The 144,179-nt window shown below is 36.1% G+C and overlaps 4 protein-coding genes and 1 long non-coding RNA gene across 13 annotated transcripts in view; 2 read left to right on the top strand and 3 right to left on the bottom strand.

The window, feature by feature from the left end:
* LOC105257736 (torso-like protein) overlaps nt 1-23,017 on the bottom strand; it is a 23,299-nt gene extending 282 nt beyond the window's left edge. The window contains exons 1-5 of one of the 4 annotated variants that reach the window (XM_011268578.3): nt 19,953-20,463; nt 19,634-19,811; nt 2,063-2,393; nt 1,560-1,899; nt 1-789 (exon numbers count right to left, since the gene is read on the bottom strand). The exon at nt 1-789 is cut by the window's left edge and continues 282 nt beyond it. In XM_011268578.3, the coding sequence (XP_011266880.1) occupies nt 394-789; nt 1,560-1,899; nt 2,063-2,364 (1,038 nt within the window). In that variant the 5' untranslated portion in view covers nt 2,365-2,393; nt 19,634-19,811; nt 19,953-20,463 and the 3' untranslated portion in view covers nt 1-393. Of the gene's footprint in view, nt 790-1,559; nt 1,900-2,062; nt 2,394-2,768; nt 3,094-19,633; nt 19,812-19,952; nt 20,464-22,980 lie in introns of those variants that run through there. The other 3 variants (XM_011268586.3, XM_025411969.1, XM_011268596.3) reach the window with 3 other exon arrangements.
* A 17,074-nt stretch (nt 23,018-40,091) lies between these two features.
* LOC105257732 lies at nt 40,092-45,897 on the bottom strand. The gene is made up of 2 exons (XR_889687.3): nt 45,709-45,897; nt 40,092-41,295 (listed from the first exon to the last, which is right to left on the bottom strand). It is a non-coding gene; the product is annotated as an uncharacterized LOC105257732 (long non-coding RNA).
* A 373-nt stretch (nt 45,898-46,270) lies between these two features.
* LOC105257703 (paired box protein Pax-6) lies at nt 46,271-77,623 on the top strand. Of its 5 annotated transcripts, none has more exons than XM_011268519.3 (11): nt 46,271-47,081; nt 52,489-52,774; nt 53,259-53,378; nt 60,399-60,651; nt 61,200-61,380; nt 64,559-64,835; nt 66,652-66,816; nt 67,221-67,303; nt 71,631-71,857; nt 72,132-72,394; nt 75,805-77,623. In XM_011268519.3, the coding sequence occupies exons 2-11, from the start codon at nt 52,762-52,764 to the stop codon at nt 75,891-75,893; spliced, it is 1,671 nt and encodes a 556-aa protein (XP_011266821.1). In that variant the 5' UTR covers nt 46,271-47,081; nt 52,489-52,761; the 3' UTR covers nt 75,894-77,623. The 5 variants fall into 5 exon arrangements, with proteins under 5 accessions (XP_011266821.1, XP_011266811.1, XP_011266801.1 ...); XM_011268509.3 differs by having other exon boundaries at nt 53,259-53,396; nt 67,221-67,291; XM_011268499.3 differs by having other exon boundaries at nt 53,259-53,396.
* A 3,887-nt stretch (nt 77,624-81,510) lies between these two features.
* Nucleotides 81,511-86,799, bottom strand: LOC105257693 (transmembrane 7 superfamily member 3). The gene is made up of 8 exons (XM_011268487.3): nt 86,526-86,799; nt 85,333-85,674; nt 84,625-84,890; nt 83,877-84,048; nt 83,348-83,515; nt 83,094-83,234; nt 81,878-82,141; nt 81,511-81,808 (listed from the first exon to the last, which is right to left on the bottom strand). The coding sequence occupies exons 1-8, from the start codon at nt 86,620-86,622 to the stop codon at nt 81,576-81,578; spliced, it is 1,683 nt and encodes a 560-aa protein (XP_011266789.1). The 5' UTR covers nt 86,623-86,799; the 3' UTR covers nt 81,511-81,575.
* Nucleotides 86,800-86,881: 82 nt separating this feature from the next.
* On the top strand, nt 86,882-129,150 carry LOC105257677 (ankyrin repeat and SAM domain-containing protein 1A). Of its 2 annotated transcripts, XM_011268470.3 has the most exons (18): nt 86,882-87,170; nt 95,005-95,085; nt 95,224-95,380; nt 95,655-95,800; nt 95,952-96,074; nt 98,826-99,052; nt 100,073-100,280; nt 102,067-102,276; nt 102,646-102,922; nt 103,121-103,804; nt 106,722-106,896; nt 120,874-121,194; nt 121,474-121,601; nt 121,679-122,059; nt 124,571-124,885; nt 125,571-125,726; nt 125,811-125,948; nt 126,054-129,150. In XM_011268470.3, exons 1-18 carry the CDS (start codon nt 87,067-87,069, stop codon nt 126,657-126,659), a joined length of 4,437 nt encoding a protein of 1,478 aa, XP_011266772.1. In that variant the 5' UTR covers nt 86,882-87,066; the 3' UTR covers nt 126,660-129,150. The 2 variants fall into 2 exon arrangements, with proteins under 2 accessions (XP_011266772.1, XP_011266780.1); XM_011268478.3 differs by lacking the exon at nt 102,067-102,276.
* Nucleotides 129,151-144,179: the final 15,029 nt, after the last annotated feature.

Here is a 144,179-nt window from a genome sequence, read left to right as displayed (position 1 = left end):
ATATCAATAGATTAATTTTGACTAAAGAACTTACAATATTTTTCAGTCAGATTGTACGAATAATAATTGTGGTATATTAAAAATATTTAAAGGTGCTTTCTAATATGATTACAATAATAAATACTTATTTATAACAATAACAGTATTTATGCAGGTTTATATCATTGCATATACGTAGCAGAAGGATATATTTTCTTCAACAAAAACCTATAAAGTTTTCGTTGATGAGTCGTGGTGGTCGCTGAATCGTTTTAGCTGATCCCGCAACAGACTTCATAGATGCTGAAATTAACAGTGTTACTCATATTTTCACGCCGATTTTGTCGTCTGACATGCGTGTGACACATATTCTAAATATTTCAAGTTTATCCACAATTGATACATATTACACTATCACATGTTCACTTCCCAGAGTTTGAAATAATTATCGAGCACTTCCATAAACCATTCGCGTTTTTTTGAATCCTTGAAAGCGGGTGCCAATGTCCTCAATTGCAATTGCAGCAGCGCCTCATCGCCCAACAAACTGTTCAATTGCTTAAGCAATGTCGTATCACCGTGCAATTTCAATAAGCTGGCATAAGTGAAGATGTAATATTGAATCCGAAGACGTTGCACGGCCCATGCTTCTACGCTACGATTACCACTCGCTGATTGTATGGAACCCATGTGCTCAGCGTACCAAGGCGAAAAATAGTTACTCAGCTCGAGAGCCGACAGTTCTGCAACTCCTCGTGTTTTTAGCCGTTCCTTTATTCGCGAATACACCTGAGGAGTGTAAACGAAAACCTGAAAAAAGAAAATATTTCAAGTATTTCGTCATACGTCTTTCTCAGGCAACATCATTTACATATTTAGGACAACGAGATGTTTTATATTTTAGCCGTTTCCAATAACGAAGATCAAAAATTGAATCTCCAGATTGCGGCATCGCGTATTTCAAGCAGAAAGTTTCGTAATTTTACTTTTACTGACATTGACGCGATGACGTAAACTACTAGTGAGAACTAGGTTCGGAATAATGAGGCGTTTTTGTGCAGTTTTTACGCTTAAATGGAAATAAAAATGCCGCGCGTCTCTTTCTCTTTCCGTTGCGCGAGAGAGCGTATGATAAATGAGGCTTGTTTCACTTTTATCTAACCGAGACTGCATCGAGACTGCATTCTTCTTATGGTGAGTCGATTGCGACAGCGATCACCGGACCGCATAATTAAGGAAGATGCATCGATGCAAAGAGACAATATCATGCCCGTTTTTGTTATTATTATAATATTGAACCGATTAATGGCAATTTTATTTAAATATGCCTACATAACGAGTAGAGTGAAATTTTTACTTCCAAGGGATACATTTTTCTAATATTTGTGAGAATATTTATTAATCATACTTTTCTTTGCTAGAAGAGCAAATCCAGATTGTGATATGTTTTGAAAAGTGATTAGTGTACTGTTCGAAAAAGATCCTAGAGAATAGAAATTAAAATAGAAAGTTTCAATTTTTATTGTTGTTATTTAACTATTATCTTTAAGTGTCTCTCGTAACTTTCCTGATCGCTGTACCTGATAGAGCGAGTTCCCCGTGATGTAAGAAGCGATATAGTGCGAACCGAAGTTCCTGATGAATCGCACAACACTCGCAGTGTCACCGACCGTAACGTTCTCGGTCTGCCGCAACACAAAATCATCGAGGACGAGGGTCTCGGCGGTGTCAGCGAGTCGTTGATTATCACGGAATCTGGCGACGCGCACTAGAACGTAACAGTGATCGCCCGTGATGAAGGACGAATTTATACCGAGATGCCTAGCTATCGCCGCCTTCGACCAGCTTCCAGTGAAGGCGCGCCACGGCCTCTCCAATCTTTCGAAAGTGAAGTCACGGAAGTATGCTTGTAGAAGCTGTCTGTAAATACACAAATACATTCGTACAAATAATCAAAATAGACATACATTATTTATTTCAATAGGTGCCATAAAAGTCATAAAAATTAGATTTAATTAGATTTTAATAATTGGAGCTTCCCTTATATCTTTTTAAAAAGACATCGAATACTGTAATTACGTGCCTGATATTGTCACAGAACTCCATGTGGAAGTCACCGTCGAAAACGGCGGTATTTATTTTTGCCTGACGCTGCTTGGACGATAACGGCGTGGCATTCTTGAAAATATCGAGGGTGGGCTCGCGGAATATCCAAGTTTCAGAATCGTTACGTGGTACCACTCGCATGCTGATACTCAGATAGCCATAACGACTGAAAACATTTACGGCACCGCCGAGCCGCGGTCGCTGCGACCTGGTGACGTGGTGGCCGATCAGGAGCGCGAGCGTTGACGCCAAGAGGAAAAGCCGCGTGTGTGACCACATCTCTTGGCAGCTGCCTAGGTCAGTGATACCTGAAACACAGATCGCGAATAGATATGAGATGCAATCAAGTCCTGAACTTTTTAGCGAGCGAAACGTGTAGCATTTAACCTTTTATAAGATATTTAAAAATCTAACATTCTTGACGCAATATTTCATATCTAAAGAGTGATTTTATCCTGCTGGCTATCTTTATACCATTCGTCCATGAATGAACGTTTTCTCGTGCCATTTTCAATTCAATAGTAGATAGCAGAAAGATATTCTTTTATATCATTAAATCTTACTACACCAACATTCGCATCTTGCAACTCTGGGATACTGAGAAGCCTATCTTAGTTGCGAGAAGAAGCTACGACTACCGGTCTCCGACCGCACATGCACGTCTCGGCGCAAGAAATTGTTACCGTGTTGCAGCGTGCTATCTTGCTATGTAGGTCTAGGTGCGCGTCGTCGAGGTGTTTGCACGAGCGAAGTCCGTGGCCTTCATCCCCACTTGCCTCATACCGGACGAGCACCTTGGTCTACCTGACACCGTGTTCCGTGTATCTGAATCGTCTCATTCTCCCTCTTATCCTCTGCTCATACCTAGATTCGCTAATTCGATTCTTCTCGATCAGAAATAACGGTGAACGCGCATGAATTTCTTCTATGCAATTGGTAGAGGATGGGTCATCATCCCGCATCCCTCATCGCGCTTCAAAACGGAAACCTTGCATTGACATTATAATGATGCAAACTCAATTATCATGAATATCTAAACCTTGACATACCGATCTTGAATTATGCTTTTAGAATGAATAGCAAAAATAAAGAGATAAAGACACTTGTATGACAGTATATAATATGAAATGATGGTTATTATAATATAATGATGCATTGATATTTGTTCATAGTTAGAATTTGCATGAATAATGCTGCTTACTCCGCAATTTGAATTTGTATAGAAAGTGTGTGTAGTTGCACGAGTTTCATGAAACATAATGCCTCGAGGATTGTAAAAGCGAGCTGACGGTTATAATTAACAACAATACCGCGAAGTACTTCAAATTTTGTGAGATTGCACTTTTATGTAGCAAACCTCAGCATGTCTCGGATAATTTAATAGAATTTCGAATAAATTCATAAAAAACACAGAACGGAGTATGTTACATTTTTTGGAAAATATATATAATTTTATCAAAATATTATATTTATACTGAAATATAATTTCTGGCTATCATTTACATCGATTACATTTGATATAATATGGATTTTTTAGAAAATATAAAGTGCATTATTTTTTTTGTCTCAAAAAATAACTGTTTGATGAATAAGAATTGCAAGCTATATGAATAATGAAATATTGATATTTTGAGATACAATAATTTGATAATTTAAAGCTGTGTTATCGGGAAGATTCGATATGTTATTATTAATAAAAATACAATATATTATAATTAGAGAAATTTAGATTACATACCAAATCAAACGAATGAGAAAAAACAACAAATTATCAAATGAGAAATAACAATGAATACTAGTTTCCTCCTGCACTTCATGACAATTTTAATTCGTGTCTTTTAATATTTCAATTTAATTTAACATATTCGCTCGTGCATAATGTAATACATGAGATGCGCCGATACGCAATCTATGTTTGAAGTCGCCAGAATCAACGCAGGTCCAAAGTGCATGCGAGTGAAAGTGAAATTAAACGCCTACCATTCGAATGGACACTTCTTCCTCGCGAATACAACCCTAAAAAAAGAAACTCATAAAGTCATGAGAGATACATGACATGCTTCTTCTTGCAGGAATAATTTAAGATAGCATTAAAAGCAAAACACACAAGAAAATAGATAAACATCAGTATGCTATCGATGTTCAACGAAATGGAAGAGGAGAATGATGTGGTTCAACAGGAGCGTAACTTGCTTTGGAAATCTCATCAAGGATGGTCAGAGCTCGAGACGGTTAGAACTCTTCCTTTGCCCGCAGGGATACGCCAACACGCGCGGTAGTAATTAAGTTTTCTGTCGTTTAATCGAAGAGATGAAATTACTTGTCCCAGCAAAGGGAACGAATCTGATGGATTAGATTTGGCAGGAACAACAAAGTCAACTCTCAATCATTCCTTCTATTAATCAAACAATCAATCTTTGAGGAACATTGAGACATTCTTCAATTTTTCAAGCAGAAAAACCCGCGAAATTTCTCTATAATATATTTAATAGATTATTTATTCGTGTGATGAAAATTATTCAACCTTTCTAACAATGGGCTGCATTTATGCCTATCTGCGAATAATGTTATATTTGTAACGGACCGTGAAATGCGGTATAGTAGACATAATAGATGATTGTGATAGAAATTAATTTAATGTTTAATAAAGCTTCGTGGGAGCGCATAATAATTAATCAACCATCGGTAATAATTAATAGAGACCGTGAAGTTAAATGACGTTTATCATGCGATTGCACGAACACGTGCAATTGAACGCGCATTATACATCGACGTTTAACTGACATAACGAGTGCGCGATAGTCCGACTGAACTGCGCGGTTTTTATCTCTCAAACGACACATGTACACGCCCTAATTCGTCTTCCTCGTTGTTACCAGGAATTGAAGCGATTGCAGTTTTGCACAATGCAACTCGGCAGTCCGATTTAAATTAATCCCCATGGTCAGCGAATCGCATCGCATTTCTATTGCGTTCGCTCTATAGTTTGTCAAACTGCTTAATCGCATACTCTGGTAAACTTTGACATTCCTATTGACGATCCTGTCTTCTTTGTCCTAGTGGCCTTTGAAGCTCATGAGAATACCATCGAACCGTTTAGCGTAAAGTTATAATTATGTAATAGGGCTCAGGTGATTTTTATTTTCGCGGAAAAAAAAATAACTTTGCGTGGGTACTCCGATTAGGTTGATTGTTTTATTAATTTATATGATATTAACATATAAGGCGCGCTATTTATGTGTTTAATTATTTTATAATTATTACTTATATAATTATAACTTATTATATATATACGTTAAAATAATTTAATATATAATTCTATCTAAGTAACATTTTTTAATAATTTCATTTAATTAAATGTAGAAAATATTTCTAAGAGCGTTTCTCAACGATTTTATTTTTGATTGCTAATTATCATAATATTTCATATAGCATTTTAAAAACTTTTTTAAAAACGCTGTTTTAATTAAATATGTCTTTTAATGTAGATGTATTATTAATAAATATTAGCCAATTTTTTATTGCTGCTTAGCAAATAGGCTTTATCATAAATGCTTTCAAAAAATAGCTTTAAAAATAACAAAAAACAAGTTTTTGATGAAAGACATACATTTTTATAGATATGAATTCTGATTATTTCTGAGTATTTCATTACTGCCTGCTTAAGTTACACAATTTTTTTATAACCATTCTCCATATCACTACACATTTTTAGTCAACGCAGTGAAATTAAGTCACGCTGCGAGTTATTTAGCGCACATATTTGCAGTAATATGATGTCAATGTAATGAATATGAAACATTATCGCTATTATAAGTGTTACTTCCGCAACAATAAGCTAAATTTCGTTTCGAGTTTAAATGATTTCATACCATCGGTACCGAAATGTACAAATCTGTAATAACTTATTTGTAATAGGAAGTCATTTATCGGTTTATCGCAAAAAAAAGATCGCCCTATATACCTAGATTCGAAGTTGTTAGCCACAAATGAAAGTAATCATACATATTCATGAGATTACGATAAAAGCAACGAAACGAAAAATGTTCCTCGATTGTTTCTATCGCTGCGCTTATATTAATTGTATGAAAGACATTAATTTTGCAAAAGTAGTGAATCTCAAAACAATTTTTCTGGCAAATATTTCTTTTAGCTTACATTATATAATAAAATATTTTATAAGAATACCTTTTATTTGCAAATGTGATCTATTTTTTAACAACCATTTTAATGTAACATGTATAGATGCAATTTTTATTTTATTACAATCTATCAAAATAATACTCCTGCTTAATAAATATTTATTGAATGTATTTTATTAAGAATTTTTATAAGAGACTTTAGAAAGAGAGAGAGAGAGAGAGAGAGAGAGAGAGAGAGACCAGCAAATAATATATCAATCAACGATTTTAAGCCTTAAAGAAGCCTACAACAACAAAGAAAAACTAAGTTACTAAATTAGTAAAACGGAAGGAACTAGTTCCGCTTTCGCCGTTGCTTTCAAGTATGTGAGAGTGGTTGAGTTTATCAACTCAAAATGATTAGAACTTGAAAACAAATTTCTTTAATAATAAGTTACTTTCAATTTAAATTACAACTACTTTCAGTATAAAATAATTTTACCTAATTGATTAAAATAGATAAAAATTAAACGACCAACTATAAAAAAAAGAATTATAACATTATTTTTTACATATCATGACGATTGTTAATTGCATATTTAGACATAAAATTTTAGAGCGAAAGACGCTTTTGCAATGACAAATACTTATTTTTAATGTATCAAATAGAAAGTTATGTGAAAATTTAATATTACTTCACTATCATAAACCGGCGTTTCTGTACCACCATTTGCTGTATCGAACGACAGATAGTATATTGTGTAATATGTATACATAAGTACCTGCAAGGTATTATACGGACAATATCTCTTATACGTATTTCTTAATCAAGAAATGTTTCCAAAATATGACTCCTGAGAATTTGTATTTATATAAATAAAATATAATAAAAATATACTAGAATAAAATAAAGATTATATAAATACAATATAAATACAATAAGTATAATACAATTTAGAATAAATAATACAAATGAAATATTTTTTGAAACATATATTCACACAATGCAACAATATTAGAAAATTATATAATAAAGAGACTTAGTGTACATTATAAAGTCCGCAATAAAATATACAAAAGATTTGCATTTACTTTGATAGATGAGAAGTTGACGTTATCAATTATTCAATGTATTGAATAATTTTCAAATGATCAAGAATTTTATACAGTAAAAAATATTTTCTTTGACATTAAATGCTTAGGTTTGTATATGCATATGTACGTCTCTTGTCACTGTGATATATTCACGTCATTGATAACCAAAACAGCTTTACAATAACAAGACAAACGTCTCATCTGTTATTGCAAATGCGAAAAATAAATCTGATTGTAATATAATGAAGAGGTTATATAACTCTCAGAAGAAATAAAAAACTGCATGTGCAGAAATTTCTATTGCGGTACCTTTTCGAGAAATCGATAAAACTTAAAATGCAGACGGAAGACACGAACTCGATAAGAAATTGAATGGTCCGCTTGTCTCAGTTTCTTATTAGCATATTATTACCATTACGTCCATGGTGAATTGCTGCGACAAGAAAAATCTCGGTCATAGGATAATAATTGAGCGTATAGCCGGTTGCTATTCACTTGTCGGTGATATACAGCAGTGCAGAAGTCAATGGGGAAGAATTATTTAAGTAGCCTCGCGGTGCGTAACTTGAAAGGGGTACGTTACGTCGTCCTATTAAACGCAGGAAACGCGATCACAGAGCGTCGAATGGTACATAAGGAACCGCTTTGAGTCTAATTTAAGTAGACCGACACAAACAGACTAACTAGCGGCGATTAACAACAAAAAAACAACAGATTAACAACAGAAAATTCCGATGGAATCGAACGCAATGGTAGAAAGCATCGTCAACATAAAAAATTTATTGTGAAATGTAGCATCTGAATTTAATTTTGTGCTGCTATTATGGTAAACCTACGAGCATTGGAAAACTTCAGGTGTACTGAAGTAAATATGTCCACTCGCTTGTTAGTGGAACAAGTTCTATACTACAAGTTCTATAATTCTATACCATTTTGAAAGGTAGAAACAATGTTTTTATATTTAAAATACTGATGAAAGAGATCAAAATATACAATTACGAAATATGTGCACATATACAAGCAGAACGACGCATTATTTATTAAATAAATCAGGAAACTTCTCATTTTAATTGCAATTTTAATTTATAGTTTTTCAATGCACATTTCTTGCGAGATGATATAATTCAACCATTAGTCAAACACATATACATATTTTTTAACAACTTTTAACTGAAAAAATTATTTTCCTACTATAAAATATAAAATATTTATTCTTCATGCAAAAACTAAACTATAACTAACTGGGTATAGCCAGTTGATCTTATTTAGAACGAAATCTATATAGTTCAATCTATAATTTATACATGGATCGGAAAATATTGCACAACTATTTTGCACGTGTACAAGATATCAGATAATTAGCTTTTTTATTCATACGATATTTTGGCAAGCAGTCACGTCGTCGTTGCTCATTTCGTTAAGCACTATCATTTACATAAGAACGTGACTCAAAAACATAGTATGATTATTAATCCATTATACGAGATCATCGAGGTCGTGATAAATTCGAATTATGACGCAAAACTTCCACGCTGCCATCTTTCATCATTTCAATTACTTAACTTTAATTATTAATTTTAACTATAATTGTGCATCTTTTACAATGATACGCTGATGAAAGATTAAAAATTTATATGAATATATGTATATGTATAAATTATATATTAAAATAATTATATATAAAGAACAAAAGCAGAAAAAACTAAAAAGATATTTATGGAAAACATCTGGAATAAGAAAACGCAGACAACATACCCTATTAGATCATACAAGTTTATTCTATTTCCGCTGATCGACTTTCCCCTATGTATCGCAAAGGTTCCCTTACTATGATCGCTAATTGTTACGGGTCATTGACTATATTAAAATAACACAAAGCGCATGGTTCGCGTGCGCCATTTCTTCTTTTTCATTGTTTTTAATGATAATTTTATTTTGCTTCACACAAACTTTCAAAATTAATAATTTAACAATCGCAATTAATAGTTAATAGACAAATATCATATAGACTTATAGATAAATGTATATAGACAAATATATATATGAAAAATTATAATTTATATATATATATATATATATATATATATATAAACTATAATTTTTCATTCCCTGAACAACTGTCAACTTAACCTTTGCGAACCATAACAGCGATAACAGTCGCTCGATGCTCTGAATATAATGCACAATGCAAATTGAGACAATCAATTATCATTGCGGAAAAGTAGCAATAATATTTGCGAAAATCGATTTAATATGCCTTTTTAAGAGCAGATACTTATTAAAAGACACTAGAAGATAACTCCACTTTTTAATGTTGCCATTCAATTAATTGTACACTTGTCACGGTTATTTATTGCACTATATTTCTTCCTAATTAATTTTTATTTTTATAATTATTTAATATAAATTTTAAAATTGACACTAAATCGAAAAATTTGTTACGATTTTTGGGCTACTGATTATGCTGTCGCTAACACGTGACGTAATTGATTAATATAACGGCATTTGTGTATGATAATGCACGACTATATCGTTATCCACAGCTTACAGACTCTTTTATCAAACAACGTAATTTTTTTAGATAGTAAAATTTTGCCACATTTGCAAAGCAACTTCAATTTAATCAAACGTATGATTCTTCACTGTTATGTGATATCGATAAGTCCTCGCACGAGCAACAGTCAATAAACATAATTTAGCCGACGCAGCTCATTTTGCAATTTATAATTTATCTGGATATAGATATATGTACATGTACATTTCTGCGAATAAGATTTAATTAAATTGCGTTTCCGATTATTGAATTTCTAGTAAAAAAATATTACCAGGATGTAAGTAAATTCTACAAATGCTATAAATTCTCATTGATGTTATTTCACAGATAATCACATTAATTTACATATATAGATATTATCTTGCGTCATTATACACAACGTAATAAAAACAATAACTATGTGTGTCATGCTTAATTATACCGAATAATGTATTAATACAAGTCAGAAATCTCGAAAATTATGTTTTGAATATATGATAGTGACTAGCCATTCGTGTAATGTGAATGTAAACTGGTTTAACATGTATTCTGTGTGTCCGCAGATTTAACATGATGCCATCATGATTTAAACCCATCGAAAATAATTATTATCTAATTTTAGTGCCTTTTCATAATTAAAAAGCAGTGCAACAATAGTCGAAAATTTGCTTTGCACAAACAATGCTGGAGATATTGTGCCGTTTCTTACTATCGTATCACCAATATGTGTTACGCAATAAAATCGCCTCACTCGCGGATGCGGTCAATTACACGGTCAACGACAGTCTGACTTTTAACGCAAGTGCATCAGCCTTCTTTTTGCGTAAAACCAATTCTGTGTGCGTCGCGATAGAGGTCATTCACTCGACTGACGCATGCATGTAAATTAATCTCGTTGTCGCATATAGGTCTGTAAAACAAATGTTTATCTGTAAAAATTCATTAACAGATACAATATGAAACATACTTACCTGTGTACCTTACGTAGAAATATTACCATCCTCTTTTTAAAATTTGATTTAATCAAAATGTATTTCTTTTAACATTATTAAATATTATTATTAAGATTTTTGTGCAATTATTATCTCATTGTGAATAACACAGTGAATATAATAAATATAGTGAAAAAAAGAATATAACATATAATTACACTTATATATAATTACACTTTAAATTCTGTAAACGTATCACCTACTAAAAATTCTATTCCATCGAAATTATTCATGAGAGACAGAAATGAATAGATTTTTAAGTTCTCAGAAAAATTCACATGCATAAAATGTACGTCGCATGGTTAAATCAAGGCTTAGTCATATCAAGGCTTCTTTCTATCCACCCTGTTTTTATTGTTTTAGGAAGAAACCAGAACGAGTAAAACCAGATTTTTAAGAAATTGCGCGATCGAAGGTTGTTATTTTTCGCCGCAAGATGTTATTATCATCAGGTACATGAAAAAGTCTTTCTTTTATATCCGCAAGATTCCTCCTGACATTTGCATAGGTATGTTAAATACTCTACAGGATTGCACGTAGATGAGAGACTAAGAGTATTGCGTTCCCGAGGACTCTCGTACTTGATCATATTATATATATATATATATATATATATATATATATATATATGTATATATATGAAATATAATCATGCAGAAAATATCTGTGAATCTGAGATGGTAATAATTCTATTTAACTGCATACATTTACTGTATACTGTATTCATTTTTCCGTAACCATTTTTAAGCGTAAGATTAGAGTACAGAACAAGTGGATAATGACTGAGCTTTTGTAATGTATAAATTAAATCTGTCGGCAACTTGAACAAAGACGTTTCTTACATATCAAGGAAATGCAAATTGAAATCTATAAATAATTACCTTCAAATCACGCAATGTTTCAATCAAAAGTGATTTGTATATTTAGATTATACTTCTTATGTTAGTCGACCACATTGCTTATACTGTTATTAGTTATTATCTTTCTATCTGTTGTATATTGCAGAACAACTCGTTTTTAACCTCCTCATTTCTACCAAACTAAAATATTATACTAAATCGAAAGGAAAATATTATATTTTCTTATGTCTGCATGCAATGTATTTATATTCCATTTTTTTGCAAGGAATTCTTTTACTTTCTTTCATTACATTAACAAAAATATATTTTCAAACAATTATTTCAGGATTTATATTTATTATTTTTAAATCTCTGTCCGAGTTTCCTTCCATTTTTTTCCAAATTTTCCTTATATTCCTTTTCTTTAACTATACCATATTTTATGTATCGGTGATTTTTTATTTTTTATATAATATATTTTAAATAATGTATCATCTGCAAAATATTACAGCTGTTTATAAATGCTTCTCTAGGGATTCTTTCCATCTATTATTATTCCGAGAGGAAAATATCACGAGTTTACGCCGCGCCAACGAATCATATACCTTACATAGAGATCCCCGTGACATTTATGCCAGAAACGGCGACTGCATCTTCGCGTTGCAATGTTCTACCAACCGGCGGAATGCGTCTTCTCAAGCGGTGACTCTGGTTGCGACATAAAATCAGAAGGTAACGATCTCGTGCAATATAGGAAACTTGCGAGGATATCATCGATATCATTTTCTATCGAGTGTGTGCATATTAATATTATAAAAAATATTTATTTCTTCTTTTTAAAGAAAAAAGAAAACGAAAATTAATTTATATAAATTAATTTATATAAATTAAAGACATCATTTCTTATAATTATACATAAATGTAACAAAATGCAATCATAAGTAATTATAAATTTGATTATCTGTTGATTAATAGTTGGTAAATTACTGAAAGAAAATTCTTGAACCAAAATTTCTTCTCATTTCCAAATTTATTATATTGCCAGAGCACAAGAACTATATAAATTTCTTCTTTAATATTACGAAACTCAAAGACAAAAATATCTTTGAGACATTAACTTCAAGTCACGAGAAACAATTCTACTGCTTTGATTCGTCCAGAATGTGAACGCTGACAATGCAGAATACAAAACGTTTGAGCATGAATCGACAAGTATTCTCGATGAAGCAAGTCCTAGAATTTTGCTTAAATCGAAATATTCTCTGTTGTTAATGCTCAAAAAATGCTTTGACGTTCTACAATATACAATAATGATATAAAATCACAACAAATTTTGATAGAAATAAAGATTCATATTTCTTGAAATATATTTTATACATCGATTTAATTCTTATAAAAATTGTAAATTGTTTTCATTGTATCATATTAAAAAAATTAATTATGATATTACTGACCGGTTATTAAAATATAATAAGTATATAATAAGTATATAATTAGTACTAATTGTGCACGAGAGCTGTAAGTCGTGACAAATATCATACTCATTAGCTCGATTTCTCTTGGTAGGATTCTATGGCGTTCAATAGCCGCGCGACACATCGCGCGATAGGAAAACATGATGACATGGGTAAATCTTTTAAAAGTGAACGAACTGAACTTCAATGCCAGAAACTCTTCCGTAGAATATTTTTAAATCTATCTGTTTGCTAGTAGCATGTAAGCTTAATCACTTTCACCGCAAATATAATCATTCTAAACATGATTATCGTATTCATTAATATCCACTATCTTGACTTTGGTCAGTCAGAGGTAGAAAAAGTACAATGTGTGATTGTAGCATGTTACTTCAACATCATGACAATTCACGCATTATTCCTTATTACTTTTATGATTGATGAAAAAAGTCTGCAATCTGCATAATTAATCGCGATTTCCTGGCAGATACGATAGTAACGCATTTGCTTCAATAAGCGTTAATCATTTCGCATTTCCTATACAGTGACATATGTTTGCGAGTGTCCTTAACGTAAGCAACAAAATAATTTATAACTGACGTGATATAAAAGCGGATGATAATATTTATGCCCAGCAGGCAGTTGAACACTAATTATTTCTTATTTTTCTCAGACTTTTTAATACTTGAGATAATGTCACACATATAAATATTATACACACATTATACTTTTAATATAAATTTACCTCTGACGTCTTATCACAGAATAGATATATTTCTTTGAAAAGGCTTTTTAATATTTTAACATAAGCGATTATACATATCGATGCGAAGCGATCGCGTGCCCAATGCTGAGTAATTAAAATAATGAAATCCGGACACAGACAAGGGCGTGGGCTGTGTGTTAAAATCAGTAAAAGTAATCTAAGAATAATCTGCTTTAATAGCTTGAAAGTTTACGTGCGGCAAGTATTCTGATTGTGAAGCCTTGTAACACTCAGTAGCACTATTATAAGCCTTGTTCCTGGTGGAAAATATGGGTAACTGGCATAAGGACGGTCACTCGCGCATTCGCGCACGTGTTATGATACAACCGCAAGTCTGACAATCGCTTTTTATTCCGGACGTACTAGCATGATATCGCGTGCTCGACTTCGGTGGAGTGTGAAAGTGCGTGCATGATACGAGTGATAAACGTGGTGAAAACAGCTCTAAATGGCGTAGTCGATCGCGCATTTTGTATCCATAAAGAATTCATTCCTCGCACCTGCGAGATGATCGATTAAACCTATGAGTAATAAGATTGCTCATAACGCATAGCAACTCTTGGCAAGTTGACTCAGTCTTGTCATTCGATACTTTGTTACAGCCAAAGACTGATTTGATCCAGATGCTAATGAGAGTTTGAATGTTAAATTTGTTATTAAAGGCAGCACTTGAAAGATTTATTTTAAGAATAATTTTAGATTTATAAAGAATCATAAAAATCATGATCAATAGCAATCGATTTCTAGCGTTCTAATTTCCACTAGCTTAAATCTGATAAATAACTGAAATGTACCTTACTTTTAACGTTGGGCGAGGTCTATTATTGACGGTGATTATAACGTATATGATTGCGCGATTGTACATGTGTAACGCTATTGATGAAATTCTCGCTCAAGTAGTAAGATACATTCTAATATTAAGTACGTAATTTCAGTAATGACGTATATAATCGTAACAAACAACGCGAATAAAAAAGACGGTTAATGCGAAATAAAGAAAGGCAAGTATAATATCTCACTGTCAGCTATCGTATTATTAATGTGATCTATTTTTACGTTATATCGTTAGTGAACTAAATCAAATAAAAAATTGTAAGTGCAAAATATACATATAATCGCAAATATGTCAGTTATTTAAAAATATATGAGAACTACTAAGATAAAAAAGTTTCATCTATATTTTTTTCATCTTGTAGTAAATTTATTAAATTCATTATCTATTTCATCATTTCCCTGCAATATTCTTTTATATAAAATATAAAATAAAAAAGACAAAATATTGGGTTTTTTTGCATAATGAAAAGTATGTTCGAAAGAGAGAGATTGCTGAGATGTTCTTTATCAAGAGATTTAATAATCTAATCAACCTATAGAAAGACACGGAGTGTCTTAAATAGTTTAAACAACATTTACGACAAAATAATAAAGGTCACGTAGTTTCGTTTTTCCTCTGGTTGTGTTTAGTTTCTTGACGAAGTCTCACACAGACACATCAGTTTCGAATCAAATTCGAATCTAGTTAAATAACGTTTTTTGTTAATGTGACTTGTGCAGTTTTACAAAATTATCGTCTATGCCTGTCTCCTGATTATTATTACATCGGTAAAAAATTGTTCACACTTTAATTCGTTGTGTGTACTATGTATTCAAACCGTTAATTAATTTATTTATTTATTTATAAATTTTTTTCAGTATATATTTGATAAGGACCACAACCATATGGTCAAAACGTCGTATTAATAAACAAATTTTCTGGCTAGTTTGGTCGACTTTTTTTCAATGATCCTTTGATTATTTGACTAGCGACATTAAGTTATTTTATAATTTTTAAATTTACTATCTTTTTTTTATAATTTAGTAATAATTCATATGTTTTTTAGCGACATCCTTATATCTGAAGGTTTTCATCAAGGACTCGGCGAAGATGTTGTTAATTAACCGTAATCAGGTGAGCAGCATCAATACCATGACCTAAATATTTCTTTAACACTTATATAATGCCAAAAAAAATAGATTTCTACTGTTACTAGTTATCGAATATATTTGAATAATTGGCATTCATTAAATCTAAAAATTTTTATTAAATCTGCTTTTATGTAAAATATGTATGTCACACATTATGTTTTTGTCACACTTATTTCTATAAATATTTTAATGAATTTTAATATCTCGCAAATTCAATGGAAATGATTAGTAAAATAATAATATGCAAAAAAGAATTGTATAAAAAATATTCATATTTTCTAGTGATAAAATATATCAAGTACGCATAATACTCTAGTACAGTATCTGTTTAATTGTCAATTACGCGCGCGCAAACTATGATTTATATACATTATCTATGTATTTATTTCCTTGTCTGCGTTCGCAAATACATATGATGGAAAGTTCATTGAAATAAAATCATTTCGCGATTGTGTATGTACGAAACATTAGTCTGACGAGATCGTCGCGGATCTCAATGGTACAACTAAACTTGTAGTTCAACGATATCACCGATCAGCTCGTTTATCACGAAGAATCGTTTGAAGATATTCTTATTGAATTTATATAATAAAACAGAGTACCACGTGGCAAATCAACTATTAATACGCAATTCACTCCTTGACTCCTTTACTATACGCAAGCAAATGAACCATTCGCTTTGGCATCATCGAAAGTAGTTCAGTAACTTCTGAAGCAAATCAGGTGCAACAAATCGATCTTTTTCACATACTTTTTTCACATCACTATGTAGATTACTGATTGCAACAAGAGTCAAAAACATAAAGAATTGAAAGTGACTATTGTGTAATTCAAGAACATGTTGTGTGACATAAACACAATGTTTATGTATTAGATTATAAAATTAGAATATAAAATTTATTTATCTATGTAAATCACATTCCCATGTAAATCACATTAACGCAAGGACTGCGTTAAATATGTGGTGAGTATACGAATGAAAATGCACAATTTTATGTAATGTTATTTTTTGAAGAAAGTGCTGTTAAATTATAAGCGATTGATTACAGGCATCGGTACAACAAATTCTGCTTCAGGTATTCACTCGAATATGCTCACGTATCGTATCACAAATCAGAGTATTCACATGTGTTGAGCATATGCAACTGCTGAACGATAAGGGGGATATCCCTTCGATGTAATTGATTGCAATAAAAATTTACGAAGCGAAGCTTTTTGCGCGAGTTTATAAATAAATCGCTTAGTAATCCTGTCTGGATCGTTTTATTAGTCTGACGCATAAATGTGCGTATGAAAGTACGTCGTAGCAGACAACTGTACTGCTTTCACGTGCTGAAGGTTGTATTCGTAATTAGATAGAGATGCGCTAATCTGTCTAGCATTTTTATTTCCTTCTTGTTTCTGTGTTTGATATATCGCTTTTTTGAAATTTTTTAAAACGAATTTGATAAGTCTACCAATCGTGATTGATACAATGCACATTCTTGTTACTTAACGTTATTTGGCAAAAAATAACTCGATAAAAAGTACTTGACAACTGACCGAAGGTTAATGTTTTAATAGTGCGAGGATATAACGCGTTAAAATTCTTTTGAGATCGAAGCAAATCATGCGGATGACTAGAACAAATTTCTTCAACTCCCTAAGTACAATGAGTTCAAGGCTGCTATGCCGCAATCCAACTTTCTGCCGAGACTACCTGTCCTCTTCGGTCAGATACTGATTGCTAAATATTTTGTGCTTCATTTCTTCTCCAATGTAGCACGATGAAAATGTAATATGATTTCTTAAGCATCCTTTTATTAACGAAATAATAATTATAAAAATGAAGATAAGATTGCATGTATTGATATTATTTTATCTAAATCTATTATAATAAAAGTAAATAACAAATTATAATAACAATTACGAAATAAACATTGAGTAATATCTATTTGTTTATCAAAAAAATATTTATCGTCTATAATTTTCATAATTTACATTGATTAGAGATTGATGTTTCGATGCGATACAATTAATTGTTTCCTTGTTTAAAAAGAATTATACTTAAATCATGCGAGAAAGTCTAATCCCTGACGACCTGAATTTATGTGACACTTATTGCGCAATAATGCAAATAAATAGTCATCACTTAAAATTATAATTTACCGCATCATGAGTCGTTCCCCATATATTGCATCCTATTTAACTTATCTTCATTAAACTCCTGCGTTAATGGTAAATCAAAAAGTCATAGCATAGCTAATCATAAGTAAAGTCTGCAATTTTAATATTTTATAAACCTTTTTTTCATAATTGCTTAATTATATCATTTGTACTTTTATTTTTTAATATTATGTTATATAAATTTTATATTTTGTGTATCATAAATAAATAAATATATATATATATATATATATATATATATATATATATACCTCACAAATTGTATTAGATTTTAATGATTTGCGATTGCATAATCACAAATATACGAGCAAGCTGCTCGTTGGACGATGAAACAAACGGAGCGGATTAAATTGCGATTATAGTACAAATAATCCGGATAGAATTTCGATTAATTTTGAAGTGCCATATGAGTGTTTGAATGAACATGATGTTGAATAACACGTTGGATAAGTTGATACGCAATGTCGGAGCAGCGAGTTCGCACGCATACCTATGCATATTTATTATCAACAATAAGTTCTCTTCCTGCAAAAAGACTTACTTTATTATAGCAGATGCCGATCTTTTAGTCTATTGGCAATCGATGGCGGTTTATGTTATATTCAAGATATTTCATCGAGGAAAAATGTAAAAAAATTACTATATCTTTTACATGAATTTTTTAACTAATATTACACACAAATTAATTTTCTTTTATCACTTACATAATTGTGTCTAAAAGATCCAAAATATATTTTACGAAAATTGATAGATTTTTTATTTTTATGTATATAAAAGTTTAAAAGATTTAAAATAAAAAATTAAATTAATAGACTTTTAACGCAAGCATTTATTTTGACTTAAAATCTGAAATTTCATATAAGTACAAACAGAATAAAAACGTTTCAAGATCAAGACATGAGCGAAAAATTAAAGTGGATTCGTCCATAGGACAAAATACATTTTTATTTACATAAAGATTGCTCATTTTTGTGATGTTCGTTTTTCTGTAGATGGCCACAATATTATTGACAATTGTGACAGAGCAATAATATTTTATTAATATAAAAATAACAATTAATTGTATTATAATTACAATTTGATATATTTAATTATTTGTTTTTTTATTCTCAAAGAGCAAAAAAAATTATATACTCGTTATCGTAGTTAATTTAATTATTGATAATAAAGCTAATAAAATTTTATATCATAAATTGAAATTTGTATTGTAAGCATGTATTCTCATTTAATAATCTTAATATTTTTATTATATCCGATTTATATTATATTGTTCTTGTATTTTTCTGTTTGCGTCCGTGAGATCTCTGTTCTTATTAACTTTATTGCGACTTTGACTTATGTTTTATTTTTATAATTTTCCGTTATTTTGAATTTTTGCTGTTAGACATTGATAATGATCCAAACGGGATCGAAACGCGCATCTGTCGATGTAATTAATTGTCATCTGATAATTTTATAAGTTACATGCGTTGACTTATTATATATTAAAAAAATTTTCTTTTAATTTTAGCAATCATTATCCTAGCGCTGTGGTTTTTTGCCTGTTTTTCCTCAATTCATTTTGATTGTAATCTTAATATGATCAATTATATAAATCGTGATTAATCAAAATCTTACCTAAGCACTTTAAGATTTCCCCATCTCCGTTACTTCAATTTGTTTATCCAATTTGTTTATCCGAAATTTTGCACAGCCAAGTGTCATGCGGTGTAATTTAAAGCATCAATGGTCATCATTATTGTCTCTTCAAGCGGCCGGATATATCTGCAAGTCAAATGGCTTCTCCCTACGATCACTGTTGTTCCGACACTCATAAATATCAAAATCGACAAAAACACCATTGAATTTTGAAATTAACTAAACCGCTTAATACAACCCCGATCGTTCTATATATAATCGATTTTAGATCATCCGATTAACATATTACGTTACTCACAAAATCAACCATCACGTATGATAGTACCCGATCGATCTATGCCGGGATGAAATCTTGTCGGCGATCTTTCGCGGCTGCATCCATCTCTCGACCTGTCGGTTTTTAGTCGATCGATAACACGAACCGAACATCGAGCGTTTCCGTTCCCCTTTATTCGCCCTGATTTTCGATACTTCTCTCTTTCTCTCTCGCGGGAGACAGATGCCAAAGATTTGCACGCGGCGACGCGCTAGATCAATCGATCAATCGATCGAATCAAAGGATCACCACCGTGTCCTTAGCTTCGTACGAGCATGTAGGCGTCGTGCTCGAAGGGGGCTTTCCCGGTTGACGAGATATAGGAGGACACTTTGATCCGATCGATCGATCTCGAGCGCGATCGACGCGGCGTTACTCGGGGGTCTTTCTCGCGCTGGGCCCCGATCTGATCGTGGGCACCGAACGTCTGCGACTGCGGCTGAAATCTCGAATCTATTCGCAGCAAGCAAGCAAGGGAACGAGTGCCCGCGAGAGAGCGCACAGCGTGTGCAAGCGTGGCTTAATGCACTATATAGATACGCACGCATCAAGTGCGTGTGCGTGCGTCAAATGTGTGCACGCGTGAGTAATCGGTGATGGTGGGGAGCATTTTGCTTCACTGTGGGTGGTAAATCAGATACGAAGGATTTCCCTTCCTGCGGGCCTCACAAATTTCCGGATAGACTAATCATCTTCCCAGATTTTATTAGCATTGCTTGATAATTTTTGGTATTTTATATACATAGCTAATAATTGCAAAGTTATATAATTTAAGATATATTAATTATGGAAAAGAAATTATATATACGTTATTTTTTAAATATTTGTTTTATAACTCATCTGATCATTTTTGCTATATATTTTATTAAAAGAAATTTTTAATATTTTATTATAACATTGAAAATTAATATCTTACTAAAATATAATAACGTTTTTATAACGTTTTATTATAATCTTTATTATAATCTTTTTATGCGTAAACCATTTCGAATAGCCTTCACTTAGCAAGTGGGAGAGCGATGCCAATTATTCTGCCAATTATACCCTACACATGCATGAGGTGAAGGCGCCTTTTCTGATCCGATTTATATGTCATTTTCCATTTTCGTCTATCAATAAGTATAATTTGACTCTATATCAGGTTTTTTTATTTGAAAAAAATTGCGTTTAAATATATATAAATATCAGCTTGTAATATCAATATACTCAGGATTATTTTAGTTCAGGATTAGTCAGGATTAAATTCCAATTGTCTATAAAAAATACAAAGGACGATGAAAGAGAGAAAAGAAAAATAGGAAAAAATTAAAATATATCGTTAAACAAGGAAAAGTTAAAGAAAACTGATGAAATATAATAAAATTATCACTTCTCTCACACAGGTAGACAAATATTCAATTTAACATTCCTGAATAGCCAATTAACTTTTTAACGCGATATAAATTAACAGATATTTAATAATCGTCCAGATTAGACTTAATTGATGTTTTGTAAAATTTGATGGCAATCTGTTTCGTAATGTTTGAACTGATTCGCGCCGTTTCATTACCTACTAACTTCCTTCTTACGATAATGCCTCTTCCTGTCGTTCCTTAACAATAAAGCTTAATTTGCGCTATCTCTAGCGTTCGTTTCCGTTCTCACGTTCATTTGCTAGCAAATAGATTCAATTGTGTTTTCTTTCTAACACTTATGCTAGCGCTTAGTCTTATGTTAGTGCAATCGAACGACAAGGAAGTTTAGAGTATTCTCACCGACAAGCAAGATAATTTTTTTTAGGATCATCTTTATCGAATCTGTTTATTTCAGATCCGGTTATTACATGTTACGCAGAGTATTACATGATCATGAGTGTTGTATGTGAATGGCATTTACATCGAGAATTTCACAGGCTTGCAATTGTGTCAATGTTTCATGTTGTTTCGCGAGATGACCCAATCTTAAAGATTCTCTGTTCAACTCGAATGCATTCTTTAAATTTAGATCTGATTCATTTAGATTCATTTGCTCGAATATCAAATAAAGATTTATTTGTATTTAAGTCTAAATATTGTATAAGTAATTATTATAAAATATAGTTATCTTTTTAATATTAGTTTATGTTATATCAAATGATTCTAATATAAAAATTTGATGAAATTTATCGAGATACAAACAAATCAATTTTGATAAATGCGACAAAAATATTCCATCCCAGATAGATCTATATTTTCTAATCGTAAACAGAAAATATATATAACCGCAACAAAGAATTTATATTTCCAGGGTTAATAACGCCTCGCACGAGTCTGCCCATAATACACTGAATGATCTTCAGATTGCGGTTACCGCTATTTTCTGCTTGGTACATCAAGCTGAACCGCAAAAACTGCGTTCACTGCGAAATATTCCCTTCCAGCAATCCTCCATATTATACTTACATATATATGTAAAACATCGAACAGATTGACTGAATTACTAGCTTATAATGTTTCTTATTCATTGGGAGAGAAATGAACAGTCACAGAAATCAAGCAAGGATGAAGGTCATGGATATCAACGTATATACGTTCCTGAACACGTACTTACACGTATCTTACTCAAGAAAACTTGTACTATTATAAAATCCAGTACAAGTTCATCGTCATTTCTTTATATCCATAAACTTTTCATATTTTTAAAAATTAACTTCTATCGAAAAAGATATTATCATTAATAGTTAGCAAATTATAAACAAAGATATTAGAATATCATAAACGATTAAAAAATTGAAAACTTTACACAATTTTAGCTTCAGGGATGTATGATAAGAACTTATCACAAATTGTTTTCGTGTCGATTTTAATTTGTCTAAATTGTAGTTTATATATTGATTAGAAACACATTATGTGTTAGATATTAAAAATATACTGTAATAAAATAAATGATATGAACAACTAAAGTTTTACTAAATTAAATTATAATTGCTTTAATTTTTCGAACATTGTTTGTTCGTGACAACCAAGTGTAAAAAATGCAATAAACCACTTACCTTTCTTGCAAGATAAATGCATTTCAAGATTTCGCAGCTGCGTCCGCCGCAAAACGATGCTGTAATTATAAGTCACAATAGCGAGGAAATGAGTGTGAAGAGGTCGTGTAACGGACTGAAGATGCAAAGACTGCATACTGCGTATGTGAAACTCTTTTCCGCATAGCATCTTTATATCCTAAGCAACTTAGGAAGAGCGCACTTAAAACCGATAAAATTATATAATTATATTCTCTAGGCTATAATTTTTGAAAATTTTACTTTTAGAAAAATATTTCTAAAAGTAAAATTTTCAAAATTACAACATAATTGCCGAATTGATTATTATTTAATTATCTGCTTCTCATATTAAAAAAGTATAAAAAAAGTCATATTAAATTCTTTGATAAAAAAACTTAAACGTTTCAAATAATTTTCAAATATCAAATTGATTATTATTTAATTATCTGTTTTTCAAACATCATATTAAAAAGTAATAAAAAATAACCATATTAAAATCTTTTTTAGAAAAGTTTAAATGTTTCAAATAATTATTTTTTTATAAATGCTTATAAAAATATAAATAAGTTAATAAAATATAATACACATATATAAACTACACAACATATAATTAAAAGTTATGTATATTTATATATGCAGATTTATATATGCAAATTAAATTTATATGTGCATTCAAAAGTTATTAATTTCAAAAGATTGCTCATTTCACAAGAATACCATAAATGCACGTGTGCAAGCAAGTGTACCTATTTACCAGATTATAGAGGAACTTAATGGAACCGGTTGTGACCTACGGGCAAAACTGTATGAGTATATTCATCCTTGAAAACGAATGTTATCATGAATATAGTATCTCATTAATATTTTATGTTCATGACTTGTTCGATATTGATGATATCGTACAAACAAAAGTTATTTCATAATAAATCGTAAATTCGTGATCGATTATACACGTTTGCAGGATATAATGGCACCATATCACATTTAAGAGATATTCGTAAACAAATTATAATAAATAACGAAATAATTAATAAATTAAGATAAAATGATTAGTATATTAAGCAAAAAATTTTATGTGAGAGGTTTTATTATAATTTATTACTTATTTTCTTAAATTCCATGCTTTTTACTCGATCTAACAAATTTGTATTTTTTAATATTTAGCAATAGAAATAGTTATTATTTATGAAAGATAAAATAACAATATTTCTTTTTCCAATTTTTTTTAACAATTATCAAATTTATTTTATTTTATTTATTTTACCAAGCCATTATTTTCATTTCCTTATTGCATTACACAACTCTTCCTCTACATATTCAGATCTAGAGATCCTTTCTATCATCGACTGGTTAGTAGAGGGCGCCAAGAACTTGTTCACCTCAAAGAGTTATCTCTTGAGGTTTATATATTTTTCTTTAATTTATATATGCACCTCATGCAGTAAATATCAATATTTATGTTGTCGATATGTGATATATACAGAAGTTATTTATATTGTTATTTTTGTCTTGTAACATCAATATATTTTGAAATAAATATGAGATTGATTCATATATATCATATACATTTGCTGCAATAAAAATAAATGCTTAATGGCATGCAAATATGTCATCAATCTCTTCGAAGTCTACATCCTCAAAATGGCATAACTGTGACCAACACTCATGAATAAAAATTCAGCCTTCGCATAATAAAGAGATTCTCGCAACTCGGCCACTTGAGTTCGAGGAGGGTTCGCTACGTACCCAACGTGCGAAACATGAAAGTCATTCACATAAAATATGTATACGATAATCGGCTCTACACGCTTATCATAAAGCAACGCATGAGCATAGGCGTCTCTACAAAAATGACTTTTGTAATATCATAAAATATCTTAACGCGTTTAAAATTGGCCCACCTAACATTTTTCATGTATTGATAAGTATATTAAGCGCATAAACATAAGAACATATTAATATTAAATATGAACATACACACACACACACATACTAAAATTAATATTACGAAAATAAATATTATAAAATATTATAAAATAATTATTTTTGAACATTATTCATTTTATTTTCATGTTGTTATTTTCAGAAAAAAATTTAATTTGTAAGACCTTTTGGAAGTTGTATATCTCTGCCACATATGGATATTCACATATTTCAGAAATATAGCATAAAGACGCAAATTTAATGTCGCTTTTAATATTTTGTCCCCCATCGCGAGCCCGTATATGGTCGAAGATATCATCCCCCGGAAATGCAGAGAATGAAAACGGAAGGCGAAACAGCGCGGTCGCTCCAGCTGGCCATGTCGAATCTTTTCAGTAGCGAGGATCACGAAGGGCCTGTTTCAACCCCCTCGCTTCTATCGCGACGCAGTCCATCATCATCGTCGACGACTTGTCAAGCTCATTATACTCACCGCGTCCCTGGTGATCATTATTAGCCAGCGCAAAGTGTGGGCCCGCGGTGCAAACTGGAGGCGACGTAACGTAATTCACCCCGTGTACGCATGACGGGATTGATATGGGGGGTGTTTGCACAGGAGGAGAAGGGCTATCGCCGCAGCGACGATGACGGCGGCAACGGTGAGTCGAAGCGTGACGCAGCGTGACTCGTTTATTCGCCATGGCTACACAATGCACTCGTCAGTGGCGTAATCGGCTTGCATTGCGTTACTTTGTACTGTGAGAGCGCAGGCATCTTACGTCGCCTTAGGCCGCCAGGAGAGCAACTTCAACGGTGGCGACTTCTGAAAACTACAATGTCTCAGATGGAGAATGTATTGCCTCCATATAACATAATGCTTTGCCCATTGTATGTTTCAATTTTCTTCATATTAAAAGTAAAATCTTCGTAGTTGTTTTATTTATTTTTAATTACTCGCTGTTTGAATTTTCAATTGATATAATAAAAAAATGTTTTAAATCACTCCGTACTAAGATTGAGATATCAAAAGATTGAAATATTTATGATATAATAAAAGATTTTCTTTTTGTGAATCGCGCGCGATGATAGACACTTATAGTTTTCTGCAGGGCTATGCGAGAGCATCAACGCAGGCTTTGGTGCTCCCACGATACTGATTGATTACGCGACGACCGCCCAGCAGCCTCTCTCGCATCGTCGGCGTGGCGGCCGCTCGTTTTGTATATCAGTGAAAGGGAAGCCGATGCCTTTTGATACGGACGATGTTGGCCACTTGTACGAACTCATCGCTGCCTTTGACTCCGTCCTTCATAGTAATGCTATGCATCGAAGAGTTTCGTAGGACGGCGAAATTTTAGTATCACCATACTTAATATTTTAGCATACTTATAGCATACACCTATCTTTTTTACTTTGTGCAACTTTGTGCAAATACACTAAAAAATATATATAATTTTGTTATTCTCAATTTTATATATTAACATTCTTAAAGATGTTGCTCGTTTCTGGAAAAATAGATACCTGCGTATTTTTCACAAAAACTTGTATCATTTATGTACATTTATACAACATGTATCAATAATTTTATAATATACACCTACAAGTCCATTTTTTTATTTTTGCGAGAGCATTTTACAAAATATAAATAAATATCTGATGCATACTATATTATATATATATATATATATATATATATATATATATATATGTGTGTGTGTGTGTGTGTGTGTGTGTGTGTGTGTGTGTGTGTGTGTGTATAATATATTAATACATAATATTATAGAAAAAAATGCATATCTCTGCTTCCAATTTTAACTTTATTGTTATTTTTATTGAAATATGTATACGTTTTGATGAAATATGTATACGTTTTATACATTTCATATTTCAGGGGTGCAATCCAGATGATGAGAGATACCGCACCGAATTTCCCTACAAGAGAGATTACAATTGGTAGAATCAATTCTTTGTGACGCCTCTCGTCATCCTGCACGGGTCTGTTACGCGATTACAATTAGTTGCGGCCCCCCCTATGTATTCCCTGATTACATCAGTACAAAGCTTGGGGACAATCGGTACGTTGTTGGCATCGACGTTCATAAGCTGTTTTGACCATAGGGATAAATTGTATCATTTCCTGCAATATGTCGGAAAATATTATTGTAGTAATAACTAAAAGAAAAAAAATATCGTGCAATTGTCGACGCAGCATAAATAATACTTCATAATAGTCATATCAAATCGATATCATTGTTAAAATCAAATAAAAAGAAAAAATTTCTATTCTACTGTCGTTGTATAATTTTTATTTTTCTTCGTAATTAAATTTTATAAAAAATGAACAAAATATCACGCAATACTCAATAAATTGTATCCTGCTCTATACTGGATCATTCTGAAAATATCCACGTGTTTATTCAACGAATAATTCATTCGCACGTCACAACTTACACGAGAAAAGAATCGACAAAGAATCGGGAAGAATTGTCGTCTCGAAAGCATATCGCTCACGAAGACATCTAACAATATCGTCCTCACGACGAGTAATACCGTTCGTTCATTCATGGTGGTCTCGAAAGTGCGAGGACGATTCATCCTGACTGCGCGATTCTTCCGTTTTCTCCCGGCGAAAAAAGGAATTTGACGAAAAAAGGAATCAATAGAATCGCTACTGTCCGGCCGAAGAGTTCGGCTTTATCACTCACAATAATTTTGAGAGCGATGCAGGTGAATCAGTTCATAAAGGCATCGTATTTCTTTATTGAAGCAATTTTTCGCTAGTGACGAATTGTAAGTGAGATTCTTGAAGAAGCGCGCCTAGCATTCAATCCGAACCCCTAGGAAAGGACGTAGTCCCATGAGAGACCTTTTGGACCACTGCATTTTGCGCCCAACAGACTACGGTAATTGTAAACTTACACTATATTGTCACTCGATAAAGAGGACATTTGTCAAACGTATCGATGAGCACTTCATCTTGAAAAAAGGTGTAGTTTTTATATAAAATTTAGCTAATACACACTTGAATATTCTGATATATTTGATATATTTCAATTTTTATAAGTCAAATTGCTATAATTATGTAAAAAATTTTGTGAAATATTTTAAATATTTTATAAATTATCTATTGTGAATCATTTTAAATATTAATGTATTAAAATAAACAAGTTTTATTGGAAATTATTTTTTAGATTTTATTTATTTTAGATATTATCGTAAATAACTTTTAACGGCTCATGTGTTATCATATAATAAAAACAAACATGATTAATTACAAAAGAATAATAATTAGTATGATAAAAAGTATGATAAAAAATTAAAAGCTCACCGAACGGTTTGCATTATCGTGCGATGACAGCTTAACAAAGTGTTTATGATAATTATCATAAATGTTAAGTTTATAATTATTTTTCTTTCTTTTTCAAGGAACTGAAAGAATTAAGGGAACTCAAGGAATTAATGGTCAGGGAGCTCCCGTGTTTCAAAAAGATTTGAAGCGACCCGCTGAGTTTCCCTCTCAGGAGAGCTGCCATATGATTGCCAGCAATGAACCACTACTAGATCATTTGTGTTGGTCTCTCGGATAGTAGCCGACTCCTCTCGTGGACGCCAGTCCGATGCCAGGTTTTCGGTCCTAATACATCGTCATCCATAGAGACGAGACCTGCACGCTCACCGGCAGGTCATTCGTTATGGTTACCGTCGGCCTTAGTGAAATCTTTGTCCACCGCGCGATCCGATCGCCGATGCGATAAACATTAATGAGTATTGATGTTGGAGCGCCGATCGAGGTCGTGATCATCGTGATATCGCGAACGGTGGATCTTTTATGACATAGTGATTTCTTCGCCCGATTCAATCGCTCGCCAAGGCAATTAACTGTCCTATCGCTTTGCTATTTGATTCTAATGATTGCTTTATGTTGCAGGATATGTCACTCTTATATTGCAAATGGTATGATTGTAAATATTTCATGAAAACATCTATATATATTTACAGAATTTAGAATAACGTAAGATGATGCTTTTTAATGAAACTTGTATTTAGCGTTTTTTTTTCTTATTTATTTTGCAAATATGCACGATTTTATCGTATCAAATTGAAGAAAAAATTGATATCCAACTTTTATTAAGTTTAAGAAATTTCTAGAGCACAAAATCTATCTCATCTGATAGATTTTCATCAACTGAGTCTCAACCAAAAATGTTTATTTCGCTTCATCACCTTCTTCATTGCTAATCGACTTCGTCACCTCCGGCCGACAACGATTCGTATCGCGGGAGAGAATAATCGAGTGGCATTTTTACGCTGTTTGCAAACTGTATCGTCGGCGGGAGGTCGAAGGGCGCAATCTAGAGGGGGTGTTTCATAAGGGGAGCCCACGCTATCGTGATGAGTATCGAGACGAGCAGTCGAGAGTACGATAGAGCTAGGGGTGCCGTGGTACGCAATTCCACCCTCCACGTACGATCCTCGGGCGATGGTGCGTATGTGAGTATACATATGTTATGATATACGTGTAGGAGTACGTTCTCACACACGTTCGCAGGTCGAGAGGGTGCATTGCCATTCGTTCTCGCTGCCGCAGTGAGGTAACGCGTAAGATGACGGGCGGCGAACATCAAAGCTGCCGACATCTTTCAGAGACCGCCATTGCCTCTCTCCCTTCTTCCTTCTCTCTCTTTCTCGTTCTCGTTACTCTCGACTTGCGAAGCTGGTTCTCTCTTTCTTCGCGTCTCCCCCGTGTTCGTCCTCGTTTATCTCGCTTCTCGTCTGAATCGACGACTCGGCGGAACCCACCATCGCGCAGCGTATGTATCGGGCATTCATTTCAGTAACGAGCACGAGAGAACGGGGAACGTTAAAGTGCGTGGTAGGCAGCCGCAATGCATACCGGCACACTCTCTCGGCTCTTTCGTTTATTTCTTGATTTCCCGCGCTCCCATTTATCCGGCCCTTACTCTTTTATCCACATTCATTGGAGACGTCTTCTCGTGATTCTTATCACATCAAAGGCTGGCATTATGCTACTACGACTACAACGTTCACGTCAATCAGATATCTTGTGTAATTTTATATTTGCGATATACGCGTGAAATATAACAATTTTAGTCACCGACGCAAAATCATAAAATTCAATTAAGGGTTATTTTTATTTGATCTTTACATGTTTTATGCACCATTTCTTTCTTATTAGAAACTGATAGACTCTTTTAGTTAAATAACTAAAAGCTCTTTTGGTTAAATCCGGTTAAATCCTTGGCTTAAATCCTGTGAAGCAGAAAAACAAACTCGAACTCGGAGATTTATAGAATGTAACATTGACAATATTGCGGTTCACAGATATCTTTGTTTGCCCGATCTTTTTGTGACGACGTTGTGTCAAGTTGCTGATCAAACGTACCGCAATCGTGTTTCACCGGGAGCTTTAGCCTTAGGTAGTACCCGCAAATTTTTCGAAAGTTTTGAAAACCATGGGCTGAGAAACGCCTTTTGTCATGTGAAGATCATCTTCCGTAGCAAGGCCCTTTAGAATCAGATAACAGGTCTTATGAAGTAACGCAAAACATAGTTCGATAGTTTTGTCACTTTTTAGTCAGAAGGATTAGATCCGACAGAAAGAAACTAGAAAAAGGAATTATAGATATCCAAATATCTAAATCTCGGCTAATAACGAGAATGTATTCATTGTAATATCAACTCCGGTCTATTTCGCATTTTGAGGGATTTAAAGTGTTTCTGGCATTGGCGGCGATTTTTCAAACGGTTTCATAAAGCGAAAACGAAATTATTTCCATCGTATCTATTATCTTGGAAAGATTTTATTATTTCAAAAGGATTATAATGTCAATAAGGGTTTTAAGTATTAAGTATAATATAATCTGATTAGTTTTTGGCAAAATAAATATTATCCATTTTAGTTGTTTTTTTTAATATCCGAAAGGTTCAAATCTTTTATAATTTCTATGCGTATACATAAATGTTAAAAAAATATATTTTATGTTAAAAAAATATATTTTATATTAACATTTATTTTCTACATAAATTGAAGGAAATAATAAAATATGTGTTTTCGGTATATATAACTTTATGAGATAAATATGCATCTTTTTCGGTTTTTCTATTACATTTATTGGTCGCCACTAAAGTTTTTAAACACAATTATACGTGCTAAATCATAATCACTTTGTTTCGTTTTTCAAGGATTTTTTACAAATCAATTTTGAACTAAGTTTTGAATACATCTCATTCTTTAAATAATTGCAGTAGAATTTCCAAAGCGCGTGCGTAATTACGATTACAAAAATTAATATCATAATAAAAAAAGAAAAAAAAATCATGGTATATACTCTATTTATATTTATATACTATTTATTTAATTTATAAATTCCTTTATTTAATATGTTCAAATTTTTCTCTGTTTTATAAACGTTATCGTTTGGATGTGAACAAATAGAAACAAATAATAGAACAAATAATAGAATTCTAGATATGAGAATGTACCCCTCTCTCCAGATACTTTATACACTATAATGATCCGTTGACACAATGATGGATCGTCTACTTTGACTGGGCAGGTAAATGTGCTTTCACACTAATGCGCTGAAAGTATATAATCGCTGCGGCACACGGGTACAATAACAAAGGTCAACAACTCCATCAAATCTCAAAAGTAGTGTAATGTAAATTTTGACTATAATCATAAATGATAAACAATGAGAAGTATAAAAGAAAGCACTGTATAACGTATAATGTATTCTTTCCAAGAAGTAAAAATCAAATATATATATAAAGCTGATAAGAAGTAAAAGAAGATTAGGAATCAAAGACGCAGATAATGGTGCGTTGATAGTAATAATACAATATATTATAATAAAAACTTTGTGTAAAATTGTCCATTCACATACAATAAGAAACGTAAAAATATATGTTTAAAGTGTGCTGTCGACAACGTTTCGACCCTGCTCTGAGTCCTTTTCAAAGTCAAATAAAATTTTAAATAATATTATTTAACTTTGAAAAGGATCCAGAGCAGGATCGAAACGTCGTCGACAGCACACTTTAGACATATATTTTTGCGCTTCTTATTGTATGTAAGTGGAACAACATACTTTACAAAGTTTTATAATATATCATTATACTATCACGCACCATTACTTGCATCTTTAGTTCCTTGCCTTCTTTTGCTTCTTATCAAATTTATATCATTTGCACCATTTTACATATTAAAATTTTTTTTACTTATTAAATATATATAATTAAAATAAAATTAAAAAAAAAATATCGCGAAGAATAAACTTGAAATATTTTAGCTCGAAAATATATATCTTTTTAAAAACATCTATAAAGAAACATAATATTATTATGCTCATTTAATTCTTTCAAATTTTAAACTTGAATGCCAAGCGTATCAGTATTATAACAATCAAGCAGTACAATTTGGGTGGTCGGATTGTCATAATACTTATCAAATTGATAGTCGGGGGCGTATTACGAAATTCCCGCGTGCCAGATCGATTCGGTTGAAGAAGGGTGAACCGTCACAATAAAAGGTCTTTGCACGAACAGCTAGGAGTTAAGTCGTGGATAATAATTACCGATCCCTCGTTAGCGCCATCAATAGACGGTCTCGCCCACCTGCCCACGTTATAATAATATAAGCCGCCTCTTTTGCGGTCGGTAGCTCTCGCACGTGCCGCCAGAACCTCCTTTATTCATTTTCTGCCCTACGTTTCTCACCCTCTCACGCCCTCGGCTGTCAGCACTCTATCGAGTCCCGATCCGTTTCTCAATATTCCAATACAGGCGTTACGTCAGAGATTTATTTGAGAGAAAATCCTCCAGATAATCTGATAGCTTAATTAAACATATACATATAATAGTTTTAAATATAGTCCCGTACGCGCGTAAATAAAAATGTATATGTAACTTGATTTTATTCTTTAATCATTATACACACCCTCTTTTTTACTCCCTTTCTTTTAAAAGTTTTATTTTTCGATTATTCTTTTATTAGTAAGATAATCTCGATGATATGTGATATTTATATACAGATATTATATATTCTACAAATATATGAAAGTGATGAAACTATGTATGATTATATATAAGAGATAGACGATTGATATACGATGCAACAGTTGATTATTGCAGGCTATTGCAGAAGCCTCTTGTCTCGAGTTGCCGACTTAAAGCACCCTTTTCGCAATCCGTCTGATATTCCCTTTGCAATCGCGCAGGTATCTCGGTCGGTTAATTGCGTTATTCAGAAATGATCAATCAGCAATTAGCGATCCACTGTCCAGCGAAGAACGCCGGATTGCTGCTACCCTGCGTTATGAAAGCCACTCCAAACATACAACATAGAATTATGGAACCCGTGCAACCTGAATAAGGTGCGTTAACCGTATCATTACAATTCTTAATCATCGCAATCTTAATTTGTAAAATCAGATTACAAAATAATATGCAGAAAAGCGAGTGATCATTTTCAGTGACAGTTGTTATTTATAATATTTTTTTTAATAATATTTTTATACTTTTACATTTAAAGTATTTTCTTTATAATTTATATTTATATTTTTTCTCTAATCTTTTTTAAAAAATATTATATATAATTTATAGTTTTTATATCTTATAAACTATTAAATATATACATAAGATCTTTTATCCATACATTCTTTAACATATTTTTATTTTTTAATACTTTTATAAAATTTATTTATTATGTCCAATAAAAACCTTTTTGTTATTGGAAAAAGAACTAATCGCAGTTTTTTTATATATAATCTTTTCTTAGCGTCAGAAACATATGATAAATACATGCTTCATTCTATAAGTTGCGTGTCTGAGAATGGTGGTCGATGCAACCAGTTCCACGCGTTCTCCAACGCCAATTTGCGACGTCGCAAGAGAGGAGACACGGCAGAAAAAGAATTATTAGAGGAAAGAAACTTGGCAGAGAGAGAGACGGATAACACGTGATAGCGCATGACGAAGGCATGATGGATGAGGGGGCGGCTAGTTTACGTGATCGGGACATGATCGCTCGCAGACGGGGTGGTCCGTTTGTCCACCGCTGCTCCGCGTCCGTCTTTTCTCTTTCTGCCTTTCGAACGTATGTCTCCTCTCCCTCCGCTCGTTTCCTCGTCCTGCCACCATCTTTCTCATCGCGCGTACACCAGAACGCGATCGGTCGCACCCCTGTCACCGGACTGAGTGATCTCGTTGTCATGCTGCTTAGAGTCGACAAACGCGATTGCAAGAAAAATTCGCATATAATCTCGCACGCTCGATATTTCGTGCACCAACGAAAAACTTTTAAAGTAACATTTCCAAATAAGATTTTCATATCGTATTTTGTCATCTTATATCACTCCATATTGCGCATTATTGCAATTAAGACTTACAAATATTTTAATAGATTAATTCGTACGAAAAAACGGTTTAGCATCCTTTTAATTATCGTTTTAACATATTTTCTTCTAGAATTTATATTTTGATCGATAAGAAAAATAATTTCTTTTAATTTTTAATAAGACCACTGATGAGCTCGACTCACCGGTACCTGTATCTATATGAATCGGTTTTCTTTATATCAATTTGGGTCTCGGAATTACCTGTCTCATTCCACCTTCAACTAATGCCCTTCACAATGATCTCCGAAAAAAAGGAGTCGGGTTTCCTCTTTCCTTTCCCTATGCGCAGGTCAGTTCGCGAAGTCACCGTTGAAATTCATGCGGACGTTGAAGACGGACGTAGCAGGGCGCGGGTTTCTCTCTACGTCTTCTTGAAGACACGAGCTCCCGAGTTTGACGAGGGCACGAACGCTTCCACGAGAAACCAGTAGCTTCTCGTGGAAGCACCCCGCTGACCTCGTCCAATTCCCTCTTCGCCGAAGATTAGATGCACAGTGATGTTCTGACATGAGGAATGCTTTGCGGATGCCGAGAGTCTTGGAGCCTCTCGGAGGAATAAGATCCTGTCTCTTCTGCTACCACATCCCGCGTATTTTTTTCCATTTTCGATGATGTTAATTCTCGATATATCTGTCACGGCGGGAGGGAAGCCCCGCGAAAGGAAACGAAGCATCTAATTTGAATGCTACTATATTAGTTGTGTTGCCAGTGATTCGATAATGTAGATGAAACTGCGCTTATATGGCGACTTTTCAGGAAACTGTTTGTGCCAGACTTATAAATACAAAGATGTTTTTGCAGTAAATATTAATAATGCACATATATATACAGCTTTTTTCTGAAATAAAGATAATTTTAAATTGAAATTAATATAAAGATGATAGGTTGTTTCTTAAAATATACTTGTATGTACATACGTATTTAGATATATGTAATAATTTATTTTTTCACAAGTTTTATAAATTAATGTTCGTCGCGTTTATTTTTCATTAAATTAATCTGATTAATTTAATCAGAAATAATAATAAAGACCTCATGTTGATTGATTTAATTTCCAAAAATATTATAATACAATGACTCATAGAAGAAATTGAATAGCCGAGAACGTTACGTTAATATTCTACTGTACGAACAAATGCAGAGGAAAAAAATATCCATGCAGAAAGAAATCCCAGGACCATCGATTCTGCTTCTAATGCCTTGGACATGCGTTACTATCCAAAATCCAGCGAGATTGAGGGATGTGCTTCGATAAATGCTGTCGTGTAGATTGATTTAGAAGATTCTCACGGACGGTTTCACTTGTCGAGCCATGGAGAAAACGAATCGGATTTTTCATGTGCAATATAGTTGATCCATTTCGCGCAGATGACAATCAGAGAGCCAATCATTCCGTAGAGAATTAGAAAAAAACAAACGGTTATATTGACGTCGTCGATTATACATTACGATCGAATAAACAAACATACTTTCTAAGATTTCTTCTATTTTCGCGCAAATCGCCCTTTATACAATCTGCCTTGTATCTTTACGCGTCACCATGTATCAGACATTTCTTCGATATTGGAAATAAATGATTTAACAGAACGTCATTTTCTTGGTAAGATCAAGCCAATCGTAAAACGTTTCTTTCTTTTTATATAAACTAGAGTATAATGTATCTTTTCTCTTCCATAAATGGGAAATAATAAGACAAGTAGAAAAAGATGATAACAAATAATATATCAGAATTTCACAAATAATATATCAGAATTTTAACAAAAGCTATTTCATATTTTATATTTGGAGAAATATTATTTATTAATTATTTTAAGCAATTTAGGAAAGCATAATTGATAATAAAAATATTTTTATAAAATGTGATATAAAAAGACGGATATTTTACAATAATATAAAGATCGAAAAAATGCATCTATGTTAAATATATATGAAAAACATTTATTTGTCTACACATATCACACAATAACCGAAGGAAAGAAAGTATGTGGAATCTTTCTCTCTCTTCCATGAACGTTATATATGCGTATTAACATATCGTACAAGTTAAGATAATTGGTCGTACGATCGGAACAAATATTATTTCTCTGAGCAGAGAGTTGCGAGGGAGGATTATATTTGTATGATAATACTTCACACTCGACTGGCTTTCTGTAATGGAAGAGGGATCTATGCATTGGGGGAGCGCGCCCAGTGAGTCGACTTGCTATTATACGATGTAATCAGAACTCCATAAATATCGGCGCTTTCACCCATCTACCGTTAAGGATTCGGATAAGTGCTATGTTTTATAGACGTGTTACGCTGATCGTTTTAACGAGTCGGGATAATATAAGAATAATGACCATAAATACTTGCATGATCGTCGTTTCTTATGCATAAATCGTGAAAAGCACCGGCCATTCTATAGTAATAATAAAAAAAAAGAATATGAAGAATATAATATATAAACAAAGTATGTCTATATAAAAAATATGAAATGTTAATTATTATTCAATTTATTTTATATATTAATTATGTATTTTGGTATTTTATCATTTTAATATATATATATATATATATATATATATATATTAAAATGATAAAATATAAAAATATATATAATAAAAATAAATATAATAATAAATATAATAATATATATATATATATATATATATATTAAAATGATAAAATATAAAATATATATATATATATATAAGCACACATAGCATACATGACAGCGTCACTGGTATCCTGGTAGCTCAAAATTCTTCGAAGATGACACCGTTGTTGCTTTCTCAAGTGTGCCTTTGTACAGAGAGCCGCGACTTTCAAGAAACTACGTCTTACGTCGCAGGATAAAAGGCAGAAACAAATCCGCCACCTCTGGATGTGAGAAACTGTACGATAGCTGATGCGATGCTTGTCCCGGTAAGCTGTCTAGGAATGCGTCCCTCTCACTCAGTCCTTCATTCTATTTCAATCAGCTTCTGTCTCCCTTTCTCTTTTTGTCTCCCATTTTCTCTCTTTCTTCTTTTTCTCCTGTTCTCTGTCCAATACGACATTCGAGAAGCCTTCATCAGGCTCCAATATCCAGGCATATCGTTTCGTCTGGCACTCTGTGGTAGATCAAATCAATTTCGATCGCGGCGCGTTGTGCCCGACCCTTTTCTAACTTTTTGAGATGTCCGCGTTAATATCATGCCGCGTGAAGTAATATTATTCACCGTATGATGCGTCTTCTCAGCTACCAAACCAGTTCAACCACAACTGCATTTCTAGATGGTTAAACTAAGAGGATAACTGAATAGGTACTCAGAAATATTGAAATTAAAAAAACCGGATTTTTATTACAGAAAATATTATGCCAACATTCTTATTACGTCAATATTTCTTATCTTCTAATTAATCTGTAACTAATATTACATGTGAATATTATTTAATCTGTTGAATATGTTCTGATCGATAAATGCAAGTAATTTTAATCATTCTTTTTTTATTCATTATTTTTTATTTCAATAGCAATTTATAAAAAAATTTAATGTTCCCCAATATAACGGAGATAAATATAGGCATTCGTATATGCGGGATTTTGAAGCTAGATACTCTACGCATCACTCGGCATGCATACAAACCCACAGACACGCATGAATTTACGCCTAAATCCGAGCCAAATTGTGTTGGTAAACACGGGCATTGTTCGCGAAAGGAAAACCGCCGGGACGCGTTTACGTCACGCCGCCTATTCTGAAAAGTAATCTACACCGTATTGTCGCCGAGACGAAGCGCGCGCCCGACCATCCACGAAAGACTTAGCGCCCCTCTCCCTCCTCCCCATCCAAGCTCTTTTCGCTCTTTAGCGCAGGCTTTAGCCCCGCGATATTCACAAGGACGCCGCGGCACGATCTGTCACGGGCATCGGAGAATCGCGGTCGGATGATCGCGCGTAAGCGCGTTATTCGCAGCGGCCTTTCAGACCTCGGCGGTATCGTTGCCTCTTACCCGGGGGGTTAGCACTCGATAGGTGGGGGTAAGTCCCACCACGTCGGCATCGGTCGCCATCATCACTGGGATTATCTCCGGGCCTCTCCGTATCCCATCTCTATCGCCGCTCTTCTTCCCTTACCTGATCGCACTCTCTGAGAATTTAAGCGCTACCCGCGCGAAATGTCGCTCGAAGTAGTGACAGACACAATGGAGCTTATTTATATCCTGCCTTTGCGTCCAATTGCAATAGTTTGATTTTTTTCAGTTGCTTAAAGAAAAATCTTACATTCGACATTTTCGCGGGCATTTTTTTACAAATATTACATATTCGATTATGCTCATCGTTTTACATTTACAAGAATGGATTTACCTCAAAGAATTTTAAGTTTCAATGAAAGTTCTAAGAAGTAAGAAGTATATTATGGAGTTTCATCAATATATTCCCTCCCTCCAAAGTGTGTAGATAAGAAAAAGTTTGAATATATATTTATATTTCATTTCTCTTATAAATTTAGTAGCATCTGAAAAGATAGTTTGACTTCAAGTACAAATTCGTTTTACGAACTGTTCAATGTTTCGAGAGAGAAATGAATATATCTTCTTTAATATTTATTCTTCTACAAACTTGAGTAATATAATTAATTTTTTATTTATTCAATTTCAATTTTCTAACTTTACTAAATTTCTGTAAAGATTCACTTAAATATATTATATCAAATTATAATACCTTAAATACATTTTTAAGCTCTGTCACAGTTAACTTACTAGAATCCAGAAAATATACTCTTTAGAGGACCAGAAGGACAAAGATATAGACACGCGCGGCTTTCTGTCCGTTTCTATCGCGCCGCAGCTGTAAAACGCATACCATCGGCTCAGTATCCACGATGCCTAATTTTCGAGAGTATGTTCGGGGGTGAGAGGGGGTCAGGAACCACCTGGAACCCCGGATCAAGGGAGTGAGACTATTCGGATGCGCCGAGCCGTGCAACGAGCCCCGCCGCGAAATAAGGGATGCTCCTCCATCCTGTCCCCGACCCCGCCGGTTTCGACAGTGCCGTAATGCGGTAACCTTCGTCGTGTTCCTGGCTCTCGACTATCGCTTTTTGCGACGGGCACACATATACACGTGTAACTAATACCGAGACGTCGTTTGGGGTAGCCTTCGCCCGAAGGGTAGAACCGAGACTTAAACGCGAGCATACTTACCGCATGTTGCCATAATGAGTCGCGGGGTCGAGTGCACCGAGGAAAGAGAAATGGGAGGGTGAGGTCGGGGGTCCCCTGCCTTCCCACCACTCCTGCTCTCTTTTCATTCAACGCCGCAAAGAGCGGCCGATGCCTCTAAAGGAAGATTAAAGTGCCGCGATCCTCGGCAGTTTGTTTATCGGCCGGCTTTCTCTTCCTCGCTCTCTGTTCGCGTCGCCTTTTTTCCTTTTTCGCTATCATCTTCTGCAGTGCTCTCCTTCCTTCGTCTTTGCTGCCCATGCACTTTGTGTACGTCCGATCCGTTATTATGAAGTAATAAAAAGAGCGATTTTTTTCAAGCAATCTTTGAGCGTTTTTAAACTGGAGACGATAATATAATATTGATATCCTGCAGATATGATTGACTGAAAAATCTTAATCAGTATTTATCCAAATCTTCATTTAAAACTTTGTTGCTTGAGTTCTCTCTCTTCCTTTCTTTTTTTTTCTATCATTATATATGTCAATTTTTATCAATCATATTTATATATTATGTACAAATGTAGCGTGCATCCTTTCGCGATGCATGTCAATAATATTTCGTCTTTGGCTCTAAAATCGTTGCAAATGCAATTTATTAATGTACATTTTTGCAGCATTGCTCGACAACTGTACCAACTTATTCGTCGCTCACAAAGCGCACGTAAAATCACCTCTGTATGCCATAGTACGCAGTATTACGCGCTGGATGTACAAGGGTTCAATCGCGGTTTTGCGAGGGGTTGGAAGTCGGCACACGGAGGGACGCGACACAGGGGATGTTTCGGAGAGTAGGGCGTACACACACCGGCGGAGGGAAAACATGGTGGCCAACTGGTTGCGGCATTCATCAGAGGCGGTGCTCCGCGTACCTTTTGAGAGATCTCGTCTTTTTTATCGTTTTCCGTGCACACGCGTACCTCGAAGGTACGAAGAGGGACGGGAAAAGAGAGAAAGGAAGAGAGAAAGAGAGAGAGAAGGGGGACGCGAGTGGCTCTCTATGAGAAAAACTCTCCATTGAAACTATCGACGAGAAAGGAGCCGCCTCCGTGTCGGCTCCCTTTGCGCGATCCGCTTCGATCCTTGGACGAGGAATCATCGGGAGGTATTTACACCTTCTTTACGCCGAAGAGCCGCACGCAGCGCATTATCGTCGGGCTCTGCTTAATCATGCGTGGCGCGCGCGCCCTGCCATTTACAAAGCTGCACGTACGTAATGGTAAACGTCGTCACAAAGAAAGCGCTTTTCTCCCTTAGCCATGCGTACGTCGTGAGACTCTCGCGTAAATATATCTTTGAAGTCGCGTGAAGAAGAACGTACTATCGATATCTGAAAAATTGCGTAATTATAGAGCTGTACCGCATTCGCGTCCCTTTAATCACGATCGGTGATAATTGAATCTCTAGCGTCGATCTTTACTATTACGAGAGCCTTTTATATTTAATAGTCGGCAATTTCAAAAGAAGACAATCTGCCCCGAAAACGATACGCATTTCTCGCGAATGTTCGCAGATGAACGCGAGAAAAAGCGACGGCATGGCGTTTGCATCGCGACGGACGGTCCGAGGGAAGAATGGAAGCAGGCAAGCCGCGCGGCACGGATCAGAAACGAGGCGAATCTCCCTCTCGGATGTTTCCAATTACATTTACGTCTCTGCTTTCCTCCCTTCCGCGTCTTCCTTCTCGCGCCGGTGTCTGATTACACCGCGATGTCGGGCGCCCCGTTCGCCGCAAAGAGATGCACTTGCTCTTCGCGAGATCCGCGTCGCCGGGCGCCGAAGCCTGAAATCAGAGAATAATAAAATTCACCTAACGCCGCCGTGTTTTACGGGTCCCCGAGTTTCCGCGTAACGAGCGTAACTCGTAGAAGGGCGAATGTGGAAAGTAATCCGATACGTCTCGACGGCGAAAGTTTCGCGAGGGTAACTATTTCGGCAAAGTTGGCCACTGAAGAGCACCGATATCGTGGCGCAACTTATACTCGTGCATGAATAGCTAATTGACATTACGGTATTCGAATGTGTACATATCCACGCTCGTTATCTCCTCGCTATTGTGTTTATACGAAATATCTCGTTATATATAACTTGCGTATTATTTATTTATATTTACATCATTGTATTCTTTTTTTCAAACGACGAGTATGCGTACGCGATAAAAGCAGATATCGCGTTTGTAGTAAATTGCTCGATTGTTACCGCTGTTGTTATTATACGTACATGGCTAAATCAATTACTGGCAAATTGTAATTATTATTCTCGGCGGCGTATCTTTGTCCCGCGTAATTTTTTTTGTTCCGATAATCACATTGCGCCGATCTCTTTTTGTCGTGGAACGACACATTTAAAGCCCGCGAGCGCATAATCCATTGTTCACACGGATAATTTTATTAATGTACGTTAATCCGCGTGTTCCATGCGTTCAAATGCCCGTATTGCAGTTCGTTAACTTAATGGCGATTATCAGGATGAAATACAACTCGTAAATGCGCGAGGCGCAATCCGGATAAGCCGAAAGGCAATAAAGAGGAATTGTAAATGCTTCGGATGAAAATGCTGCCAACAATGCGGCCTCGATAGTATTCTGTTCGTGTTAAACGTTCGAATAACACTGTTGCGTATGAAATCGGTTCGATTAAAAATACCGCTAAGCGTTTTAGTTGTTTTGTACAATATTCGATACAATAATAGGCAGAAATATATATGAAGTTCGCATACATAAATTTGCGAACGATACTGCGAAAAATTGGCGAGGAAAGAATATAAGTTTGGAATAATACTACGATAATGGAGATAGAAAGAGAAAAAAAGATTCATTTATATATTATTCCACTTTTTCACTGTTTTTAAATATAATAAAATATTTGGACAACTGTATTAATAAGAAAAAAATTTATATAGGTTCTAATTAACTTAGTTTTGCACCAACGACTATCTGAAATGTCAATGTTGTATATCGCGCACAAACGCACGTATACATGGGATTTGTCGCGTTTCGATTCTGACTTGATAAATCCAATTGTACGCGGTGGCTAAAGCCGAAAGATACACGAGAACCGTGTCGAAAGACACGCTAGTGAACTTTGACAACTTGCTACCCCGTATTTCATGGTTATCAACCGGAGGCTACACTTATATTAGCTGCAGGAAATATTAGCACAGTATATAAAGACGTTATTATCCTAATGATTTTCGCATATTCTTCGATCGATATCGTTCTTGCAACTTTCCGAATCCGATTGGAAAAAGTGCAGTACGTTAAAAATTTCTTGCTAAATGATTTCTCGGAGTGCGATATAAATATTTATGTTATAAATAAATCGTACAAATTTTAAAGATTTATGACATTTTATAACATTTTATGACAAATTAAAATAAAATATATATTTTTAAATATCTTATATAAGAATAGAAGTGTAAGCAGTAAATGAAATTAAGATGTAATTAAAACCTTCCAAGTTCGATTTAAGTCATTTTCAGAATAAAAGTAGTCACGCAAAAAGTGAAATTAACTAATAAACGTAGGAAGTTTTTTTCGCTAAAAAATCAGACATATTACTTTAAGGATTTAACCTTATCTCTTCCGCCTTAATTTTCCTATCATTCTATACTATATGTTCGTACTATAATTTCTGCATTTTTATTTTGTAACCTTCGCCGAATCTCTTATGTTGTCTTCCCTCGTTAACTATAATCCTCTCTTTATCGGTTGCTTCGAAGACCAGACAGGACGGAACTTTCGTTGAACGTTCTACGCACGACACATCGATTCTCGTGCTCCGGCTTCAATTAATTACGCCTGGCTGATTAATTGCATACTCGGTCGGGTACACGTATTTAGTGTCGCGAGAGTAGCGAGATGACCTTGTCTAATAATTAAGTACCTATTCTTCGATTACATATTGTCCTTGCATATACGTATACTTGTAATGTACGTAATATTCGTAAATAACGCTTTAATTTTGCAAATTATTGCTTGATACAAATGCATATAAATCCAGTAGATTCTACCACATTTAAATAACTTTGAATTCTTCCTCTCATTGTTTTATTGTGTAATAATATATATAAAGAAAGAAAATTTTTACTTGTGAAAATTTAGAGATCTCTTGAAAATAGAAAATAATTGTGTGCGCGAATATTAAAAGAAATTTTCAATTTGAGAATAAGATCTTATGCGATTTTCTTTTAATTTTTTCCCCTGTAAATTTCAATTTATTTGATTATAAATGTCAAATGCTTTTATCGACAGTTATATCAGGCTAATGCAGTTTTTTATTTCCATTCGCACATTACTAATGGCAGGAAACAACGTGTGGGATAAAATCGCATTGTAAAATCAATTTTCCGTCGTATAATACTGGCAATGTGAAGTTATGATTGGTACAAACAATCGGCAAACATATACGTGCGCTTTTCGAATACAAAAATAATTGGTAGTCGACGAGAGATTTTTTTTGCGAGCGATGGGGTAGATTTTATACAGCGCGACGAATGATGAAATAATTTGCGCGTCGGCTGGATGCAACTTTCTCGACAGCTCACATTGTATTTATGTTGCATTTTTTTGCTGAGTTATTTCCCCCGAGCGCGTCGTTAATCGCGCCGATTGCCACGCTGGCGAGAAAGAGTTAGATACGCAGGTAATTGGCGCCTAATTGGATCCACCTGTTCCATCCGACCGAGCAAAGGAATCTCGACTTTCCTATGGTATTTATTTTAAGCAAAGGGGTTGATATCTCTCTCTCTCTCTTTCTCTCTCTCTCTCTCTTTCTCTCTCTGTCTCTACAATCTAGCACTCTCATCCCTTCGACAACAAACCTCAAATTCCATTTTTAATCGCGTATGAAAAATGCCTGATTGATTATTCATTTAATAAATTCACAGATTGGGAATAATGATTATATTTTTATTGTAATGTATTCTAAGTTTTATATTTTCAGAAAGACAATAAACATAATAAAGCATTTTTTTTATTTGCCTTATATACTACAAATATTATAATATCACAAATTATATACATACAGACACAAACATATATATACATATAATATAGACATACAAAAATAGCTACTATAAAATAAATTAAAAAATAAATATTACCTTTCAACTCAACCATCAGCTTTAGTTGCTAAATATATATTACAAAAATGCATTTGTTTTAATTCCGCGCGACTGTTTCTTGCGACTTGCTTTGTATGCGAGGTAATCGTTTTAAAGCGCTCGCTAATTCTCAAAGAAAGAGCAAACGCTGGTTTTTACTCGCAGCTGCCATTATCTCTCATTAGAGTGGGTTCTTTTAGCAAAATCCTACCGCGTCTCTCTTATGTCAACCCGTATATATAGACGGAGAAAACGTAAAAGATAAAATAAAGACGAGAAAAACGGGGTGCGAAAAAAGAGCTAGAGTTACATGTATTAGCACAAGTTACATGTACTAACACAATGAATATATGCGACTGTGTATACAGATAGACTCAGAGATAAAAAAAATTGGACGGTTTGTGCCGAAAGCAGATAAATCAGAGGGTGGATTATGACGATGATTCCATGATGGACGCTACGTGTGAAAACGGCATCAGAATGTCAAATTCAATGTCCATCCATATCAAACTATTCTTTCCATCTTGTATTCAAAATATGTATGAAGGGTAAAATCGTGAAGAAAATTAAGCTCAACAAAATTAACAAATTAAAATTCATTCATATTATTTATAATTATACAGAAATAAATTATTCAACACTGTGCAAATAATCTATCCGATAGAAAACTCATTTCAGACGATTCTTAATTGTTAGAGAAGATAATAATTTTTTATTAATTTAATAAATTATATAGTAGAATCAAATAATTAAATATCCAGTAAAAAATCAATAAATGTTAAAATATTTGTCGATATTTCAAATGCATGATATCTACACATATTGCTACATCAACTCATGCTGATCAGTAATTCTAATATGAAGCAGCTAAAAATGAATTAAAAATTTTCGAGTAAATGTTTCAATTACTCCTTTACAACATTATAATACGTCACAAAGACAGACTTTGAAAAGAGCAATAGCAAAGGAGGACAAAGTAAAGAAACCGGAGTCGCACGCGCGGAGAAAAGAAGAAATTTATGCGAGACTCAAGTAGCATCGTAATTTCGCATATTTTTCACACATTCACGCGTGTATACAACAACAGACTTACCTCGTCGACGTGAAAAATCCTGGTGGAACAGCTCGGCGGAGGTAGATAGAGAAAGAGACGGGCGGACGACGGGCGACGGCCGGCGACGGCGTTGCGTGCGAGAGTGGCGTCGCGACGCCGGGCGTCGGCGTGAACCTCGCACGCGCTGCGTTCCGCAGCATCCCGCGCCGAAAACAATGGCGTCGTCGAGGTTCCCCGATCAGACCGGGGAACGGAGCACCGCCCATGACAGGCGCCGCCTCCGCTAGAATGTCAGATCGTGGTGATCGGGCCGCATCAAAAGCGCCGCTCGGAGTTGCGCGACGCCGAGCCGAGTCGAGCTGCGCGGCACGATTGTAGTTTATCCCCACTGTCGGCGAGCACGACGAGCCGCGGCCACACCACCGCTGGTATGGCTCCACCCAGATACCAGCGCTGGTCCTGGTCGAGAAGCCTCGTCAGGGGCAACGTTGCCCGGAGGCAAGGCAACTGCCTGGTCGGCACTCGGCTTGCACAGGACGAAGAAGAGAGAAGGAGCGTGAACGAGGGAGGAAGGAGAAAGGATGAGGAACGGAGACGGCGTGAGGCGCAGCAGGGGAGAGAACAGGGACAACACCGGCCGAAGGGAGACGGTGTGTACGAGGGAACGCGCTTAGGGGTGGGGGCGCCGAAATCGTGCGGCAGGGATCTCCGCATGCGGGAAGGCAGACTCTGATGGTCAATCGGGCGCCGCGCACCGCAGCAGCGACGCGTCACTGCACCCCTGTTTTGGGAGTCGGGCACGTGCTTCTTTCCTCTCCACCGACGCCGCGCGTTCAACTGCACTCCGGCTCGCAGCGTCTCGTCCGCAGTCAGCCAGGCGCGATAAACTCCGATAAACCGCCGAGAAGAGCCGCGCTTCTTCACGCTCCTTGTATCCGGAAAGCGTTACCATCAAGACACATCCTGGATATTCTTGTTTCTTTTGTACGGCATTGATTCGAACGTTATTTCGCGCTTGACCAAGAATCTCGTGAGCACCTGCTACGCATCGCGATCTTGAGGACGCGATTCCCGTCTCTCGGATCTGTCATCGGTGCCTCGTTCATAATTGACAACAACAATTCGCGTTTAATCGCAACAGTGTGGATTCATCGTGGCGAGATTCGATGCACTCTCTGCGTTAAACTGTGCAATTCTAGTGTATCAGTGAGATCAGAAGTTGAGCCGCAGCATATCCACATTCGGCAGCTGATTCCTTGAGGTTCCTTCATCGGTGCGGCAAACTGAGGAGCGCGAGAGCTCCGATCTACAGGAGCCGTGCCGAGAAAGTATCGTGAGCAGAGCAACGTCGTCGCGGATTGTGCTTTCAGCTGGTGGCTGGATCCGGCCTGACCACGGCCATTCTCGACACGGTACGTTCCCATTAAGTTTATAATAAAAAAATTCGAAATTTCTTAACATTTTAGCTCTGTGTAAATTTAAGATTCTTATTTATAAACATAGGCTTTCCTTGTAACATATGGTTAGTAAAATGTTAAGAACATAGCTTATATTACAGTTAGCTGATTGATCTATATTCGAATTTTATAAATTGTAGATATGATTATCTATTGTCAAGGGTAATACTTTTTTTTATTTATTAGTAATTGTATAATGATTCTATGAAAAAAGTCAAGGGTGGTTCTCTATATTTCCTTTTTTAATCATATTATATTTTCGTTTTTAATGAGTGAATATTTCTCTTCATTTCTAAAGTACTTTATACTTGCAAGTAACCGTCGGACTTTCTATATTATTGATACATTAATTTCTAACAACTGATTGCTGATATAATTAAATAATTGCTTTTAAAAAAAAGAATGATAAATAAATCGTAATTTAATAAATTCATTTCAACATTCAGGATTTTATATAATTAATATCACAGATAATGTATGATAAAAAAATTGAATATTAAACAATATTTATGATTTTTTAGTATATTACTTCATTATCGATGTAATATTCTAGTTATATTTTTATTTTATACATTCTTCGTATTATTTTACGATAATATAATTATTATTTTTTGTATTATTTTATATAATTTTTATTCAGTTTGATAATGGTTTTTTTAACGATATCTAAAGAATAAAATCTTCGATAAGAGTGATGTACTACAAATTACATATGTAAATGTTATCATAATTGTTTTATACTTATAAACAGGTTTATAAATAAATATGAGCTATTTTCATGATTAATAATTTTTATCAAGTATGTTTTTTTGATTTAAGCAAGACTTGATTTATATAAAAAATTACGAGATCCTTTTATTTTATTTATATAATAAGTATAAAGGGAAATATATTTGGTTGCTCGAAAATGACGGCAAAGAAACGAATTGAATTTTCCTGCAGAATTGCCTCTTACTGTCTATAGAAAACTGTAATAAACCGAAATAGAGGTAATAACTTGGACGCACGGCGCGATGCGACGGTTAGCTACAAATTGCGCGTAGCACAATGGCGTTGTTAACGCCCGAGTACCTCATTATGATCGCGAAAAAAAGCTGTCGATTGCAAGCAGAATTCATCGTACTTGTTTACCGAAAGTGCGAGAGGCAATATTGCGGTTATGCTTTTATGAAAACTTCGATTTTTAATATCCAAGAGATTCTATTTATGTCCTGATCTCGTTCTAGAATCAATTTGGATTTAAGTTATTGTTTAACTTGACGATAAAACAATGAAATTACAACGTAATTTTAGAACGAAAGAAAAATTCTCATTGTCATGTTCTTATTATTATTCTGCCTCTTATATTTTTCGTCTTCTTTATTATTATATATAATTATATCTTAATCATTATATATTTTACAATTGTATAGAGAATTTTATTTTTTATCGCAATTATATAAACAATTTTATTATAAATGTGATTTTGGTATTTTGTGCAACTTTTTGCATATTTTGCAAAAAGTCTCTCTCTTTCTCTTATTATTCTTTGTATTTAAATTTCAATGAGTAAATAATAATATTTTTATTATCTTCTTCGTAAACAGCACTTGTAATTTTTAAAGGAGAATTATAAAAGAAGATCGTTAAATTATTTTTCATCAAATGTAATTTTATGTAGCTGTAGAATTCCACATAAAATGCAATATCTTTCTTACATCGTTTCAGCTTGCATATTTATTCGAGAGACACATTGTTGATATTATTTCTAGATGAAAGAAGCGAACACGTTTTGCTCATTGAAAATGATACAATCTCGGAAAATAACAGATGTCTCTCTTCGAGTGCTTGACAAAGAAAGCGTTCGCGTACTTCAGAGATTTCGTGAAAAGCCCTTTGTCATGCCTAAAGCGCTGAAGGCCGAAGGGAAAAAGGATAAACCTGAGAAAAATCTTAATCTCAACTGTTTACTAATTTTGAGTCTCTTTTCTTGTAGTTTTTCTGTTAAATCGATTAAACCGATGTCAACGTTTCATGAATTTTCGTGCGCAAAAGTGTCAAATCAATTTTCTCTTTAATTACGTGATGTATAATTATAAATCTTTATCTCATCAAAAATATATTTATAATATATATTGGATAGAATTTTGGGGTACCCAGAATATTATTAATCAAAAGATATATATTAATTTCAATAAATTGTCTTAATTTAAGACTTGCATTTCTTTTTTTCTCTCTGTCGAGAGAAAATCAAGTTATATAGAGAAATGTGATATATTTGATAGAGTTACTCATTGTAATGCACGTATGAAGTGCGTCGGAGAATTAAAAACGATTAACTTGCGTATCCGATTCGAATTAGTGCGAGTACGCGCTCGCAGTTTACTGCCGGCATTCTAATTGGCGCAAATTAATGCATCGTGCTTAAACTTTCGCCTTTCGCGCTCGACGGGACGCAGGTCGTCTGCGAGATATTCCGCTTTTGTGCCAGAAAGGTAGCGCGATGTCGTGTCGTTTTAACGAGACTAAACACAGCTCGTTTCTCAGATCTCCGTCGCGTTCTGCACGTCGCGTTCCCCAGCTGTCCGGATACTTCCGAGGCAGTAATTTCATCTTCGCTAGCTAAAAGTCCCGTAGCGCGCGTGTGAAATAGCCTACTATTCCTACATCCCCTTGTATGTTTTAATAATTAATAATTGAAAAATCTTGTAATTATGGTTGCCATCAGTCCTCGCTTTCGATACATACATTTGTTGACGAAAAAGAAAATATTTATTGCTGTTATCGAAACGTGCAAATTTATTAAACGATGCTTGTATCATCCATATTGTGTCTCAGAAAGAAAAACGAAATTTATTTAAATATCACAAATTAATCATTAATATATGATGTAGGATAACTACATTTTATAACATGTATTTTGCGTGTTTGTTTACAATAATATTTCTGCATTTTTTGCTATTTATTTTTGTTCTTTCATCAAGTGACATAGATTGCTACCGCGAGGAAACATACTCGTAATATCAAATATGCATAATGTACACATGTACATGTACACATACAAGTATCAAAGATTAAATTATTTATCCGTCTGCCAGTCGCGCGGAATCGCGTTTTGACAGCGGGATCCAATCGAGATCTCGTAACGAGTACGACCTCTCTCTCTCTCTCTCTTTCCATCCTAAGAAGTAGCGTCTCGAGAATAAGTCGCGACGAGAAGCGGAATGATCTCGCGGTCGACCACGTTTAACGACCCTTGGCTCGCCGCTTTACAGCTTGCACTTTTCGATCCGGTCAGGCGCGGGTATTGATGTCCCCCGCTTTGCCGTCGGCCGTCGTGACGTTACCGCGACTGGGCTTGAAAGGAGCTAATGATCTACGAGCCGCGCCGAATGACAATTAACGCTCGTCTCGACACACGCCGGCGTGTGATGATTAACCGTGATGAGACGAGGGGCACGCAAGAATGCGCATAGATGCGCTGCGCTCGCGCGTACATGTCGGATTTCTCGATCGTCAGGATATTGTCTCGGTGGCACTATAGGTGCTATTCGATAATTCAGTGGTGAGATTAGATTATTTCTCTTCGTAGCGATTTGTTCGTGACACTTTTCGGGAATAATTTTAAATAATTTGCATCAATTATTTTTGTTTATGCAATATACATCGTTTTGTTTATGTAATACGTTTAATTATCGGAAAGTTTTGCCTATTTTGACAAATAACAGGTAGAAGTGCAGGTAAATTGTATACTGCTATTCATTTCTCATATACATATGTACAATATAAAAATTTCCGGGTGCAGTTGCAAAAATAGAATAACTACTGATAATTATGCGTTATTTCAAAGTCAAACTATACATACAATTACTTTCAAGGAACAATAATAATGTATATTTATTACTTTCTTATGAATACAGTGATTTATTGTTACAAAAAATATGAAATACTTTGCAACATATCAATAATTTATTCGCGATTATTATGTCACTTCATTAACTATGTTGCAAATGAAAGAAAATAAGGGAATGAAAAAAACATTTGTTTTCGAAATATTTTGCAATATATCAATAATTTATTCGCGATTATTATGTTACTTCATTAACTATGTTCCAAGTGAAAAAAATAAGGGAATGGAAAAACATTTGTTTTCGAAAAAATTATATTAAAATTTAATTCAAATTTTTCCGATTATATATCCTAATTGCGTTATTTTTATGATAACATGAAAAAAATCTTTCCAGCATTTTGATATTGTACACATTCTCGTTAGATCTACAGTGCGTGAAGTAATACGGACAAATTTATGCGGGATGTAATCAACCTTGGAAAAATTCGGAAATTTACCGCCGACACGGCAATGTTTATTATTTGTTCGGGTGCTATTTATTTTTTGGCGCACTTTGAAATTTGCTTTTGGCGAACCAGTTTCGACGGCGCCAATATTTACCGCGTTTCGCAGGCGATAATCCCCTGAATTATGTTCTTTGAAGCCGCGTTATTTACGGGCACGCGTCGCGGAAAGGAATCAATCGAGTTTCTGTAATTGTCATGAATTTATATAAAATCGTTGTAAAAACATACATGAAATAATTTCGGCACGCGATTAACAACATTCCCTATGCTGTGGGCTAAGTGATTCGCCGTCGGGCGTCTGTTGGCGGGTGCCCCTTTCTTCACCAAGTAAAAATTTTATAATACGATTAAGAACGACGTGAAATCGAAACGCGTTCGCATCTGTTAATAATCCATGCTGTCGATACGTTATGTCGTTACGCTCGAAATTGGTTTTTGATCGCGCTCTGCACTAAATAATCATCGCGCCGCGATATATTCCCCGTGAGAGTTACGGCATTATCGGTGATATTATCCAGTTCCGATAATACGATATCGGTGTTATAGCATGTTATACGTATTTTAACGTGTTTACGTGCAACATGTTTTTTTTTTTTTTTTTTTTTGTAAAAACGATGATGGATTTTTCATCTTTTAGTTTTTGCTCTGAATAAAACGCGATTATTACATCCTCTTTTTTCATTTTTAAAATTTGGTTTGTATAATTATGTTAGTATATTGTGTACTATATACTCTTCATTTAATAAAATAAAATTGTGCATTTTTGGTTCAAGATAGTTAAAATAGATTGTGTAAAGCTATCCATAAAAAAAATATATCCATCAAATAGGTGTATTTTACGAATGATTATTAGCTCTTGATTTCTGCTGTATCGTTATTTAAATAGTTACAACAGGTATACATCTATTTATGCAAAAATGAATAACATTGTGTGTAATGCTTTGACGTAAGTGTCAATAATCAGCCTCGAGTTAGAAGCAAATTATACAGGAGAAATTTGACCGAGCCATCCGGAATATGATTTTAGCACTGTGTTAGCGTGGCCGGAGGTGGCGGCGGTGGAGACGGCGGCGGCGGAGGCAGCAGTGGCGGCGGTCGGCTGAGCCTGCACCTTCGTCCTTGCGGAGGTAGCGGTGGCGGCGGAATCGCCGAAAGTGACAGCGCTCCGGATTATCCGCCGAGCGCTGCGGCAGCGCGGAGCAGGGAGGCTGCGGCGGCGGCGCTGCACGCGGCAAGAACCCTGTTGGGCGCGGGGGTGGCCAACCCTTGCTCGCCTACCCCCGAGCCGCCCTTCTGGAAGATGCCGCATAAAGGTCGGTCGAATCAATTTACTTAATTTTACGCGAGCGGACGCGAGAAGTGACGGGATGTTTGGCGATTGTGATTTGGAATAGTACCGAGAGCGGATAATCGATAAGTTGACTTTTCAAAAGTTTGATCGGTAGTCGAGATGGATGTGCCTTTTGTCGAGAGAAACTCTTGTCGGACGGATGGAGTTATTTACGAGACACCTATAATTGATTTATTCTATGACAAAAAGATATCAATTGAAGTATTAATTATGAAACACTTTGTATATTTAATTAGAGGTGCGAATAGAATGAAAAAGTAAAACTTGCGATCCTATAAATTGTAACAATTGAATAATTTCCTATTCCAATTGAAGAAGTATATTGTATTGAAACGAAACAGAATTTATAGATGAGCAAATTTTTCGATCTCTCTATTGCACAGGGTTTAATGATACTAGAATGTTTATTTTAACGACAGAAAATCGACTCTTTCTATAAATTCCAGAACTGCCGTATATTTTTGCGGATGCTCCAATTACCGCGGTTGCTTGCAAACTATCCGACTATCACTCGGCAAACCAGACGATTATAGAAAGAAGCAACTGTCAACACTGTCTACTCGCTGGTAATTTCGATGCGATCAGTACGTACAGGTCCAGCAACTAACTCGCAAGTACACGCACTTTATAGTCCCTAATTAAGTTAAAGATCTATCGCGTGTATTTTCAATAAGTTCAACAATAAGACAACAAACATGAATAATATAGCAGATTATGCTAAAAATTTTAAGAATCGTACATTATTGTGTAGATATTCAAAATATTGTAATGTCATGTTTAATCATAATGTGTCAAATTTGGCAATTACAATAGTTTGGCTAATGGCTCTTCATTTTATAATAATAAAACTTGACGCATTATCGCTCCCGGTTCAAAGTTTTATTGAGCAGGCAGATGGTTTCATTAGAAACTCGCGGTTCTTCCAGTAAAGTAACGATCTCGCGATCAGTTATAGAGAAAGAAACAAGTAAATATACGTACGCTTATGGGCTTAGGTGGGCTCGCGGTTACCCTCGGGGGTTAGTCGGTAATTTGACACGCCTTTGGCCGGCTTCTGTCGGGCCAGTGGCCCCTTCGCTGGCGACTCCGAAGGGTGGCGAAGAGTGGAGGCCCTCTTGCACCTCGAAAGATTCGTCCGCGCGACCCGCCAGCACACCCGGTAACAATCGGTTCGAGCCTCCCTTTCGTAATAAGGGGTAAAGGAGGGGTTGGGCACGCTTACACTGCCAATTTGTCTCGATGCAACGTAATCTTTCTCCATTCGAGAGCGGAGGCGCGGGATCGCGTTACGCAACTATGGCCCACGCAGGATTATAATGGGACTTGTAGAAGGATATAAGTGCTTCCCCCTTGCTCTTTCTCTCTCTTTCTCGCTTTCCATCGGTCCCCTCCTCGAAGTATTCATGTATAGTTCCAAGGCGGGCAATGCTTGCGTGGCACGAGCGCGCCCCTCTTTCATCTGTCCAACCACTAATCTGTCCCCTCTGTGCTCTCTCTCTCTCTCTCTTTTTTTATGCGTACTATATATATCAGAAAACGAACTGCCTCTTCGATTCTCTATAAAATCCCCGGTAGCTATTTGAATCAAATGCTCGATTCATGAGAGCGCTTTATTTCGTTCTCGTCGTTACGCGAGATTTGTTAATGGTTATGGGCGCCAGGCCCTATGCGTTGGTTACGGGATCGGATCTCGCGCGTGCCAGGGTTCGGAGACTGCGGAGATTACCTGCTTCCGTTGCTCCAAGAGGATAATAAATGTCGGCGGTGCAGGATTATCCCCGCGACCAATCAATAAGCTATGGCACTGCGATACGTCTGCGAGATTCACCGATAACTTTTGCTAGTAGATAGACATATGTGAAGGATTTGGAATATACCGATATTTCTTCGGATTGCATGGCTGCTGTATCGGAAAGAAAAAATATGTACAAATTATTCAATCAGTTTGAAAGCAACTGCATATGAATTCTGGGATGTCTCACGTGAGACATTAATTAATCCTTTCGCAACACATTTCACAACCGAAGCGTTAAACAGAGAATATTGCGTCAAAGATAACTTTATTTATATGTACAAAAAATTTAAAGATCAATAAAATTTAATGGTGCGATTGAGAAACTGTATACGCAAACTAAAATAGATTTATTTATTTTCATAGTATTAAGAGGATTGCTGTTGTCTTTTTTTCGTTCATTGTGGTAATGGTTCGTTTAATATGATGAGCGTTAAGTATCAAGTCAGGATTTCTCGGTCCGTTACCTGACGCAAAATTACTGACGCAAAATTTATTTAATCGTACTGTGGCTGGGCTCGCGGCGTCGAGATTATCGTGTTATCTCGCGCATTCTCACGCAAAGCATCTTGTTATCCGTGAATAGTAACTAGCGCGAGTGAATAGTAACTAACTCCGCTGTGGCGCAATTTCAGTATTTACAGTAAAAAGCTGTGCGGAGAAAAAAAGAGAGAGAAAGAGAAGGCGGGAGGGAGAAAATGATCTGCCTTACGCACGGTGTCAATAATAACGGGCGCGGTAATGAGTGTGCGCTGTCGGAGACGGTGGCTGCTAATGCTGCGCCGCCGCCTCTTAACACCGTCCGTAATGAATTCGTCGCTCGGAAAGCAGCGAGAGCGTCCCCGCTCTTACCGCGATTCAACTCATTAGAGAGCGTATGCCTGGCATGCCATCTTTGATGTCGCTGAAGGGCTCCCACGAGATGAAGTTCTCTCTCGGCGGTGCCATGAGTTTATCACGAAACGCTCGGAGGCTATGTCGCGCACAGATTTGCTCATCCGTCGAGATCACCCTCACGTGATAATAACATTTAGCCAGTGATACTCGAACACGTCGATTTCAGAGGCGTCCTGCATCCGTTATGCTGTTCATAGATGCTCAACTGTTGCCGGAAATAAGCGGGCTCGAAAGCATCGCAATCGTTAACACGATGACACGTCTGGAGTAAATATCTTGAAACTTCCCTTACGTTATGAATTACTTAGATAAATCATTTTGTCATTTATTTTAATTTTCTACGTAAATGGTTTGCCAACTGAATTGTGAAATCGTTAATAATCGATTGCTGTGTGCTTGCAAGTTTGTCAAGCTGGCTGACCCCATGTATCTTTTTTTTCACTAGCAATGCAATAACATTTTATATACTTTTACAATCGCACAATATTCTTTTTCGTAATTGTTTCTATTATATTAATGTTGGAAGTTGGATAGTTTATTGTATTGCATCGCACTAATGCGCGGTCGTATTATCAATGCTAAATATGGCGCACATAATTAAATTATTTAACGTACGCGCGACGCGACGACGACAGGTGAAAGTAATTTCAGCCGCGAAAGCGAGATATTTTTTATGGATGCCGACGAATAAACAGCAATTCGTTAAATGAATTCGGAACCGACACACTCTGTAACTGATTACGTTCGGCCGGTTTCGAGTCGCAACGCGGGACTAATTACCCGCAAACTATTATTACATCCCATTAAACAACTATTCCGCTGCAAACTTTCTGTCATCGTTGGAAATTGGAGTGGCGTATTAGCCGCTTCGCTGAGCTGTTTTGTTTCTATTATCGGGTAACGATCAATCGTTTCTTTCCAACGGGTTTAATGTTTGCTCGTCTAGGATATAAACGCAATGGCTCAAACAAAATTAATCAAGTGTTTCAAAAATTTTAATATCATAATACATATATTCTATTTCCGGTCATTATTAGGGGAAAGGCGAGTAGCCCCGGACGCTTAAATAAAACGCATAAAATAATATATAATCAACAGATTTTAATTAAATTATTCTTTTGCAAAATAAACTTTGAACTTTTTTGATTTCTTATTAACAAAAAATAGAACATTTTTCTTAAACTATCTTAGAAAAAAAAATCAATAACTTATTACTGCTATTTTTGAGCAGTCAAAAAATGGCGGGTAGCCCCGGACAATATATTTCAACAATTATCTGTTCGTTCTTTGTCCTTACAAACGTCACAATAAAAATATATATTTGAAGGATCAATGTCTACGCATTCTTCGTGTGCCCATTCTTTGCATTTATTACATTGGATCCAGTCTTCTTTGAAGATTTCTCCGCAAGCAATGCATTGAGTATCTTGATGTTTGTCTTAATGAAAAATATTTTGATTGTTTTGTTTTATTTTGCGTTGTTTAGTAATACCTTTAGCACCTTTAGTATCTTTACTTTTTGCAACAAATTCATAAAAAAAAAACTGGCTCTATTAATGTCCGAGGATACCCGATTGGCTTGATCTAATATATTTGTTAATTAATTTGTGTAATGTAAAAAGAATTAATTAAATGTATAAGAATCTTAAATTATATTTAATTGTTAATATTAAAATCAATCGGACATGTAACAGCACTTACTTTTAATGAACAAGCATCGACAAAATTTGATGGGCGTCGTAATATCACTCTTAACGGGAATAAAACTGATTATAACATTTGATCCGCTTGGCGTACATATAATATTATTACTGATTTGCAATTGTTTATGTGCTGAGACAGATATGTTTTAACGTGTCATTTGTTTTTTTAAGCAGTTTAGTATTAGAGATATTAAAATGTCCGGAGTTACTCGTTGTCCGGGACTAGCCTTTCCCCTAAATAGATTTTACAAAAATTTGATGAAAGATCCAATTGCATAGTTGATTCACGTAAAACGTTTCTACATCGATTTTCATCGCGTTTATTCGCGCATCTCAAATACCGACGATTGTTTCTGCGCTTGAAGACTTTTGCTCAGAGCGCAGAGATTCGGGAGATGTTTGGCGAGGGCGGTAAAGGATGGCTCGACCAAGCGGACTGAGCGAGCTGGCGCGGGTGGGAGGAAAGCATCAGGGAGGACGAGGGTGTCGCGACGCCGTGCGCCGGGGTTGCACAGGATGGGATTTAATCTGTGTCCCGTTTCACGCTCAGCCAAGTGGAACCTTTTTGCCTCACTTTGCGGCGCGACTTGCTTTTACGCCGCACCGCCGCGTAGATTAACGCGAAATTATATATAAAGAATGTGTGCGGCCGGCGGTTGTGTGCACGAGTTGACGATATTCGAGCCCTCTCGCCGACATCATCCCCCTCTGTCGGGGGTGGCCGCCCTCCAGCATGAGGCGAAAGACGATGAACGTAAAGGGTGTATCTCGTGCGCGCGTACATGTGCAGCTAAGTCATGCACACTTGTCCCCTTTGTAACGAATTAAACTTGTGAAAAACAGCACAGACTCGTGCGCCGTCCCTTCAAAGAACAGAACCGTCGACGACGCGTTCTCACTTTGACCGCCTATTTTTAAGATAAACCATTCAGCTGAAAGGATGAAGCGATTCGGAAGAATACCAAGCATCTTTGAATCAAATTTGTAAATTAGATAATTTTAAATTCAAATACGGCAATTCAATATCATTGCAATGTATAAATCGATATATTGTTGCGAGGGGGTTTAGTTTTACGGATAATAAATACTGATAATGTTGAGATAATTAATTATACTCATGAGCGAAAAAAATAGATACATATACACATATATAATAAAACAAATTATAAAATAATCAATTTTGACATAATCTAATCGCACGTAACTCGAGACTTATTATACATATACTGTGAATGCAATCACAATCTTATGCGTTCGTTAGTGTTCTTATTAATTTGAACAGCATAAATATTTATTAATCATGGAAAAAATTGCCGAAAGTATCGTAAAGAAAAATTGACTCGAAGAAAATATTTTCCCTCGTGATTGTCTACTTTATGTTGCGTGCATAATTAAGAAACAGATTAAAGAATTTTATAAACTCGTCGATACAAGTTTGTGGAAAGTGGCAAGTATGATCAACAAATCGATAATGAGAATCAATCTTTGTTGTACAAAATTATAGTAATTGTATCCCGATGTTCCTAATTCATGAACAATTAGATCGAATGTTCCTTTAAATATTTTGTAAGATATCTGTCAGTGTGTTTCATTTAAAGTTTCCATTATGAAATGAAATTAAGAATAATGCCTACAAGATCATGTTCTAAAAAGAGATCGAATTATTTGTTTTTCTTCTCAGATTCCCGAATTGCTATCGCTATAACAGATATAAGAAGCACCTCCTTGAAAATTTCTTCGACGCCGTGGATTTACTTATAATAAGACTCTCAACTTCAATTTCTTGCTCCTTATTCTTTATCATTATATTTGTTATTGCTTTTACTCGGCGTTCGCTTAAAAAGCTTCAGTTATAATGTGATTGAAGCTAAAAAACTTTTTATGATAGACATATATTATGATAGAGTTGTATATTAAAGAACGAGTAATTATCAACTGATATCGCGGATAAGAAAAATATTTTTTTCTAGAGATAGATTTATAAAAATTAATAAATCTTCGCCTTTTTGTTTCTCTCAGAATCTTAACTACCGTCCCAAAATTCATTATTCAATTTTGTTTTGAAATAAATGTCATTAATTTAAAATTGATGATCGTGTAATAATAAGTGTTTCAACACATTTGCGATGCATGACATATTAAAAGTTACGTTAAAGATTAATTTTTGAATGATCGCCATCTCTGTTCTTGATATTTTTATACGGAATATCGAATGATGGTGAAAGGAGTGTGAGATTTCATATCTTCTCGCGTCGGCGAAAACGAGACACAACAGAAGTGGTGTAAGAACGGAAGAAAGCGACAAGCGGAGGAACAGCAAGCGAGAAAACCACTTCGTGTTGTTATACGAAGTGGTTTCGCACAGCGACGGAGGCGACGCGGACCATCCAAGATTACATTCCAATTATTTCTTGTCGCTTTGCGCGGTGCAAAAGCGGGAATTAATTAAATTTGTTAATTGCAAGATGCATTTAGCAACGCTAGCTCCCGTCGTCTGTGCGCCGTCACGATGTCTTCTCGTTGGGAGAACTCCTTTTGCCCATGATGCACCATAGAAATTTAACAAAGTGACAAGAGGAAAGCTGAGAGGTTCACTTTTGCATCAGGATACATGTATTAAAAAGCAAAAGAGCTTTTGTTCACCGTGAAATCTAATACTTTTCCAATTGCCTTCATTGACATTTTATCCCTTAAACAAATTAACTTGCAATTTAGTACATTATAAGCTTTATCGCAAATATTATAGTTTCTCTTGCATAATTATTGAATGACACAATGTATTGTGTAGATATCTATTTGTTGCACTTGCCATTGTCTCCCTTTACATCACAATTACCGCTATCGTCAATATCAGACGTATCTACATGATATATTTCCATTTCGGCGCTTCCTCCGCGCGTGATGCACCATACGCAATACATGTAACATATCGTAATAAGGCACACGGGAGCGAATTAATCGGCGCGCAAGGGTCAAACTGATCTTCGTTACGTGACATCCGCTGAGCGTCGGAGCGTGTGATCGCGACGCAAACATCTCCCTTGGTGTTCAATCTGACGCTTCGGATTCGTGCGACAGGCGCGAGCGCTAATTAGACTAATAAGAACGCGTTCAGTGCGCGTACTCTCTCCGCTGTTTACCAATCAGATGTTCTAGCGAAGTGACGTACACGTTGCGCGCGTTTTGATTCACAGAGGAAGACTTGATGCACGGGGGTGGTGCGGGTATTGGCGGGGGTTCTATGGTCGGACAGAACTCAATATTTGGATGCTCGGCTGCAGGACACAGCGGGGTTAACCAGCTCGGCGGCGTTTACGTCAATGGCCGACCATTGCCGGACTCCACGAGGCAGAAGATCGTCGAGCTGGCCCACAGCGGGGCCAGACCGTGCGATATATCACGTATACTGCAAGTCAGCAATGGATGTGTCTCCAAAATCCTTGGCAGGTAAACATATATCTCTTTCTACCTCTTTCTCTTTCGAAATCATGAGCGAGACCGTTCAAGAAATTAAGTCGATGTTTGAATAATAATAAAATGTATGATTGCTGTCTAAATCCAATTAGTCAGATTCAATAGTTATAAAACGCAACTGCTGCATTTTTTTTATACAATTAGTAATAAAGCCACTTGATACAATTGTGATAAAATTCATAATATAATATAAATATAATAAATAAATTTTTCTTCTATTTTTAATAATTTTGTTTTGATGTTGAGATTTTAAAATAATTGGATATGCGGTAACAAGCTAATTTTATATTACATTTCAAGTTTTTACGTTACATTTTACGTTATATTTACATGATCGTCACGTCACGATTCTCTCGCAGAAATTGCAGGATATTAATAAAGTTAGAGCTTTCACCCAATGAGATGTTCCCCTTTTATAAAGTTTCTCACATTTTTTTCAATAACCATACCATGTTCAAAAGGCTCGCCACGACGTAACGTTAACATGCATCAAGTGAAAATAACAATATCCTCTTTCGCAGGTATTACGAGACTGGCTCGATCAAGCCACGGGCGATCGGTGGTAGCAAGCCACGGGTGGCGACAACACCTGTGGTCAACAAAATCGCCGACTACAAACGAGAATGTCCCTCGATCTTTGCCTGGGAAATTCGCGATCGACTTTTGCAGGAGGGTGTATGCAATAACGACAATATACCCAGCGTAAGTGAAAAATGTCGAATGAAGAAATTTGCTTAATTAAAATCGATAGCTGATTAATATGCTAAAGTTTTTTATATTAAATCCTTTGAGTAAATATCAATGGTAGAATCATATATTAAAACAAGTATAGAATAGCTTAAACGCGCATGTTGCATAAATTCCAGCTTTTCAAGCTTGCGAGCCACGACTTGCATAGATTTATCGTACTTACCATGATGCGTGCGAATAAATTTCCCTGTCGGCGTCATATTGGGCCATTGATTGGACACGGTATAAGTTTACGCGTAATCCGCCGTCGACTTATCGTGGCGTGCAGCCGGTCGGGTGTACTTACCCGTCGGATCCGGCCACTCGACCCTAATCAAAGTCTCGTCAATGCGATCGGCTGGGTGGGGTAATCGGTCCATTACGCGGACCTCGGCATTGTCCACCCTCCCGGGCGCTGATCGCCCTTCTCCGAACTCGAAGAATCTTCTCCGGTCGTACGTCTATCCGTCTACCAAACATCCTGCCCAAACCCTGCGATCCCTTCTGTCGATCGACCTACGAGAATATTTCGCGCGGTCGATCGTCCTCGTCTGGCTTCCTCGAGAACACTCTCCCTCCCGGTAATACCTCTCCCTATCGGATACCGTCAGGAATATCGAGGGGGATGGCACGCGTACAAGTCGTTATCCATCGGCTCGTGGAGGAACCTCGCTCTCTCTTATCGGTGTGTTCCTAGGAACTGCCGAGTGAAGAAGGTTGGTGGGAGATGTAGGAGGTTCCAGGATGATCAATCAGAGCGTCTAGCACGTGTCGTTCTGTCGTCGAGCATGTAATGCATCGGCCAGTAGCGATGTTACATTTGAGAGAACATCATTCTATATCTTTATTTCTTATCACTTCACTAGATTTTATCTTTATCATTCTGTCATTATATTCTCTTTTTGGAACATGAGGCGCTATTTTATTAATAATAGTTTTGTAGTCTTTAAATTTTCTCCCCTGGGATCCAGTATCAAAAATCAATACAAAACTTTCGGGATTATTGGTGGGCTAAGAATAACTTTAGAATGGTTCTCGAAACATTAACCGAAGATATGAGAAGAAGAAAAGACGTAATTTGACTGACGGCAATTTCTTTCAATTTCGTTTCGATCCTCTCTCGAGTACTAGTGGATCGCTGGTAGCATCGGCAGTGACGTTGGCTGTTGCGGCTGGTACACATCGCGCCGAGGGTGATGCCGAGGGTGCAGCGGGGGTTAGTCGGCGGCGAGAGCGAACGGGAGCGGGTAGAATCAGGGTGAATGGGATCAGTTAAGCGTGTTGCACAATTATTCGTGTCCGGTCGCGCGTGTAATGGCCTGCATCGACGCTGCGGCTGTTGTGCGGCGAGAGTAGAGCGGTGCGGAGCGTGGAACCGGGATCTCTCTCTCTTTCTCTCTCTTTCTCTCTTTCTCTCTCTTTCTCCCGCTCTATCTCGCTCTATCCCTCTCAGCATCCAGACTGGATAGACGGTCTGATGACGGAGAGCCTGGTCTGGGTTAGCCGGGGCTAACTCATCTCGAAACGTCGCTTCCGCTATCCGCCTGTTATTATCTCACGGCATCGGGACAAGCCGAGACGATTGGAATTACGTATGCTCAATGAGTTACGGGATGGTAGATGTCGACCGATAAACTCATCGATATTTTGCAATACTCGAGAAATTGCATTCAAACGAAATCCTGTCTTTTCCCGAATCACTTAATCAACTTGGTCATGTTGTATGATGCGATCGTTGTGTTAAAGATTAAGAGTGTTTACGAAACTCTGATTCGCGACTTGTGACTACGATAGCGAATGCAATAATCAAGAATACATGCAATAGCCGAGCATCGAATTCTGCGAAGTCAGGGTACCTCGTCTTTAATCCGATTCTAATAGACAGCCGTGTCGCTTACTGTTCTAATGACGTTCTCTTGGCGTCACTCGGCCATTATTCCGTCGGTTTTAAGTCAAACTATGCGAGAAGGATCGGCTTTGCACACACTCGTGTCGCTCTTGTCGGAGTTCTCAGTCGACCTCGTAATTAAGAAGCTTCGCTCGATATCCGACATCCGCTGCATTAACGGTTGTATATATATATATCTGGTGCATCAAGCTCAGCGCAGAAGGATGTGAAGAACGGATTTGGTGTGCGTATGGAGTGCGCCGAGGACCATTATGTGCAAGTCGAGAGTGCGATGCTTGAATCCCTATGTTATACGCGGGCTCGTTATAACTTTGGAGTTAGCCAGTGGCTCGGTCGTGGACGCAAGATGAAGACGATGACGACGACAAGCGTGCTCGGATTGGAAGGGGACAAAGAGCGGTGGAGACCGTTTTATGTAATAATAATTGGACGGCGGTGTCCTTTCATCTGGATACGATCCCCGCTCCCATTCGCATCCCTCGACCGCGGGAGGACGAAAAAGAGGAAGAAGGATTCCGCGTGAGAGATGGCGAGGGGGTGGACAATCAGTACGCAGCTACGACGACGGAAATGATTCTGAGAGAGCGACGAGTAGCTGCGGTCGCGAGAGTTTACAAAGAGCCGTGTCCCGGCCCGTTTCGCTTCTATGTCTCTCTTTTCCTTGATCCGTCGCGAATGGATGACGGAGGTATTCTGCGCATAGGAATACACGCCAGTCATTAGTGTCGAAAAACAGTGTAAATTCTCCTTTCTAAGAGATATATTTTTTTCTTTAAATTAAACTTGTCGAAAATAAAAACTAGAAAGATAATCTTTTATTGTTCCACAATTAATTAATTGTTTCAGATCGTTAGAATTAAGTGATTAAAAATTAAAAAGTATTGATGATTTCAATTCTGATTATTAATCATACAAAAATAAATTATAGAGAGATATTTATTATACTCAATTAAAAATTATGTTGTATACATAATCTGTATACATTAAATCTTTACATTTTTTAAATTTATATAAAATTTAAATTAAATATGTTAATTATGTTGCAATAATAATTTATTTACTATATATATTATTTTAAGAGAATTAGAAACAAATTAATGATATTTTTAAATTTATTTATAAAAAAAATGATTCAATGAAAAATACAGATATTTTGCAGTTTTTTCTGGTCTTGATGTAGAATTAAATTAATAAATGATGACGAATAATTGATTTTTAGCGGAAATTTCTTTTTCCTCGCAGGTGTCGTCCATTAACAGGGTACTCAGGAACCTGGCCTCGCAAAAGGAGCAACAGGCGGCTGCGGTGCAAGCGCATCAGGGCGCTGAGAGTGTCTACGATAAGCTGAGAATGTTTAACGGACAGGCAGCAGGCTGGCCGCCAGCGTGGTATTCGGCGACACCTTCTCATCATCCTTTGGCCACGGGAATTCCAACAGCGGCAACTCCTGGATCCGGTCAGTCGCTTTTGCCTGGTAGTCAACTTCACGGGCGCGATGATGCTTTATTGAAGCGGAGCGGTAAGTTCTCATTTGTTTTGTATTCATCGTAATAAATGTAGAAATACCAAGATTAATTGTTAACGTGTTTTAACTATCATTTTTGCAATTATATTAGTGGCATTCATTAATTTATTTAGACAAAAATATTTGCTTTTAAAATATATACGATTTCAATTTTTTTTTAGAGATAGCTTTTCTCGAACTACTATATCCTTTTCTATGTATTATTTTATTCGAAATTTGCGGTTCCAAGTCCTTGACTCGTACAATGCATGTGTACATATGCGGTCGAATAGAAAAAAAGGATCCGTATAAGTCTAATAGGATCACAGAAATCGGGCCTGCGGTTTGGTTCTTATAGCCAGAATCAGTCCGCGAATGACAAATCCAGATGCCGTCACTCTCAATAGGTAGATTACGTGAACTGTAGTAAAGTGACAGGTAGAAAAGTGCTTTCATTGCGAACGTATTTTCTATGTACTCGAAAGTATTTCTAAAATCAATTCGATCAAAATATAAGATTTTCTTCAAATATTAATAAATAAATTTAAAATAGAATAATAACTTTTTTATCTTTGCAAATTAATGACATTTATATTTACTAATACATCAATTTAATAAGAATTAATGCTAATAAATAAAGACAAATGAGACAAAAATACATAATCTTAAAATTTATATTAATAAAAGAGCTTCGAACAACATTGCTACTTGTAGATAATGGTTTATACTTTATGCTATACGTTCGTTAAATGACGTAGTGTGCACACTTGAATGCACAGGAATGCATCGAACGGTCGATTGCTGCCACTTTGGTCGGAGCGGGCGCATTAAGCGACCGGGTCGTAGAGAGCATCGGCTAATCTCCTTTCTTTCTTCGCCGGGTGTGCGTCGTCACCTAGAAAATTAAAGCCAACGATCCGTCTGTAGCGAACCGCCGAGGATCGTTCCTGGTCTGGTCGTTATGCGCAGGGATATTCGCGAGGAGGTGGGTGAGTTCCGCGGGAAGAAGGCGAACAGGGCAGACGGTTAGGGTGACGAGGCAGGCAGGAAGAATGAAGGGATGGGAGAGAAAGGAAAGGAAAGAAAGAAAGAGAAAGATAGATAGATAGATAGATGCGTGTTTGGGGTGCCGGTATTTCTAGTCGAGGGAGTTTCGTCGGGCCGAGTCCAATTGGGGGTTGCGCGGGGGCTGAGACGAGCGAACGAGAAAGCGAGCAGCTGACGAGCGAATATATATATATATATATATATATATATATATATATATGTACACGTATATACGTACACATACCTATGTATGCGAGCGTAAAGGCGTACATATATACATCTCTCCATCGCGCGATACGGAGGGACGAACACAGACAGGAATAGAGGTACGGAGAGACGTCGGGAAGGTATCGGGAGGAATGGAAAGAGACGAGGGTGCGATGCGCGGAGGCGGAAAGTAATCGCAGCCCACAGGGCTTGACGAGGGGCTACGCGTTCGCGGGCGTACGAACCGACGCACCAACACGAGATGCGACCTCGAAGACCGGTCACATACGCCTGGACGCGCGGCGGTATCTAGGAATTTCAAGAACGGCGGATCGTGTTACAAGATCGATCGATGATGCACCAAATAGCGGGACCTCTTAATTAGATCGCAATGTTTCTTATAATGGGAGAAAAATGTGAAAGATTTGTTGGTCATCTGTGCGAATGCGATTAATAATTATATTTAATGATCTGTATTGAGGTCAATATTAGTTTAATTATAATCGCAAATGAGCGAAACATATTTAAGGCTAATAAAACAATAGGCTAAAATAGAAGCAATTAATTCTTGTTCCAGATACCGGTTCTCTATTGTCGCATCAGCAGGAGACAACTTCGGACGGTAATTCGGAGCACAATTCCTCCGGAGATGAGGACTCGCAGGTGCGGCTGAGGCTGAAAAGGAAATTGCAGCGCAACCGAACTTCCTTCTCTAACGAGCAGATAGACAGCCTCGAGAAAGGTTAGTACAAAATCCAATCAGAAAGTTATCAATCTTGACAATCTGTTCTTGTACAGGATTTCCCATAAATCACGTGTTTTTTTTTTCTATTGCAAATTCTTTATTTTATCCGATTGATTTTTGCTCTTAATTAAACGTAATATATTTGCGAATAATTTTTTATCTTGCAGTATCTCTACTCAAGCTTCAGATTATAATTTTGTTATATATATACACGTATTATATTCGTTCGCAACACGAAGTCGATATCTCGACGTCAAGATTGTAGTCTTCTCGGTCCAATCTCTGATATTCGTCGGTTGAGAGAAAATGCACGATGGCCGACAAGCTTCGTGTATCGCGATAATTAATGCCGACGATGCGGCTAAATAACGAGCACTTGTTGCAAACTGGTTTCGTTTCAGAATTCGAGCGGACACATTACCCGGACGTGTTTGCACGGGAGCGTCTCGCCGAGAAGATCGGATTACCTGAGGCACGTATCCAGGTGAGTGTGAATGTGCGAATGCGGCGTGTATGCGCTTCCTCCACCGACACTCGCTCCACCCAACTGTCCCCCTCTCTGCAACCCCTACATCTTCTCTCTTTCTCTCTCTCCTCTCGCGTTTTCCTCGCGGATGCGTCTTTCTCTCTTCTTATTCCGTTCGTTCTTCCCGGGAGGGTCGACCGGCGTAAGTGCGACGACGCCCTTTCATTAAATGCTTTTAACGTGTGACCACGTGGTTGTACGTGGAGAACATTAAATACCTCCGACGGTAAGCTTGGAGCCGTTCGTGAGACTCCCAATGGGATTTCGTCACCTCTTTCGCTCGCTACTTTGCCATTATTTATGTATTCTTATATGGAATTTACACGCGCTACTTTTCCCATCGATTAACGCGATAGATAGTACGCGATTTATTTATTACGATTTAATTTAGGAAAATGCCAGAATATGTCGAGTATATATATTTCTTAGACAATACATTAATTAATTATAACAGTAAGTATATTTCATTGAGTTATGTTCTATTTTTTCTATCAAATCTAAAAAATACATTTTTCAATGATAATTTGATAAACGACAAAAATATGGAAATGCGAATTTAAATGCTCTGGCGAATGGAACATCATGAGAAGATAGTTAAAGGTCAACGTTCTGAAGAAGTTGAAAAGTTCGACAAATTCGAAGAACCTTTGATTGCATCGACAAAGTCAAGAATCACGGAGAATGAAAGACAGTCTTGATAGATCAGAATCACGTTCATTTAAATTATAAGATCGGAAAAACTCGTGAAACTTTAGTTCGCATTTAAAGGAAGCGGTGCCACCACAATGATTTCTTGTTCGTATCTTTTCCGCAAATTCTCTATCACTTTTTTCTCATCGCGGAACAACTTCACATTCATATAACATGACAGAAACTGCGATTAACACATGTAAATTTCAATTTCCTGCGATATAAATATAAAACTAAACAGTCCAAGAATTCAAGATATTTCTAAAAAACATGTTTGAAGAGATATCTTTATGTCTTTACAATGTTTTTTATATTTATTTAAATCCTTGCCAAGTTTTAATTATTTGCTCAATTGTTATATCATCAATTCTCTTTTAATCTGCCGTTGTTCGCTGTATTTCGTTAAACAATTTAACAACTACATCACAATTCTGTTAAAATTATATTCTCGTTACAGTAACCTATTCTAAACGATTATTAGAAATATCGAAATATCGTTATTTTCAATGCCATTAATTGAATATTATGTATGCAAACATTTGCACAATGTTTGTTGACACTTTCTGCTATTTAACAATTCCCATTTTGATATAATATCCCTTTTACTTTTTAATCATAAGGGAGATGCAAAATATCATGTTGCATAATTATAATTATAATATCAACATTTTGAGCCGTTAATATATACGTAGCCTTATCGAATATTGTTTGACCGCGCTCACCCTCCTCTCACCTGGACCACCGCGATGAGGAGACGAGAGGGTCGGCGAAGTGGCCGGCGGGGTTCGGTGTGGTGGTAGTAACCGGGCGCGCTGAGCGTTATGTGGACGTACAAACAGTGCAAGACCATGTTGACGCATGTTTTCAAGCCTCGTTGGCTGGTATTGATCTTGCTAAGTGCAGGAAACCGGGAGTTCCGGCGCGAGAGGGAAAAGGAGAAGTTCGACGAGGAGAAGAGGGAGAGGAAAGAGGAAGAGAGAAATAGAGAGAATGAAGGAAGACGAGTGAGATCGAAAGAGGGAGATAGTCGAGATAGAAAAAGATGCCCGAACAAAAGGGAAGAATCGCGGTGATCGCCAAGTTAGACCAATCGTTGCGGACGATCCTCGAATGAAAGACGAAGAGCGAGATGCCCGGTACTTCGAGATGGAGCCCAAAATGTAACGTGCGTCGCGGCTTGGTATACGGGATGGCGTGGCATGTAAACGCAACCCGAGCCGCGAGGGATCGCGCGGAAGGCCTAAGAGGGTTCTCGGACGCAACCATGGCAACGTCGGGTCCCGAGGGAGGTCGCCCTCCGATTGGCCCTCGGTTTTCCACCTATATACCCCGACCACGGCCACGAGATTCGCCACGTCGTGCTGCTGGCACGTCCGTCGCCGGCCGATTATCGTCCTCGGCGTTCCCTAAGTCGACTTGTGCGAGCGCGATGGCCGATACGCTACACGAGGATTAAACGGGGTTTTCCTTCGGCTTTCGAGGGCGCTAAGTAAAAACAAGCGCAAAAAATGAAGCATAAAGTCATTAGGTTGCGGGATGTACCTAATAGAGTCACGCCGAGACACTTTTTGAAGAAGAGAATTTTTGTTTTTAACTCGTTTATATCCTTCCTTCCGATCGAAATGAGATACTTCTCGGAGCCGACGCGGCAATGTCTTATGCTCCACTAATTTCCTAAAGTACCGGCGAGACCAAACGAATTTCTTGCGCTTCCAGTTGGCGCATCGCGAATATGTCCAAGGTCGGAGGATTCCAAGGTCGGAAACCGGCGTCGAGAACCGGTCCTTGCTACATTTCGGTCATTGACGATCGGCTCGGAGGAGAGACCGTGTTCTTTGAGTAACACCGAGCATGTTCGGAGATCACAGACTTTCGCACGGATCGATTCGGACGAGTTTTCGGAATGAGGGAGGATGAGTTTACGAGGGACGATGGTATTGGCCGGAAGAAATCCACTGCGGGCGAATGGTAGATATTTGACGGTGGGATGGTCGAACACGATTTGCTGCGCCAACGGGAGGACAGGAGGATGGAATTTATTTTTTGATTCAATCGAGGGACCCTCGTCATGTTCGTAGCGCGCGATGTTATACGTGAGATTGCGGAAGGCTTGTATTTCTACGTTGATGACATTTCTTTCCGTCGCGAAAAACATCCCCCCTTTTTTCCGTATCGCACACGCGGTAATTCGTTACACCAAAATCGACAAGAATGGAAATTGCTGTTATTGCTTTGTCCTTTATTTTTAGCCGCGCACGGTAGCATGCGAAAACATGTAAATTTCTTTTTCGAAAACTTGTGCGCCCCGGTTGTATTAAATATAATTTATTAGAACAGACCTTTCTCTCTCTTCTCTTCGGTTGATTGCATATAATAAAAGTTGTGCGATATTCACCAATTAAATGCAATAATTATTGAATAAAAAATTATAACAATAATGTTTGATAAAAAGTATAGTGTAATTATAGATGACAAAATATTAAAATATTTTTTACATGTAAAAACAATTCGAGAGCGTAGCGAATTAATTGCCTGCCCATGAAATTGACTGCTACAGTATATACATAGAAAAAAGGTCTTACGAAAAAGCCAAATGCATGGTTCATGGATTGTCCTAAGCGCCGACGAGGGAAAACCTATATATCGAAGGGAACAAATCCTCTTATCGCTGAAGAGAATCACAAAAAATCAGAAAATCCGTGTAGGCGTTGCAAGGAATTTATAAGTCTCGATTTATTTTATGAAATTGTCGTGTCATTTGAGATATCACTATAAATAATAAAGGCATAAATGTTGATGACATTATTAATTCTTTATTCTATTTTCATTATTTTTACACAAGTACATTTATATAATTTTTTGACATATTCTTTATCTTTTTTTAATTAGAATTCTATAAAAAGCCAAGAAGTCGGTGAGACATGAATATTAAAGTTAATCGACGTTTTAAAGATCTGTAATAGCATTAAATATAGAAATAATCAAATCTCTTTTCTAATCGATAAGAGAGATTAATGTGATACTCTCGCGAATACAACCGCGTGTTATCTGCAGTACACTTTTTCTCCAATATCGGATTTGATGCGGTTTGTAGTACAATCAAACGCTTGAAAAGAGACACGTGTAAGTGCGCTACAGCGAAGGGGTGATAAACAGGAACATGTAGAAAGAATGTACGTGAGAAACTAGAGCGAATGGTGAATGGAAAGAGACCAAGCGAACAAGAGTAAATCAATTTCCTGTCTGACAACTGCTCGATCGCAATTAACAAATTGGAGGAGCTTCTCGTAAAAAGTAACGCGGTCGTTCGTACGAGATATGGAAAAGAAGAGTGTCTAGATTTTCACGCTGTCTCGAAAAGTGCACGAGAGATTGGCAGACAAAAAAACAGAGGAGAGAGAAGGAGAGAGCGAGAGACGGCGAGATGGTTCAGGGAGGATGCGAGGGTGTTCTCTTCGGGGAGGAAGCAGGAGAGAATCGTGAAGCGTGAACGAGAGCGAACGAGTGCGGATGATGCGAAATAACGTGTCGGCGGCGCCGAGTGTGCGACTGCACACTTATCGTGACAAAGGCACCGTCATTGTGTCGGTTGCAGGTGTGGTTCAGTAATCGCAGGGCGAAGTGGCGTCGAGAGGAGAAATTACGGAACCAGAGGAGAGCGGCCGTCGATCAGGTGGTGGCTGGCGGTAGCGGCGGAGGTAGCAGCGGCGCCGCGCCTCCCGCGGCCACCCCCGCAACACCACGATTGCCCTTAAACGCCGGATTCAACGCCATGTACTCGTCGATACCGCAACCAATCGCCACTATGCCCGACACGTATAGGTAGGAAAATTTCTATAAAGCATTTCGTTTCACAAATACAAAAATTATATGCAAGAATGATATCGGACACACACACTTGATAACTTGGATAAACGATATTTACTTTTCTTTCTGGAAATGTCAACTTTAAATATCTCGATAAGAGACTTTTCTTCATATTTTTAGGCTTCATTCGGTAAATTTAATTATACACGCGTTGTCGTGAATTAAAATTGATATGTATCAATGACAGCTTTGCGTTGTGTTATCCATCGTTTTCTTTTCTCACCTGTAGTTCCATGTCAAGCAGCCTGGGCGGATCAATGGGTGGAAGCTGTCTTCAGCAACGCGCCGAGGGCTACCCGGCATACGTGTTTCACGAGCCTCTTCATTCGCTTACGCAGTCCTATTCTCACGCGCATAGCGCGGCCGCGGCCGCGCACTCGCAACCTCATCGTGGCATCCCGACGTCTCACGGTGGCACCCCCGCGACACCGGGGGGACAACCTACCGGACCAGGTGGAGCACCCTATCAACCGACGACTTCGACCGCGACCGGTGAGTTCTCGATTAATTTGTTCTGTTCCTCGATTTCAAAATTATTTAGGAAATAATCTAATATATTTGCGCAAAAAGAACGTTTACCTAACTTAGGGGATATCCCGCAATATCGATATATCGATATTAAATCATTATAAAAGAATGCATTTTTTATTTAACAATAAGGTGATATTTTTAATCAACTCTTGTAAAAATATTTTTTCTTAACGAACTTTTCTTTCTATTCGGTACATTAAATTTCTTCAACTATTTTTTATTCATTTTGTTATAATTTTTTTCTTTAGATTTTATAATTATCTAGTAAAAGAACTAGAGTGTTTTTTTTATATACTAGAGCGTTTTTTTATATATGAATATTAACGGAATATTTACTGCTAAGGTTCTCTCTTATAATTAGCTCGTTAACTGCTTATAAATGATATCTTTTGATTATATTTATATGAAATTATTTAAAAATTTTCCGTTTGGCCGTTTGAGAATACAAATATAGAGAGAGCAATAACAAAACGAACGAATCCACGCCGAAAACCAATAAAGGTTTTCGTTTCCAATTTTCGCTTGGCACGGCCGCAGTTTTCTTCCCGTGTTTCTAGTCGGCTCAAAGCGCGAAATAAAGCGTCGAGAATTACCTGGGAGCACCTCTTCACACGCAATCTACATAGTCTTGCTAACAGAAAGAGAGAGAATGTAAGAGAGGGATGAAAGAGCGAGCAACGGCGCGGTCGCGGCTCCACGCTCGCCCACGGAATTGTAAAAGGATTTTAAAACAAATCTCGCATGGCGCCGCTGGGCTGAATCGAAGAATGGGATGTTCGGCGGTTTTCCAACCCCGCCGATGTAGCTGGTGAATTTTCCATTTTCTCAACTCCGCTACCCTCCTCCCTCTTTTTACGTACGCTTGGCTCCTCCGCGCTCGGCTCTTTCTTTTCTCTCCCAACTCTCTTCCTCCCTCTCTCCCTATTATCTCTTTTCTTCGTCTATCTCCACGTCTCATCCCCTCGCTTCTCGTTTAGCGAAAGCCACGGAGGGTCGCGCCTCCTCTCGCAGCCTGCGCCGCCTCGTTCTCTCCCTTTCTCTCATCCCCTTCGTCTCTCTACACCCTTTCACCCTCGAGGGTGCGTTCACTCTTTCGCGTCTATCCATCTATCCGTCCCTCTCGTCACCCTCCGGGCCCCTTTCGTCTCTTTCTCCGTTTCTCTCTCTCCCTTTCTCTCTCCCGCTTCCTCTCCCTCCTGAGGATATACAGGGGTGAACAGAGGATGTGGATGGGTTGGGTCTCGCCTCGGCTGGGCGAGCGCTCAATAACGTGCGAACCCAAAGGGGAGGAAATACGGGGTGCGCGGCGTATCTACAGGAACGGAGCGGAGCGCAAGCCGGAATGGTGGAATACTGCGAAACACGCGCGCAGCGTGTCCCACCCCCTCCGTCCCTCTCGTCGTTCCGCGCTCTCTTCTCTCGCCGCCTTTCTTCTTTTCCGCTCTTTCACCCCTCGCCCCTTTCCCCCTTCCCCTGCGTCTCGCGTCGTTTTCTCACTGTTCCTCTCTACCGCCGCACGTTCCCGCTCCTTACGTGCGGAACGAGCCGCGGGTTATCCATCATAATCGCTTTACGTGCACGAGCGCCGTAAGGACTTTCACCGCGCTCGTTAGCGCCGCGCGGTGTCCCGATGACTCTAACGGCGCCGTTTTCATAGCTAAGTAGCCGTCCCCCGGTTGAACCGCGGAAACGAGCGTAATCGCGCGAGTTGTTCCGCAGCTGGCGGACGTGGACGGTTGAACGAGAGTCACGGATATTCGATTAATCCCTCGCCATCAAAGTGACAGCATTCGTCGGATATGAAGCTAAAGATGAAATTCTGGAGATTATTAAGATGCGATAGAATGTTGCGCGAGGTATCCGGGAATTTAGTCGCGCGATTAAATACGAGTTATTTCGAGACTTTTGAATTAAACGTGATTCGATATTATATGGCGAATTAAATTTCAAAAGCGTAAATATTATAGATAACGAGATTACACCTTTTCTTCCTATTAATGGTATGTATCGATATTCGCGACATGTTAACATTGAATAAGGTAGGTTACGCGGTTAACGTGTAATGGCACGCATCCTCGTTGTAAGGCTCGCCAAATTGCCTGTTTTGCATTTATGTTATAATTATAGCCTACGCGAGGAATGAAGTTACGACGCGAGGTTGCATAGAGTGTAAATGTTTTCGCGGAAGTTTATATTGGTTTAGACGCAGCTCGTTAAGGTGTTTAATTCAAATTGCAGAAGTGTACGAAGCCGCTGTGCGCTATCATAACCGAATCCTATTTACGCAACCATCGCTATGGACGATACTTGCGAGTGCGTTTTCCCGTCTTCCGTAAATACGTACTCGCTCGTTTTTAGTAAAATTAATCTCATTGCGTTCCATGCGATTAACGATGCGCTTTACTCGCGGTTATCACGAGTCGCTGAAATTAATAAATTTTCTTAAGGATGTTTTGTACCTATTTTCAAAATATTGAGAATTTAATGAAAATTGTACAGAATGTCCTTACATATGTTTAGAATCTTCAGTACAATTTGTAAATCGATTCACTAAAGCGTTCACAAGTTACAAGGATTTTAATTTGCACCGAATTAACATGTGTTCTTATGGGAAACGTATAATCATGTCGATTCAAATGACAAAAACACATGGAAATAATATTTAGAATTTGTTTAAAATTTGCAAAAGTTTAGATACAGAGGAAATATTTGGTCAAATAATATTATACAAGTACAAACTGGTTAAAAAGATATTATTAAATATAATTCAACGAAGTTAGCCATGTATCTGTCAATACGAAATTCTTTGCCAAAAGTTAATCATTTCAATTAACAAAATTCGGAATATTTCGGTAAAAACGCAATAAATATTAAAAAATACATCTCTGCACTGTAGCTAAGATCAAATTGTAATACAATTCCACACAATTTCTTACTCAAAATACACCAAAAGTAGATATTCGTCAATATTGATTTTGAGCTACTTTTTGCTGGGATTGTACATACAAAACATCACAGTGATGATCAACCAGCGATGTTACAAAGAAGAAATGAATTAAATCGTTAAATAATAAATTAAATAGTAAAATATGTGATATACGTAATATTAAAGTACAAAGGGGTAATTATATTCCACGCTAGAATAAGGCATCAATTTTGCTAATGACAATATATGGTATATTAATCAAATTAATAGTTTTTGCCTTTGTACGCTGTACAATACGTTTGTATGTTCGTGTCATTTGTTCTTGACACGTTCCACCCGCATTCAGAGGTGCTTCTTATCTCGTCGCTCTATTTCCCAAAGCCTCGATAGAGTTCCCGTTCCGTCGCAACGCGCGTTCAATCCTCCGACGGCTCGATTGTTTCAGGAGTGATATCGGCGGGAGTCTCGGTGCCGGTGCAGATACCCTCGCAGACTCCGGACCTGACGGGCAACTATTGGCCGAGGCTCCAGTGATCCCAGCTCTTCGGGTTCCCGCCCGCGAGTTTGCTCGTAGGCCAGGAGAGCCCGCCGCCACCGCCGAGCGTCACCCCGGGCGCAGTGCCCCGACCGCTCCTCGCCTCCCTCGGGATACCGACGCAGTCGACGCAGCATCAGGCCCCTAGCACCCCGGCGACCACTCCCGTGCACAATTCCGACACCAGTGAGTGAAACGATTTCTCGTGACGTGCTGCGTCGCGCAGTGATCCTTGACAAGGTGTCCTTCTTGCGCTTGGTCGCCGACGGCGATCGCCGTCGCGACGCCCACGAGTCAGACTAGTGGAAAGAGAGGACGCTACGAAGGGCTCGCTTGACAGTTCGTTCGCGCTTGACAGCGTGACGCCGATCGCTTCGAAGGGCGCGTAGTTAGTGTCGGTTGTGCGTGGAATAAACTTAATCCCGAATTGCGATGACGCAACCGTCTGACATTTCTCTCCGTTGTCTCGTAAGTTGAAAAATTTCGTTCGTTCATTTTCGCGGAGATTTGTTTATTAATGAGTATTTTTAAATAATGTGGCAAAACGGTTTTATTAGAGACATTATTAAAATGCATGTTTAATGAATAACTACTTTATGCTAGCATGCTCCGATTTTGGTCGGGGGATATTTAATTGTTCGTAAAAATGATGTTACTAATCGCGTAATTTCCTCGCAAATCGAATCAATAACTCGCGTCCTCGAATGTTTACGACCGTCAATTTTCTGAAAGGCAATACCTATCTATGAAACTATTCCATTAGATTAGGAGATAGAATAGATTCCTTTCCCTCTTGAACAATTTGTAAGTTTGCCAACACCCGCATTGACGATCGTAATGGAATGTACCGTCACGAAATTTTTGCATGAAAGGAGCAGCAGCTCGTTGCAATTAACTTCTCTTTGAAATCGAACGAAAAGATTTTTTACCAACGATTCGATTACAGAGCGGAATTTTAGGGAGCACAATAAGTTTTATATAATTCGAGCTGGAACCAATCGACTTTTACCCACCTTCCACTTCGTGTCTGATCTAGATTTCGTAGATATATACGCATGACCCGGGTCACGCAGGGTACTTACCTATTCACGATAGTGTGTGTGATTTACGTTACGTTACCATCTTTATATTATGTCAAGGACTTTCGCGTGAAGAACCACCAACAACGGAAGAGTCTTCCTAACAAGTATCATAATAATGAAAAATCATTTTTTTTTTATTTCAACGTGCACAAATTCTCTTTTTCATTTTTGAAAACTCGATCGATGTCAAGAGCGTTCATTAAATTTACAGCCGTTCTCGTTTTTCGGCATCGGCGAGCTTTATTACCGGATTTATTGGATACCACCGAGCGCATATTGTTTGCCGCATGTTGTATCGGTTTCCGGCAAATATTTTCCTTCGTGTAAGGGCGGCCGCGAACCGCGTGGAAATTGAAAGGGAGCCGCAGACACGTAGGCGGGCTCCCGCCGAAATATATTCTCGCGAGAATTTAGGGTGGTAGTTTCCCGATGAGGCTGATTTCGTTGCGGGAGGGAACGGTTGCGAGGGTTGATAGCTGCCTGGAGGGTAGCTTTTTTCGGCGAGGCCGGCCATCGTGTCTGCCGGCAGATATGGCGTCGGAAGACACCACTCTCGAGAGGATGCCGTGGCCCTTGTCTACGTCCATTTGTGAACAGTGTATATCGATCGACGAACGGCTCGCGGAAATCCCAGAAAGATATATTCCCAGAAAACAATAACATTTATATATATATATATATATATATATATATATATATATATTTACTTTGTAATATGTTTTATATATATTTTATTTATATTTTTTTCGAGAAAATTAAATTTTCTTTTAAATTTGGTAGCTTATTTATTTATTGCACTTAATAAAGATATTATTATTGTTATTAATGCGAATGGTTCTTCACGTTGAGATTCATCGCGTTTTGCAAATGCAATTGGACACGCAAATGCATAAGAATCGCCATGTGCGCGTTTTGAATTATATTATAAATATAGTGAAACCTCCTCTCGCATCTCACGAGATCAGTGTGCAGAATATGTCGAAAATAGCAATATTAAAGTTTCAGATCTCCTCGACGTAGCATTACGAATAGCATTTTTCTAAACCTCGCGTAAACTACTTGACAGATTTACGAGCAATTACAGCAAATTGAAATGTTCGATTTAAACTCCTCATTTATAATACATGTCTCTCCATAAGAATGTTTATCCCGATCCAAGATACAGAATTCTAGATTAAGACAATCCAATCCATAGCTTATATCATCGTTATTACCATAATGAAAGCACAGTGACGTATGAATTCATAAAAAATAAACCGACGTAACTATAGAGAGATTTCATAAGTGTCGAAATAACGCCCAAAGGAGGCAAGTAGCATGGACGTTCACGTCGGTATTTATTGTTATTAATGTAAATGTATCGCTGAACTAACGGACCGAAGAGGCAGATTCGTTCTTTCAAACGGATCACGGAAAATTGGTGCTCGCAGTAACGAGAAATTTCATCGGCATCATACTCGTTAAACGTCGCCGCACACACGATCGAAGCCCATTCTTTCGATTATACTGTATAAAGATGATTGTAAGATAGCATTTGTTACTCTCTTTAGACCAGTACTGTAAATTAGAAATAATTATCGCTGTATATACACGTACGTAAGTCATACAAATTCCAGTTACGTTCGAACATACCCGTCTTATAGATTATGCAATCTTATCCGTGTATTCAATGTTTTTCCTCATCGAAGTGACAAATCCGTTACTTACACCGTGAAGCAGCAGAACTTTAATAAAATCAAATAATCTGAGCCTACATTTATTCACCTATCATTTTGCGAAACACATTGTATGAATTTTTTGTTTAAAAACGAATTTTGGAACGGATTTCAATATATGTATAGAAATGCATATCAACGAGAATGCCAAAAAAATTCAGGAATTTTACACAATATATCATACATATGTTATTTAAAAGAATAATATAGAAAGTAATTGAATTATATAAGGAGGCAATCGTATTATTTGCTGTTATATAATTATAATTTTTTTACAAGCGACATATTATTCTATCATAAAATTTTTGCAGCAATAATTTTAATAATCAAATTAAATTTAACGATTCCATTATGCATGATAAATTAGATGACGGCATAATTTTGAATTATTAGAAGAGATACCAATCACTTGCGCGGTCTTATTGTATTTCGATGGCTATGTGTGAGCGATACATTTAATCGATGCATTTCGATCACCAGTTGCCAGGGATGTAGCACGTTTTTTAGTAATTGAGTCGCGCCGCACGATTGCGTTGAATAATTAGTCACTGATTCGTAAGTGTGAAAAAAACGGCGTGAAAACAGCGAATGACTCGATATTTTCGAATTTTATCGTTCCAGAACTCGACAGGCTTTTTCAGGGGACAGCATTTCCGATATTTCTGTTGCAATGTGAATATTTGCAAGCATTTAATTTTTTCGATAACGCATAACAATCGTTTTATCAACAATTCTCACGCGCACCGTAATAAATGTAGGTGACGAATTCTACGATTAAACAGCAGCCGACAGATAAACATGGATAATATACATTGTGTTAAACAGTAACGTGTGAAGTATGTAAAGTTACACCACCTAGAGAAGAGCACGGCTCGTTTTTATCGTTGTCGTTTACATGGCCACGTAGAGCTCGTGTAAGTTTGTGTAACGTTTGTATTCGAAGAGCATTTAACGAGGAAAGGTGTGTGTACTGTATATTAGTAAATTTATATTTTTGGAAGAAAACGAAAACAAAGCAGCATGAAATTTAAAAGTGGAAAATCTTTGGTGTAGCTAGACGCCGCCGCTTTAAAATCTCGCGATGATAAATTTTCAGTCCGTAACAATTTTTATTTAAATCTACCGATGCCACTTCCTTATTATACACCAATTTATTCTCATGTAAAAGAAATATTTGAAATAATTTTTTCAGTATTAAATTACATGTACAATTTTCTTTCATACGATCTTTTGTTAGATGTATAAAATATTTTATAATTTTGTTGTTTGTACAAATTGTTGCTTGTATAACATCGTCACATTATATAACTTTGAAAAATAAGATAGAAAAAGAAAGAGAGAAATAAGAAAAGTGTCCAGTGTTCAGAGAATCCATAAAACGATGAAGGTCCGCAGTAGTTGCAATATTTGACGTTCTTTTTATAAATTTCGACATTCTTGTGTTATAATTAATTTATCTATTTTAAATTATATATATTTATTTTAGAATTGGATTAATTTTTTTCTATCACTAAAAGTAAAAAATAAAATCTCTCAAACTTGAATATGTCGTATGCAAATATGCTATTTCACGACTTATAATTTTTTTTTACTGAAATGGGATGAAATTATTAAATCTAAAAAATAAACTCTGAAAATATTTGTAACTTTCATCGACGTTTACTATCATTAGTAAAAAGTACTTTGAGATGAATTCAGTATGCATCTCCACGAATGGTCGCTTATCATACACGTTTTCATGAGGGATTCTCTACAAACAGGAGCTGCACTTGCAACAGGCTGTGCGTTTCGCGTAAAGTAGATTAAAGTGACTCTCATTTATTATGTTACCTTTATGATAGAACTTTTGCGAATTGAACGTTACCGCAATTTTATGCATGTAAAATGCGTTTCAGCGGAATTATGCTTTCATCGTTATGCAACAAACATTATGCGGAAGTGGTTACGCGACTTTCTTATTATCTGTAATAATACTACTCTAATAACAAATACAGTGTACGAGTATTAACAAATTTATTAATGAGAATAATATATTATTACGACAGTATAATCTATGTAAGTGTTGTGAATAATGAGATAATATTGTTGCTGTGATTAATTTTAAGATTGTAAGTAGTAGGAAATAGAGAACTGTTAGGTGTCACTATCTCAATTCAATAAATGTTATTTCATTTTAATGCCAAATCATTTCACTTATTTATTCATAACATTCATGTATATTCTTTATCCTATACAAACATTATACAAACTCTTACATAATATTAACAAAAATTATTATAAGTATCTATATATATATATATATATATATATATATATATATATAATATTATATTATTATAATATTATATTATTATAATATTATATTATAAAAAAATATTTACAATGATGTACAACTTTATCTTTTACAATTATCATTTTATTGTTGATTATCACAGTTGTTACTCTGTTTTAAAGTTACATAAAAAAACATACATTTTGCATATTAAAACACGAATAAACATCACAATCACTAAACAGAAATAAATTAAAATAAGTAAAAAATACAATTTATATGTTAAATATAAATGTTGTACACATCATTGTTATACAAAATTTTACATTTTAATTAATATATATTACATTGTTTTGTATTTAGCACAAAATGATTTAAACATAGAACAGGTTTGTATTATATACTAATTTATACTTATACATTTATAAGTATTAACTGAAATGATTTAAGATCAACAGTTAACGAGGATAAGCAAAATTGCTGCAAATATAATTATTTTTGACAACTAAAGTAATAAATTTCAACAAATTTGAAAAACTTAAATCTTATAGTTTATATAAACAATTGATGTATATGCTGTTATATACCATATTGATTATTTGACCGATAATATCATATGTAAGATTTTTCTCTTTGTTTTGCAAAAAAATATCTTTCTGTATAATCCTCTGTAGATTCTACAGATATTCTTCTATTCCATAGTTTGGTGCTTCGTATAATCAATAATATATTGTGTGCATCCCAGATTCTACCACAACACATATTTTTATTACACCATTTGGCGCACCCTTGTATAATAAACTGTGTTATTATCAGCATAGACCAGATAATTGTCAAAGTTACATCTGAAAATAATCGGTCTTAATAAAATACTGTCAATATCAAATATTTTTACAACAAAGAAAGCAACATACCTGCATCTTGATACGGTGGATATACAAATGCTAAGCGAAATTCAGATATAGTGATTCTTCTGATAAAAGTAAGAATAATATACTTTAAATTACTTCCCGTATAATAATCAATAGCGATAATCATGAAATAAGACCCAAAAACGACTCGCGTGAGTATTTTCGCGATATAAGGCATCTGTGACAAAAGTATAGCAATCGTAACCATTAAGCTTGCGAACATAAGCCAGAATAACAAATTATTTTCCAGGATATAAAACATCCATGCTATAAAGAAAAATATTCCAAATTATAAACTATAATATACTCGTGTTTATCATGATAATTTCAACGTATGCCAATATCGCGCGCGAAAATTTCGGCGATTAACCAACGGGCTTTCTGTTACAACATAATCGTGCGTTTTAACATTGGTCTGCCGAACGGTCGGCTCAAAGTAAACAACGATCGCGATCATCTGTCGACGGGCTAGATCGGCCTGTGCAGTTGCGTATGCACGCATCGTGTAATCTAAATAGGTCCCGGCGCAGAATAAATACGGGGACACAATTAGGTAAATGCGAATCTTCCAAGCTGGTTATACCCTGCCGTGGGAGTTCGCACCGTAGGAGGGAGAGACCGATGTGTGCGTGCAATTCCGCGCGCGGTGGTGAACGCATTTTTGCGTTCGTACTTGAGCGAGGGTGGCGAAGGGTAGTCGCGGCGTTATGGTGAGAAAGGTGGGAGGCAACGTGAATGCGCTATACCGCTTCTGCATGGGGGATTCGACGGGCGAGGTTTCCACATGAGCGGCCAGCATTGATAGAAGCTACGGGGAGAAACTGACTGTGCGCCTCTCATCCCTTCGCCAAACTCGAACTAACTTCGGGGTAGCGGCGGTGCTCCCACCCACGGTCGCGCGCTCTATCCCTCCGCTTTTAAGCCTGGCTTTCATTATTTTCCTATAATTCGCAACAGCCCTTCGCGAGCATCGCGGCGTGGAGAGGCTACGGTTTCCGCCTTCGCTTTCCACGTATGCTGTATGCTGAATCATATTTCGTGAAGTTACAAGACTTGTAATATTGGACGATAATTAAGAAATAAATTAATTATCGCGAAAAGAAATGGTTCATTACGAAAACCCCCTGGGATCGAGCACGTAAAATAACTTATTCATTTAATATTAGAAACCTTGTAATTATCTTATGAAAAATACGGTTCTGTTTAAAATATAACTTACCTGGAGCGTAGAGGTATGCGATGCATGAACACAGAAATCCTAATGGTAAATTGTACAGGAACGTACAGTTGGAAATTGAATCTAATGGATACGTTAAGGCTACGGCAAGAATGGCAGATATTGAACCTATCAGCATGTTAACTGTAAAAGATAACAGCCATGAGAATGCGTGCACTTTGAGGTAAGTTATATAAATATATTTAATATTATATATTTTATTGAAATTTTTCATATAAAAGCTGATGTATAATTACTTGCAGTGTTGTAGTCATTAATGCTTATTGCTAGAATGTATCCAAAAATACCACCCATCATACAACTCGATATTAAACGATCTGTGGAAGCATATTTATGTCCGATAATAATTGAAAGAAATCCTATGATTAGAACCAATGCGCAAATCATCTTTGCGAACGTGTCATCTAAAAAAACGATGAAACAAGAAACAATTTTACTTTAACAATTTATAGACATACACAATTTCACAATCTCACAATGTTAATTGAAAATATTTTGTTAGAAATCTAGAGAAAAAATAAAGAAAATGTATATCCAAAAATAAAGAAAATTTATCTCCCAAAATAATCCATCTATTACATTATTGATTTATAAAAAAAATAATTTTAATTTTAATAATTTTAATTCATCATAAAATATATATGTATGTATACATGTCTCGTACACAGAAATATATAACATTTTAAATATGACTTACTATATTCATCATTATCGTAAAAAATATTAATTTATATCTGACACAAAAATTCGTAAAATAAAACGTACTTAAAATTTGACAAGTCTCCGGATATACTAATGGACTGCAAGCATATGTAAAAATCGGAATGTAAGCTGAAGAATAATTGCCATAAGTAGCAATTACGGCATAAACAGATCCTGTACCAGTATATGCACTGTAAATATGTCTCATAAGGGTCTTCATAAGAGCAAGCGGCACCTACCAAAAATATTTTTATTCATACATGTAATTATAAAGTGTTCTGTCTTTGAAAATAAGCTAAGACCTAATAATTTTCATTATTAATTTTCTCTATCAGTTAATCGTTATTATATTGCAAATGTTCCCACACACATTTTACACGGAGAAAATATATTTTACAGTATAAATTTTATGAAAAATTCTCTTTTACAATATTATTATCGAAATATAACGAAAAGATAGAAAGATATAAAAATTGTAAATTATGCATTTATTTTATTATTTGTTAACGATTATACATTTGTTACGTCAAAATATTTGAATAAATAGATACTTCTTTGTAAAATATAATATAATATATTAGTGGATAAAAATATCATAATTTATATAAATCAGTATATGTGTGTCTCACGATTACAAAAATTATATAATAATTTTTACTTTAATATTTTCTCCACGTAATGCATGTAAATCAAAAGAAATTGAATGAGAGGAAATAACGATAACCGTGACGATAATGCTATATGAATTCTACGAATCTCTTAGGACTGAAATTTCATCTCTCCAGGTTAGTATCGTCATATCATGAGATACCTCGTCGCCATTCTGCAAAATGTTTTGCGTAGTCAGCATACTCGCGATCGCCTCGAAGTATGTTTCCGGAGTAAAATCTTGCCTAGGCAGATAAAGACGGTACATTTTGTGTTGCATCGGATTTATTTCGCAAAAAATCAGGGACCTGTTAGCGAGTATCGAAGCTGGCTGGCTATCGACTATTATCATTTCATTTTCTATATGCAGCTTTTGATACGGTGCAACCTCAATATCGAATTCCATGTTGCAGCCACCCGGTATCGGTGCTGTGGAGAACAATAATCGACCAATGAACGACATCGGTGAATTCTCTCGATACTCGACCAATTTTACCATTACGTTCACCGTTGAAAACGATTAGCTATTCAACCCATTTACACACGACTGATAATGGAAATGTATCGCAAATTAATCGAATATATATTTCTTGATATGATTTACGATTTACTCTATCGCATGATCAACATCACGTACACGGCTATTTAATTTACTATAATATGTAATTTTTCGATCTTTATCAAGCAGATAATATTCCCTTGTACACAATTATTTTATAATATAGCAATTAATTTTATATTATTTTAATTGACACCATTTTATGCCATCGTTAGATTTAATTCGATTAAATGTTACTCGGAAAAGGAAAATGTGAAAGGAAGATATACACATATATATGATATTGAATTCATTAATATTATTTGTACTTACCATTTTGATCGTACGCGACAATCACGAGTAATGCATCGAGGTTGTATACATTATTGTGCTTCAAAAATACCTGTAGTGGGGTTGTTACATTATGTGTTTTTAAGTACAAACCAATGTTGGATCCAAATAGACTTCTGCTTGATTCTTTATCAAGCAACTCATTATTGTAAGCTATCGTAGCATTATATTGAAATGTATGAATTTGTAATATAATAAACCAAATATCTGATGGAATATCTGTCACAGTTATGTTTAAATGATTGAATGGAACTAAATTTATTCGTTGCTTGAATGCGTCATTCTTATTATGATTCCATAAAGATACTGTAATTCCAACACTATCTGTAACGCAATATATCAAATTCTATCTTTTGATTCTTATATAAAGAAAAAGAATATTCTTATTTTGAAAATATCTTTAGTTTCAATACAGAAATCTTGAAATGAGAATATATTGCGTTAATTGAACAAAACTTGCTTGAAATAAGCGATATACACAATGAAATATATATTCTTGCGTATTTATGAGAATATAATTTTCTTAATTGAATTATATAAAATAGTTCATACAAACAAGCTTTCTCCAGTTAATGTAATATAATTTTATCTCAAATATAAACACACACATATATATATATATATATCACACACATATATATATATATATCACATATGTATATATCACTCATTTCAAGCAAGTTTTCTTCAATAATGTAATATATCCTCATTTCAAGGTTTCCACATTAAAACCAAAGATATTTTCAAAACAAGAATATTCCTAGAATGAATAAGTAATTACATTATAAATATACTTTATTATTATAAGACATTAAATCTTTGTTTAATATTTTCATATGTAATCTATATTATATAATTAGTCACGCGAGCAAGTAACCTATAAATAATTCTACATATAGATAGTACTAGATATAAAGTGAAAAATACAAAGAATCTATATATGTAATTATTAAACTGTTATATTTTGTAACAAATAAATCAAGACATTAATCACAAGACGTATTCTGAACAATAATTGCGTATGACAGACGTATAGATTCATAAATCTAATCGTAGAAACGATCGATTAATTATTTATTGAATGCAGTCACGGATACATAACATAAAACATATATGCGACGAATGTTTACAAGTTGTCCGAGCAACTCGCCGAACAAATTGAGGTTATAACTTACCCGAAGCAGACTCGTTGTGCGTTGTCGTATTTTCTAACGTCGCCTCATCGAGAAATAATGTTAGAGCCAAGAGAAAGGTAAGAACGATTCGTTGCATTTCGACTGACGCGTGTCACGTACTTACTCGCTCAAATAACCACGGAGTTTAGAACCGGCGTTCTCGTCGCGACGAAAAATCAGTACGGCGCAACAGCTGTTCCGCGAGACTCGGCCCCGTCCGGCCCCGCTCGGTCCCGCTCGGCTCACCACGCTCTCGTTCACATTCGCGGCGCTTGTGCACGTCGCGGCGCTCGCGCGCACGTCACGTGCGAGACTCGCCGTCTCGCTCGCACCGTTCATTCAACGCTTTCCCGCTCGCGCTCACGTAGTCTCGTGAACCGTAGTCTCGTACGCCGCAGCCTCGCGAGGTCGCCGCGTGGCGGCGCGCCAGTTCATTCAAGATGGCTACGTTGGATCAATGAAACGCGAGTAATCGTAGTGAAAACACAAATTGACAAGTGTGCGGGCGAACATCGCGGCTTGATCGCGGTGTAAATGGACTATGGGCAAGGATCAGGAGCTGCTCGAGGCAGCGAGGAGCGGCAACGTCACCGTGGTCGAGAAGATCCTCGGCCAGCGAGCCAAGAGGAGTGGTCCACTGGCAAGGTGGGTGTCACTGTAGCAGCGGGCTTGACACTTTTCGCTCGCCGCCGCCTTTCCTCATTACCGAGATAATGTCCCTGTCCCCGATCCCGTACGTTGCCTCTCGGCCTTTCGGCGAGATCCAACGATATCTTCGGTCTCGACCGGAATCGTCGACATGGGCACGAGACGTCGTCTCGCGCATTCCATTATCGAACCGTCGCCGCACATCTCGTGCTCCGTTTCGTGTTTCGCCGATTAGCGAAAGGCTACCGCAAAGATACCTCTCGTCCTACGCACAATTCGTACGATTTCGTCATTTTCTTCGTGGCAACCGATGGAGAAACTCGCGCGATCGAGGTAAATGCACTCTCAGAATGAATGAGTACACGTACCTGGTCGTCTTTTCTTTTTTTTATATGTTGACGCTTCTTACGATAATGCCTCATGCTCGATGGAACATATCGCATCATTCGATTAATCCTGTCACGATTGACTAATCTCCAGGATTTTTGCCGTTAGTTCTATATTATCGTTAATTATATAATTACTGTGCCCGCTCTTCCAGCTTTAATCTCGGTCGTAAATATGACCGCGTTACCGAGGTTTCAATTTTACGTGTCGATTCGGTAACGTTTTAATATTAAATGTATTTGATATAATATAAATAAAATTTAATGTATCATGTTTAGTATAATAATTTTATTTAAATATTTTTTTATTTAATTCTCACGTAATTAATTTTAATTAATGTTATATCAATAATGAACGTAAAACATGAATATAGCGACTAAATTATGTTCCGTTATAAGAAGAATAGTTATGTTGAAATATAATTGTGCTAAATGTCAATAGCAGTATTTTGTTTAACGATCTCGTTCGCTATTTTCATCATAACGATGAATCATACTGGTGATGTTTCATGCAAATGCGTTGATATCGAGCAAGGACTTTGCTGTCAATTATCTGAAGCCATATGAATATATTTCCTTCTTTAGATTACTAAAGTAAAATAATTAGCACCATTTATCATTTATATTTTTTTTTATATAGTGTTAAGAAATTATATAATAACGCAAAAAAATATAGGGCAAGAGTCTAGGAATATGAAGTCTTATCTCTCTCGTGCGAAAATATATTATATCGCTCCTCTCTATCTCTGACTATTGCCTGCAACAGGCTTGTCGAGTCGCTCCATTTTCTATTTGCGGTGATAGATAGATGGATCTATTTAGCGAGCTATTTATTTTCAAGGGTCCGATAACGCGTCGTGTACGATAGGCCTTGCGAAGGAACGGAGCATGGTGATCGGTTTCATTTTATCTTTTCACGCGGCGCAGGCACTATTAAATCCTTCGTGAATGAATTAACGCTAATTGCAAACGGTTTTGCGAGCGCATGTATTACCGTGGGAATGCCCCGTAATTTCGCGTTTATTCGCGAGAACGCGCTGACGAATAATCGGATAGACGTGAACGAGCGTTTCGAGCTCGACGAAAAAGTTTCGCGCGGAAATAAATTAACGACCGGTGTATACGCAATGTCGTCATTATCGTCAAAATCAGAGCAAAACAATCCTTCATTCATCTATCAAGCGCTGCTGTGCGTCCATCAAACGATATTTGCATCAATTTGCGCGATACTAAGGCATTATCTATACTGCCCCATTTTCTTCATAATATCATTTCAAGCTTATATAATTATTTTGAAATGACAAAAAATTTTTTTTAAGTTTCAAATCAATCATTGTGAGAATAAACTCAACAAGTTACTTTACATTTTATTTCACTAAATACTAGTCGGGATTTATTTATTTAATATTGCTATATATATTTTGTATGACTGATAATTAAATTTTTATATCAAGTCTCCCTAATTTTTAATTTCTTTATTTTTAATAAATTTTTATAAATTTATTTCTAATAAATTTTTATCTTATATATAACAACCAAACTATTGTAAGGCTTGTATTTATATTCTCAATGTGATCATATAATTTTTGAGACAGATAAATCTATTTAGGTAAAAAAAATTCAAAATTGTGAAAACCAAAAAGTTTTTTAATATGTTTGATACCAAAAAAATAAAATGTAAATATAATATAAATTAATCTCTCCTTTTCTTTCTAATTAGATGTTATTTAAAAATTATACGATACAAAGAAACTTTAATGTTTATAAATCATCGCATATAAACAGACGATAATCACTAGATGTGTAAAACGAATCGATCGAACTTTGAGAAGTAAATCCGAATGAATTTATTATCGCGTCGCATCCTCGCTTCATTTAATTATACCGCGATTGCCGATCGTGTCGTTTCGAGCAAGCGATGTTCGCGTAATTAGTGAGACACCATCGTCGACTCGACGGCGCTCTTTATTGACCCAATGCCACGAACTTCTCGACAAAGACTGACTTTGTCGATGCTCCTCGCCCTCCCATTAATTAAGTCACGCTGCGGCGGCAGCGCAAGAAGCTCATGGTTTGCTTTTTTTTCTTTTTTTGAGAGACTCGTGCGTGCATGCGTGCGTGCACACGTGCTACGAGCGTATTCACGCATTATAAAAGCGTCGCGCGACTGATGCAAAGAGGTAAGAAACGACAAATGAGAGGGAGAGAGAAAAATCTGTTTATTATTCTGGAGCAAACCTCTTGTCAAGATAAATACAAATAAAGTATATTGACAAATATACACTACCGGGCCTTATATTTATTTCTCTCTTAGCTCAAGATGAATGCCAAAAAAATTTGATATGTTTAAAATAAGAAGACAAATTATAAAAATAGCAAATACATATCAAATATCAATTGCAGTTCAGTTTGAATTAAATATTGAAATTGAACCATGATTCGTGACATTTAGCAAAAATATTGACTTACTGTCAAATCTCGATTATCAAGAAATCAATAATTTAAGCAAAATGCAACAGAATTTCATCATAATTAAATAACATATACTTATATAATTTAAATATAAAAAATTGAAGCGAAGAAGAAATATTTACAGTTTCTTTCCTTTAAGAGTTGGTAGAAGAGGGGAAATTCGCTTTCGGTGATTCTTAAATGTATCATGACAAACGCGCCGCTTCTCTAACGAATTGTCTCTCGTGTCTGTCGTCGGTGCTGTGCAACTTGTTCATAACTACAAAGTCAGCCTGCGGCAAGTTCTCTCGCGCGATCTCTCTTCGCTGCTCCGCGATCTCTTCACCGCCCGACGCGCGCTTGCCTTTTTGCCCTCCTCGTCGAGATCACAGAAAAGCAATATAAAACGCGACCGTCCTGAGAGAGCGTCCCCTCCGAGCCCCTTGGCATCATTCCGGCGGGGGAGCCGAGAATATTTTGCGATGCTAATCGCGAAGTGGACGCACTACTTTTCATGTACGAACGCCCGCGAATGTGTTTATTCTTTGTTTCCTGTACTCTATTGACTTTGTGTGATCAGTGTGATAATTTTAATCATCAGCTTCGTGAGAGAGGATCATGAGAATTTTTTTTGAGTGTGGAAAACATATAAAAATCAATATATATTAATTAAATTATACGTAATATGAACATTTGTAGTTTACGTACACAATGTAGTAAATTTGAATTTATTAGAAATATTTTTTGGTAGATCAATTATGTAAGTATATATTATGATTGAAATTCCATGAATCCTAATCGATAGATTATATAATAATATAATAATAATCTGATTATATTATATAATATAATTAATAATATAATATATGATTATAATATAATATATAATAATATGATTATATTATAGTGATTCACGTTTGTTTGGCATACACTGACATATTTTTATTGTAGAATCATAATATTTTATTAATTTTTTATTGAGGGAAAATCAAGTTCACATGTTCAAGACTATTATTCTACTTTAAAACACTCTCTATATAATTGCATTAAATACAAATGCTTTGGTAATCTCTTTTTTTAAGGCACCTGTCGCGAAGTGTTCTCGAAGAAGGACATTCGGCTACGTCAGCACGTACAAGCTCTCTTCTTTGCCGGAGGAAACTATCGATTGATGCCCTAGCACCCCTCGCACGTATACACCCTCGCAGCTTCCCTCTCACGCTCTCGTTCCCTCTCCGTTCCTTTCCCATCTCTGTCTTTCTTTCTTCCTCCTCTTTATTCGCTCTTTCTCTTTCTTTTCTCTCTCTCTCTCTCTCTTTCTCTCTCTCTCTCTCTCTCTCTGTCTTTCTCTCTCAGCCTAGTTTTCCTCGCTTCGCCTCTGGCAGAAGGGTGCGTTCGCGCTAAATACTCACGTTCAACGGCATCGAAAAGAGCTTTATAGAAGTTCGTTTATCCGTGTTTTATATTTGTCTTTCTCTATTCTTAAGATGTTTAACTTCATTAATATATTCTTAACTTCATTAATATATTATATTTGTATGTAAATATATTCGTTATCGCATCACGTTGTTCTTTATAATGCATAAATGTATATTCTATATATCTGTTCTTAATCCCTTCTAATACGATATAGTAATTACAACAAGAACATTAAGATTCATGAAATTATTTTCTCACTATTTTTGAAACATTATTACACTTTATATTATTAATATAAATTCTTAGGAAATTTAAATTAAGGAGAGATATAAAAGAGTAGATATAAGAGAGAAATATAAAAAAGTACTGTATATAAAAGTTTTATAAAAGAATATGTTGTAAATATATGTTTACAATTATTTAAATATTAAAATTACTTAAATATTTGTAATACTTTTTATATTTCTGATTTATACTATTAATGTACTAAAAATATTGTGCTCATATAATTATGTTATTTAGATAAATATTTGTTCCTTTTTGTTAAGTTGGAAAACCAATACTTATGATCAGGATTACACGTACACATGTAAACTAAAGTACTAAAAGTTAACCTACGATATTCATTTCGATTACGCAACTTCTTGATTAAGACCAACAAGAAATTACCATTATACGGTGTCCGACAGACGGTCTTTCCACCAATGATCGTCCTCCTGTCTGTCTATATTTCTCCTGTCCCTTCGTCGTTTCATTCGTAATGTTCAGAGACAGGGTACCAGACGATGTCCTTTTTGCAGACAATCTTCCGGGTTTAATTAAGGAACTTGGGAGAGCGGATGAACTCGATGAATGGGGCGACCGAAAAGCGAAAGGACAACGTAGGGAAGAAGAGGAGAGAAAAAGAAAGTAGAAAAAGAGAGTCGAATGTTCTTCACTAACCAGGGTCGGGCACGCGAGTGCTCCTTGGTCATTCCGATATAGTTCATGTGCACTTTGCTCATGTATGTGTGGAAACGTGCACGCATGACGGTGCAGCGTGTATGGCTTTAAGAATTGTGCGCCACCCTTGTTGTTGTTAGGGTGCGGAAAACAAACACCCATCTCAGCTCGATCGAGAGAGAAAGAGAAATAGTGACGCTATAAATAGAGAGAGAAAGAGAGAGGAGGGAGAGGGAAGAAGAGAGATGTGCAATCGAGGCTTAAAGCTTACATATTGCATCGTAAGAAAAAGACGAAATTAACCACAAAGAAAAAATTAATCGTTGATAAACCGATAATCAAAGATGCATTCTGCGAGATAGTCGAAAAACAAATCAAACACACATACTTCTCTTGATGTCAGCGATGCTCGTTATTTTTCTTCATGCCGCGCAGTTTTTCTTTGAGTTGAATGGTGCGCCCGTTTTACCTTGTAATGTCGCTCTTGTACGATACAATTTTTTTTTGATCTCCATTACAATGGTATAAGAGTTTCTCGAGGAGCTGAGGGGAGAGCTTGAGCCTACGTCGATCGTCGTGTGCCGTACAGAAAGTCAACGATTTAAAACGCGTATATCTTCGAGGGGTTAATGATGACGTTAGTTAATGACGACGCGCTTTGATGTACCGCTCGTAGTGGAAAAAATCTCCCGCTTACGTAATTGTTTTGTAAACTGAGCGCGATGCTTTGACGGCGACGTCACATGGGCGTGTGGGATTGAAATGTGTGTATACGCTCCCTTGACGAGGGAAAAGTCCCTTGCATTCTCTCATATACATGCGAGTTTGCGGTCGATAACGGATTCTAGCGATTTAGATTGCTTGGAACTAATACGGACAATGATAGCAATCGGTGATTTAATTATAGATTGCGTTTTGAATTTAATTGTCAATTAAATTGATCGCCTGCACGATCACGTTTGATCAATTGCCCTGCATATCAAAGCATTTGTAGAATATTTGAATATATTTTACCATATGTATATTACATACAAGTATATTTATTATATTTATTATATGTTAGATTCTCAATGAAAAAACTCATTTATAATTCCTGATATTCGTAAGTTTGCTTTCTGAACGATAGATTGAGGGTACATATACGTATATGTATTTTCGCGCTTCACTCTTCATATCGAAGTTATATGAGAGCTGTGTAAATATCGTTCTCTCATGTGCTTGAGCTATGGTATTTATTAGTCACCTAAGGTCAACATTATTGCTGCTTATGACATTTCTCATTAAGACGTATTTCGATGCGATTATACTATAAAAATAATCGATTGTATATATTATATATAGATTATTAATTTTTTATTTTTTTTAAAGATATATGTCACGATATTATCAAAGTAAAGTCTCAATAACAATATATTTTTCTTATTAATATTCTTTAACAACAACTTTCTAAGGCTTGTAACATTAGAGTTTAATCCTTGCATACGTTCATAAAATCATGAGAAAATAATAAGCTATAAATTTAGCGGATAAGTTAAGTATTGATAATGATATTATTATTACAATAATAAGTGTACAATATTAAAATACTGCCAGATAGCTATTTTTCGGCAGTTATTTGAATTTGATTGTGAAATGAAAATATTAAATACAGCTTTTCATGTAAATCCATCGTTATTGCTAAATATTTAGTTTACATAGCCAATGTTGCCAACTGTAAGCTTTTTAAAAATTGTTTTTGATTATGCGCTTAAATTTTTTTATGGCGGTTAATACTCTCTCATCTTTACGCTTTGTAAAAATAAAAAAGGAATTCACTTTTATATAAACTTTATTCGGCCCTTTTTCTGGATATTCTCGAAATCCAGTCAATTCGAGCGCCTTTGAACGCGGATACTCAACGCTTCGAGGGCGGCTGAATAGCTGCCGGCCCCGCTTTACCCTTCGTTCCTCCAATCAAATCTACTTGGAGAGAGATGGGATAACGAGAAATTCCTCTATGGGCAAAGCGTTGCAGGAATATCTGGATATCCGATTCAATAAAAGGAAGCAGGAAGGCGACGAGGGCGAGAGTCATAAGTCGCTGGAGAGCAGCGCGCTATATAACGTCTCTTCCGCTTTTCCCGAGGGAGCCGTCGTTTACACGGTGTTTGCGGGGGCGCGACATTTATCTCTGCGCGAGCGCAACAAAGGCGCGTAATGAGAACATGTGTTGGACGCAGGAAGCTTCATTAGCGAGCCTGTTCCTATCTCGAAGCACATTGCACCATCTAATCGTTTACAATTCGCTGATATTTTTCGCCTAACGCGGCGCTGTAAAAAATCTGTATACGATATTCCGAAAATCGCGCACTTTCAAATCGCGAATATTAGGGGCAGAACAAAAAGAATCGCGACATTTAATGTATTTGACGTTGAAACAACTTTTAAATTACGAATTGATTTTTTTGTAAATTAAGTTCCGCATTTTGAATTCACGCATAGAACTATTTTTAAAATATTCAAACCTATCGTTATATATTTCACATTTATGTAGTTTCGGTATTTTGCAAAATTATTTAAATTATTGCGATTTAGCAATCAAAATTTAAAGGATTTTTTTATCATATGATTGAGAGAAATATTTCCATTTGCAGTTTACGTCGAGGACCAGGAGCTAATGTGCAAGATGCCAGTGGATATTCAGCCCTTCATCACGCAGCTTTGAATGGGCACAGGTACAATATCTAGAATACTTTTAATAAAAAGAAATACTTCATAATGTTTTTTATATTAAGATCTTGATGCTTTTAATTATTAAATAATAAAACTGGTCTGTTATTTTGTCTAATGTTCTTTAAAACTTTTATTTACAGAGACGTGGTCAAATTACTACTCCAATATGAGGCTTCCACCAATGTCGTTGACGCTAAGGGTTCCTCGCCGCTTCATTTGGCAGCTTGGGCGGGTGACGCGGAAATTGTACGATTAATTCTCAGTCAAGGTCCGTCGGTACCGAAAGTGAATCTAGCGGTTAGTAACAGTTAGTAACTATCGATCTTACAAAAGTTTTGTGACATAAGCGCGTAAATTGATCATGTCAGAGTATATTTCAAGAGTTTCCGGATGTTTCATTAAATATTATGAGAAATTATTTTCTGTGCGTTATAAGTAAAACTTATCGTACTATTGTAATGTTTAAATACAGTTTATAATTTTTAATTTAATTTCAATGACAGACATTACGAATCAATAGATATCACTTTTCTCAAAAAAAAAAAAAAAAAACTAAATATTTTGATTACAGACGAAGGATAATGAAACCGCACTACATTGTGCCGCACAGTATGGGCATACGGAAGTGGTGGCACAGCTGTTGCAGTACGGATGTGACCCTAGTATCCGCAACAGTCGCGGAGAATCTGCGCTTGACCTGGCTGCACAATATGGCAGGTAAATTGCATATATAAATGATATCTTTCAGCTTTTTAGATATTTTTTTAATATACTTTACATATTTTTAAATATTATTTCACAATCGATACAGCATATTTTCGCTAAGAATAGACATGTAATCGTAACATAATCGTGGTATTTCTTACAGATTGGAAACGGTGGAATTACTCGTGCGAACGCATCCCGAATTAATCGAATCACTTCGTAATTCTTCCTCATCTTTGATCTTCCCACATACACCTTTGCATTTAGCTTCACGCAATGGTCACAGGTAAGAGTTTATTTACTGACGTATGTAAGAGAATAATTTGTTATATAATCATTAAAAAGTGTTATTAGAATTAACTTTTAACTGTTACATTTGAGGGGACTTTTTTACAAAATAACTTTTTATAAAATAATCTCATTTCGAAAACGCATATCATTTTCTCTTTTTTTAAAATAATTTACTTATATTTTATGACGATGACCATGATAGCAATGTCAGCGCCATTATTCGTGTACTCATTTGTGTTTATCTAAGGACCGTGTATCACTTCTTCCCGCGAAATGGTCACACTAATTACTGAATAATGCGCGACGTGTATTGTGTCCAAGTACAACAATGGACTCGTTCGAGCTAACCATAACGATGTCGAGCCATTTGCAGCGGTAGCCATTAGAGCCAATCAGAGAGCACCGCGTTGCGTAATCCCGTCGAATGCGATATATGCGTCCTTCGACTGGCATGATCCGATCCAACCCTCTACTGGTTACACGTTCCATATTACTATCCCGTCGATTGCCCTCTCGTCCCTCCTCGAGCCACGCGAATGCATCCGATCGCATCACGCCGGTAGCCGCTCTGTCCATCCGTGCGGATTGTTGACCGCCTCCCGATTACGAGAATCGTATTAATCACTGCCGCCGAAACGTATCGACCTATATTAATCGCGACCGTAGCAACGAATGGTCGCGACTCTCCCTTTGGTAAAATACCATTCTTCTGTATCTCGAAAAAAGATGGATAAACTTCTAATATTATGCTGCTTATAGAAAATATATGACGGATATAAAATATTACGAGTAAAATAAGCCATACATCAGGTATTGAACTGGAGTGGAAGAAGCTTCTATATAGATAAATAATGTCATAATCATAATCATATATCTTGTGTAATATTATTCAATTAATTGAGCCGCGTAATAGGGTGACAAAGAAGCAAGCGGATAATCGATTACGTCGACCTATGTGTGATCAGATGGTGAAGATTATATATAACCGCCGCTATATTCTTCGATGATTGTGAAAGATCATTAGTCTCTTAGGTTAGTAGCAAATTTTATTTTGGTATCACGCGCCATAACGTCTCCGTTACCTGGTCGTTTCGTGCCACGTGATACATTCTCGTTTAACAGGGCGATGTTAGTCTGTAATCCCGTTGAGCTTTTTATATAATCGACGCTATGGAGACGAAAGTGGCGGATAGCGAGAGGATGAACGGAGGTAACAGTCCGATTGGCGGTCGAATCGAATCGTGAATCGCCACGAAACGGCAGTCACATTGTAATCGGGTATAACGCCGGTTTTTCTATGCAGCCTCGCAGCCAATAATCGCTTTAACCGGCGCTTGCCGCTTATAATGCGATCGTATCGCGATATACAGTCCGGTGGCTGCATTTTCAGTCGATGCCGGCGCGAGGGTGCAACAGAATTGGTCAGGGATGGGCGGTGTGGGGTTGGACGTGTGAGAGCGAGAGAGAGCGTGCGGAACGTGACATTTTATCGCTCGAATTTTGGTTAAATAACGGCGCGCGAGACGTTTGCGCCTATACGAGTGCGAACGCGTACGCACGAACTGTTTGAACGTTTGGGCTATATATGTATATATGTATATATGTATATATGTATATATGTATATAGATCAGCGTTTCTCAAACTGCACCTATAAAAAAACTCTTGAGGGATGACAAAAATTTCGATGCGTTAATAAAGATCTGTACGAATGTATTTTTGTAACTGGTCGTGAATTACGGATCACAGAAAGTTACATATCTATAATCTATATTAATAATGTTAAAGAAATGTATTATTAAAAAAAAAATCATATGTATCTTACATTGTTAGTGTATTTTACATTTTTCTTTTCGCTTTTATAATATTCTTGATTATTTAAACGATAATTCTTTTCCGTTCTAAATATTTATTAGTACATGTTACAAGATATCTCGATAGATTTGAGAATCTCTGATGTGTATATGTGCGCACACGGCCACGTACGGGGAGTGCGTACATTGCGCTGGTCGAACTCACGCACGCGTTTCACGCGCGCATCACGATATTTAGTGGATCTACCAACGTAGCTATATGGGGCTAAAATAGGAGGACGAGGGGGTTACTGGCAGAGAGGGATCAGTTTGGGGGAGGGAGACGGACGCGGAGTAATGTCTATTATCGGATTCAATATCGGTGCTCTCGGTAAGCCAGTATACAAATACCCCTATGCTACGGTAATAACAACATAGGTGCATACGAATCCGATCTTCAGCCGCCAATCCTATATGCGACGGACGGCTGCGGTCATCGTAGTCGGTGCATGGCATGCACTTAACCCGATGGAAGGAGGGCGTGCCATGCACGAAATCTGCATTTTAAGCTTTCTATTAAATGCTGATGTAGTTTTTATAAAGTTTGGATAGCTTATAGGATGGACAGCTCAAATCGCAGAATCGAAATGTTTCGATCACTGAATGTCGCTTAAAACTAGTGTCCTTAAAACTAGTGTCTATCTTATCTGAAAATTAGCGTAAACTTCAAATATTACAACCCCAGCAAATTATTACTTTAGTTTCGATATTTATATTTTTTATTTTATATTTTTAAAATAATAAAATGAAAAGTTATTTATATAGTGGCACATTTTTAATTTTTTTTTTACATAAATATTTTGAATAATTATGTGAAATTTTACGAGCTTTATCATATTTGTTATTCGAGATGTAAAGTAAAATGCAATGAGATGTTTGTACAATATTATTACAGAGCGGTCGTGGAAGTCCTTCTTGCCGCTGGAGTTGACGTCAATACGAGGACGTCAGCGGGCACTGCGATGCACGAGGCCGCGCTCTGCGGCAAGATGGAAGTTGTACGGGCACTTTTAGATCGTGGGGTGGATTTGGGCATTAGGGATTCTCGACAAAACACGGTGCTTGATCTTCTGGGACAGTTTCCGCCGCACGTCACTCAAGATATCACAGCGGTGATAAAAAGTAAGGTCGCGTTTGCATGCAATTTATTTTCCTAGCATAACCGATGTACAAGGAGTTATGTAATTAGCAGAGGGGACGTACATTTCTAGTTTACCGCAACGCATTTAATTAAATCGCTCTTGGCCACGTATAAAGATTTGCGTGTATTTGCATAACATTATGTTATGCGCAGCTGAAGATGCAATTAATCCCGAACTTTTTTTCTGCGCGAAACGTATAAAATAACATGTTTCTGTAATTTATTATATCTTACGTTGTGCAATAATTATGTTCACGTAGATTTTTATTTCTGAAAATATATTGAACAAAAGTGACAATTTTTAAATATTTTTTGTCATTTTGTCTTTTTTTATCCGCTGCATTGCAATTCTATTTTGCACTTATATATTTTTATTTTTCAAAAATACAAAGCAATAAAGGCAAAGAGCTTTAGAGACAGGTGGAAGTATATGAAAGAGTTTTTTACCAAATTATAAAATGTATTAAATATATGCAGTTATATACAACTTTTCGCATATTACAAATTTCCAATATACAAAATATTATTCAACATACAAATAATATTTAACATACAAAATATTATTCAACATACAAATAATATTTAACATATAAAATATTATTAATAACATATGAAATATTATTGTGACAACCTCATCCAAGTCCTTTTCAATGTCGACAAGTTAAATTAAATACAAGAAAAATTTAAAAAAATAAGAACAAATTAAGTCAAGAAGAAATGGAAAGCAGTATAAAATACATTTTGAAAAGAATTATGAAGGTCGCAACACAAATAATGTCCAGAGTGGTACAATTATTGGATGAGGTCGAAACGGTTGTCACAATAATATTTTGTACGTTGAATTGGAAATTTGTAATACGATTTGTAATCTCTTTACCTTCATTGCTCTCTGTTTTTGATTTATATCATACGAGCCTCTCATTGCACTGTTTTATTAATTTCTATTTTTGCACAAGCAAATTGTATGTGCGATTATATGCGATTTTCTCAACTTCAAATAGGACATCGGTCTTCCTCCGGTGTGGAAAGCGACGCTGACAGCGAGAACTTGCCGCCAATTCCGGTGCAGGGTGGCGATTCATTGGGCAGCCCCTACGAAAATGTTCGTCCGGGGGATGATCTTTCCCCCGCGGAAGGGACATCACCTACTCAATGGCAATTCTATCATAAGCCTCGGGACGACGATCGTCGCGTTTCCGGCACTTCTTTGTAAGTATTTTCATTCAGTTTGAGTGTGTGTTGTGCATTGTAATATATATATATTTTTTTATATTTAGTCTAGCATCATTTTACATTTACGTGTCGACTTTTATTTTCTCTTTATATATAATGTCATGATATACTGTGATAGATAATGTTTGCATAGAGTATATAGTATATGTTCGTAATCTGGTAGTGATTTAAATATTATACCAAATGAAATATTGCGCGAATATTAGACATATAAACGATAAGACAGCATATTACCGTAATGCGCTGTAAACTTGTTTACAGATGCTAAAATATTAATTAATACCAATTCTAATAGTATATATGTGGTATAATAATGTATATATGTGCTATAATAATGTATATATGTATTCTTACGTATAATCACCCGAACGCAGATTAAGATTTCGCATGTAAAGTGCAATGAGAAAGCATTCCTGTCATTTAGATCATTTTTATAGAAATTTTTTCTTCAAAAATAAAACTTGCGATGGTATTGCATCGAGTAAGCGCGGGCTTCGTAATATTTTGCAAAAAGACTCCCTTTCTCTCTCTCTCTTTCTCTTTCTACGCGCATACAGCGGTCGCGGCTGTGCTTTAATATAGGAGATGTTGGACAAACAAAAGCGTAGAAACATGGACGGAGCGCGGAGTGAATGAGTACCGGCCAAGCACCGGGATGATGACGGCTGGTGCTAGCGCTGTTGCTACCGCTGCCGCTCTTATTCGTAGAAAGTAGAGAAGGTTGGAGGTGGAGGTTCTCGGACCGAAAAGGGAACCTGGATATGGGATGGCGCCGGGGGTGAAACGCGAAGGTGGATGAAGAGGTTGGAGGAGGTGGCACGGCCGCATGTAGCCCCAGCGCGTTAAGCACCGCTTGGCTTGGTTTAATTTTCCTGATGTAGGCAGGCGAGATGGTGGGTCCGACCGCCTCGTTCGCCCCTAGGTCACCCCGTTGCATCACCCCATTGGTACTCTGTGCCAGCGTTACCGTTCTAGCTGCTAAGCCCGACTGGTTGGCTGGGTACAACAAGCGAGAAAGAGAAAGACGAAGACGTAGGACGATAGAGAGATGCGGTTTTTAGAGGGAAAGTAAGAGAGAAAACGAAGGGGAAACAGAGATATGCGATTATATGAAGGGAGAGAAAGAGGGCGAGAGAACGTGAGAGCTGCCGTTGATGTTCCGCACTTCCACCATCAATGTTTGACGTCGGTAGCCCCAGTTTCGCCGCTTCGAAATGAATCCATCACGTTAAACAATGTAAATGTTAGCCCGTCTCAGCATAAAACTAATAACCATCGTTTTCTCCCTTTCGTGTTGCGAACGCGCGGTCTCCGAGGACCACCAGCTTCTTTTTCACTCCTTTTTCTCGTGTTGTTCGCGCCGCGTTCCATCTTCGTCAACGTGGTCTCATTAAAAATCAACACTTGCTCGTGAATGTCTTCAACTGAATCGTATTTTGTCAGATTTTTTATATTCTACAATTTACATTTATACCTTTACATAATGTGATGTACGCTCTTTGCTTTTGAGTATTTTAATCTAGGCAATAACTTTGTTATTTGTAAATCGTATAATTTTTAATATATCGAATAAGTTAACATTATACGAACGTTGGTGTGATATGAAGTATGATACGATCGTTTTTATAAACATTCGTTAACTTTTATGTTAGTGATGTCTAATTGATTAATTACTCCGGTTTGATCGATGTACGAGATTATGTTGCTTGGCTTTGAATGTGCGATTGATTGTTGGTAATCGATGACGGGATGCGCGTTTCAGTGAAGACGAGCAGAACGAGGAACCGGTGAACGGAGTACGGAGGGTCCTCCAGCAGACAGAGGATTCCGACCTCAGTTCCGTCTTCGACAGCGTCTTTATGTCTTTATCCGACACTCTCAACTCTATAAATACTCTCGAAAGTTCCGATCAAACCCCTGAAGATATACCACAAAACACTACCAAACGAACATTACCACTCGACACTACACGGTAATAATACATACAAACATTTTGCACCCTATAGTTGTATTAGAAATAACATCATTTCTTAACATTGAATTAATGTTCAGTATAGCGGTAGCTTATATGCATGTATCTGTATATAGAACATTTGTTAAGAAATATTCACGCGTATTTAATGTTGCTAAAAAATTCTACAAAAGAAATATCCCGTATTTTAAATAAAATTTAATTTCTCTGAGATATACTGTTAGAAAATAAACAACGAAAACGTGAGATCCTTCTATTTCTCACTGATTAATCGAGCAGAAGCGTACGCTTCCGACGTTTTTGATTTATCATCGATCAATGATAGATCGCCGATCGGTCCCATTGAGACCCCAACTTTTGATTGCACAGGGGTTCCGATAACGGACTGTACCAAACTCCACCCGTGCCACGCGGCACAATGGAGGGTAGTTTCGTGTCGGAGGACCTGTCCTTGACATTGCCCACGGGATACGGGGGCGGCAGAGAGTCCGACCAATTGAGCGTGTCGTCATCCTCGAGCGTCGGCGGACCTAGCCCACGGGATCGCCGTTGTTTGCCCAACGATTCCAGCGCTGCCGGGATTTACTTGCCGATGGCACCCCTGTCTAGCTCGCTACACAGTCCCGCTTCCAACAGTAAGGTCTCGGTAAGAATCTCAATTAATCTAAATTAACGTTACGGACGCAAAAAGAAGTGACAGGGCATACATACGCATTCGGTGAAAATAACAAAAAAAAATGTTCTTACTTGTGCTTTTTCAAATAAATAAATTTTATTCCAAAATTTGGACATAAAGGGGCAAGCCTGCGAGACTCGTGAAGAAATATTCGCTTTTTTTTCGCAGCCGACACCTCCCAAGAAACCACCCAGGCGAAATCTTTCGGTATCCCCGACGCATCTGCAGACACAAATGTCTTTATCCGCTGACAGTTCGGTAGGACCGAGTAATTACGAATATTTATTCCTAGCGCGCAGCGGAGCGCGTAGTCACATCGATCTTGAGCAGTTGCAAAAACGACGGGAGCAGTTGCGACACGTTACTCGAAGCGTGGACCAGTACGTAGAAATGAGATCGCGGCTGGTCGGTCCCGATGAAAAACGTGAGCCCAACGTGGAGCCGGTAGCCATAACGTCTATTTACGAAAATCGGCCGATCAAGATGTTGAATCCGCGAAGAAAACTACGCAGACACGCCTACGAGAGCTACGAACCAGAGAGTAGCCCGTGTACCGACAAGTCACCTTGTAGCGACGGCGACGCAGCTATCCAGGAGCAAACGTTCGTGTCGAATGCCTTTCTCACTCTGAAGTCTTCCCAAGAAAGTCTCCTTGATGAAAAGCGCGAGATGGTGGACGGACAATCCGTGCTGGAGAATCGTGAAGCCACCGACAAACGTCTCAAACGCGTGCAAATGATGCTACCAACCAGTCCTACGCATTACGTTCAGCCCCCAACTCCTGATCATCCGCCACCGTCCGCCATGCAAGCGGAAAAGTCAATTCACGAGCGCATTCGCCCACTCAGTCAGGTAAATACTAGTTACCATATTACTAATTATTATTGTCAAGATCGGCACGTTGGCGCACGTACGACGCAAGAAAGGTAGGGGATAATTAATGACTCGTTATTATAACCACTGTTACATAATGATATCCCTTATTACAAATTTCCGTAAAATAATTTCCGAACGTGCTTATCACATCATCGAAAGAGAGAAAATAATTTTATTTTCTGATATTTTTCTACCAGATTTTTGGAAAAAAAGAAATGTAATTTCTGCAATAAAGTTATCTTAGGAAATTACGTGGACGAGTTATGAGTGACGATTCATTAAGCAACTAATATCGTTTCCGATTTCCGTATTAAGTTGAGCGAGCATGTATGCAAGATTCTCAATTTCCCGCGAGAATTCCGCAGTTCGTTTCAAACGACAGGCAAATGGAAGCGCTTCTGCGATTTGTCGCGCGGTACCTGGCGAAGCATGCAAGCGGCGTTCAATTTCGCATCCTCGGCTGCTCCTTGGAAGTACGGCAGACGTTTATATGTATATCCGTTTCATATGTTAGGAATATCACAAGATATAGTTCCGCCAGTATGTCAGATTGCGGATATTCTGAACTACTTGGTTTATCCACGAAACCGCGGATATCTTTAAAATATTTGTCGACAACCGAAACTGTCCTTGAAGTCGCTCATGACACAAGTACTTGGTAACGTACGCTCGCTAAGGAACGTCATTAATGCTCTCACTTGACCTGGTGTCTTGGACAGTAGATAAGCAGTCAACATGGCATCTTACCAGGTTACGTTTAATATACAAGCTGTGTTTGATCTGTGATGCGATTTACAAGGAGTCGATCTGCCTCACTCCCACCGCCTTCGGCCTGTCTCGCTCGTTTGCTGCCGTTTGCGCGTCGCCCTATGATCGTTCTGCTGTGAGACCGACTACGTTCAGTTCCCATCCGCAGCAAATGGATATCCATAGCATACCACACAGCTTCCAACACACTCTTGCCTCTCTCTCTCTCTCTCTTTATTTCTCTCTCTCTCTCTCTGCTCTTTCCACGATATCTCTGTGCCATCCATCGTGGCTTCTCTCTGCCGTTCCCTATATGCATTCGCAATCCGTGTCTTTCAGTCGGCTGTACACGCTTGACGAAATATCTCACAGTGAATATATCCGGAAAGGAGTTCGCGAAAGGGGCGAACGCGACGAAGACGGTGAGCTCATATGCTACCGTATGACTTGTTTGAGATATGATCGATCTCTTCATCATGCGGATCATTTATTTGGTAAACATGCATATTTTTTTGTGGCACATTTCATACATCTTTTTTAATGATTCGTAAATCCTTGGTATTCATTGAGCGTAGAACGATCCTACACGCATGCATTTTCTGTCTCTAAATTTAAATTAATTCAAAAAATTGAGCTCTTTGAGCGAGGTTAAGCGTATATAATATACCGAAAATTGAAATGATATTTCGAAAAACTAGAAGTTAACTATATTGATTTGCACGACCAGTATCGCAACATCATTGGTCGACTCGCGATATATTCGAATAGCATATTGTCGACTCGTCGAGTGGTTGATATGATTCGATGACGGGATCGAACGGCATCCGAAGACAGCATAGGTCTCCGTGAATCTATCGGAGAACGTGAGGAAGGACGAAGAGACGGGAGAACCATCCGTCTACGGATGGTTGCTTCTCACCCGTCAACTTCCGCGAATCCAGTAGAGCGGCAGAATGCAAGATGCCGACACCCTTTGAATAATGAAGCTCTCGGCTTCTATGCCTGTCTGACTTCGCCTCACGAACGTTCGTTCTCTGTTGCCATAAGAGAGAGAAATTCGCGAATTTGTAGCGACGGTTTCCGGCTGTCTTCTCGAGATGCTCTCGGCATTTTACAGATGATACCAGCGTCTGTCGAGCCTCCGACGTCAAATTTTAATTGCGTTAGAGCCTTTCTGGAACGTGCGATGAAATAGCAGGTTGCCGTCTCGCAGTTTACACTTAGTAAATCAAAACGCGAAGTCTCTTTGAGTGGCGTAATGTAATTCTCGGTGGTTTATACGCGTTGCTATTAAATATAAGAGGCTTTACGTTGACCATTTTGATTGCAGCTTGCTATTAATATCACAAAATATAAAAATACATACGCGTATGAGTGATCTGTATAAAATAAATCGAGTTGTAACTTTAATTATTTCAGTATTGAGACTATTCATATACATATACACACATTCATATACATATACACACGTGTATACATATATCTTTCATCTTTTTTTATAAAAAAAATTATTTTTTACGTATAAAATAATTCCGATGCATGTGGGTTGCATCAACAGTTGCACGGTAACAATTCCCTGCGGATCATAAAATTTCAGAATGCTGGAAAAAATCGTATTATATTTGTCATTTATGACTCGCCGTCAGCAGAATCGAAAGAATTAATGTCAAAAGGTATAGATTTTTATTCGAATAAATAAATATGCTTTAGGTTGACCACGCGTATTTATTTTCCCTTCGATTTACATGGCATATTTCTCGCGTGCCTGCGCGCGCGGACGTTTCGTTTCAATAAATTTTCATCGCGATAGGATTGGCTTCATTTTTCGTGCGCTTTGCTAACGCGATGCGACGCAACTCACGGGGGGGAATTTTTATATCGACTGTAAATATCCGTATATAAAATACGAATGTTAACAATTTCGCGATAACGGTGATACGCGCAGAGTAATAGCGGTCGCGGGCAAATTGTAAAACACAACTGTCATAAATTCAACATGATCGATACGATATGATCGATGGCAGATATTCAGTGCTCGGAAATCGGAGCGTGATACCCTTCCTCGCAGTATTTACGCAATACTGTAGGCAACTTTAGGCGAAGAATCGCGCTTATTTCTCAAATGGCGCTGATTTGTCATCAATAGGTGTACAAACGAAGATCTCGTGACATGGAGACGGAAACGGACGAGGATCTGCTGCAGTTTCCCACCGCTGGATCTTTGGACGCGTCAAGCGGTTCATTATCCAGCGTATCTCTGTCCGACAAGAGCATGTCCACTGACAATGTCGAGGAATACTTCGGCGATGTGCCGTTCGCAGGTAAACAGCAACGCACGCTTGGCTGCACCGCATGACGCTTCTTTCTGCCCACGTGTACATGCATAACCGTTGTGTTACGTTTCTGTCTTTTTATCGTCTGCCTCAAACACCGCTAGTGCGACGATTGGGACGTTTTCGGGGTTACGCACTCTAGAGCAAATCTCTCGACCTCCCCTTTGAGTATATGATGTATCGTTCACTCGTATCGTTGATATATATATATATATATATATATATATATATATATATATATATATAAATGGAAGTAAGCTATGAGCCGAATTGTACATATGTATAGTGGTATTTTAAAAAATTATGGTGTTGATATTGCAATGATTTACGTATATATTAAGTTATTTTCGTCTTGACTCATTGTTATGGATATTAATATATTTATGGCGTGGTGTGAAGGCAGGGTAGCATCTTTGTGAAAAAGATTTTATTTTGCAAGAAAGACGCTGAAATGTCGTAGCGCGTACAGGCCTTTTTCTTATCCGCCTAATAAAATATAAAATAAGCAGCTGGTTTTTTCTGCGTGACTATGTATCTAAGAGATGCATTATTAGAGCATTATGTACACATACCACTTGCAATTAGATTTATTCTATTAATTGCTTTGTCTATATAACTAGATTACCTAAATCTATATAAAACTATCTTACATTATCAGAGAAATTGAAATAAGATTTCATATAAGATAGATACTTTGCATATTGTACGCAAATTGTGACATATGTATTAGAATTGTTCGCATGCTATATCCCTATGATATTTAATCAACACAAAATGATATTTATATTTCCCTTACCCTTTCAAAAAAATATTATATTATACACTTGCCCTTTTATAATATTGTATCGAAAAAAAATCTCTCATGTTTTGTCCCCAAAAAAATAAATTAATTACGCAGAGCGATTTTTCTTTATAAAAGAATTTATTTTTCTTTATAAAGGAAAAAACATTCCATCTACGTCGCAATACGCGACGTAGATTTTTTTCGGTTTGATTGAGCCGGCAATATTTTAATGCCAAAAAAAAGCGAAACAAAAATCTCATAGTCATATTGTGATAGTTTGAAAGCAATTATACTTTTATCAAAATCTTGATTTTCTTTCTTCAAGTTTGAGTGATGTCATGGAATATTAGTTGATGCATTTGTTCTTCGAAAAAGCTCGGCTTCAGTCTTTCTGTAGTAATAAAATTCGTCGAATCTGGATTTCAATCTTTGCCGACGCAAAGAGAAAGACGTGCCGTGCAAGCACAATCGTTGCGCAAAAAAGCTAACGATCTGAGTTCGTTATTCGGACCAATTCGGTACTCCCGGTTATCGATAGTTATTCCCGGCTAATCTAATGGATTAGGCCGAGTTCTTCGTAGCAAACGACAATTTGTAAAAATACCGGAAACAGAGTATTAACTTCGAGTTCGTCGCGTAGAAACATTAGATGAATTAGGGATTTTGTTACGATTAGAGAATAAATAGTTCCTTTTAGATTAGTATTATCTTTTGTTTTGCAATTATTATTTATGAGATGTACCTATATATCCCGGTAGTATTACATATCTTCATTTTTATCTTCTTGCAAAACTATGCAAGACGAATTAGATTTTGATCGTATGTTACTTGATAGTGCTAAAAATATCATGGCTAGTCTATTAGAATCGTTGTCGTAAATAAAATTATATGTGAAATATTTAATATAATTCCAAAAATGTTAATATTATACATATATAAAGTTCATATAGTATTGCATAGTCTCTTAGAGATAAATCTGACTTTGACACAACACTTCTCTCTTCTTTCTAATATTATATATACAAGATATTCAAATACAATATATATAATGCTCTCCGTAATATATTGTTAAAAATAAATATTGTATTTCTCTTCCACATTTAGAGATATATAATACTATAAAAATATTAATATATATAGTAATATATAAAATAATATTTGAACACATACTTTTTATTTTTATTATATATATATATATATATTAATTAATTGCAGCATTGTGTGATACAAGCATTGTATTTATTATACATCAAGCATGAATAAATGCAATTCTTTAAAGAATAACTGCATAATTAAGACAGATTATTAAACTTATTGTGATCAATTTTATGATCTTTTAATTTAGGAAAAGTTAAAATAAAACAGAATTGTCATGTGATGCATTAAATTCGGTGTTTGTGATGACAATAGAATATTATTTTGCGATTAATATTTTATTTTGCGTCAAATGTTTCGTCTGAATATATTAACAGAACTCAATGTCTATGTATAAGTATACATATAAAATTATATAAATATGCGGGATATATTTACATTGTAAATTTAAAAAAAAATTATAGTATTTATTATAATATCTTTGATGTGCTAATAAACGTTATGCTGCTATTGTATGCGATGTCTTGAGTCATTTTGTCGCTTTTGTCTCTCCTTTGAGCTTTCGCAAAAACTACTAGGTTTTTAATAATATTGTAGCAGTTTGCAGATATTCGTTATTTATTTGATTTATTATAATCTTTATATATTAAAAGTATATAATTATATAATAAAAGAAAAGAATTAAGTGTATTATAAATTACTGTCATAATTATTCTATCATTATATATATATAATGATAAAATAATTATGACAGTAATTTATAATACACTTAACTCTTTTCTTTTTTTTTAATAATTCCATCTTAAATACAACGAAACATAAACAGGATTTTCAAGCAAGATAAATTTTTATTTCCAATAAGAAGGATACGCGAATTGCGTTATACTGATGGCTAGAAAGTGGATTTTGAAAAAAATTATTTAAATATTATAAATATTATTAATAATAAAGTTACTCTGTCATTATTTTATTATGAGAAATTACATTTGTAATTTTTTTGGATATATATAATATGTAAAAAACAATTAATAATATGTATAAGAAATACATTTTTGTGGTAAGTTTTAGCACTATATGATATTTGAATTTTCGTTCTGGCACTATATTATATGATATTTGATATTTGAACTCTCACTTTTTCGATATATTCCTAATTATATAATATATAATGACGTTTCCAGATTGTGTATATACGAGGTAGAAACAACAACGTATTTATTAACTATGTTTGATAAAGGAATTGTGCAAACAGTCGCACTACGTATATACTTTATATATGCATGTTTTGCGATTTCATTGTTTAATTTGGCTGGATATTATTTTTGAATATTATATATGATTGTTATCAATAATTGTGATTTTTAGTGATCAATTGCGTGACAATTTCGTACATTGTGTACATAAGACGGTGAGACATGAGAGTGGCTGCAAAAGACGATATTATATATTGTAATGAAAAGTCAAAATTGAAGCAAGATGAATCTATGCATGTTGTATTATTTTATTATACTTACTACTTTATATGTACATACATAACAACAAATTATAGAACTTATGAATTTTATTTTATGAAATTATATCGATCTTTTTAAAAATAATTTTTTATTTATATAATACAATGCATCTTCTTGAAATTTACATAAATGATGTGACGTGATTATGTTACGTATTGTTTTTACATTTTACGTGAATACGCAAAAATTCGAAGTAAATAAGTGTATAAGAGTAGTGTTTATTATACTTTAATACTTTATTAGATCGTATCAAATGTGCTTTTTTTTCAATATCACACGTTATCAATGTGACTTTTTAAAGGATAAAAACAAACTGGGCTCTTATCACAATTTTATCAAGTGATTCAATTACCTTAGGTTATAAATTACTATTGAAGATTATTTTATTTAGGAACAACGTTACACAATGTATTCTGATACGCGAATTGCGTTATACTGATGGCTGGAAAGTGGATAGTTAATATTATACATTGCTTATTTAAGGCGAACGACATTATGACATCCGGTAGGGTACGCATTACAAGTGAATACAAGTTGACCATACGTTTCCAACAGCGTTAACTTGTAATAATACAGATTGCATCGACATACGTAATCAGTTCGCATGTAGAGATTAAAACATTGTGAGAAAATTAATCTAATATTTATAATTGGAATCATTCTCTAATTTTTTTTTTAAATCTTTTCGTGGCTTATTAAATATAAAAATATTGCTTAAAACGTTCTTTCCAATTGCAATCAAGATAAACTTACATTTAATTATTTCTTTATTTTGCAATGAAAATGTATTCGATATGTTTTTTGTTAGCATAACAAATAACAATATTGACAAGAATAATAAAACTGAACAATTTCAAACTTATTAGAAAATTATATATCAGACCGTCAGTTTTGTATAAGTGAAGATTGATAAATATTATGATTTATTTAATGGTGAGAAAACTTAATTGTGGTTTTAATTACATTTAATTGAAAGAAGCGAAACTAGAATACACTTTTAGGTAGCCAGTTAATTTTTTCATTGTGTTCCGTTTATAACCATAACGGAAAATATGGCTGCTTTTGTTGTCGGATGGAAAAACAATAAACTCCATGAAATTGTAAGAGTCCCTTTGCGTGATTATGAATTTAGCGCTGCGAAAATAAGCCACCATTGTTTTAAAATAACTGACTTTCCGTTTGTGACCTTGTTTGTCATGTGATAGCGTGATGCATTCGATAACGTTCAATGTCTGTCCTGCTTCTCGTGAAGAAACGGTAGTTATTAGGGTCAAATTTTTTTACCTACAGTGAAAAATTATGTTGACATAATAAGCCACGTGCAACAAATTACTTTCTACCGGTCGCTACAAAAGGTCATACTTCATTAGTTACGTTCACTCGACATTGGCAGTTTCATAAATCATGGATGTTGCACATTTTGTCATTAGTGATGCTTTCCATTCGGGAAGAAATATCCTAATCATTGAACCGGTGATTACTTCATAATGATTATACTAAAATTTCTATCACTTAATTTAAATTGTCCTGTAATAGAATATAATTGGATAATTTATTTAAAAAAAAAACCATATATAAAATACTCAAAATATTAATGTATATATGCTTTTCTTTAAAATAAATTTTTTAATTATATATATATAAATTTTTGAAATCTTTTATTTTTAAAAGAAATATTATGAAATAATCTAAGAATAAAATAATTCAAGAATAAATAATTAAAAATAGATTTCTATAATAATAACATCTTATATTCTATATGCATTTAAAAATTTTTAAATTTAAATATAATTATTTTGTAATATATTATAGTTAATATTACTAATATATTATATAATATATTATATAATTATTATATAATTATTATATAATATATAATTATTAATATTATCTAAAAAGGTATTTAAAAAATTCTACTTGAAAAGCAGTATTTTTTAGAAAACACATTGCTTTTTATCACAATTTTTGATACTAATGAAATCACTTTCAATAGATGTCGCAAAGAAGATGTGTCTGTGTTTGCTCTGCTGCTATCGTTAACGTGTCAACTATACCGCGCGTTTAGCAATAACGGTGACTCGTATCCAGGAAAAAAAATACTTATAACTTTGCTCGGTTTATTTCCCGGCAGTCGCTTGACCATTGCAATGTGTGCGTGAGTGGCACATTATGACATCACGCAGGAATGTGTGGATCGTGGGATGTGACTCATCCGATACCAAGTCGCTTCGCTCTTTTGGCGGTAACGCTTCGGTTCGAAGCGATCTTTTGTCGCGTTAAGAATTCGTAATTAATCCAATTGTATTCGCGCGTGTGAATACCTAATTGCAGTGGTAAGCATTCTACGCCGTAATTATCAGCAAGCACAAGTGTTGGGACACCAAAAGTTATCTTGTGGCTTTAATCTGTAATTTGCCAATGGGTAATTAGCTTCCTCGTTACGTAAAATTTCCTGCTATCCGTGTATGATTTTCTGATAGTGTCGTGATTTTGAAAATATATGTTCGTGTGTATATATACATGTATGACTCATTACGTAAGTGAAAAATTTAAGGCGCAATAGTTATCAACGCTTGTATACCTCTTTTCAGATTAGTCCGTATGATTAAAGTTGTTGAGAAGATGAGAATTTAAGTGTGCGACTCTTAATTGCGGTGAGAAAAGAACGAGTTTTTCGCGTCTACGGGGGGTACGCATTATACGCAGCATTTTAATGACCGTTTTATGTTATATTAGTCATGATCTTTAAGAAGTCTCCTAGAAAAGCGGATTAATGAACTTGTCGACTGCTCGGCACCAACGTCTGCGAGAGATAACATTTTATTATATTGATATTTGCATGATAATTTGAAAGTATCTTGATATATCGAATTTAACATCTTTATATTATTATATGATAAAATCTGATATTAGATAAATTAAATGCTTAACAAGACATAAAATATATCGATCGTATATTTTAATTTTAAATAACATGAGATTTAATCGTATGGGATTATATGTGACGTAATGGTGCGTATAAAATAATTAAATATATACACGAAAATAGGAATTACATATAACAGTTTTGTTTTAAGTTAATTATATTTTCTTATAACAATTATAATAATTACATCTAATCAAAATCTGTGTGTATCTTCGCTATTTATAAACGTATAACATATGTAGTATTCATGCTATGTCATCTTAATTTTTTTTCAAAATTTTACAAAATGTTACAAATTTCTAAAACTCATAATAGTATGTTTAATAAAATTTATACGAAATAGTATGTTTAATTTATTTATATATTTATTTATATTTATTATTAATAAATACCACTAATGGGGAACGAATTTAAGTAAAATGTGAAATATCTTTGATTTGCATATACATATGCTCACATTCTGCAGATATTTTATCTAAAATATTTCACTGATTTATTCGTAAAGGAATGTGAGTTGTCACAATTATTGTCAAATCATATGTACAGACATTTAATAATCACAATATAAATATAAAGCTAAGAGAAAAATAATTTTTTTCTTTAAATTAATTGCTATAAACTATTTTGATAATTATAATAAAAAGAATACGAAGACACAGTTACACAATTAATTATATGAATATAATCAAGTTCGTTGCGACACGTCACGTCCGCATCGTGCATATTTCAGCAAGGCAGGTCATGTTCGTCGAATGTCGATGGAAGCCTCAGTAAGAGGCACTTCAAATCGTAATAGTTATGCAGTATTTCAACTCATTAATTTTTTTTAATGAATTTAATAGAATTCATTCGCGTACCTTCGAATGCTCGTATAAAACGTCGATCAGAAAAAAATTGATTACCATATTAGTATTGAAAATTGTAAAGTTATTAAGAGGCAATGATATTAGAAAAAATCATACATTTAATAATAAATACTTTTAATAATAAATACAAATTGAATAATTATAAAATACTTTGATAAATTAATTTGATAAAAAAATAATCTTTGTCGATATTTTGTATTCTTTTGGAATACATTTGCATGAAAATAAATATTTTCGATAATTTTGCGTTGCGATTTAGCATCAATAATAAGATGAATGATCGAGCATTGGTGGCCGGATAGTAGACAAGCAAGGTCAGAGAGATCCTCACCTCATCACTGACAAGTGCAGCAAGTGTCGCGTTTCGGCCCGGGGTCCCACAGAATGATAGTCCCATCTCTGAGGTCATCTTTCCATGTTACTAATACGCTGGGCCATTGCACCAACACAACCATTACGGTCTCGCTCTCGGGGCTTCGGTCTCTTTCTTTTTTCTCTTCACGGGTTCCTCCTGCGTGCTTTCTCTCGCGTGTATTATTGTCAGATGAGAGTGTGTGCGGGTGGCGAGGATCGAGGTTCGTCCTCGTCTTCTCCCCGCCTTTTACATCGCCACCACTACCACTGCCATCATGACCACCTCCTCCTTGTGGACCTAACACGTTCGAATTAGTCGTCTCGTTAACCAGACTCGTGACACACCGAGAAGTCCAGCGCATACACATCGCTTGACCGATTTACTGTAAGCGACACGAAACTACGAGCAAATCCGAAAGTGCGTGCAATTCCAAGCGTGCGTGTGATCTTCAGCATCTTCTTGGTGTATAATAGCCGCATAGAAGTTCACTATTTTAAACGTTGACATCGTTGATACAATGGATTGTTGAAAGCACCGACCATACCGGTCAACGACCATCAGATGGCCTTCAGCAGGTCAGCTGACCTAACTGCAGTCGGTTTCTAGTGAGTTAAGTCTTGTACCTGTTGACGTTTACAACTCAATCTTCACGAGGCATCAATCTGAAACTAAATTTGCGCACTTTATCGCGTGCGCCAAATACAAATTGAAGAGAACAGCGAACTGAAGCGAAGTCTCTAACGCGCGTTCCGAGGTGGAAGATACTGTCGACGACCAGTCGGGTGATTAACTTCGAGCACGTTCGTTGGCGTGAATTTCCAGACGACGAAGTTTTAGTTGGAATCCCGAAACTTGCTTGGAATTCGTCGCCGTTTCAGAAGCAGCGCGGTGCTCACGTGCTCGCGAGGCAGTGGGAGACGATCGTGATAGCTCGCGATCGAACAGCTCGATCGTTTCCTCAGTGTTGTGCCGATCGATCAGGCAGGTGGATCGTGCGTACCGTCATCGATCAGGAAGTCTGCTGGACGATCGTTTATCGGTTGGTCAAAGTGAGAGGATTCTCCAAGGGGCGTATGTGCTTTAAAGAGACTGAGAAAGGGACGCGTGTTGAGGTTTATTTGGTGCGAGAGAGAAAGACAGAGAGAAAGAGAAAGACGACGTTGAGGGACGAGGAATGGACATCAAGCAGCGCGTCTGAAATAGGGGGACAGTCTTGTGTCTGTGGGTATGTACCTTCTGTGTATGTGTATATCTCCGAGCCGCCTGTATTTGTATATGTGTCATGCCGCGTGCACTCCGCAGAACACTATGTGTCCAAAGTTCCTGGCGTGCCTCGCAAGAAGCGCGATACTTGTTGCTCGTTATGTTGCTTGATGTTATAATAGTATGTTCTCGACAATTACGTCACGAAAGCCCGGTCAAGAAGAAAAGTTTAAAGTCAGTTTACGGAAGCAATAACGTTTTTTTCTTTATTTTCTACTTGTTGAGACATCGGATTATTTACTACGACAAGTAAAATATATATACGGTTTTAAAATTTAAGGAAAATATAATAATTACACTGTGATATTTAATATTTATATAATAATATTATATTTTTTTGGTGGGACTACAACAAAATATATCTCTTTAATTTTTAATATAATTTTTTGAATAAGGGAGATCTGATTTTACTCGATTTCACTCTGATTGTTTCAATTCTATTTAGAGATCCGAATGCATACACTGCTTTATGCTTCCTATATGGAATGTGCATATAAAAAAAGAGAAAGGTAGACAAAGAAATTTTCACATGATGAAATAGAAACTACACACACACATATATATATATATATATATATATATATATATTTGAATTTAACGAAATTGTATATATTTAGCTATTTGTACACAAATCAAGGGATTTTCGCTGAGTGTTAGTCGCCTCGTTTATTTTAGACTCGCTATTCTGTTATTCTTAGGTGGTATTCTATCTTTAGTTTTGGCACATGTCTTACTATAAGTATTACGTTATAACACTAACTTACGAATATTAGATACATATGATATTGAGAACAAACGCAACAGAAATTATGTCACAGCAGAAATATGAGCCGTTCTATTTTTTACTAATTTATTCATTATATATATTTATAATCACTGGTCAAAATTCCAGCGTACGTTATATTTCGGTAATACAATATAATTTTGCATGTTTTCACGGTTGAGGAAAAATATTTTGCCAGGCATATACGTGTGGGAAGCATTATTGTTTTAAAATTCTGCTTTTTCATTGCTTAATGAATACGATGTAAAATAATGCTGCGGTGTAGAATGTGTATAAAAACAAAAGTTAGACGCGTCGCATAAATAAAGCGAACCTCGTTGCTGTTATCTATATAAAACCATGGCAGGCATTGAGCTAACAAACCTTGATCGATAAATATCTGACTAAAATATTTGAGATAATGATTCAATACATTTTGTATCAATATGAAATATACAGAAAAATATGCAAACGTGTTTTGGTATACTGTACATAAGCATTTGTTTTTTAATAATAATCTAACACAAAAAAAAGAAAGAAACGCGCGTCAAATTTAAACGATAAAATATTTTGGATCGCCCATTCTCGCGAAATTTCTATCATGAATAATTGAAGAGAGCAATATGAGGACGGAAACCATTAAAGGTTCTCAGTCAAATCCACATCAATCACGGGCATCATTTTCATTCGGCTCTCGTCTACTTTAGCATTAACACTTCCTATAACGAAGGTCTTCCACGAAATGCTTTTGCATGTTACATTCGTCTCAATGTCAATAGCATCGAATGCAATAATATCTTGGCTAAAAGGTCCAAGCAGCTCTAATTAACGATTACTGTATAACCGGTGGTTAACACCCAGAGAACTGATATAGCAATCACTCGCGATGCGGCACGCCTCTTGTTTGATGTAGATAATGATTATCTCTTTGAAAAATAATAATATAGTAAACCAGACAAGGAATCTTGGAATTTGATAAATATACGCGCGAATAGGTATTATATAAATAATAATTATAAAGTACTAATAATTTTTTATTATAATTAAATATTTTCATAATATTTATTATATAATTATAATTAATTTAATTTTAATTTTAATTTTATCTATAATTAACTTAATTTTAATTTTATTTATAATTAATTTAATTTTAAAATGTTGTATATATTTTATATGCGAAATAATCTTTAATCTTTAATAATTTATAAAAAATACATATGAGTATTAGATATATTTTTATTTCTTAAATATATCTATATATGTATATATATATATATATATATATATATATATAATATTATATTATATTAAATATATATACAAATTATCGACTAAAACACATAAAAACACATCACAAATACATGAAATTTGAAATAATATTTTCTATTATAATTTCAAACGAGAAATTTTCATATTATATTCTAATTATTACAAGGTTAATAATTATCTATTGGAACCGCTATTGCTTACGTAGATCACTGGTTTTATTACGAGAAACGATTTCACAAGAGTTGCAATTCATCTCAGAATTTGTCGCACCTACGGCCAATTGAGTTTAATTCAACTTAAATGATTATAATCTTTGATGATCTATGAGGCAATAGTGCATATTATCGTTCCTCGACATTTATGTAGTCTCATAATAGGAGAATAATAGTAATATTAGGGAGTTTCTTTGTTACTTAATAAGCTAAATAAATCATGCTGGCGGTTAATACTGCTAAGAACTAGATAAAAGCCGAAATAATTTATGCACATTTTTATAGTTTGTAGAATTTCATCCATGATCAAGCAATATTAAAAAATCCCAAAATTTATTCCAAGATAAACGTTGAAGGAATGCAGCGTTAAAATCTTATGAGAAATTAAAACCGGTTTCTAATAAATTGTTATAAAACTGTGGCCAATATGTGTCATTTCAGGATTTCTAGAATATTATTTGTAATCTACCAGTATTTATCAAGGCGAAAGTTTGGTTGTTGCAATTCTTTATTGAGCGATTATGTGCAGTATAAGACTGAGTTTATTGCGAATTTTAATAACTTCTTCAATCGATTCAGTAGCGCACGAGTAGATTCAAAAAACGTAATGGCGCATCGTTTACGAGCCTCTTAACGGTTATACATTTTTAACATTCACTGAAATCCGGCTTCTGCTTTTCTTGATGGAATCTGGAACTCGAGCGGCACACGCACTTATTTACGCAAGAATTACTTTGATATATATAGTTTGTGAGAATTATAGCACAGATTGTCTCTTGCTTTAATGGAATATCTTGATGATAAAAAAGAAAATTAAAATGATGAACAGATATGTTACACACATGTTTTTATTAGAAATTAATTATCGTTATTGAGACAATTGAATTTTATGTGTATTGAAATATTGCAAATGAGAAATGGACTAATTTTCTAATCGCTTATGTAATTTTTTTAAAGTTGCCCTCGTTTATTACGCAATTGTAATAATAAACTTTAATCGTTACGTTCACGTGATAATTTAAGTGATTTAAGGACAACTTTAAAAACTTCTAAGAATACAACTGTCAAGCTTATATTTCATTCATATTTCGCCAACTGTGATACTTTTTATATGCTTTTAAACTTTTATTTGAAACAAGAATTTAAAAAAAACATTTATTGATATTTCTAGTTGTTTTTAAAGATACTTACATACTATCACACTTTTCGTAAAACTGAATAGATTAGTCAAATAAATTTCTTAGGCGATAAAAGAATGAGCAGTAAAAACTGGCAAGATGAGGATTTATGTAATAATTTGTATATATAAATTTGAATAACTCACTACATAATATGATGTGAACGTATATGTGTGACTGAAGAGCAACAGCGGTAAGCAGACGACGCCCTTCATGATGGGGTTTTAATTAAAATTACGTACGTATTTACTTCTCGTAACGTATGTACGTTACTCTCTCTCCTTCTTTTCGCTTCTGTTTAATATTTTTATGAGCTTTTCATTATGAATGCGCGTGTATGCCTATGTATATTTGAATATGCTTGTATGCTTGCTCCTGGGCGAATCTATATTCGCAATCTCGGAAAAGCACAAGACATTTTTAAATGAACACCTGTGACGACGGATTAAATTGGTCCTTTTTTTCTCTTATATCCTACTGAATGCTCATTTGCGGAATTCGTATAAAAAAAATTCTATGCTTTTGCACGGAACGTCAATTGTCGTCAACAACGATACGTCTTTGAAGGGCTTACAACGTGTGACTTGTAACAAGAGTCTTTTTTACGCGAGATATGTGTAGGACCGTAATAAATGAGCGAAGGACCGTAGAAAAGAACGAGAAAAGGGAGAAATTGGAAAATTATTCACATTTATGTGATGCGAAGGAATGCAATGTCGTGTACGCGCGCGCGCTTGAGAGGAAATTATGAGAAGAGCTACAGATCGCATGCTGAATATCTTTTTACTGCACAGAGAGAAAGTATAATATTCGCAAAGATGCGACTATTTTTCTTCCATGTTATTCAAAAGATTTTATCTTTCTGGGTTTATCGTTAATTATATTTGAATAAACGTAAAATTTAATTTTCCAATCTGATATTTAAAGAGTTTTTAATTGAGATTTATTATTATTTTTATCAATATTTTACTGCATGAAAAATAATATAATTGTTCACAGATTAAAAACTACAAATTTAAAACTATAAAGTTTATTGCTTAAAACTTAATTATTTAAAAATCATATTGCAAAATATCGACTGTTGAATGTCTTCGCTCCAAGGGTTAATCCTCGTCGAAGCATTAAGCAATGAGGAATCTGCAATGAATATTCAACATATTTGTAAATCCATCGGTTTGTGCTGCATATGTATTATGAGAGAATTCATGGCAAATGATAGTTAATATGCTTTTGAAGGATGTCGAAATTGCAGAACGAAGAGCGGTCAGTAATCCTTGTAAACTTTCAAGTACATCAATCCGATTCTAAATTTTCGCAGAAATCTCAAAAACCGGAGCAATAAAATATGACTATTACTACGTCACGGTCCTAAGCCTTCTCTTATTTAATTTGTATTATTACTTTACGGACCGTTAATCCCTCTCGTTTTTAATAAAATATGATGTTTGCATGATCCATAGGATTTTTTTGAACGTTTGCAGTTTTACGAAATTTTAATGAAATTTAAATTCTCTGACGAAAATGAGAGAACGATACAACGTTCGCACGCAAATATTTTATATAATTACAAAAATAAGCAAATTATGAAAAGCAAGCATTCAATTTTTTTTGTTCATATAGTTCCGAACAAATGTATAATTTAAAATTTCTATTTAAGAGCAATGTAATGAAATTGTACATATGTAATGATATCAAAACGTGACAAAGAAGAGCGATAGTAATCTACCGGCATGCCGATAGGTTTGTTAAAGGGCTCCGTTACGGCTGAACGGCCGCGTACTTTGCGCCGCTTGCGGAACGTCTACGGTCAGACCGCATGCGGGATGGGAATTGGTAGCGACGGCGGGGGTGGAGATCGTCTCGAGGACGGTGAAGTCGCCTTTCGGCTTTCCGGCGACCGGGACCGCGACAGGGACGAGAAGTCCCTTAGCATAATGAGTCCCTTCGACGAGCAGGAAGAATGGGCGAAGATCTCGGAGATTATGGCATCGTTCGGAACTGGTCTTGTGCGAGAATCGGTGTTCGTCAGCGAGCTCGAGAAAGAGTTTCAAACGAGGCTAGGTAATCTTATCGCCGTGCACGATGATTTTTTTTATTTCGCCCGCGACGACATCGATCTTGAACAACTTCTCAATCGTAGATCAATTTGCATAACTTATTATAGTGATATTTGTGTCAATTTTAGAGAAAGTATATATCCGCGTATATATATGTTAACATAATGTTTCCCTTTCCTTTTATGTTAAATTGCACTTTTTTATATTTCAATGTTTTGTTAAAATTTGTTAAAGTCCGGCAAATTTTTCACAAAGGGATATTCTTTAATTTTGTATATCTCAGGTTTAAGTTCAGACATTAGCAGCAGTCCTATTGTTTCCACGTCCGTGGGTCAATGGCTGTCCAGTTTAAGTCTGGCGGATTATGAATCTCTCTTCATCAACTATGGCTTCGACGATCTGGAGTTCATAGTGAGTAGGCATGCGTTTCACATTCTGCGATTGCGATCGTGAAACATGCAGAAAATCGTTTAATCGCGTGATTGCAGAACGGAGTGTTGGACGAGTCGGATTTACGCGATATGGGGATCAACAGCGATCAAGAACGAGCGATGATCATGGACGCGGTCGGGTTGCTGAACAAACGAGTGGAAAAGGGAGGCGGCAGTCACGGACAATCGGTAGAGGAGTGGTTGAAAAGCATCCACCTGGAAAATTATGCGGAGACGTTCAGAAAGCATCTATACACTGACATGGATCGGGTCAAACGAATTTGGGAAGTCGAGCTGGCGGCAGTTTTGGAGATCCAGAAACCGGCGCATCGTAAACGCATTCTTGCGTCCGTGAATGGCCCGAATAGTGCACGCGCAGAAACTCGAAATGGCACGGGAACGAACTTGGAAGATTTAAATAAGGACCTCAATACGTTGGTAAGTGGAAGATTAAATTGCTTCTATTTTGATTATTATCTTACTATTAATGATTTTATTATAAATGTGAAGTTTAAAATCATTCTCGACAGATATATCAATTTTCTATAAATAATTAGAAATTAATGCGAGTTAAAAATATATAAAAAGCTCTCATACGCTTATAAATTAAGGGAAACATCAAGAAGTAAGAATTAAAAATATATAAATAGTAAAACGATATAACGCCTTATATATTTTTCTTAAATTAATATAAATATACTTATAACGAGATTTTACTGCTTTAGTTGGAAAAAGAGTGTTTTCCTTTGTGAAGAACGCCTCAAAACTATAATCAAGAGAAAAAAGTTTTTTATTTGTGAATTATAAAATTCTCGATAAGATATAAAAATTTATATTTTAACTCAATAAAAATATTTACAAGACTTGCAATTTCCTCTATTTTTTCCAGAAAAAATATCTATTAACATCATTTACAATGCCTTGAGCTTTGCTATTGCTTTTAGCATGTCTTTTCTGTTTTTCTTTTATACGTTTTATTATTTATAGTCTGCCAAATGAAATAATATAAAAAAATTTTATAATAGAAATAGGACATATTACTCTTGAGATATACTTGCAGGTTGAAAGAAAAGTACATTATATCATGTGTATGTTGAATAGAAAAAAACATTTGTATATGAGTGATATGATAAGATACATATATAAATATAACGATAATTGTTTTTATGGAATGAAAAATGAGTAAAAATAATAACAAATTTTACATCATGTTTTCCTTTAAACTTATTGATTTTGTAATTTTTTTAAAATATAAAATCACATTTAAAGTAGTTCTGTACAGTTTTCTGATTAATTATGTATTGCCATATAACGACTTCCGTTTCAGTAACACTTATTGGTAAGTTCATTGTATCTGAGCAATGAATGAGGTATTTTTTCTGTTGAAGCATATACCATTTTACCCGTTTTATATCGGACAAAAAATTGAATTTTTTAATTATTAAATTATATAATCCAAAATATTCAGTATATCATGTATCGAGATATAGAAAGAATTGGTAAATAATGCGTTCAACGAGGGTGTCTGACAAGAGCGAACACTGCCGGCGAGGGTAGGATGCACCAGCAATCGAGAACTGGGGATGGTGCGGCAAACCCGACGCATTTTGCTCGCTCGATCGCGTTATAATCTAAATATCGTGGCTAATTGGAGACTGGGTATTGTGATGCACGCGCGTAAGTGTACTCTCTCTCTCGGCGATGATCGTTCGAGCGTCACTCGATGCTTTTTGTTCGGATGCCTCCACCGTGTTAGGTGTCGATAAGTACATCGCACTGTTCGCCCGTATCTTCCCGCTCGTGTTCTCTTAATTAGCTCATTAAATCCCGTAAACGTCTCCGGCGACCGGATTCATTCGGCTCGCATCATTCTCGCGCTCGATAATCTCGACAAATTGGTCTCTTCTACTCTTTCAGTTGGCCTCTTCCTCCCTTGATTTTTCGCAGCTATCGGATCCAACGAACCGTAGTTTGACTCCGGCATTCTCGTTGGTAACGCCGACGGATTTTCGTTGTAGTCCATACGCTCTCCAACGTTCGAATTTTACTCGTTCTCTCTCTCTCTCTCTCTCGAGTTTTTATTTCATCTCTCTTTCGCTCGAGTCTTCTGCAATTTGTCACAATGGCGATACCCGGAATTATATTCAGAAGCCAGATGGAGCGAACGATACGGATTGTAATCCGAATTCGAGTGTCGCGCCTATCCGGTTCGAATCCAATTTATTTGCAATATCTGAAATATCGTGATATTGCTACACGATGTAGTGTTCTGGCATAGTTGGTAACAGGTTTCTTTTTGGTATAGCATGAATGTAGTTTACAACGCAATGCGTTTACAAGGGTAATTGCACGCCGCACAAAGTAAACTCGGGATGAATTCGACTTGGTAATATGCCGTATAAAAGAATGGTGCAATTTTTTTTACATTGCACATGTCCCCAGCATTTCGTTAAAATCGATTAGTTCAACAGATTCTTGTCACTATAAAGCTATAAAAAAATATCTGTCAGAGAAATTGCAACCTCGGGGCAGACATGGCAGTTTCTATTTGGAATTGCGCAGAAATTGGGATTTATCTGTAAGAGTGTGTAAAAACAACTTTGTTTCGGTATACAATTTTTTGCGATGATTGAAGAGAAAGTAAATTTGGACAATTTAAATATTTTCCGCGTTAAAGGATTTTGAAGGCAAATATATATCTGCAATTCTCTAAAGAACACAAAAAATTATTATTAAAAATTATAAATTATATAAATTATAAAAATTATATATTTATTACGCAATTACTATACGTTACATTATACAATACTTACGGCATTAAAGATTACGTACATATTCCGTGAACGAACGACTTGAACCACATTTTCCCGGTATATTCGGGATTGCCGGGATAATCCGCCGGCTGATGCGGGACAGCTTTTAAATCTGGTCGCGCTGTTATTTCCGTAGAAGACGAACATACAGCAGCTGAAGGAGGAGATACGGGAGAAATTGCCGGAAGCAACGGTAGACGGTAACGGTGGCACGTCGATAACCAGTGGAACGAATTCGACGACCACGGGTACATTAAGACACCGTAAAAACAGGCCGGCTCCCCAACCACCCCAACGACCTAGTTCGCATAATGGGGCGATCTCGGCGCCGGAACAGCTCGAGATCAGAGCTCCGTCCGAGCTGCTCTTTGGCGTGCCTTCCACCCTCAAGACGCAATGGAGGCATCAACCAAAGGCTCTAGTCACCGGCTGTGTCACGTACGTCGCTAATGTAAGTGTCTTTTATGTAGCTTATGTCTATTATCTTGTATCTTTGAAAGAAACTTCTTTATTCTCGTTTCTTATTCTCTAAATGTCATTTCATTAGTTTACAATAGTAGTTTTCCATATCATATCGTTTAAACTGTTAAAACGTTATTTTAAATTGCAAATCTTTTGCAATTATTACATATGAAAAATTATATATGAATTTTCTTACTTTTCGAGATATAATTGTTTTATGTATCTAACGTAATCTACGCGGATTTTGCATGTGAGGTGTTTCAATTAAAAAATATATATGTTGTGTAAAATAAGAATTACTATTGACGTTACAAAAAAAAGTAATACAAACTTGTAGCAAGTTATTATTGTATAATTGTACTATTTTGTTATAATTTTATCTGTCGTCTTTTTTGATTATATATGACAAGTACATTATGACACTCGTTAAATCGCTTCAAGGCTGCCGTTGTGATTATAGTTAATTCGTGAGATACGATAATAAGCTTCGTGCAGAAAATTGCTCTGTCTCTATTAATTCCTCGGAATATTCCAATTCAGGAGAATCCATTTGCATTCAAAATTGTTTAATGAGTTACAAAATTTGTGGTTAATTCTACAAAGTTTAAAGATCTTTTTTAAATTTTTGCTGTTGATTTTTAGAAAAAAATTCTTTCTATTTTTAAATAAAATAGTATCTGGGCTCCACCGTCGTCAAGGAATTACGTGGTACTGAGTCGACGAAAAAGTCGATACAGAAGCTGAAGAAGACATTTCGGGAACCGAGAGTCCTTGACATTATGCTGGCGATTTCTTATCGTGGTGTTCGTTTTCTCAACACATTAACTAACGTAAGACTTTTTTTCTGGATGGAAAATAATAAGCGTATAGAATGAAAATTTAGAAATATAACTTTTTTATGATTGATACGACAGGAGCCAATTTGCGAGCACGAAATTCGCAATATTCACTGCGCCTGTCAGGATGCTGATGATCTTACTCACTTCGCGTATATCACAAAGGATCACGCCAGTAGCACACATTTCTGTCATGTATTTTGCGTCCCAACAATGGTAAATATCTATTTTAGGGAATTGTAGAGGAAAACTGCTCTAATTTTTTATACTGCATATCTATTTAATTTATTGCGAATACCGAGCGCAACTATTCGATTGCAGGATCAAGCGACAGAAGTCATATTGACTTTGGGTCAAGCTTTCGAGGTAGCTTATCAGATGGCATTAAAGGACAAGATCGGTGGCCACGCAATTCGATCTCAATCTGCTAATCAATTAACAACGCTCGCCGGATCGTCGAAGCCGACGACCAAAATGTCCGTGTCTCCCGATTCCGCATCCGATCCCCTCAGTCGAGACACGGATCATGCTACGGCTCTCAATTCCACGGCGTGCGCGAATCCCAAGATGAAATCGCGATCAAAGTCCATACCGAATCCAAATCTCCATACCGTTAATCCAAATCCAACTCAGGACAGTAACTCCAATTCCAGTTCCAGCTCGACGACCACCGCGAACTGCAATCCCAGCTCGAATTATGCCTCGAGTCCCAGCACGAACTCGATCACCAGCTCTAACTCGAACAGCACCACTAATCAGACTGCTAAGCTCTTGGTCACCCATGGCCGTTCTCATTCCGTCAACGACATCAAGGTAAACGGTAATCAATTGAAGTTAGCGCCGGCACCGGTAGACGACATCGGTATCGGAGTGAAGGATATGAAGCCCGGTTCCAGAGCTCCGATCGCGCTTTCCGAGGAGCTCTAATCTCGGATTGAAATGCATCGCAATAACGTCATCGTGTAGCGTTTGGTATGACCGGAATGCATCGCTTTAACTTCGACAGACAGAAATCTTTTATTTCTAAATTCTCAGAGATTGCATACGCAAGTTGCATACAAGTGACTGTCATAACGACTTTTCGACTCTTCAATTTAGCAACATATTCAATGACATTTACGATGAACGCGTGAGACAGTTACAATTCGCAATTATTATTCGCAAAATTCGCGAAAGATGTTTAACAAAGTATCATTTGTATAGATACGCAACTCGCGAGATTTTGAGATTTATTATAGTATGGTTCCTTAACGCGTAAGAAGAAGTGTCTTTGTCAGAAATGTCTATCACTTTTTATTCGATTGAATTTGATTCTATAACTTCTCCAATAACATACATATGTATTACTCCAGTAACGTACATATGTATTTACATATGTATGTACATATGTGTACATGGATATACACATTCATCGCTGGAAGGGGAAGTATTCAGTTGTTATGGGATTTAACGAATGACACATATGGCCTCGAGAATGACGAAGGTAAGTAGCATCGTCGCTATATTCTGCACCTGCAGATTGATATTCGACTGATTTTACAACAATGACACTGTGATCTTGAACTATGCGAAGTGTGCATTGGCCAAAGTGATTCATCGAGGCAACTAATCGATTGTTCGCCGCACATACTTCCGGCGGATGATACAAAACGCATTAGATCTTTCTTCCTTACGACGCATCGTCATAGTAAACAGTATTATTATGTCACAATTTAATGAACGTAGATACGTTCATCATGATATTATCTAGCGAGGCGTGAAATCGCTATAATAATGGATGTGCAATTCTCAATGTGCAGCTTTAATCTGTCGCGATTACACTCGGCGATTTATAGGTACCCGATTTTCGTCCGATGTACGAATCGATTGTTTTATTTATCTCGAAAATGCTATTCGTAGCGTTGATATTTGTTCGCGGACCACAGGAAACACGCGAAGGAAAAAGTGCGACGTGCTAACACACATATGCTCAATATTGATCCCTCGTAAAACGTAAACGGTGACCAACGAATCCGTTCCGTACTCCCCCCGTGTTCTCTCCGTGATTTTCTCATTCCCCGATCCCAAGTTCCGATTTCGAGTTACAATCGTTTCATTCTTCAAGACTGAGGATCCTTATCTCGTTTTTATATTTTTAATGTAATCTACAATATAGAAGAGGAAAAATTGAATCGAAAAGAGAGGGATTTTAATATATTTATTCGGCGAAGCTCGTGTGCAAATACAGGAAATATATACGAGCGTAACATCAAATATTTATCATAACTTCTATTTGATACTTAAATGTTACTCGTTGAAAAAACAAGAAACACAAAAAACGCTCTTAAATGCATCGCAATTGATTGCGATTTAAAAAAAAATGTCAACTATATATACGTCACTAGTTAGCAAAAAAGCATGGTTAACTGACTTCTCTTCTCTCTCTTCACTTATGATATAATTAAAATTATATAATCTAGAAAAGATAGAGAATCGATAGAATCGAATCTAGTTAATTAAGGTTCGCGCGAAACTGACATAATATGACATTATATTGACGTTGTGCGTAATAGGGATATTATTCTGTTTTTGCAACATGTGGGCCTAAAAAAATTGGATAATTATCTTACAAGAATCTATTCAACGATATATCCCATTCATTCGACAGCACATAACGAAAAGAAACTACAGCGAAATTTTATATAGATTTATAATTAGACACATTTTCTTTGTTTCTTTCACCTACACCAAAGAAACATAATATATATATAGATACATATTTATATATTTGTGAAAGATACTATATGAAAGACAGAATGACAGATAATAACGGAAATTAAGGATGACCAGAGCCGTCAGAGAGGGAAAGAAAAACGACAAACTGCCAAAACAATACACCATCATCACCTCGATAGCTATACGCACACTTTGTCACGTTTACAACATAATTCATTATATGTTAATAATTAAGATATATACAAGATAGATGTGGACATCGACGATTTGGAATTTCCTTTTTCGCGAGGTATAATTAAGTATTCTATGCATTTGATGTATTCATGTAGCAGCTATGTTTAGTGAGTAGTGTTGGTAGGGAGCATGTTGTATCGATGTGTCGATAGATACTATTTAATATATACTGTATAAGAAACAAGGAGAAGAAGCAGGTACGTAGCATATAAATTGTCATTGATGGTGGCGCGATAATTTCTTCGCGAACGAATAATTGATTTGTTCATGTGTGAATTCGCGCAATGCAATTAAGAGTGCCAATGCGCGAGCCTATATCGCCTATATTTTCAATTCGATCTCACTGTTTGTCTTCCGGGAAAATATTTCGAAGAGGAAAAATCATAATAATGGAATAAATATATGGATTTTCCTTTTGTTCATTTTTTTAGATATAACATTGATAAATGCACGCTATTTTAAAAAATATAAGTCGCAAATCGATATTAATATACAAAATAAAAAATATTATTAAGAATAAAAAACACATATTAATGAATTATTAAATAATATAAATATTACAATTCAATATTACAATTAAATATAAATATTACAATAATATATATATTAAAATTCATACATATATATTTGTGAATGACGGATTATTCCTTGCTTTATTTTTTTTCAATATACACGATTTAATTGTAGCGATTTATCCGGAAGGCAAACTTATTGAGGTCGATATTGATTTTTTTGGGTATCGAGATGGATTTTAAGAAATGTGAAAATGCAAATCTCTCGCACAAAAAGAAAAGATTGATTCTCGGACCAAGCAAGAACAAGCAAGAACATTTTGCTCGTTACGGATTATCGTTAGAATATTAGGGCCAGTGCATCTCGCCACTGCGCTTTTTCACAAAGGCATGGAGTTTAACCTTGTGCCCATTGGTACCGATAGCGGTATAAGATATTTTGTGCTGTCGATATTATATAGTACGATTTTTAGAATATATATGTACATATATACATACATATAGAAAATTACACGGCCACCGTGAATCAGTTTCTTCCATTAATACCAAAGAGATTGTAAGTGATCATTTATATCATTGTGATTTATATATTTAATGATTATCGTAATTTATAACAATTATTCTTTATGATTTATTTAGATACATTTTGTCATGATTTGTAACTTGCATATAAAGTTTTATCGCACATAATTTTAACACAATTGACGCAATAATGATTAGTCATATCGCTATTTTTGAAATTCATATATACTAATTTTAAATGGATGTGGTATTGTATATAATTATATAATCGAATGTATTTATCGCATGCATGTCAATAAACGTGAGTTTTGTTTGCTTTACGCCAATCAAATTTGCATAGCAAATGCATTTTGACGCGTCGTCGGTTAACTCTACAAAGGTCCTGCAACAGTGCAATTCGCTGAAATGTATTTAGAATCCTCTCTCTCTTTCTGAATATAGAGGTTTAGATATAAATAACATCACATAGAACGACATTCTAATAATTATATATCATAGACTTGTATCCTGTATAACTTATATATATTGTTATGTGTTATTTATGAATTTATTATTTCTGTATATTTTTTGTTATTCACCGAACGCTGACAATAAAACATGATTTTTTGTTATAACGTTGTTATTTTATAGATGGGTATATGTAATTAGACCGATTCTAAAAACGATTATACAACACGCTCTTGACAATAGCGATTTAATTCTATACATAAATGTGCATCGTTGTAAACTGATTCCGGTGGTAGCGTATCCGCGGTCCTTTGTATGGTTGTTGAAAAAAAAATCTGTGTACAGTTGTCGATATTACCTTCGTTTCGGTCGCGAGCGCGAATTTGCGCTTTTAAGGCCGTAGTAGTAGTTGGGTGCATTTCGCGGATCGTTACACACGAAATGCAACTGTTCCTGATTTTCGCGCAACCAGGGATATTAAAGCCGGAGTTAATATTTCGGAGCACGAACTTCTGTACTTTTTAATATACGAAATCTACGAGTCGATCTAGTCCCGGAAAGTTATTAATTCCGAAAAATATGATATATTCCCCGGTATTAACCGCGTACCTGCGCCAGTAAGAGTTCGTGAAGCGAGATGAATGTATAGGATAATACACGCACACACAAGATGTGGCTCGGTAAAAAGAGCGGCATTCCACGAGATACACATACACGCACAAACATACGTACATAAATAGATGTTTTCACATTTTTCACGAACGCTCATTTTCTTTGTTCTTTGGTCGTTTTCCGCTCATGTAACGGCTAGCTGGAAACTGAACTTTAATTCCGCATAGTCGACGGCGCGTTATCAAGAGGGAGAGTACGTCGTTAATTATTAACTAACAGGGGTAATTGTGTACGTATGTACTCGCGTCTGGCGCTTTGTATCGAGCGCACAAATATCGAACAATCCAGGAATTGAAATAGATATAATTTTGATAAGTTTATATTTCATAATTTGTGGAGTTTGTCTACAGCTAATCTGTAGCTTAATTATTCTAATCCTCATTGTCATTAATTTTTAAGAAAATCATATGTCATTGCTTTTGCCTTCATTCAATCCCAGTAATATATCGATCTTCTACACTCTTAAGATATAGGAAAAATAAAGGCTCAAGGCGGAGGATTTAATTAATACTTTTAAGAATCCTATTCATCTTCGTTAATGTAACGTATTATTGTTCGTGTTCAATATAATTTTATAAATATTTTCTTCGATTCTAATTCAAATTGTGATTACTCATATGTAAATTTATAATATTAAATCCATCGGTAAAATTGGAGTTGTGCGCGTAGCTCTCGATCGCAATTATCGTCCTTGCAATAAAATTGGCGACAAGTTAATAATATTTTGCACTGCCGAAATAAATAAACAATTACATTTACTAATACAGTATTAAAATTAGTAATTATTACTTTTTCCACTTCTTTTGAAATGATATTTAATCGACTATGACAATAGTTGTATTGCGTTTTTAAATCGGTATCTTAAGACTTATATATTCATCGCATGAAACACGTGATCTATCTATCTGTAATCATCTAGATCGTTGCACATGTACATGTTGAAACAACTTTTCATTAGCGCTATTCTCTGTTAGTGTTAAGCTATACTCTGTAAATTTCTCATCTTTGATAGAATCTCTCGTTAGAAAAATCAGACGATTTGCAGTGATTTGTGTCTTCTAAATATGTTCAAGAATATATTAGAGAAACACCGAGACGGAATGAAATTGTATTTACTCGGAAGCGTACGGAATAATGGGTCACAGAGAAACCAAAATATGAAAGATGAATCTTTACATATACACATATGTAGAAGTGTACATAGCGGGAGCGAGAGTAAATGTAAAATAAGTGAACCAGAAGCGATTTAAAAGTCGAAATGTCATAGTGCGAAATGCTATGATCGTTGGAATGGAAGAGTAGATAAATCTCTGGCATCGAATGGTCACACTTTTTCGATCGAATGTTGTGCGGATAGGACATTCGGAAAAAAATTGAATATAACTTTGCTTTATATCTCACACACAATGATTCTCATAAATATTAGTTTTAATTAATTGAAGTTTAAGCGACTCCTCTCTTCTTTTTTCTCTCTCTTTCTCTCTCTTTCTCTTTTTAAATATAGAATTTGAAAAAGACAGGAAATCAGTAACCTCACAATTTTTCAACTTAATTACTTTAATTAAAATAATTTTAATGAGAACAATCCATTTTATAGCAACTTATTATTCGTATATATTCGTTGAATTTAATGAATAAGCGTAATGCTTACTATGAAGAAGAAGGTAGTTAACAGCTATACAGATAAGATATATGTATCTATTAGACATAAGAGCTAAACTAAAATCATATATCTTGCTTCGCCTCTTATTACGCGCCGTTGACATAATAAGTTTTTCACAAATCATCCGTGTATCATCATGCAATAGTGCTCATATATGATTAGGTCGTAATGATATATGTAATCGTAATCATTTGCGGGATAAAATTTTGACAAATTGTCAAAATTTGAATTTATAATAAAGATTCTTAGAAGAGCAACGATTATGTTATCATCGTTAAAACTGTCGAATTCTATATAGCATAGTAGATTTTTCTTATTTTTAATATTCTTTATCGAGAATAATTTATTATCATCTATTGAGGCTTCGCGATATGATAGAAGAATAAAAGGAATGTGAGATAATAAAATAGAAACTTGTGTGTGAGATACTAAGGCGTATATATATAATCTAGGTTTATGAAAGTATATAATTTTCAAATGTGTAATTAATGATTAATTATATGTAATTTGCATTTATATCGCAAGAAAATGCAAATAGATCTCAAAATATCTAATTTTAAATTAAATCAAGTAAGACTAAGTATATAATAATTAATAATTATATTTCCTTTCCCTTTTCATTATAAATGTTAAAATATTTACGGTGCTCGATCTCGGGTTATTTATGATTTGACGTGGCAGGGAATAGGAGCTTGATCGTTGTATATTCTCAAGATTCACGATGGAGCAATAAAGCGGAGAGTGTACTCGCTAGTCATGGAACCGTACGATACGCGACGCCGACGACGTCGGTTCTCCTTGACGTCGACCCGACAAAGCCTTAGACTCTCAGATGGTGCGACCGAAGTGAATAGGATATTCGTCGGGAAAACTTCGCGCTATGAATATTTATGTATGCTTTACGATCTCGCGCGCACATCCGAGAAGTCCGGCGAGTCGGCGACGAGTCGAGAACATAGGATTTGTGCGGTTGAGTGTAAGTACGTACTCAAATATATAAAAAAAAGATAGAGCGAGAGTGAGAGCGAAAGAGCGAGAGGGAGAGAGAGAAAGAGAGAAAAGACATGTAAAGACACATGTCGGTGTCTTTTGAAATCAAAAGGAACAAATCCGTATGGAACTGTTGCCGAGGATGCCATATAATAAATGCGCTATTTTATACCGAGCAGCCTGATTAGAAGCAAACTTCTTATATACGTTCTTGTATACATTATATTTATTATTGTTCATGTTTACTAGAATGATATATATATGAGACAGAGATTATTCCCTGGATATCTATAACGCCTTGAAGAAAATAAAACAGATACTTTGCGGGAGATCGTTGATGATTTATTTGAGCCTGGGCGCATCTCTTTTCCCAATCCTATTTTACCTACTTGTTTATATAAGTCTATTTAATTAAATTAGTTAATTCAAATATTGATTTATTCTATTACTTCATAGCAACATCTTGCGCTAAATCTATTTGTCGTATATTGAGAAAATTCATTTGCGATTCTCACTAATTAATATAGGATAAAGTTTATTTTCTTCGCAGAATATGTACAGCCGTATTATAAGCGACCTCAACTTTTCCTAAGTGAAATTGGTATTGTTAGTCGCCGAATCGATAATGCAGCTTGTACTTTGTATAATTTCTTCTTTCCTCTTCCGACCAACGAAGCGGGTCCGCAAGGTAAGCAGGCAGTTCGGCAAAGATGCTAATTAACCAAGTTTCAGTCTTAACAAAGTTTTTCGATTAGCCAGTAAATTGTTATACGATGCGGGCCTCTCTTGCTGTGGCGGCGGGCAAGCTTGCCTATTATCTTCCCAAACAAACCTAAAATCGTACCGGTGAAACGCAGCAAAATAATAGAAAGCCTGGAAGTTTCGTCGTTAAAATTTGTCGAGAAAGTGCTGAGAATCAATTGGCAAGCCGGCACGTTTTCAGGAAGTTAGTCCGCACAAGTCTTGACACCTGAAACTGCATGCGAAACTTTCCGTGGTTCTCAGTGGAAAACGCAATTACAGGCCGCGTTGTAAAAACAAAACTCGGGAATTTTCTTGGAGTACAACAATTGCTTGAACTGAGCTTTAGAAATATTATCTTGAGGCATATTATTATCGAAGCGACGGAATATAGTGTGGCAAAAATGTTCTAGAATGACAAAAATCAGCCTACACAGAGAAAAATATCATTCTACTGCCAAGAAAAGCGATTACTCAGTTTATTTTTCTTTTTTTAAGTAATAGTTTTCTTCAACAAAGAATATATTCTTGATAATAATCTTAAAATATACTCATCACAAGTGTTAGAAAATCTCATTATCATGTACTCAAAAGAAGAATTTATTTTCTCTTCAAGAATATTGTAAAGTTGCATCAAAGAAAAATAAAACTTACTTTATGTCAACTCTTGTAGTAAGCAAACCACATTTTTGTTTTAATTTAATATTCTTGACTAAAATACTGCACTTACTAAAATTCAGAATATATTCAATTAAATTTAATGCTTGTGGTAAACTTATGATATATTTGCGGATATACAAACTTATGATGTACTTAAAATAAATAATATTTACTTGAATACAGTATACATTTTTCTCTGTGTAGAATTATGTATAGCTAATGTGAAATGCAAAATATTCAACAATGGAATTAAAAGAAAAATACTAGACGAGATATTATTTAAGAAGAAACTTACATCTTTCTTTTTTCCTTAAGAATATTTTTCTTGAGAATATCTCCACGTCAACATGACGGTAACGATGAGGATAAAGAAGGCAAAATTTGAATCGTTGAAATAAAGAAAAATGGAGATACAATTTGTAGGATTTCGGTTTGACAAATCGCTTTGGTAACGAACTTGATGCTATTATAACGCGTTTCATATCCTTGACTTTCGACCCGCTTATTGCCGCGATCTGACACATCTCTCCGACTGTCGGAACCACCCCCACCCTTTTAGGCAAGCACCCCTAGCTACGGGGCGGAACAAAAGAAATAAACGAACGCGCGGTGTGTGCGTGACGTTGTTATATATACGCAGGTGCGTGCAAACAAGCGCGTGACGGCTTCGACGCGCAAGTCGGTCGAGAGAATCCCAAAAACCTTGGATCCGCAAAGAACGACGTGCTTGGCAAGAGAAAATCGCCGATTTCAGTGACGAGATCGTGCTCCGTTCTGTCGACAGGCCTATTCTTTCGACAAATCGTACTTCTTCCCCTTTTTGTATCCCATATCTCTGCTTCTGCCTTTCCGAGAGCGATCCAATTTACTCGAGAAAATGTCATCCGCTCGTTGTTCCATCAATCATCTCGCCGTCTCGACCACGCAGAGACGTTGAACATCTCCGATCGTATACTGCCGTTCTTAATATTAATATATCTTATAATTAGAAATTTTATTTTAATTGTCACAGTCATAAGCGTATTTAATATTTTCATTTTCTCACTTATAATTTTAAATTATACATTACATATAACACATTTGGAAAGAAAATTCACAAATAATCGTCAATTTCTAGAATCTTACTTTATCAGATCAATAAATGTTTAATTATTACTATCGAGATGCTAAAATTACGTTCTTCAATGTAATCAATTCTATGGTCAAAGAAAGAAAATCGATATTATATATTAGTATTAATATTAACATATTTATTTTTTTCTGCGCAATAAAGAGAATTGTATTTGGTTGATTAACGCGGAAAGATGTTGATGCTTATGGGCGTGTAGCGCAAATCACTGTACCGAAAGTTTCCCGAAAGACGAGCGACGCAGAGTAATCGGAGAGATTGATGAGACGTGCAAATTAATTAACGCGCTCTTGCCGCGGCCTTGTTCGTCTCGCGTGCCCCGGTGAACCGTAAAAAGGTCATCGGGCATGAGTTATATGTCAATCCTTACGGATCCGCGGCAAGGCGTAATATACGCGGTGGCTGCGGATAAAACGAATGGGGTCCTCGACGGTGACGCGAGCCGCGATACGTTATCTGCTGCGAGGGGCTCTCGGGCCTTCCTGTCCGTCCCGCCCCATCCGCGCCACCTCCCTGTGGTGGACCCAGGTCAACGCGAGGGAGATATATCCAGGAGGTCAGATAAATTTGCCCCGGATTACGCGCCCGTCACTTTCATATTCATTGAAATACTTCATTCGAACGAGCGACCGTATTTTTCCTATCAGACCGTCCGGTCGCGCGCTCTCGATCTCTCGCTCTTTCTCCTTCGTCGTTTATTTTGTCCATCGATGGAACGACCATTCGTCGATAAGCGGAGAAAAAATGCGTAGATATATATACGTCAACCATTTCGAAATGGAGTGTGATCGCGTTTGGATCTTAATTAATTCAAGAATTCGTTCTATTTAGATTTGTAAAGAGAATCGATTATACAAAGCCTTTGCAAAGAAAAACAGGCGACATTTATAACAGATTATTATTATCAATATTGATAAATCACGAAAGTTGCTTCATAAAAATCTAAATTTCGGTCAGTAAATTTCCAGAAACATGATCCAATTTTTCTATGATAGTATTTATATAAGACACTACATTTTTTGTCGTTCCATTAAACCCTCATTTTACAAAATAGGAATAAATTATTTCAGTAGCATTATTGATACGATAACGAATTCTGTTCGGTATTTAAAGAATCATTGTATCATAAAGAGAAGCAAAGAGGAGCAAAAACCAATCGTGTATCAAAGCTCCTTGGTTGCATCCTTTTAATAGCGACGATACATATTCCCCCCCCGGCTCGAGCCATGACGAATGCTTGTACAAACTCCGAGACAAACGGTGCGTGGCCAGATTTGTTACGTGTCGCCGCGATGAATCGGCATTGTGTCGCGCGGCCACGTGGCCGAAAAACGACGGAATTGTGTTTTTCGTCGCGCTTGGCACACGTAAAGAGGAGAGGGGGGGGGAGGATTGACCTTATTCGAATGAGAGATTGTTGAGATGTAGGGGAGGGCGTTCGACGAGAAAAAAACATCCACCGGGATCTACGGGATCGGCAGAGAGAGGTCCTCGACGACGAGGACACCCGGGGACACGCCTGCACAGAAACGTCAGTCAGGCTTAGGACGAGCGGGATCTAGATGTTATCTGAGAGATGCGGCACGGTGCACGCACACACAACGGGGCACGATGCGACGCGACACATTTGTGCGTGTATACGCACACGTACGTGCGTGCTGTTAACTAATTATTCCGCAACGAGGCAGAGAGCGGAGGATGAAACGCGTCGAACTGCGCCCGATTTTCGGCCGTTGGTCTGAACCGGCGAGTCTAGCGAGGTCGGTCGGTCGGTCCTTCTGCACTGATGCTCACGATGAGAGTAAATCTTTCGGGATAACGGTGACCCCCGCGACCTAGACGATGAGCGAAAAATGCGCCTCTGGGTAAGTAATTGGATTCCACGACGGAAAGTAGTTGAATTCTTACCGTCGATATTTCATTACTAAAATAGAATTATATTGAACATTTTATTTCTCTCGCGTGACAGTCGCTTTTGAATAATGTATGCCAATATGAAACGTTTATATCATCTAATTTGCTTAGAATTACGAATAAGAAGGATCTTTGCAGCGTTTGGATCATAAATTTATTCGCATGGAATTATATTTGGCATCCTATTTTAATAAAAACACTTAATATTAATTAATACATGTATACATCTTTTTTATTGAATTTATTATATTCATTTAATAATCTGTCTTTTTATACATATATATAAATATAGATATTACGCGAATTATTTAATTTGCATCGTAACTACAAGATTTATCAAATATTGTTATTAAATATTGTTACCTACATCAGATTCATGATAATTCAGAAAAATTTTGAGGAATTATATATATATATATATATATATATATATATATTACTTGCGAATTAGTTTAAACAAATGTACTAGTTATATCAAACGATGTTTGATATAACTAGTACATTTATGTATATATTCGGCAATGAATGTAGCATTGCTGATATTTAGTTGCGCGTATTAGCTATCCGATGTATCACAGAGATCCCTGGAAAGTTTTCATTAATAAAGCAATATAGACAGACAATTACTATACGACATGAATATACATTACAAACGTTCTAGTAATATATTTTACAAATAATTTTATCCTTGTTGGAATAATTTTCTGAAATGTTACTCCTTAATTTATTATTAAAATCTCTCTGTGAATAGGAAGATTTGCTAAAATATAAGTCATAAAAATATCTGTATAAAAAAAGCAAAAAATTATTAAATCAAATTATAATTTCTACGTATTTTTATATATATATTCTTTTGTAGTTACCAATGAAGAAAGATGATAAATTATTTCTTTCTCAACTTTGTAATGTAATCATAGATTGATCGTTTGATCATTACCGGTATTGACATTCACCGTTAGGATTGATGCTACGCTTTTCCGTGTGGACCAGCCTGCATACGCCATATTGGTAGTATTCCTCTCTGTTTCGCTCCTCGTTTCGTTCTCCCTTTGGCAATTCATCGCTGTCTCGCAATGGCTATGGCTGATACCAAGCATCGATGAAGAGATTGGTAGAGAGGAACAGAGAAAGAGAAGAACAGAGAGCGAGCGCGCGCGCGCGAGAGAGAGAGAGAGAGAGAGAGACCTCCCGGGTATCTATCGGATAATTAGCCGGTGATTACGTGGCAGTCATTTGGGCGAATATCAGTGCCTTCGGCCTTCGACCTCACCCCCGGTTTCATACCCTCGGGGAAAAGGGTGGATGCCGGAGTTTACTAGTCCTGTATTGTCCCTCTCATGTATATGTGTGTGTATATATATACATATATATATCTCCTCATTTCTCTCTTTCGTTACTCTCTTGATCTTCGATCTCATCCTTTTATTCTCTTTGCTCCTTTTCTCCTTTATACCCTAATTTTCTCTGATATAATCCTCTCTCTTCTTCTCTACTCTCTTTCGAACTTTTCTTTTTCTGTATTTCATTGTTCCGTTCTACTTTCATCATTCTCTCTCTCTCTCTCTCTCTCTCTCTCTCAATATGCGCTACGTCGATGAACTACCTACGCCCGCACTTCCTGCATCTCGTTATTGACGCCCGATGCATCGCTGACTCGCATTATAGTTTGTGGATAGGGTGTGTGTGCGTCCATGTGCGCGCGTTCGCACAGGTGCACGTAGGGAGAGTAGCAGGCGATTGGAGGTAGATATGTAGGTATACTATGCGAGTATGGATGCGCGGATAGTTCGAGAATAGTAGCCGCCGGCGATGATCGAGAGAGAAGACCGGCTGAGGCGAGAGCATCCGACGCCGTCCAACAATCTCATTATCATTCGATTCATGGTAATAGAGAGAGCCGATATTCTCTGGTCATTAAAGGTTGACGCTTATATCGCCAATGTCCTCTCACGTCGTCACTTCCGGTATATCGAGTAGCGCATCTCATTAATAAGGAAAAGACGCGTTTACTTTAGTGACGGCACATATCTTTAATAATGTAATAATAATGTGAGTATGATTGAGGAGCATAAAGATTAGATAAACAAGATGTAGGAAATGTGATCAATTATTTGTTGAATACTTATATGACAGAATTTTCTTGTAAAAATCAATAAAATATTTTTTATTTTTCTTTATTAAATTTTTAAAGCTATTATATTTTCAATTATCTCGTTTTTCTAGTGATTTTGAAATTGCTTTCCAAATGTTTGCTAATTATATCCGTAATGTACTAATTACGTTTTATAGTTATTAAAGTAGTGCAAAGACGTTATAACATGATATGTTAAAATTATTTAATGTTTAAACTATATAAAAGGACAGTTTATATATATAGTAATAATAATAATTTTATATATACATATATATATATATATATATATATATATATATATATATAAATCAAATGCAAAATTTAATAGGAATAACGACAGAGAATGGTTGTCCCATGTAAATATTGTCGCAAGGATGGTTCGAATGGAACTGCCTCTGGGAATTTGCGACTAAAATAGAAATTTGTAGAAAATGGTTTTCACAGTGAACGATTCATTCATCGCTACAACAGTTATTACAGACTTCCGTTTACACACCGTACATGATATGTAGGTAAAAACATATCATATATTTAATCGCATCGTCAACAGTAGTATCGATCGACGCTATCATTAATTCAGTTGTACTATTTATTCATCTCGATTGCAGACCCAAAGTACCAGACGGTTAAGTCTGTTTGAACGCTGACAAGCACAAAGAAAGCGCGAAAGCCGTATTGGAGTGGGAAGTAACGCGCGGCGCAATTAAATAATTTAAGAGCCGAGCGAGGGAGAGAGAAAAAGCGCGACCGGGCGCACGCGACGAGGATTTCAAGAGTGCCACCACATGTGGGCACGATGTAATCAGGGAAGTTAATTGAAGGTTCCTCGTTCCTTTCTCTCCTCGTCTCATTCCTCTCTATCCGGCTCGCGCCGACGAGCCTGGGCCCGTGCGTCGGTCTCGATGATACGCGCCCTTAAGTGTTCTCCCATTGGGGGCACGCGCGCCTCTACGCGCACTTATGCTACGCGGTCTCAAAGTCGAATCGATTGAGTCATATATTCACCGGGAATAAAAACACAACAAACTTCATCGGGTTCGAGGGAGCGGGGCCGAAACGCTTGGCGACGCGAAACGCGAGAGAGATCGACAGGAGCAGAGAGAGGAGACGAGAGAGGCATCCAAGAACGGCAGAGTAATCGCCCGGTTCTGCGTGACGTCACGAGCAGAAGGCATTCAGATTGAAGAGCGCTCGATGACTCTCGAGATTTGTATTGCCATTAATAACGAGGCGGGGGTGCACCACACTCGCTCGTTTTGTCGCACGCCCAACGTCCGCACCATAGACGTTACGTACCAAATATATACGGTGTCGCGAAATAAGTTGGATAAGGTACCTTTGCCGCATCTTCTAAAAGAAGCTTGTATGTGATCAGTTGACAGTATCGAGATAGCATCGGAAACGCGCGATTTTTGTATCATTCGCGTCGGATGAATTATTCGATGCACGTAGAACAGTGTCGAGGGTACATTTTCCAGCCGTCTTTTCATTGTCAACTCGCAGCCTCTCGCTATCCAGCCGACACTCACCCGCAAATATAATTACTGCCGTTTAAGCCGTTTCCATTGTGTGCGGAACGCTTGACTTACTCGACGTCGCGCACAACCGCCGTAGGATGCACGGAGGGAACACGACTACGGCTAGGGGTGGCGCGACGGGGGTGGAACGAAGTTTCGGCGCGGGAGAGCGAGGGGCTTTTCTCGTTTCTGGGCACTCGTAGCCACGTACATTGTTCGCCGGAGTTGAAATCGATGCCGTCACGGGCGCACAGTCGATTCTCACGTCGGCATCTATGGACGGGCGCCGATCAACCGAGAAACGCTTTCGTTTTGCGAGAAAAGGGATTACCAAGATTATGCTTCGAGTTCCCTCCATCTCAGAGAAATGTGCGGGAGAAATATCTCGTATTATATAACCATTATATATCAAAGCAACTGAGATTCTTATTATTAAATTGATTACAACTCGTGGCCCTTATCCTCGCTATCTTAATTATTTATAAGCAAAGATAAATTTTTTAATTATTATGCTGTATTCTGAACATTTTGTATTTAAAGAATAGGAAAAAATAATAAAATAATATATTTCAATCGAATAATTTTGAGACAGACATATTCGTTTGAAAAACTTACGAAAGTGTCTGCTAAAATCAAAGCATAGATTTCTTTCTTAGAAATGCCAAATTGTTTTTGCGGAAATCCACAGCCGTCATTTCGCACGTTTTCTGGTTACATCGTTCGCGCATATCTCCCCATTTTTGACGCATGCGTGAATATGGTGTGTCATTTCGCAGCCTAGGCGCGGAACAATACGATGCCAAAAGGGTGGAAGAAGCGCGATGTCACGTCGACAGCAAAATTATGTCATTATCGTTATCGTCGAAAGCTTTGACAACGTAGAAATATCATTAATTTTTCATCGGATATTTTGTGGTGACTGCACTCGCGATTCACACATTTCTCTCGCGTTTATTGTTATAAAAAGAAATTGTAAATGCAGAATTTTTGTATGAAACAATTTATGGTATAATAAATATTCGCTCTTGTGTGTTGCTGACCTATAAAATATTTACAAAAGATACACGAATAATATTTTTATATAATTCGCATTACTTTATTAATAATCAGTTTCTAAAACATTTTATTATTTTCTCGAGGAGTTTTTTCATTTACATTTTTAGACAAGCTTCACTAACTGTCAGAGATTAGGCGGGGAAAAAACTTTCTGTCAAGAGAGAACTTAGTCGTGCTTCCGCAGTCAGTTATTGCAGGGGTTGGCTTGAAGGGGGTGAAGTCGGGCAACAGGAATGCAGGCATCTGTTTCTGTATCCAGGTTTCTCATCCGCCTTATTGCCACCGCTATCCTTTTTCCCTCGACATCGTTCTCTCTCTTGTCTTTCTTTTTGGTTCTTCACTGTTCTTTTGTTTCGAAGCTACGAAGTTGCAGCCTTTGTTTTCTCAATGAAGAATAAAGCAATGACCGCGTACTGCGCCATTATATTATTAAAAAGAACATTTATAGGAAAGATGGATAAAAAATTTTCATATGTTATTTTTATATAAAAGGAAATTAGATTAGTATTTTTTATTAAGTACTTTTACAAAATACATTTAGTATTTAAAGTGCAAAACATATATTATACATATAGATATATATATTATTTCTTTTACATATACAATACATTTCCTATTTATTATTTATATTATATTTTTTATATTTTTTCTCATCTTTTGTTTAATCAATTTTGATAAATAGCAAAAAAAACGTACATTTGATAGGAATGTAGCGATAGTATTGTTCATGGGAGACACGACAGATGCCCAATTCGATAGCAGCGAAAGAACGATTTGTGAGTATTGCAATAGTAAACAGAATTGTATGAGAATAATGACATAATTACTCACATATTCCTAATGGGATTTTGATTTAAATTTCGTCTAAAATATCAATGAGGAATGTTTGATTTAATCTACTGAGTACAATTACGCCGCGCAATTTAACGGCGTTTTACAATATGATATAAAGCAGTGATTCAAAAGCAGTCGGGCGTCGAGTACTCGAGAGATTGATGAAATACGGGTTAAATAATTAATAGAATTGTCCAATTCACTGGCGTCATTTTATATCATATTACGGCGATTGATTATCGGGACAACAAAATTACACGATTTGTTACATTGTTTTGGTCGTAATGCATACGATTTTATACATTAGACAAACTTAAACTATAAATATTTAATTCCGGCATTTTGCTTGCTATTTTCCGTTTTCCGTTTGCATCAGTCTAATAATAATAAATGCGGAGGAAATAATTATATCTGTGTTATACTATTTCAACAATGCTTATCTTCAATTATTTTTTTTATTCTCACTAATTGCGCAAACTTTTACAAGCTTAAATTTATTTATCAGTATTCCGCAGTACATATTTATCCGTTGTTCTCTTCGAGTTAACGTCGTACAAATCGCAAGTAACGTGTTCTACAATGTTAGAAATTTGTTTGCAAAATTGAACGCAAGGAACGCCCTCCAGCGTTTGTAAGTCGTTCGGAACATTCTGATCGGTATAACGTCGGGGTGATCGGTCAGGTGAACGAAATGCCTATACACAGTT

This window comes from Camponotus floridanus, unplaced genomic scaffold (genome assembly GCF_003227725.1).
Source record: "Camponotus floridanus strain SB8 unplaced genomic scaffold, Cflo_v7.5 scaffold46, whole genome shotgun sequence".
In the NCBI taxonomy this organism is placed as follows: domain Eukaryota; kingdom Metazoa; phylum Arthropoda; class Insecta; order Hymenoptera; family Formicidae; genus Camponotus; species Camponotus floridanus.
This window is presented reverse-complemented; position numbering and strand designations above follow the sequence as displayed.

What these genes read in the sequence shown, in the direction of transcription:
- LOC105257703 (XM_011268499.3), top strand. An exon ending in GTCTCCAAAATCCTTGGCAG is followed by an intron (nt 60,652 to 61,199) that starts GTAAACATATAT and finishes CCTCTTTCGCAG; the next exon opens with GTATTACGAGACTGGCTCGA. An exon ending in TGCTTTATTGAAGCGGAGCG is followed by an intron (nt 64,836 to 66,651) that starts GTAAGTTCTCAT and finishes TTCTTGTTCCAG; the next exon opens with ATACCGGTTCTCTATTGTCG.
- LOC105257693 (XM_011268487.3), bottom strand. Translation starts at nt 86,622, where the DNA reads ATGCAACGAATCGTTCTTACCTTTCTCTTGGCTCTAACATTATTTCTC. An exon ending in TTTTGCAGAATGGCGACGAG is followed by an intron (nt 84,049 to 84,624) that starts GTATCTCATGAT and finishes TATTTTTGGTAG; the next exon opens with GTGCCGCTTGCTCTTATGAA. An exon ending in GGAGACTTGTCAAATTTTAA is followed by an intron (nt 83,516 to 83,876) that starts GTACGTTTTATT and finishes TCGTTTTTTTAG; the next exon opens with ATGACACGTTCGCAAAGATG.
- LOC105257677 (XM_011268470.3), top strand. Translation starts at nt 87,067, where the DNA reads ATGGGCAAGGATCAGGAGCTGCTCGAGGCAGCGAGGAGCGGCAACGTC. An exon ending in CGGCGATGTGCCGTTCGCAG is followed by an intron (nt 106,897 to 120,873) that starts GTAAACAGCAAC and finishes GCATGCCGATAG; the next exon opens with GTTTGTTAAAGGGCTCCGTT. An exon ending in TATTTTGCGTCCCAACAATG is followed by an intron (nt 125,949 to 126,053) that starts GTAAATATCTAT and finishes ATTCGATTGCAG; the next exon opens with GATCAAGCGACAGAAGTCAT.